The 127,588-nt window shown below is 40.7% G+C and overlaps 2 protein-coding genes across 7 annotated transcripts; one reads left to right on the top strand and one right to left on the bottom strand.

The window, feature by feature from the left end:
* Positions 1-40,312: 40,312 nt before the first annotated feature.
* Positions 40,313-126,260, top strand: LOC110977612 (EEF1A lysine methyltransferase 1-like). Of its 5 annotated transcripts, none has more exons than XM_022231895.2 (5): positions 40,313-40,408; positions 55,110-55,245; positions 88,243-88,325; positions 105,689-105,966; positions 125,453-126,260. In XM_022231895.2, exons 2-5 carry the CDS (start codon positions 55,141-55,143, stop codon positions 125,599-125,601), a joined length of 615 nt encoding a protein of 204 aa, XP_022087587.1. In that variant the 5' UTR covers positions 40,313-40,408; positions 55,110-55,140; the 3' UTR covers positions 125,602-126,260. The 5 variants fall into 5 exon arrangements, with proteins under 5 accessions (XP_022087587.1, XP_022087586.1, XP_087003082.1 ...); XM_022231894.2 differs by having other exon boundaries at positions 40,368-40,525; XM_087146956.1 differs by lacking the exon at positions 40,313-40,408 and adding an exon at positions 54,547-55,002.
* Positions 72,364-77,024, bottom strand: LOC147796664 (uncharacterized). 2 transcript variants are annotated; one of them, XM_087146954.1, is made up of 4 exons: positions 76,923-77,024; positions 75,798-75,962; positions 75,323-75,411; positions 72,364-74,821 (listed from the first exon to the last, which is right to left on the bottom strand). In XM_087146954.1, exons 1-4 carry the CDS (start codon positions 76,963-76,965, stop codon positions 74,099-74,101), a joined length of 1,020 nt encoding a protein of 339 aa, XP_087003080.1. In that variant the 5' UTR covers positions 76,966-77,024; the 3' UTR covers positions 72,364-74,098. The 2 variants fall into 2 exon arrangements, with proteins under 2 accessions (XP_087003080.1, XP_087003081.1); XM_087146955.1 differs by having other exon boundaries at positions 72,364-74,818.
* Positions 126,261-127,588: the final 1,328 nt, after the last annotated feature.

Below are 127,588 nucleotides of genomic sequence, written 5' to 3'. Positions count from 1 at the left end.
CTACACGGGTTTTCTAAAATATAAAAATCGTCCAGATCTGATAATCGTTGTGCCATCTGAAAAGGCATATTCTCTTCTAACGATTCACGCAGGTTTGATATGCATATTTGCTTTCGTTTTCGATATATATGCAAAACAAAGCAGGAGTGTGTTTCAGATGCTTGATCTGAGTGTCTTTTTACTACACGGGTTCTCTGCTCACGCAAAGAAGGCTCCATATATCCGATGTTTAAGAATCTAACCTTTTTCCAGATGTGACTATCGTTGTGCCATCAATGAAAGCGTTAGTTTGTGAAGAACTGTTTTTTTTTTTTTTTCCAAATTTCTGAGTATCTTTCAACAACACGGGATCTTTGCTCACGCAAGGAAGGTTACATATATCCAAGAATCTACCCTTTTTCCTGATCTGACAACAGTGGTGTCATCGGAAAGGGCTTATTCTTTACTATCGATTCATGCAGGTTGGATATGCATATTCGATCTAGTTTCGGAAATATCTGCAAAAGAAAACAGAAGTTTGTGTTCAGCTGCTTGATTTTTTTGCGTAAATCTGAGTCTCTTTCCAGTACACGGGTTTTTTCTTCGGGAAAGAGGCTCTATGTATTTCATGTTAGGCATTCTAAAACCTATCCAGATCTGACAATCGTGGTGTCTTCTGAAGGGACACACACTACACTATCGATTCCTGCAGGTTTGATATGTATATTTGCTTTAGTTTGGGATATATCTGCAAAAGAAAGCTGAAATTTGTTTTAAGCTGCTTGATTTTTTTGCGTAAATCCGAGTGTCTTTTTACTACACGGGTTCCCTGCTCACGAAAAGAAAGCTCCACATATCCGATGTTTCAAAATAATCCAGCAGTTATACAAAAACTCTTGCTTTCTTTTGCGGATATTTCCGAAACTAGATCAAATATGCATTATCCAACCTGCATGAATCGATAGAAGAGAATATGCCCTTTCAGATGGCACAACGATTGTAAGATCTGGGCGATTTTTATATCCTTAAACATTGGACATATGGAACATTCTTTGCGTGAGCAAAGAACCCGTGTAGGGGAAAGACACTCAGATTTACGCAAAACTTTCCACTACACTGGATTTCTGCCCACGCAAAGAAGGTCCATATGTCCGATGTTTAAGGATATAAAAATCATCCAGATCTGACTATCGATGTGTCATCTTAAAGGGCATATTCTCATGTATCGATTCATGCAAGTTTGATATGCATATTTTCTTTATTTTGCGAATTATTTCCAAAAGATACTGGGAGTTTGTGTACGACTGCGTGATTTTTTTGCGTAAATCTGAGTCTCATCCACTACACGAGTTCTCTGCTCACGCAATGAAGGATCCATATATCCGATGTTTAAGGATATAAAAATCGTCCAGATCTGACAATCGTTGTGCCATCTGAAAGGGCATATTCTCTCTTCTATCGATTCATGCAGGTTGGATATGCATATTCGATCTAGTTTCGGAAATATCCGCAAAAGAAAGCAAAAGTTTTTGTATAACTGCTGGATTCTTTTGCGTAAATCGGAGTGTCTTTCCACTACACGGGTTCTCTGCTCAGGCAAAGAAGGCTCCCTATGCCCGATGTTTAAGAATCTAAACTTTTTCAAGATCTGACTATCGATGTGTCATCCCAAAGGGCATATTCTCGTGGATCGATTCATGCAAGTTTGATATGCATATTTGCTCTGGTTTGGGAGATATGTGCAAAAAAATGCAGGAGTTTGTGTTCAACTGCTTGATTTTTTTGCGTAAATCTGAGTCTCATCCACTACAGCAAGAGTTTTTTTTATAACTGCTGGATTATTTTGCGTAAATCGGAGTGTCTTTCCACTACAAAGGTTCTCTGCTCACGCAAAGAAGGCTCCATATATCCGATGTTTAAGAATCTAAAAATTGTCCAAATCTGACTATCGATGTGTCATCTTAAAGGCCATATTCTCATGTATCGATTCATGCAAGTTTGATATGCATATTTTCTTTATTTTACGAATTTTTTCCAAAAGATACTGGGAGTTTTGTGTACAACTGCGTTATATTTTTGCGTAAATCAAAGTCTCTTTTTACTACACGGGTTCTGTGCTCACGCAAAGAAGGCTTCCTATGCTCGATGTTTAAGAATCTAAACTTTTTCCAGATCTGACTATCGATGTGTCATCCCAAAGGGCATATTCTCATGTATCGATTCATGCAAGTTTGATATGCATATTTGCTCTGGTTTGGGAGATATCTGCAAAAAAATGCAGGAGTTTGTGTTCAACTGCTTGATTTTTTTGCGTAAATCTGAGTCTCATCCACTACACTAGTTCTCTGCTCACGCAAGGAAGGATCCATATATCCGATGTTTAAGGATATAAAAATCGTCCAGATCTGACAATCGTGGTGCCATCTTAAAGGGCATATTCTCATGTATCGATTCATGCAGGTTGGATATGCATATTTGCTTTCGTTTCGGATATATATGCAAAACAAAGCAGGAGTGTGTTTCAGATGCTTGATTTTTTGCGTAAATCTGAGTGTCTTTTTACTACACAGGTTCTCTGCCCATGCAAAGAAGGCTCCCTATACCCGATGTTTAAGAATCTAAACTTTTTCCAGATCTGACTATCGATGTGTCATCTAAAAGGGCATATTCTCTTCTATCGATTCATGCAAGTTTGATATGCATATTTGCTCTCGTTTCGGATAAATATGCAAAGAAAGGCAGGAGTGTGTTTGAGCTGCTTGATTTTTTGCGTAAATCTTAGTGTCTTTCCACTACACGGGTTCTCTGTTCACGTAAAGAAGGTCCATATGTCCGATGTTTAAGGCTATAAAAATCGTCCAGTTCTGACTATCGATGTGTCATCTTAAAGGGCATATTCTCATGTATCGATTCATGCAAGTTTGATATGCATATTTGCTTTAGTTTGGGATATATCTGCAAAAGAAAGCAGAATTTTGTGTTCAGCTGCTTGATGTTTTTTGCGTAAATCTGAGTGTTTTTCCCCTACACGGGTTCTTTGCTCACGCAAAGAAGGTTCCATATGTCCAATGTTTAAGGATATAAAAATCGTCCAGATCTGACAATCGTTGTGCCATCTGAAAGTTCAAATTCTCTTCTATCGATTCATGCAGGTTTTTTATGCATATTTGCTCTGGTTTGGGAGATATCTGCACAAAAATGCAGGAGTTTGTGTTCAACTGCTTGATTTTTTTGCGTAAATCTGAGTCTCATCCGCTACACGGGTTCTCTGCTCACGGAAAGAAGGTTCCATATATCCGTTGTTTAAGGATATAAAAATCGTCCAGATCTGACAATCGTGGTGCCATCTGAAAGGGCATATTCTCATGTATCGATTCATGCAAGTTTGATATGCATATTTGCTCTGGTTTTGGATATATCTGCAAAAAAATGCAGGAGTTTGTGTTCAACTGCTTGATTTTTTTGCGTAAATCTGAGTCTCATCCACTACACGGGTTTTCTGCTCACGCAAAGAAGGTTCCATATGTCCGATGTGTAAGGATATAAAAATCGTCCAAATCTGACAATCGTGGTGCCATCTGAAAGGGCATATTCTCTTCTATCGATTCATGCAGGTTGGATATGCATATTTGCTATAGTTTCAGATGTATCTGCAAAAGGAAGCAGAATTTTGTGTTCAGCTGCTTGATGTTTTTTGCGTAAATCTGAGTGTCTTTTACTACACGGGTTCTCTGCTCACGCAAAGAAGGTTCCATATATCCGATGTTTAAGAATCGAAACTTCTTCCACATCTGACTATCGATGTGTCATCTGCAAGGGCATTTTCTCTGTTCTATGGATTCATGCAGGTTGGATATGTATATTTCCTCTCGTTTTGGATAAATATGCAAAACAAAGCAGGAGTGTGTTTGAGCTGCTTGATTTTTTGCGTAAATCTTAGTGTCTTTCCACTACACGGGTTCTCTGTTCACGTAAAGAAGGTCCATATGTCCGATGTTTAAGGCTATAAAAATCGTCCAGTTCTGACTATCGATGTGTCATCTTAAAGGGCATATTCTCATGTATCGATTCATGCAAGTTTGATATGCATATTTTCTTTATTTTGCGAATTATTTCCAAAAGATACTGGGAGTTTGTGTACAACTGCGTGATATTTTTGCGTAAATCTGAGTCTCATCCATTACACGGGATTTCTGCTCACGCAAAGAAGGTTCCATATGCCCGATGTTTAAGGATATAAAAATCGTCCAGATCTTACAATCGTTGTGCCATCTGAAAGGGCATATTCTCTCTTCTATCGATTCATGCAGGTTGGATATGCATATTTGCTCTCGTTTTGGATATATATGCAAAGAAATGCAGGAGTGTGTTGTAGCTGCTTGATTTTTTGCGTAAATCTGAGTGTCTTTCCCCTACACGGGTTCTTTTGCTCACGCAAAGAAGGTTCCATATGTCCAATGTTTAAGGATATAAAATCAATCGTCTACATCTGACAATTGTTGTGCCATCTGAAAGGGCATATTCTTTTCTATCGATTCATGCAGGTTGGATATGCATATTTGATCTAGTTTCGGAAATATCCGCAAAAGAAAGCAAGAGTTTTTGTAAAACTGCTGGATTATTTTGCGTAAATCTGAGTGTCTTTCCACTACAAGGTTTCTCTGCTCACGCAAAGAAGGTTCCATATATCTGATGTTTAAGAATCTAACAAGTGTCCAAATCTGACTATCGATGTGTCATCTTAAAGGGCATATTCTCATGTATCGATTCATGCAGGTTTGATATGCATATTTGCTCTAGTTTGGGAGATATCTGCAAAAAAATGCAGGAGTTTGGGTTGAACTGCTTGATTTTTTGGCGTAAATCTGAGTCTCATCCACTACACGGGTTCTTTTGCTCACGCAAAGAAGGTTCCATATGTCCGATGTGTAAGGATATAAAAATCGTCCAGATCTGACGATCGTTGTGCCGTCTGAAAGGGCATATTCTTTTCTATCGATTCATGCAGGTTGGATTTGCATATTTTCTTTAGTTTGGGATATATCTGCAAAAGAAAGCAGAATTTTGTGTTCAGCTGCTTGATGTTTTTTGCGTAAATCTGAGTGTCTTTTACTACACGGGTTCTGTGCTCACGCAAAGAAGGTTCCATATATCCGATGTTTAAGAATCGAAACTTCTTCCACATCTGACTATCGATGTGTCATCTGCAAGGGCATTTTCTCTGTTCTATGGATTCATGCAGGTTGGATATGTATATTTCCTCTCGTTTCGGATAAATATGCAAAGAAAGGCAGGAGTGTGTTTCAGCTGCTTGATTTTTTGCGTAAATCTGAGTGTCTTTCCACTACACGGGTTCTCTGCTCACGCAAAGAAGGTTCCATATGTCCAATGTTTAAGGATATAAAAATCGTCCAGTTCTGACTATCGATGTGTCATCTTAAAGGGCATATTCTCATGTATCGATTCATGCAAGTTTGATATGCATATTTTCTTTATTTTGCGAATTATTTCCAAAAGATACTGGGAGTTTGTGTACAACTGCGTGATATTTTTGCGTAAATCTGAGTCTCATCCATTACACGGGATTTCTGCTCACGCAAAGAAGGTTCCATATGCCCGATGTTTAAGGATATAAAAATCGTCCAGATCTTACAATCGTTGTGCCATCTGAAAGGGCATATTCTCTCTTCTATCGATTCATGCAGGTTGGATATGCATATTTGCTCTCGTTTTGGATATATATGCAAAGAAATGCAGGAGTGTGTTGTAGCTGCTTGATTTTTTGCGTAAATCTGAGTGTCTTTCCCCTACACGGGTTCTTTTGCTCACGCAAAGAAGGTTCCATATGTCCAATGTTTAAGGATATAAAATCAATCGTCTACATCTGACAATTGTTGTGCCATCTGAAAGGGCATATTCTTTTCTATCGATTCATGCAGGTTGGATATGCATATTTGATCTAGTTTCGGAAATATCCGCAAAAGAAAGCAAGAGTTTTTGTAAAACTGCTGGATTATTTTGCGTAAATCTGAGTGTCTTTCCACTACAAGGTTTCTCTGCTCACGCAAAGAAGGTTCCATATATCTGATGTTTAAGAATCTAACAAGTGTCCAAATCTGACTATCGATGTGTCATCTTAAAGGGCATATTCTCATGTATCGATTCATGCAGGTTTGATATGCATATTTGCTCTAGTTTGGGAGATATCTGCAAAAAAATGCAGGAGTTTGGGTTGAACTGCTTGATTTTTTTGCGTAAATCTGAGTCTCATCCACTACACGGGTTCTTTTGCTCACGCAAAGAAGGTTACATATATCCGATGTGTAAGGATATAAAAATCGTCCAGATCTGACGATCGTTGTGCCGTCTGAAAGGGCATATTCTTTTCTATCGATTCATGCAGGTTGGATTTGCATATTTTCTTTAGTTTGGGATATATCTGCAAAAGAAAGCAGAATTTTGTGTTCAGCTGCTTGATGTTTTTTGCGTAAATCTGAGTGTCTTTTACTACACGGGTTCTCTGCTCACGCAAAGAAGGTTCCATATATCCGATGTTTAAGAATCGAAACTTCTTCCACATCTGACTATCGATGTGTCATCTGCAAGGGCATTTTCTCTGTTCTATGGATTCATGCAGGTTGGATATGTATATTTCCTCTCGTTTCGGATATATATGCAAAACAAAGCAGGAGTGTGTTTCAGCTGCTTGATTTTTTGCGTAAATCTGAGTGTCTTTCCCCTACACGGATTCTCTGCTCACGCAAAGAAGGTTCCATATGTCCAATGTTTAAGGCTATAAAAATCGTCTACATCTGAAAATCGTTGTGCCATATGAAAGTTCAAATTCTCTTCTATTGATTCATGCAGGTTTTATATGCATATTTACTCTAGTTTGGGAGATATCTGCAAAACAATGCAGGAGTTTGTGTTCAACTGCTTGATTTTTTTGCGTAAATCTCAGTCTCATCCACTACACGGGATTTCTGCTCACGCAAAGAAGGTTCCATATATCCGATGTTTAAGGATATAAAAATCGTCCAGATCTTACAATCGTTGTGCCATCTGAAAGGGTATATTCTCTTTTATCGATTCATGCAGGTTGGATATGCATATTTGCTCTCGTTTTGGATATATATGCAAAGAAATGCAGGAGTGTGTTGTAGCTGCTTGATTTTTTGCGTAACTTTGAGTGTCTTTCCCCTACACGGGTTCTTTTGCTCACGCAAAGAAGGTTCCATATGTCCAATGTTTAAGGATATAAAAATCGTCTACATCTGACAATTGTTGTGCCATCTGAAAGGGCATATTCTTTTCTATCGATTCATGCAGGTTGGATATGCATATTTGATCTAGTTTCGGAAATATCCGCAAAAGAAAGCAAGAGTTTTTGTAAAACTGCTGGATTATTTTGCGTAAATCTGAGTTTCTTTCCACTACAAGGTTTCTCTGCTCACGCAAAGAAGGTTCCATATATCTGATGTTTAAGAATCTAACAAGTGTCCAAATCTGACTATCGATGTGTCATCTTAAAGGGCATATTCTCATGTATCGATTCATGCAGGTTTGATATGCATATTTGCTCTAGTTTGGGAGATATCTGCAAAAAAATGCAGGAGTTTGGGTTGAACTGCTTGATTTTTTTGCGTAAATCTGAGTCTCATCCACTACACGGGTTCTTTTGCTCACGCAAAGAAGGTTCCATATATCCGATGTGTAAGGATATAAAAATCGTCCAGATCTGACGATCGTTGTGCCGTCTGAAAGGGCATATTCTTTTCTATCGATTCATGCAGGTTGGATTTGCATATTTTCTTTAGTTTGGGATATATCTGCAAAAGAAAGCAGAATTTTGTGTTCAGCTGCTTGATGTTTTTTGCGTAAATCTGAGTGTCTTTTACTACACAGGTTCTCTGCTCACGCAAAGAAGGTTCCATATATCCGATGTTTAAGAATCGAAACTTCTTCCACATCTGACTATCGATGTGTCATCTGCAAGGGCATTTTCTCTGTTCTATGGATTCATGCAGGTTGGATATGTATATTTCCTCTCGTTTCGGATATATATGCAAAACAAAACAGGAGTGTGTTTCAGCTGCTTGATTTTTTTCGTAAATCTGAGTGTCTTTCCCCTACACGGGTTCTCTGCTCACGCAAAGAAGGTTCCATATGTCCATTGTTTAAGGCTATAAAAATCGTCTACATGTGACAATCGTTGTGCCATCTGAAAGTTCAAATTATCTTCTATTGATTCATGCAGGTTTTATATGCATATTTACTCTAGTTTGGGAGATATCTGCAAAACAATGCAGGAGTTTGTGTTCAACTGCTTGATTTTTTTGCGTAAATCTCAGTCTCATCCACTACACGGGATTTCTGCTCACGCAAAGAAGGTTCCATATGCCCGATGTTTAAGGATATAAAAATCGTCCAGATCTTACAATTGTTGTGCCATCTGAAAGGGCATATTCTCTTCTATCGATTCATGCAGGTTGGATATGCATATTTGCTCTCGTTTCGGATAAATATGCAAAGAAAGGCAGGAGTGTGTTTCAGCTGCTTGATTTTTTGCGTAAATCTGAGTGTCTTTCCCCTACACGGATTCTCTGCTCACGCAAAGAAGGTTCCATATGTCCAATGTTTAAGGCTATAAAAATCGTCTACATCTGACAATCGTTGTGCCATCTGAAAGTTCAAATTATCTTCTATTGATTCATGCAGGTTTTATATGCATATTTGCTCTAGTTTGGGAGATATCTGCAAAACAATGCAGGAGTTTGTGTTCAACTGCTTGATTTTTTTGCGTAAATCTCAGTCTCATCCACTACACGGGATTTCTGCTCACGCAAAGAAGGTTCCATATGTCCGATGTTTAAGGATATTAAAATCGTCCAGATCTAACAATCGTTGTGCCATCTTAAAGGGCATATTCTCTCTTTTATCGATTCATGCAGGTTGGATATGCATATTTGCTCTCGTTTCGGATAAATATGCAAAGAAATGCAGGAGTGTGTTGTAGCTGCTTGATTTTTTGAGTAAATCTGAGTGTCTTTCCACTACACGGGTTCTCTGCTCACGCAAAGAAGGTCCATATGTCCGATGTTTAAGGATATAAAAATCGTTCAGTTCTGACGATCGATGTGTCATCTTAAAGGGCATATTCTCATGTATCGATTCATGCAAGTTTGATATGCATATTTTCTTTATTTTGCGAATTATTTCCAAAAGATACTGGGAGTTTGTGTACAACTGCGTGATATTTTTGCGTAAATCTGAGTCTCATCCATTACAAGGGATTTCTGCTCACGCAAAGAAGGTTCCATATATCCGATGTTTAAGGATATAAAAATCGTCCAGATCTTACAATCGTTGTGCCATCTGAAAGGGTATATTCTCTTTTATCGATTCATGCAGGTTGGATATGCATATTTGCTCTCGTTTTGGATATATATGCAAAGAAATGCAGGAGTGTGTTGTAGCTGCTTGATTTTTTGCGTAACTTTGAGTGTCTTTCCCCTACACGGGTTCTTTTGCTCACGCAAAGAAGGTTCCATATGTCCAATGTTTAAGGATATAAAAATCGTCTACATCTGACAATTGTTGTGCCATCTGAAAGGGCATATTCTCTTCTATCGATTCATGCAGGTTGGATATGCATATTTGATCTAGTTTCGGAAATATCCGCAAAAGAAAGCAAGAGTTTTTGTAAAACTGCTGGATTATTTTGCGTAAATCTGAGTGTCTTTCCACTACAAGGTTTCTCTGCTCACGCAAAGAAGGTTCCATATATCTGATGTTTAAGAATCTAACAAGTGTCCAAATCTGACTATCGATGTGTCATCTTAAAGGGCATATTCTCATGTATCGATTCATGCAGGTTTGATATGCATATTTGCTCTAGTTTGGGAGATATCTGCAAAAAAATGCAGGAGTTTGGGTTGAACTGCTTGATTTTTTTGCGTAAATCTGAGTCTCATCCACTACACGGGTTCTTTTGCTCACGCAAAGAAGGTTTCCATATATATGATGTTTAAGGATATAAAAATCGTCCAGATCTGACAATTCTTGTGCCATCTGAAAGGGCATATTCTCTTCTATCGATTCATGCAGGTTGGATATGCATATGTTTTTTTAGTTTGGGATATATCTGCAAAAGAAAGCAGAATTTTGTGGTCAGCTGCTTGATGTTTTTTGGGTAAATCTGAGTGTCTTTTTACTACACGGGTTTTCTGCTCACGCAAAGAAGGCTCCATATATCCGATGTTTAAGAATCGAAACTTCTTCCACATCTGACTATCGATGTGTCATCTGCAAGGGCATTTTCTCTGTTCTATGGATTCATGCAGGTTGGATATGTATATTTCCTCTCGTTTCGGATATATATGCAAAACAAAACAGGAGTGTGTTTCAGCTGCTTGATTTTTTGCGTAAATCTGAGTGTCTTTCCCCTACACGGGTTCTCTGCTCACGCAAAGAAGGTTCCATATGTCCATTGTTTAAGGCTATAAAAATCGTCTACATGTGACAATCGTTGTGCCATCTGAAAGTTCAAATTATCTTCTATTGATTCATGCAGGTTTTATATGCATATTTACTCTAGTTTGGGAGATATCTGCAAAACAATGCAGGAGTTTGTGTTCAACTGCTTGATTTTTTTGCGTAAATCTCAGTCTCATCCACTACACGGGATTTCTGCTCACGCAAAGAAGGTTCCATATGCCCGATGTTTAAGGATATAAAAATCGTCCAGATCTTACAATTGTTGTGCCATCTGAAAGGGCATATTCTCTTCTATCGATTCATGCAGGTTGGATATGCATATTTGCTCTCGTTTCGGATAAATATGCAAAGAAAGGCAGGAGTGTGTTTCAGCTGCTTGATTTTTTGCGTAAATCTGAGTGTCTTTCCCCTACACGGATTCTCTGCTCACGCAAAGAAGGTTCCATATGTCCAATGTTTAAGGCTATAAAAATCGTCTACATCTGACAATCGTTGTGTCATCTGAAAGTTCAAATTCTCTTCTATTGATTCATGCAGGTTTTATATGTATATTTGCTCTAGTTTGGGAGATATCTGCAAAACAATGCAGGAGTTTGTGCTCAACTGCTTGATTTTTTTGCATAAATCTGAGTCTCATCCACTACACGGGATTTCTGCTCACGCAAAGACGGTTCCATATGCCCGATGTTTAAGGATATAAAAATCGTCCAGATCTTACAATCGTTGTGCCATCTGAAAGGGCATATTCTCTGTTTTATCGATTCATGCAGGTTGGATATGCATATTTGCTCTCGTTTCGGATAAATATGCAAAGAAAGGCAGGAGTGTGTTTCAGCTGCTTGATTTTTTGCGTAAATCTGAGTGTCTTTCCACTACACGGGTTCTCTGCTCACGCAAAGAAGGTTCCATATGTCCAATGTTTAAGGATATAAAAATCGTCCAGTTCTGACTATCGATGTGTCATCTTAAAAGGCATATTCTCATGTATCGATTCATGCAAGTTTGATATGCATATTTTCTTTATTTTGCGAATTATTTCCAAAAGATACTGGGAGTTTGTGTACAACTGCGTGATATTTTTGCGTAAATCTGAGTCTCATCCATTACAAGGGATTTCTGCTCACGCAAAGAAGGTTCCATATGTCCGATGTTTAAGGATATAAAAATCGTCCAGATCTTACAATCGTTGTGCCATCTGAAAGGGCATATTCTCTTCTATCGATTCATGCAGGTTGGATATGCATATTTGCTCTCGTTTTGGATATATATGCAAAGAAATGCAGGAGTGTGTTGTAGCTGCTTGATTTTTTGCGTAAATTTGAGTGTCTTTCCCCTACACGGGTTCTTTTGCTCACGCAAAGAAGGTTCCATATGTCCAATGTTTAAGGATATAAAAATCGTCTACATCTGACAATTGTTGTGCCATCTGAAAGGGCATATTCTCTTCTATCGATTCATGCAGGTTGGATATGCATATTTGATCTAGTTTCGGAAATATCCGCAAAAGAAAGCAAGAGTTTTTGTAAAACTGCTGGATTATTTTGCGTAAATCTGAGTTTCTTTCCACTACAAGGTTTCTCTGCTCACGCAAAGAAGGTTCCATATATCTGATGTTTAAGAATCTAACAAGTGTCCAAATCTGACTATCGATGTGTCATCTTAAAGGGCATATTCTCATGTATCGATTCATGCAGGTTTGATATGCATATTGCTCTAGTTTGGGAGATATCTGCAAAAAAATGCAGGAGTTTGGGTTGCACTGCTTGATTTTTTTGCGTAAATCTGAGTCTCATACACTACACGGGTTCTTTTGCTCACGCAAAGAAGGTTCCATATATCCGATGTGTAAGGATATAAAAATCGTCCAGATCTGACGATCGTTGTGCCGTCTGAAAGGGCATATTCTTTTCTATCGATTCATGCAGGTTGGATTTGCATATTTTCTTTAGTTTGGGATATATCTGCAAAAGAAATGCAGGAGTGTGTTGTAGCTGCTTGATTTTTTGAGTAAATCTGAGTGTCTTTCCACTACACGGGTTCTCTGCTCACGCAAAGAAGGTCCATATGTCCGATGTTTAAGGATATAAAAATCGTTCAGTTCTGACGATCGATGTGTCATCTTAAAGGGCATATTCTCATGTATCGATTCATGCAAGTTTGATATGCATATTTGCTCTCGTTTCGGATATATATGCAAAGAAAGGCAGGAGTGTGTTTGAGCTGCTTGATTTTTTGCGTAAATCTGAGTGTCTTTCCACTACACGGGTTCTCTGCTCACGCAAAGAAGGTCCATATGTCCAATGTTTAAGGCTATAAAAATCGTCTACATCTGACAATCGTTGTGCCATCTGAAAGTTCAAATTCTTTTCTATTTATTCATGCAGGTTTTATATGCATATTTGCTCTAGTTTGGGAGATATCTGCAAAACAATGCAGGAGTTTGTGTTCTGCTGCTTGATGTTTTTGCGTAAATCTGAGTCTCTTTCCACTACACGGGTTTTTTCTTCGGGAAAGAGGCTCTATGTATTTCATATTAAACATTCTAAAACCTATCCAGATCTGACAATCGTGGATTCTTCTGAAGGGAAACACACTACAGTATCGATTCCTGCAAATTTGATATGTATATCTGCTTTAGTTTGGGATATATCTGCAAAAGAAAGCAGAAATTTGTTTTAAGCTGCTTGATTTTTTTGCGTAAATCCGAGTGTCTTTTTACTACACGGGTTCCCTGCTCACGAAAAAGAAAGCTCCACATATCCGATGTTTAAGAATCTAAACTTTTTCCAGATCTGACTATCGATCTGTCATCTGAAAGGGCATATTCTCATGTATCGATTCATGCAGGTTCGATATGCATATTTGTTTCTTTACCCGAATTATTAGCAAATGAAAGCGTTAGTTTGTGTACAACTGCTTGATTTTTTTGCGTAAATCTGAGTCTCATCCACTACACAGGTTCTCTGAGAACGCAAAGAAGGTTCAATATTTCCGATGTTTAAGGATATAAAAATCGTCCATATCTGACAATCGTTGTGCCATTTGAAAGGGCTTATTCTTTACTATCGATTCATGCAGGTTTGATATGCATTTTTGCTTTAGTTAAGGATATATCTGCAAAAGAAAGCAGGAGTTTGTTTCAGCTGCTTGATTTTTTGCGTAAATCTGAGTGTCTTTCCCCTACACGGGTTCTTTGCTCACGCAAAGAAGGTTCCATATGTCCAATGTTTAAGGACATAAAAATCGTCCAGATCTAACAATCGTGGTGCCATCTGAAAGGTCATATTCTCTTCTATCGATTCATGCAGCTTGGATATGCATATTTGATCTAAATTCAGAAATATCCGCAAAAGAAAGCAAGAGTTTTTGTAAAAATGCTGGATTATTTTGCGTAAATCTGAGTATCTTTCCCCTACACGGGTTCTATGCTCACGCAAAGAAGGTTCCATATGTCCAATGTTTAAGGCTATAAAAATCGTCTAGATCTGACAATCGTTGTGCCATCTGAAAGGGCATATTCTCATGTATCGATTCATGGAAGTTTGATATGCATATTTGCTTTATTTTGCGAATTATTTGCAAAAAAGCAGGAGTTTGTGTTCAACTGCTTGATTTTTTTGCGTAAATCTGAGTCTCATCCACTACACGGGTTTTCTGCTCACGCAAAGAAGGTTCATATGTCCGATGTTTAAGGATATAAAAATCGTCCAGATCTGACAATCGTTGTGCCATCTGAAAGGGCATATTCTCTTCTATCGATTCACGCAGGTTTGATATGCATATTTGCTTTCGTTTCGGATATATATGCAAAACAAAGCAGGAGTGTGTTTCAGATGCTTGATCTGAGTGTCTTTTTACTACACGGGTTCTCTGCTCACGCAAAGAAGGCTCCATATATCCGATGTTTAAGAATCTAACCTTTTTCCAGATGTGACTATCGTTGTGCCATCAATGAAAGCGTTAGTTTGTGAAGAACTGTTTGTTTTTTTTCCAAATTTCTGAGTATCTTTCAACAACACGGGATCTTTGCTCACGCAAGGAAGGTTACATATATCCAAGAATCTAACCTTTTTCCTGATCTGACAACAGTGGTGTCATCGGAAAGGGCTTATTCTTTACTATCGATTCATGCAGCTTGGATATGCATATTTGCTCTAGTTTGGGAGATTTCTGAGAAAAATGCAGGAGTTTGTGTTCAACTGCTTGATTTTTTTGCGTAAATCTGAGTCTCATCCACTACACGGGTTTTCTGCTCACGCAAAGAAGGTTCCATATGTCCGATGTTTAAGGATATAAAAATCGTCCAGATCTGACAATCGTGGTACCATCTGAAAGGGCATATTCTGTTCTATTGATTCACGCAGGTTTGATATGCATATTTGCTCTAGTTTGGGAGATTTCTGAGAAAAATGCAGGGGTTTGTTTTCAACTGCTTGATTTTTTGCGTAAATCTGAGTCTCTTTCGACTACAGGGGTTCTCTGAGAACGCAAAGAAGGTTCAATATTTCCGATGTTTAAAGATATAAAAATGGTCCATATCTCTCAATTGTTGTGCCATCTGAAAGGGCTTATTCTTTGATATCCATTCATGCAGGTTGGATTTGCATATTTGCTTTAGTTTGGGATTTATCTGCAAAAGAAAGCAGAATTTTGTGTTCAGCTGCTTGATGTTTTTTGCGTAAATCTGAGTGTTTTTCCCCTACAGGGGTTCTTTGCTCACGCAAAGAAGGTTCCATATGTTTAATGTTTAAGGACATAAAAAACGTCCAGATCTAACAATCGTTGTGCCATTTGAAAGGGCTTATTCTTTACTATCGATTCATGCAGGTTGGATATGGATATAAGCTCTAGTTTGGGAGATATCTGCAAAAAATGCAGGGGTTTGTTTTCAACTGCTTGATTTTTTCCGTAAATATGAGTCTCATCCACTACACGGGTTCTCTGCTCAAGCAAAAAAGGTTCCATATATATGATGTTTAAGGATATAAAAATCGTTCAGATCTGACAATCGTTGTGCCGTCTGAAAGGACATATTCTTTTCTATCCATTCATGCAGGTTGGATTTGCATATTTTCTTTAGTTTGGGATATATCTGCAAAAAAAAGCAAAATTTTGTGTTCAGCTGCTTGATGTTTTTTGCGTAAATCTGAGTGTCTTTTTACTACACGGGTTCTCTGCTCACGCAAAGAAGGCTCCATATGTCCGATGTTTAAGGATATAAAAATCGTCCAGATCTGACAATCGTTGTGCCATCTGAAAGGGCATATTCTCTCTTCTATCGATTCATGCAGGTAGGATATGTATATTTGCTCTCGTTTCGGATATATCCGATGTTTCAGAATCTAAACTTTTTCCAGATCTAACTATCGTTGTGCCATCTGAAAGAGCATATTCTTTTTTACCGATTCATGCAAGTTTGATATGCATATTTGTTGTTTTCCCGAATTATTCGCAAATGAAAGCGTTAGTGTGTAGAACTGCTTGTTTTTTTTTGGCGTAATTCTGAGTATCTTTCAACTACGCGGGTTCTCTGCTCACGCAAGGAAGGTTACATGTATCCGATCCGACAATCGTTGTGCCATCTGAAAGCTCATATTCTCTTCTATCGGTTCATGCAAGTTTGATATGCAAATTTGTTTTTTCCCGAATTATTCGCAAATGAAAGCGTTAGTTTGTGAAGAACTTCATGTTTATTTTTTGCGTAATTCTGAGTATCTTTCAACAACGCGGGTTCTCTGTTCACGCAAGGGAGGTTACATATATCCGATGTTGAAGGATCTAACAATTTTCAAGATCTGACAACCGTGGTGTCATCTGATAGGGCATATTCTCCTGTATCGATTCATGCAGGTTTGATACGCATATTTGCTTTAGTTTCGGAAATATCCGCAAAAGAAAGCAGGAGTTTGTGTTCAGCTGCTTGATTTTTTTGCGTAAATATGAGTCTCTTTCCACTACACGGGTTCTCTGCTCAGGCAAAGAAGGCTCCATACATTGGATGTTAAACTATATATACATTTTCCAGATCTGACTATCGATGTGTCATCTGAAAGGGCATATTTCCAACTATCGATTCATGCAGGTTTGATATGCATATTTGCTTTAGTTTAGGATACACCCGCAAAAGAAAGCAGAAGTTTGTGTTCAGCTGCTTGATTATTTTGCGTAAATCTGAGTGTCTTTCCACTACACGGCTTTTTTTCTTCGGGAAAGAGGCTCCATGTATTCGATGTTAGACATTCTAAAACCTATCCAGAGCTGACAATTGTGGTGTCTTCTGAAAGGACACACCGCTACACCTTAGATTCCTGCAGATTTGATATGCACATTTGCTTTAGTTGCGGAAATATCCGCAAAAGAAAGCAGGAGTTTGTGTTCAGCTGCTTGATTTTTTTTGCGTAAATCTGAGTCTCTTTCCACTACCCGGGTTCTCTGCTCACGCAAAGAAGGCTCCGTATATCCGATGTTTAAGAATCTAAACTGTTTCCAGATCTGACTATCGATGTGTCATCTAAATGGCATATTCTCATGTATCGATTCATGCAAGTTTGATATGCATATTTGTTTTTTCCCCGAATTATTCGCAAATGAATGCGTTAGTGTGTAGAACTGCTTGTTTTTTTTTGGCGTAATTCTGAGTATCTTTCAACTACGCGGGTTCTCTGCTCACGCAAGGAAGGTTACATGTATCCGATCCGACAATCGTTGTGCCATCTGAAAGGTCATATTCTCCTGTATCGATTCATGCAGGTTTGATATGCATATTTGCTTTAGTTTCGGAGATATCTGCAAAAGAAAGCAGGAGTATGTTTCAGCTGCTTGATTTTTTTGCGTAAATCTGAGTGTCTTTCCACTACACGGGTTCTTTACAAACGCAAAGAAGGCTCCATATATCAGATGTTTAAGAATCTAAACTTTTCCCAGATCTGATTATCGATGTGTCATCTTAAAGGGCATATTTTCATGTATCGAATCATGCAAGTTTGATATGTAAATTTGTTTTTTCCCGAATTATTCGCAAATGAAAGCGTTAGTTTGTGTAGAACTGCTTGTTTTTTTTTTGCGTAATTCTGAGTATCGTTCAACAACGCGGGTTTTCTGTTCACGCAAGGAAGGTTACATATATCCGATGTTGAAGGATCTAACAATTTTCAAGATCTGACAACCGTGGTGTCATCTGATAGGGCATATTCTCCTGTATCGATTCATGCAGGTTTGATACGCATATGTGTTTTTTCCCCGAATTATTCGCAACTGAAAGCGTTAAGTTTGTGAAGAACTGCGTGTTGGTTTTTTTTTTTGCGTAATTCTGAGTATCTTTCAACAACGCAGGATCCCTGCTCACGCAAGGAACTTTACATATTTCCGATGTTTAAGGATCTGACAACCGTGGTGTCATCTGATAGGGCATATTCTCCTGTATCGATTCATGCAGGTTTGATACGCATATTTGCTTTAGTTTCGGATATACCCGCAAAAGAAAGCAGGAGTTTGTGTGCAACATCATGATTGTTTTTGCGTAAATCTGAGTTTCTTTCCACGACAAGGTTTTTTTCTTCGGGAAAGAGGCTCCATGTATTCGATGTTAGACATTCTAAAACCTATCCAGATCTGACAATCGTGGTGTCTTCGTAAAGGACACAGGCTACACTATCGATTCCTGCATATTTGATATTTGCTTTAGTTGCGGAAATATCCGCAAAACAAAGCAGGAGTTTGTGTTCAGCTGCTTGATTTTTTCCATAAATCTGAGTCTCTTTCCACTACACAGGTTCTCTGCTCACGCAAAGAAGGTTCCCTATGTCCGATGTTTAAGGATCCAAAAATTGTCCAGATGTGACAATCGTTGTGCCATCTGAAAGGGCATATTTTTTTCTATCGATTCATGCAGGTTGGATGTGCATATTTGCTCTAGTTGGGGAGATATCTGCAAAAAAAGCCTGAGGTTGTTTTAGCCACTTGATTTTTTTTGCGTAAATCTGAGTCTCTTTCCACTACCCGGGTTCTCTGCTCACGCAAAGAAGGCTCCGTATATCCGATGTTTAAGAATCTAAACTGTTTCCAGATCTGACTATCGATGTGTCATCTAAATGGCATATTCTCATGTATCGATTCATGCAGGTTTGATATGCATATTTGCTTTAGTTGCGGAAATATCCGCAAAAGAATGCAGGAACTTGTGTTCAGCTGCTTGATTTTTTCCGTAAATATGAGTCTCTTTCCACTACACGGGTTCTCTGCTCACGCAAAGAAGTTTCCATATTTCCGATGTTTAAGGATTTAAAAATTGTCCAGATCTGACAATTGTTGTGATATCTGAAATGGCATATTCTCATGTATCGATTCATGCAGGTTGGATATGCATATTTGCTTTAGTTTCGGATATATCTGCAAAAGAAAACAGGACTTTGTGATCAGCTGGTTCATTTTTTTGGGTAAATCTAATTCTCTTTCCACTACACGGGTTCTCTGCTCACGCAAAGAAGGCTCCATATATCCGATGTTTAAGGATCTAAACTTTTTCCAGATCTGACTATCGTTGTGCCATCTTAAAGGGCATATTCTCATGTATCGATTCATGCAGGTTTGATATGCATATTTGCTTTAGTTGCGGAAATATCCGCAAAAGAATGCAGGAGTTTGTGTTCAGCTGCTTGATTTTTTCCGTAAATATGAGTCTCTTTCCACTACACGGGTTCTCTGCTCACGCAAAGAAGTTTCCATATTTCCGATGTTTAAGGATTTAAAAATTGTCCAGATCTGACAATCGTTGTGATATCTGAAATGGCATATTCTCATGTATCGATTCATGCAGGTTGGATATGCATATTTGCTTTAGTTTCGGATATATCTGCAAAAGAAAGCAGGACTTTGTGATCAGCTGGTTCATTTTTTTGGGTAAATCTAATACTCTTTCCACTACACAGGTTCTCTGCTCACGCAAGGAAGGTTATATATATCCGATGTTTAAGGATCTAACAATTTTCAAGATCTGACAACCGAGGTGTCATCGGATAGGGCATATTCTCTTGTATCGATTGATGCAAGTTTGATTTACATATTTGCTTTAGTTTCGGAAATATCCGCAAAAGATACCGGGAGTTTGTGTTCAGCTGCTTGATTTTTTCCGTAAATATGAGTCTCTTTCCACTACACGGGTTCTCTGCTCACGCAAAGAAGGTTCCATATGTCCGATGTTTAAGGATATAAAAATGGTCCAGATCTGACAATCGTTTTGACGTCTTAATGGGCATATTCTCTTCTAACGATTCATGCAGGACGGATCTGCATATTCTCTCTAGTTTTGGAAATATCTGGAAAAGAAAGCAGGAGTTTGTATTCAGCTGTTTGATTTTTTTGCGTAACTCTGAGTCTCTTTCCACTACACAGGTTCTCTGCTCACGCAAAGAAGGCTCCATACATTTGATGTTAAGCTATATACGAATTTTCCAAATCTGACTATCGATGTGTCATCTGAAAGGACATGGGTTCACTGCTCACGCAAAGAAGGCTCCATACATTGGATGTTAAACTATATACAAATTTTCCAAATCTGACTATCGATGTGTCATCTGAAAGGGCATCTTCTCCTCTATCGATACATGCAGATTTGATATGCATATTCGCTTTATTTCCCGAATTATTCGCAAATGAAAGCGTTAGTGTGCGTAGAACTGGTTTTTTTCGCAAATCTGAGTCTCTTTTTATTACACGGGTTCTCTGTTCACGCAAAGAAGATTCCATACATTGGATGTTAAACTATATATAAATTTTTCAAATCTGCCTATCGATCTCATCTGAAAGGGCATATTTCCATCTATCGATTCACGCAGGTTTGATATGTATATGTGCTCTAGTTTGGGAGATATCTGCAAAAGTTTGTGTTCAGCTGCTTGATTTTTCCGTAAATATGAGTCTCTTTCCACTACACGGGTTCTCTGCTCACGCAAAGAAGGTTCCATATATCCGATGTTTAAGGATCTAACAATTTTCAATATCTGACAACCGTGGTGTCATCTGATAGGGCATATTCTCGTGTATCGATTCATGCAGGTTTGATATGCAGCAACAGATCAACAGATGACAGGGTTCCGTGCTTATTGTTTTGTTTTGTTTACTGCTCCACGTTGTAACCCACAATGCCACCGAAACTTCGCGAAGGGAAAAGGCAGGGTGCAGCTGCTAGTACTGCCCCAGTGCCGGGTGAAGAGGAAAACCAGCCCTTTGGCAGGGAATAACGGCGACGACCATGAAGATTTTGAGGCCTTTGTACGCTCCTCGCTGTCTCAGCTAATGGTGGGCCAACAACAGCTGGAGGCCAAACTGGCTGAATCTATCGAATTTAACAGCCAGCGGATCTCGGAGCTGGAGACCGCCAGGACGACCCTTGAGCGGTCTGTAAGATCACTGAGTCTGAGCTTTGTAGCGGCGAAAGAGCAGCTGGCCAAGATGAAAACCGGGCTCAACAAGCAGGAGAGGTTTTCCAGACGGAACAACGTAAGAGTTGTAGGTGTACCAAGATCTGCCAACGAAAACTGTACTGACAAAGTGACGGACATTTTCAACACCAAGTTTGGCTACGACATGAACCCCCCGCGCATCGAAAGGGCCCACCGCGACGTGCCGGACAAGAATGATCACCTCGCACACATCCTGGTGAAGCTGCTTTCATATCAAGACAAGGTGAGGATCATGAAAGATCGTCGCCAGGCTTTGAAGGGATCCCATGTCTACATTACCGACGACCTCAGGCCCAAGATTTGTTAGAGAAGAAACGGTGGAGTAACGAGGTAAAAGTCCTGTATAATCAGGGGTACTAAGCTGAGATTTTTTGCGGGGCGCCGGGAGAGCAAGAAACGGCGAAGTCTTCGTATTCCGCCAAGAATGCTCCAGTAACTGTACATGTGGTATTTAATTTGTTTCATTGAATATGTGTGTTTCCAAGCAAGAGTGGTGCATGTTTTTCATTTTTCTTACTTGGATATTTGCGGGGCCTCTGTGCGGACCCATATGAATCCTCACAACGACCAAGACATACTGCGGGTCATCTTTGAACCTATTAAAGAAAGTTTTAACATCAAGTTCAAAAGGGGTTGGGATAATTCTTTTGGGGGGGGTTATGGCAGCAGACGTGCCTTTGGTTTGTTTTTGGGGTGTTTAATTATTGGCCAAAAAAATGGGGTTTCGGAAACTTTATTTTTCGAACATGATTTTCCTCCCTCGCAAGAACGCGTTCAGATTAATTATTGTGTTAAGCAGTTTACTTCTTTTCTTGCAGACTCTACTCAGCCGTACGTTTTACTGTTTTTCACTTTATGCTTGTTGGTCAGCCTTTCCCCGTTTGCATGACAGATTGACACGTAGAAATGGCCACCTCACAAAGATCTGGTAAAGGGTGCTTGTGTAAGATCTCGATTCCCTCCATGAATTGCCGGGGGCTGGCCTGACCATAATAAAAGAAGAGATGTTCTGCATTTTTTAAAATCCAAGCGATACGCCATTTATTGTTTGCAAGATATTCATTGCTCAGACTTCATGAAAGACCGATTTCGAGCGGAGTGGGGCTTTGACTGTTTCTTTAGTAGCTACAAAAGTAATGCCAGGGGCGTGGCTATTTTGTTTAACAATACCCATGATTATAAGGTTCACGAGTCTAATTTCGATATTAATGGAAATTTCGTTGCCCTTAGTTTGGAATGCCAAGGTTATGGCATTACTTTGATAAGTTTGTATGGTCCAAACAGGGATGAACCTATTTTTAAGACAAAATCAAGGACATCATTAACGACTTTGATAACCCCCATGCTATTATTTGTGGAGATTGGAATTTAGTTTTGGATCCTAAACTAGACTGCGACAACTACTGCCACATAAATAATCCGTTAGCAAGGAATAAGCATGTATAGAGATTTGGATCTTATTGACCCATGGCGTACTCAAAATCCCGATCCTACAAGATTTACTTGGCAACAACACTCTTCCACAAAACCATCTATATTAGATTTTTTTTTTAATTTCTTCGGAACTCGGCTCAAATCTTATTTCTTGTGATATGAACCTGGGCTACCGTACAGATCACTCGCTGGTTGACATTTGGTTCGATTTTAATGAAACAGAAAGAGGTCCTGGTTACTGGGAATTCAACAATTCACTCCTGACTGATAAAGACTATGTGGATAGAGTTAAAAAAACAATTGCTGATGCTGTAGAGTGTTACGCTGCATCACCGTACCTGCGATTGAATTTAAACACTATCCATCCTCGAGACATACATTTTGTTATTAATGACCAACTTTTTTTTGAAATGTTATTAATGGAAATTAGGACCAAAACCATTGCTTAGCTGCATGGAAGAGGAAAAAAGCTAGTGCTGAGGAATCCATCTTGGAGAAGGAAATTAAGGTTTTATCGGATACAATTGAAATAAAATAAAAGAAAGCAGGAGTCTGTTTTCAACTGCTTGATTTTTTGCGTAAATCTGAGTCTCTTTGCACTACATGGGTTCTCTGCTCACGCAAAGAAGGCTCCATACATTTGATGTTAAACTATATACAAACTATAAAAAAATCCAATGTTTAAGAATCTAAACTTTTTCCAGATCTGACTATCGATGTGTCATCTAAAAGGGCATATTTTCAAGTATCGATTCAAGCAAGTTTGATATGCATATTTGCTTTTTTCCCGAATTATTTGCAAAAGAAAGTGCGAGTTTGTGTACAACTGCTTGATTATTTTGCGTAAATCTCAGTCTCTTTCCACTACACGGATTCTCTGCTCACGCAAAGAAGGCTCCATACATTTGATGTTAAACATATACAAATTTTCCAAATCTGACAATCGATGTGTCATCTGAAAGGGCACGTTTTCATCTATCGATTCATGCAGGTTTGATATGCGTATTTGCTGTAGTTTGGGAGATATCTGCAAAAAAGCAGGAGTTTGTGTTCAGCTGCTTGATTTTTTTGCGTAAATATGAGTCTCTTTCCACTACACGGGTTCTCTGCTCACGCAAAGAAGGTTCCATATATCCGATGTTTAAGGATCTAAACATTATTCTGATCTGACAATCGTGGCGTCATCTGAAAGGGCATATTCTCTTCTATAGATTCATGCAGGTTTGATATGCATATTTGCTCTAGTTTCAGAAATATCCGCAAAAGAAAGCAGGAGTTTGTGTTCAACTACTTGATTATTTTGCGTAAATCTGAGTATCTTTCCACTACACGAGTTCTCTGCTTACGCAAAGAAGGTTCCGTATACCCGATGTTTAAGGATCTAACAATTTTTCCAGATCTGCCAATTGTGGTGTCATCTGAAAGGGCATATTTTTGTCTATCGATTCATGCAGGTTTGATACGCATATTTGCTTTGGTTCCCGAATCATCTCTTAAAAAAATTGTAGGTTTGTATGCTACTGCCGGATAGTTTGCGTAAATCTGAATAACTTCTCCACTACACGGGTTCTGTTCTCGGTGAAGGAAGGCTCCATATATTCGATGTTAGACATTCTAAAACCTATCCAGATCTGACAATCGTGGTGTCTTCTGAAAGGACACACGCTACACTATCGACTCCTGCAGGTTTGATATGCATATTTGCTTCAGTTTTGGAAATATCCGTAAAGGAAAGCAGGAGTTTGTGTTCAGCTGCTTGATTACTTTGCGTAAATATGAGTCTCTTTCCACTACATGGGTTCTCTGCTCACGCAAAGAAGGTTCGATATATCTGATGTTTAAGGATCTAAAAAGTTTCCAGATCTGACAACCGTGGTGTCATCTGAAAGGGCATTTTTTCATTGATCGGTTCTTGCAGGTTTCATATGCATATTTGCTTTAGTTCCGGAAATATCTGCAAAAAAAAAGCCGGAGTTTGTGTGCATGCAACCGCTTGATATGTTTGCGTAAATGTGACTCACTACTCCACTACACGGGTTTTTTTTCGGGAAATTTTCCAAATCTGACAATCGATGTGTCATCTGAAAGGGCACGTTTTCATCTATCGATTCATGCAGGTTTGATATGCGTATTTGCTGTAGTTTGGGAGATATCTGCAAAAAAGCAGGAGTTTGTGTTCAGCTGCTTGATTTTTTTGCGTAAATATGAGTCTCTTTCCACTACACGGGTTCTCTGCTCACGCAAGGAAGGTTCCATATATCCGATGTTTAAGGATCTAAACATTATTCTGATCTGACAATCGTGGCGTCATCTGAAAGGGCATATTCTCTTCTATAGATTCATGCAGGTTTGATATGCATATTTGCTCTAGTTTCAGAAATATCCGCAAAAGAAAGCAGGAGTTTGTGTACTACTACTTGATTATGTGGCCAAGGATTACCGGGGCTATAGCAGGGGTCTGTCAAGTATGTTTGGCAGGTCAGCGGGAGAGTTTCTTTGAGGTGGGTAGACTGTAGGATGCCTAAGTCTGGGCTTTTTGTCCATGGTGGGACATACGATGTGAATGGCGACTTGGCAATGACCTGTACCACCTTGTATGTCACCCCCAAGGAAAAGCGTACGAATACTTTGAACTTCTCTTGAACTTCTTATCTGCAGTGATTTATATCTACAAACGCAGATAACACCTACTAATCCTTTTAATCAAATCCCTCTGTAGCATTATTTCACAGCTTGGGGAGTGTTGTTTGGTAGAGCGTGATTCCTCACTAGCATTGCTCTAACAGAGCTGATTTTCCGCGCTGCAATATAACTGGCGAACTCGTTTTGCCGTTTTCAAAAAGAATTCAAATCCCCCGGAAGTAAATCAAATCAAATGTACACAGTGTAACAATTTCGCCCGTGGCACGCGCGGTGGCACAAGTCTATACTGTTTGTGACCCTTTTTCACTGAGAGTCAAAATTTAGGCCGCGCAAGTTAACGTACTCACGAATTTTCAAAGAGTTTGTTCGTCAAATAAACAATTACATAATTATACCATAATTATGTCCCATCTGAGGTCCCATCTTTCGTTAGGGTTATAATATTGAAAAAATAAGAGTGCGAAAAAGAGATATACCAACTTCATTATACTTCAACTTCATTCTTGTGTCTTAAAAACGGTATACCTTTGAGAGGCGTTTTGACACAGAAATAGGCATTGCATATAGCCCTTACTGAAATTAAGTGTGGCTAGGGATCTTCCAATTTAAGTTCTTTAAAGAAAAGGAAAATTTTTCTTAACATGTAGGGTACATTTTCATCTAAATTACTACTTAAGTACAATATTGTGGCAAAATGGGCTTTCTTGTATCCTAAAAACGGGATGTCTTTCAGAGGCGTATTGACAGGGAAATAGGCATTCCAGATAGCCCTTACTGAAATTTAGTGTTGGAAGTTGTCTGCCAATTTGCGTCATGCAAAGGAAATGGAAATATGTCTTAACATGTGGGGTACCTTTTTATCTAAGGAACACTAAATTAAAAATTCTGGCCAAATGCGCATTCTTGTATCCTAAAAACGGGATATCTTTGAGAGGCGTTTTGGCACAGAAATAGTCATCCCATATGGCCCTTACTGAAATTAAGTATGTCTGGGGGTCTGGCAATTGCAGTCCTGCAAAGAAAAGGAAACTATTTCATATAGCCCTTACTGAAATAGTAGTAAGGAAAAATTCGGTTCAATGTCAACCCACTTTTGCACTCTGTTTCCTCCTCTCTGCCGGGGTTTCCCACTTCACTTACCTTTCCGGCCGCTACAAGTCTCAACTTGCCCGCCCTCAACTCGTGACTTAACTGAACTCATGAGTTAATAGACGCAGCCGAATAAAATGAGAAACATCTATGACAAAACCGGAAAAATCATAACCATGTCAAGCTAAGTGTATATCGTTTCAGACGACCACGAGAGTCTCAATGCCGACAACTGTGACTCCAACGTTACCTATGGTACCTTTTACCCGAGTAAATTAATCATTTTAAAACCCGTGATTAAAGAAGGGACTCCCGTGTGTCAATGCAGCTAACCCATTTTTTACCATCACAACGGTCAAAATAAACGCCTGTTGATTATGACTATAGAACCCTGTTACGGCATAAACCCGTTTTACAAATATGGCACACGAGATAAAACGCCGGACAATTTAGTAGGGCGTCAAATCTGCTATCAAATACAACAACCTACCGTGGAATTACTCGATCACATAAATTTAGCCGTTTATAGGTTCATCAATCTCAAGAGTCTAATCTTCCGTCAAATACCATGAACGCCTTCAAAGCCAGTCGCGACATTGATGATTTGACCAAGATCGAATATGTCGTTAAACAACCTTACATGGACAAGCACCGGATGTACGATAAAATAGATCCCTATGTCTCTCTCTATTTGATCACCGAAAGCGATCCATTGACTCGTCAAATATCGATAAATTTATCAATAAGAGATGCAACGTGCAATCATTTATTTGCCCAAAAGACGTATACTACGGTACTCACGGTTCACTGTCGTGCGGCGCCAGCGTTCAGTATAGAGTGACAGCGACTATGTTGAAAATAAGAAATGACGGACTAATTTCAAATAAGTCGGCGTTGCAAGCGTTTAGCACGTCTGAATTTGAATCTCTCGTATAATTAAAAGTCGATTAAATCATGAATCAATTGAACCTGGGTTATTCCTCGGAATAACTGAGATTATTTTCACGTCACTCATTAATCATAACAATGACAGACACAGAGATTTATAATTTAACCGGCTCATTGCCTACATGGCCAACTCCACCACCACACCAGAAAACACCTGCCAGCATCACATATTAGAAATAGACGACAGATATGCATGGTGACATTGTGGTTTAATTTTTGGGTGGGTTCCTACAGACGCCCCAGAACACATGGGAGATAGATATTACGAGCATCACGTTTTTAAAGAACGACCACCACGAAAATCAGAGAAGATTTTAAAGAGCTAAACATAGAACTATCAAGTGGTCACTCAGGCCAAATCGAATATGTGTTAAACCAAGTGGTGGCCATAAGATTTCCAGGGCCAGACCTTTGAGAGCTTTGATCGCGGTGTGCTAACAAGAGGTAACCGGTGAAGAATACTCGAGAGTGAAAGATCTGTTTCAGGTTACAGATAAGTATTGGAAAAACGCTTGAGACAAATTAAACCTCGCTAAACAAGACCCCTCAAAACGTATTTAGTTTATTGTAAAATAAGAATGGATATTAAAACCTCAACCAAAAACGTAGAAACTCTCAGGCTTTACTTAACCGAAAGCGAGCAGATGTTTAAATTGAAGAATGTCATTAAAAACACCAAAGGCGACAAAGTCCTCCGAGTAAAGAATATTCAGTTTGAAGCTGGATATTTTAACGTAACAAACGCGACTGAAACTGAGTGGGATATAAACTTGAACGGTAGGCCCGCGGGGGTACTTGGCGAACGACCGCCTGGAATACCTTCAGAGGAAAGAACGGAAGTATCTCCCAATTCATAATCAATACAAAGAGCTAAAACCAGATTGATCCAGTCAAATAAAAGAGGCACTTTAGCAGAAGAAATCAGAATCATCGCTGAGGAAATTGAGCAGCTAAACCAAGAAATCGCAACTTTAGAAGAGAAGTTAAACCAAAGACAACCATTATAGAAACGCATGCTGGTTTAGCTTTGATATGATATCAACGATAAAAAAGTCAAATCAGTTTCATTGCCTGAGGGGCAGAGACAAGCCTTGGATGAAATTTATGAAGGGAATCCCCCAACTCGACCTACAACAAACTTCCCTGAGACCCAGAAGAAAATTAACTAAAAGACTTTTATGACGGGGCTAACAGAACCTATATACGATAGAATTCATTCTTGAAGCTCATCTCAACCATTATCCAAGGGTCAAAGAGGAAGCATCGTGGTATCTCCCGGTTATTATAACATGGACTGGTTTGACTTTTTGTTAAACTCGATCCCAGGCGTTTCTTTTAAGGTTCACTCAGAATCTTAAAGGGTGACCTTGGCCATTAAGTTGCGACAAAATAAAGAAGTGTCTAAGCTATTGAACGTACCCAAAATAAAACTTTTACCCAACGTTATTTATGAACGGGAAGTCTTTGGACTTGCTATACGTGATAGCTACCGAGCCTTGCACCTCAACACCCGTGACGTGTAAAACGCCTAAAAAGTTAATACAAAGAAACATTAGTGAATTGACTTTTTCTGTTAAAAACGATCGAGGTGAATAATATGCTCTTGAATAATATCGGCAAAATTTTAATTGAGTTAGACATTTTTAAACGCGTATATAATAAAAAGATGACGATTAACATTTACCCAGATTTGAGTTTAAACTCGGTCGAACAAGTGGAGACTAAAATTTACCGCTTTCGAAAGATCGAACAAATTAAATCCCAGATTCAAAGAGAACGCGACGCGCGCAAAGCTAGCTACAAAAAGATTAAACGGATACTCACCGCGCTCGGTTACGTAGAATACGGTGTGGAAATGTTGGGCGCTACCTCGGCAGCCGTTGGCATTCCCGCGATTTCGGGCGCTATTACTGGGCCCGTCGGACTTGTGATGGAATGCATCGTTTTTGGTGCGTTTGGCGCTTACGCGAAATTAAAGTACGCCACTCGCCGATTAACACACAAAACCAAAAAGCACGTTCAAATCCGCGTACTTGCTAATGCAAAGCTAAACACCATCGAGGAATACGTATCTCACGCGATTAAAGACGGTAACATATCGCCGGAAGAATTTGTACTTATTTTGTCTGAACTGAAAAAGTTTAACGAAATGAAAGAAAATGATCAGGTCAAGTATGAGCACCAAACTACAAGAAACTAAATCAACCAGCAAAGAGGAATTTGAACGGCAAGTCAATGAAAGAGCAGAAACGCTAGCCAATGAACGGGCGTTTTTTTTTAAAGATCTTATTAAAAAAACTTGGCGAATAACTTTAACCTAGTCGGTTAAGTATCAGGAACAACCACCCGCTTATCAAGCGAGCAAACCAACGGCACCTCCTTTTAAAGGCGTATAAAATAAATGGGAGCCAACTTTAGGCATCTATCGATCGTAGTCAATAAGGACAACTTGTTTTTAGCCGAGTTTTCCAATTTAACGCACGCGTATAAATCACCAAAAGTCACCACGGGCGAAGCCGTCAATCGCTAGGTTACCGAGCCAATTTCATTTACCAAAATCAATTTAACTTCGCGGTGTATTGCGCGACGACGGCCTGCGGCGTGGGTTTTGATTTCCTGTCTGATCCTATACGTGTCGGCGATGTGTAATTTTCACGTTTATTTTAATGTACAAAAAATATTTTACGACTGCGTAATGCCCATTCCGAGCGACGACGCATTTGACGTGTTACACAACAATTACGATCATCGGAAGTTTACAAACACGTGTCGTCTATTTAAAGTCGATTCAAACAAGTCGTTTAAACAAACTTGCGACACTTTGTCAAATGGATTAGGAACTGTTTATTATTACGACAAGGGTTACATACCTGTCCCTAATAAAAATTATGATGCGCACGACTTACACGTCACCACCAGCAAATACGTGGGGTCTACTTACATGGGCTTTGGCAGGGCTGATCCACCTAAAGGCTATCCATCCAACCGCTTTACTCGCTACGTTGAACAGCCAGCTCAAAACGCTACCGATGATTTCCGGCAAAGCGCCTAAAACTATCAACCCGCGTTTCTTCAACACGTTTGCCAAATTTCGCAATTACCTTTTGATCCAATCGGTTACGCCATCTTTGGACGGCGTTTCAGGAGGCTTTGGCGCGGATTCTAGCGTTGGCGTTCCGGCAGTCCTTACGCTAGCTACAATAGTACTAACTGGCACTTACGGCTAATGAAAAAGCCGTTAAGATGCTTACGATCGTGACGCTTTACTCTCTAAATATCGTTCGAATCTTATCACCTAGCGTATCATCTGACTGTTAAGAGTAATTAATTAAATCTTTAATTTGCGATATTTGGTTTTTGAGTTGACCGTTTAATATGTCTCTTTGAGCTTGTAGTCCTTTGAGTTGATCTTGCAAGTCACGTACAGGAGCTGAATCTTCGGAGGTCTCCACACGACTTATTTCTTCTTTAATTTCAATAATTTTAGCTTGCTTTAATCGGATCTGTCCTCTGATCGTTCGCAATTGTTTGTCTAATCCTAAAAGCTTTCTGTAATTTAAGCCCTCGGTTTGCGATATTTGAGGAAGCAATTTGATGTCTTCAGTTTGAATGGCGTTTAATTTTGATTGTGCTCGTATAGTTTTTTCTGGTAATCCCCAAAACCGAGTTCTTCGCGAATAAATTTTGATCCACTTTGAAATCCAGCTTTTCTAACGCGTTTTGCATTGTGTCTAGCGATACAAACTTTCTTGGATTTCTTTCGTCTGTAAGTGACACCGCCCCGGTTCCAATTACCTTTTTCAATATAGGCCTTCATATTTCCCAAAATACTTTTTTTCGGCTTTTTGTGATATATTCGAAATTTTCAAAAGCATGCGTAGGGATATCCGATCGGCCTTTATTTTTATAAATTTTACAAAAATCAATCACTTTGGGATTATCGATATATCATCGTTTGGCCTTTTTCTAAAATGTCGCCCGTCACCTCGCCTTCTATAAAGAACGTTTCTTGTTGATCAGGAAATAAGTTATTATTGACAAAATCTTGATCGTCTGTTTGTATTTCTTGATCTTCCAACAGAGGTATTTCCTCTGGATCCAATACTCCTTCGGCCATTTTTATAATATACGTTTTTAAGCGGTTGGTAAACTCGCGGGCAATATCCCTTATGACACTAATCAAACCTGGGTAGCCAAAGCACCGCTAAACACCGCGGTCAATTTTAACGCGTCTTCAACTGTAATTTTAATTAGATTTAGATTTATTTCGATTTGGCGGTATAATTTTAAATAGCTTACTCGATAGCATAGCGTAACCCATGGAAATTGCTGAGACCACTGCACCGTGATAAACTGTGTTTGCGATTCCATTTACGTCAATTGATTTAGCATTACTCATTTTTATTATATAGTATTTTTAAATTTATTCCATGTCAAAAATTTCTCGGTCGCTCACCACGCTCGCTTTTGGTGACGGCTTTAGTTGAATCGGTTCTTTTAGTTCACCGTGCTTCTTTTTCAAATAAAACGCTAGTAAAACTCCTCCGACGACTAACCCACCCAGAATCAAGTATTGGTTGTCTTTAACCGTTTGAAAGTTCGTGTAGACTTTACTCGTTACACTAGCCGCCATTTTAGCTAGCTGTTGTTTCATCTTTTTGTTATGCTCTGATAATTTTCTATCTTGTTCCATTCGTTTAGGGTTTTTGACTTTAGTTACTGTCTGTACTTGAGTCTTTATCGGGCTCGGTGTTGGAGTTGGCGTTACTTCTTCTGTCGACATCTTCTTTTGATATAAGAGGACTTTTGTTGAACTCCAAATGCTTAGTTGTAATTAACGTGGCTACTAAGGGGGATAAACAGACCCCGTACATATAACAAAGTTCAGTTAAAAAGTGGCTCATTGTTTGACTAATGATCGGATCGTCGTTTAGGTCTTTATAGTTAAATCTTTTTTGGAATTCAAATTGATATTAAAACCGACAAATTCGTCTGGGGTAGCTATCCTGAGTAAACGCGATACAAGCTCAGAATCGCATGACCTAAGATTTTAACGATTTCTTCGCCGAAGCGTGCTTCGTATAAATTAAATAGTTTTTCTTGATCTTTTGGAGCTAGGGCTTTAATTTCCTTCACGGAAAATTCTTTGCCTAGGTACTTCTTTGATTCGGCTAAGGCTACGATCGAACATCTTTGAAATTGGGCTTTGATTTGGAAAGTGTAGCGTTGATATCATCCATTCCAATATATGGTTTTTAAAATTGCTAAAGGTGTGTTTAAAGTGTAAATATTCAAACGTGTAATAAGTTAGATTAATTGCAATAACTAGTTCGATAAGTACGTGAATTAATTGTAGCATTGCTTATATTTATTTATAACTAAAGTAAAAAAATTGCTCAAACCAAACTGTAATAGCCTAATTTGAGCTAAGGGTAAGTAATTAATAAACGGTTTAAACTAGTTAATAAGCAAAAATGGATTTATTTGATTTCCTATTACGATTACAGCCCAAACAGCAAATTACGCAATTAGATTTAATATGGCCTACTGAATTATTTATTCGTTCGATAGTACCTAAATCATCTTTACATTCCAAAAACTGCAACTGGACCTGACAATCCTGTATGGGCAAAGTGAATAATCTTCAATTAAACCGAGGCCAAAACCCGTGTCAATAAAATGGTCTGGATCAAAGCGATTAGGTTTTTTGTCTGCTTGGCGGCAATTACGAATCCACATTTGAATTGTTACTTTTATGGAATCTGAGCAAATTTTACATGTGCATCTTCCATGCTCGCATATACTCGTGCCGTTGCACTCAATACAAATATGTTTTTGTCAGCCATGGGCACATTTACGCCGGTCATTGAAAACTTTCGCAATGGCGTTACAACTAACAAATCTCGCGCAAGTTTCACGGCTATCCTTAACTTTAAAAAATTCCAGTGCTTTCTCCTTTTTGCATTTGTTACAAACTTTAGTCGCCATCTTAATTTAATATTTACATTAATACAGCTTATCATTTTTATTGAATGAAATAATTTACAGGCGGTCTAGTATTAACGACTAACTTACTAAATTTAAAATTTCTTAAATGCTTATTCAATCGATGGCGGTCTTCATAGGGTATCACGTCGTTCTCACCAACATTTGATCAAACTATGACTTGTCTTTACAATGGAAAATAGCTACCCATGCCGTATTGCTCCTAAAGTCTTTTAAAACGGCGTTATATTTTTGCGTGAGGAGTCAGCACGAGTGTGAATAATGATGCCCTGAAAATGCCATGCGAGAAACGCGCATGTATTACTATTTCTAGATTTTTTCTATACTTCTATAATTTGACCCGATGCACAATCATCGATAATAAAAAGCGAATTTATTCCATCGAAATCTTTTTGATATAAGTCATTCGCCTCGTTTAATTATAAACTTCCTCTGTCCAAGTCACATAAATAGACATTGTCGTCAGTATAAACCCATAAACGATCTAAATAAGTCTTATTTTTAAATAAGTTCGGGCAAATAATCACGTTCGCCTCGAAAGTAAATTTGTACCCGGTCTCTAATAGATTCAATATCCAATTTGTCTTACCGCTCCCAGTATCGCCAACGACTAACGCGCAAGGTGGTGATTGGAACATGTTTATTTAATTTAAACTCGATTTAATACACCACACTCGTGAAATTCCAATCTTCCACCGTTAAATGTGAATCCATTACCAAAAACACGTACATCGTTAACGTGCCCGCGGTCTCTGCCTTGCGTTCCATTTGTATCGAGATATCTCCTCCATCTCCTAAAGGTCTACCTGACTCGTGGGCAGAATTATCGTCGGAACTCCTAAAATCGAGCTACAAACCGTACTTGTCTTTCAAATTGTCACCCACGTCTACTCCGGTTGAATTTAAGTCTTTCACCACTGCTCTTGCCATTTCCGTGTCTGAATCACCAAAGTACTTGTTAACCTTGTTCCAATGTTGATATTCAAAAAGTTCTTGAGAATACAATTGATTTGGCTTACCTTCAACCGTGACTACTGTTTTAATAATATGCAGGTTATAAAATCGCTGAGGATTTTTAACCACTGGATCTTTGAACAGATTTAAAATGCCTTTCAAGCTCTTGATCGTTTGATCGATGTTAGTATTCCAGAGCGTATTCGACTTGTTGACCGCTTATTCTGCGGCTGTGTCAGACGAGTTAACCACTTTGTCGTGTTCGTTAAAAGTTAATTGATACGTCAAAGGCTCTTTAAACCCCGACGGATAGAAAGGGCCGTGGTCCATCAACATCGGCGTGTCTAAAGGTATCGCATATCGATTTTTAAATGCATCTGCAATCGCTTTATCTTTGCCGTTGTTTGCAGCTTCGTTTTTATCACCTGCACCGAGCCGTAACTTGGCCACGTTTTCTCGTTTTAAACCAATGTAAGGCATAAGGCGTAAAGCATTACGTTGGCTAAGGGCAAAACCGTTATATATAATTAACATCTCCCCAACGCAAAAATACATCTTGAAAAACGTAAGGCCTGTTTTTTGTCTGCAAAAGAGGTAGCCAATTGTTCTTAAAATTATGAAAGGCGTCCGCGTCTGGGTAACTTACGCTTTTATTGCCCTGTAAGCTGACGTTGATTTCTGTAAACAAGTATCTAGCCACGTTGTTAAACACGGTTCTGTTGTCGTCGGATGCTCCGTCTAGATAGAGTTTAAAAGCCAGTTTCGCGGTACCCGGCACAATTACGTCATCCATGCCTAAAGCGGGGAATTTTACGTTTAACGTGTGACCCGTGGCTATGGTAATCGGATTATGGGTAATGGTTTTTTCGTGATGTGACATATTTTTAATATATACGATTTTAATTTACTGGAAAACCTCATTGTAAATTATATATTTTAAAATTGACGAGTGCTTTAATGATGGTTGGAGGAGCTATAGTAAACGCTTTGTCGTTTACGAGTAGCAATTTTTTATTTAGCAGTTTATCAAGAAGTAAAGTAGACGACGAGCGACAGCGTCACGATTTAGCCCTAGAACATCTGGCGCAAGCAAAACAAGAGTGGGAGCAAAATCGCGTTCATATGTTCGACTTTTTAAACGAACGAATTCGACAAGAACGCTCGAGCCAGCAAACGTTTGTAAACGTGAATGAAGCGTTACGACCTTACAGCAAATAAAAATATAATGCCGTTGCTACCGGGGCCTAAATTATCAGATTTCTACGCGCCCTCCAAGGATCAAAAATTCGCGAATTTATATGGATTGTATCCAGAACGGCTTTAGTCGGTTTTTTAGCTTATCGGTAAAGTTAATTTTATTTTAAAATGGAGCGAGAATTTTCAAAATTATTTCACAACCCACGAGGCTATAGGCGAGGTGAAAGCGCGGTTGATCATTTACACGAAAAGACGAGTGCAGACAAGGTCAATATTAGAAACTGGCTAAAAAGCAAGCCATTTGGAAAATACATTTCCCCGCACCTGCGTACGTACCGCGGCCAATGGCTTTTCAATCGGAATCAGTCGAACCTAATTATGTGCATTAAATGGATATATTATACTTGCCTTGGGGTCGAGTGAATCGTAAAACGTTTAAATACGCTTTAACCGTAGTAGACGTGGGATTGCAATATAAAGAGGCAGAGCCATTAACCAGTAAAACTGCAAACATCTGAAGCCGTGAAGAAATTTACAAGCGATCGCTCCTAACCTTGCCTAAAATTATAATGGTAGACTCCGGCTCGGTTTTAAAGGCGAGTTTAAAAAGTTAATGACGAAAAATAAAGTAGAGTTCAAGTGGGCGAGCCGGGCGTTCATAGGTCGCAGGGGATCGAGGAGCGATTTAACCGTACTTTAGCTGAAAGGTTATTCGGCCATCAATACGCTCAAGAAATGTTAAACGAGGGTGAGCGAAACGTGGAATGGGCATAGCGTTTGCCCCAGGTCGTGTTTAATCGACAAAAAGAGCCTACCGAAGCTGTCAAATTAAAACAAGTAAAACAAGCACCGAGTGCGTCTTGTAAGTCCCTCAATAAAGGACCGTACAATCAGAATCGAACATTTTCCGTAGTCTTGCAAAAAAACCAAAAACAAGTTATTCATTAATTTGAAGAAGTCTTTCTCAAAATCAGACTTGGCTAATTTGCGCGGCTCAGTGTTTTTATCGATGAAGCTTTTCATCCAAGACCGTTGTTTAAACGACATGACGCAGTGTACTTCTTTTAACTGAAGGCCGAGTTCCAGGTACTTTTGCAAAGTACGATAATGAACTACGTATTTATGTTTTGTGCCTAAAGTCGCTACGAGTTTGTCTAGAGATGTTACTTGATCGCTTTTGTCAATCAGGTTATTTTGGTAGCTTGAAAACCATTCAGCGGGGACTACTAAGTTTTCGGGTGCCAGCGGGGAGTCGTTGTGTTTGTCGTGCAAGTCTTGCGGGTAGTCATTTGGTGGGATTTTAAGAATAAACTTGTCTAAGCTTTTAAGCCACTGAAACTCACCCACGGGTAACGAATGACTCATGGCCCAGCCGTACAAATTGTTGGCGTCCAGGTACATGATATGCGACTCTGGTTGATTTGGGATTTGGGTCATAGTCTGGTAGCCCCGGGTTGTTCGCCTTGGCATAGCGCTTTGCACCCATACTCGAGATACTGCCTCGTTTGGCCCTTTCAAAAAACAGGTGCTGGTCTATGTCTGTCAGTAATTCCAGTTTAAAACCCGAGTGCTTTAACAACGCGTCCCACGATAAGCCCGGTGACGTGTAATAGTTAGCTGGGTCAAGGTCGTATAGTTCTGTTTACAGACTTCGCAGAAGTTCTCAAATACACCCGCTAGTAGTAACACGTCCGTTTCCACGTAGAGGTCGTGGTAGTCGCCTAGGGTTTTACAGTTAAACGTTTGCCATACTATTTGTGCTCGGGCGTGTTCTGTCTCGGTTATGGTACTGCTTTAGAGAACTGTAAAAACCCGATTGGGGAGGGCGTTGTGGTTCTTCAAATTTATTAAACGAGTCTATGTATTCGTACGAGTAAATTCCCTTTTCTAAAAGCATGTCGGTGTCATTTGGAAACCTTTTGCAAAGTAAGTTAAAACCATCGGGTGAACAATTTTTAACCAGTCGATCTAGCGAAGCCGCCATGAAATGAAACGAGCCTAAGAGCCTAAGTTTCGGACCAAACGAAAACGAAATGCAGTTTTCTGTGTTTTTAGCGATTATTTTTATTTCTTCTCCTTTAAACTAGTGGGCTTCCTGCATGATTAAATGTGCGTCGTATTTCTCCAAATTGTGTAAAATCACTGGAATAAACGTTTGATACGGGACGACTTTTAACTTTAGGTTACAGTTTGCGTGCGCAGGGCCTCCGTACTTACCCGTCAGGTGACAGTGATCTCTAACCTTTCTAAACTTGTTGATGGGCTTTGTGCATGTCATAGAAATAAACTCTTTAAAACCAGCTATGTTTGTAGTACTGTAATTCACTCGATCGCCTTTAGTCCTCGGTTCTTTGAGGATTGCACACAGACACTGGGTTTCGTCCGTCTTTTCGATAACCTTTTCACAGATCCAACTGCAGTTACAATTTTTGTAAATTTCTTGTAACTCGTGCGACCAAATCAACGGCTTTTTACTTTTAAACATTTTGTTAGTCTTGTCTACTTCCTCAGAAAGAGACCTGACAAAATCACCTGCCGCATCTTGACCTCTGTACGTCTTTTGGCTAGAGCATTTACCGTCGCATCTGACGACCGCGTATGGGTAGCCGCAGGGTTTGTGGATCTGGGTTTTGACCATGTTAGACGAAGTCGGTGAAAGGCGTTCTAAAACAGACTCAAAATCTGCGTGAATGACAAAAGGTGCATCTTGCTTGTTCTTGTAGTTTTCAAATTGTAATTTTTTTTACCTTTGGTGGGTAATTCGACTTTACAGGGAACCGCGTCTAACCCTTGGCAATGTTCTTTGTGCCTGGTTAACTTTTCTTCTGTTTGAAAGTGCGACATGCAATTAAAGCGCCAGTATTTTTATGCTTGTGTTTATTAATATCGCCCGCCAACCGAAAAAGTTTTTAATCCAGCAGTAGTGACTCTTTTCACCTTGGGTAAAATAAAGTAAATTGATAGGTTCGCCCACGCGCTTAGTTTTGTAAAGAATGTAAACGCCGTCTTTTTGTCGTAACCAAACACATTGATTGCTAAGTTGGTTTGTGATTCGATACGTGGGATTTGTGAGATGGGTGCCGGAAAGCTTATGTTTGTAAAATTTATATATCTTGGATTAACTTAAATTTGACTTTTGACGTAGTCTGAATATAATTTCAAAGCTGCCCTCAGCGCCCATCTAATACACTACTGGTCGTTGTTTGGGACGTTAATAATTTCTTTTTTGAACCCCAATTGCGCAGGTAGTGGAATGTACGTCGCACCCACCGGGTTGTATTTAACCACGTTGATATAAAAAGCGTCAACTTTTTCAAATATCCATCCCGATCCGCGTTGTGTTGAGCCTCCACATCCTCCATCTGTTTTTGCCTCTGTTCTGCGAATACATTTTTAATGTTGGCTTTATTTGCAACTAACTTATTTTCGCTTAGGAAAGTAAAAACACCAAAGTCGGTTTGGTAGGGTTTTTCCAATCTAAACTGCACTTTGAGAGCGGTTTGTAGTTTGTAAGAATCAACTTCCTTCAACTCCTCTCAGGCTAACGCTTTCTTCGTAGTAAAAAAACTGGGTATTAGCTCCCAATTGCGGTAATTGCCTTGAAAGCGTCTTACGTTTCTAATGTCGACTTCTGCAATTTCCTCGGGTTGAGTGTAAGCTTTAATCGCTTTGATGAGATCTTGTTTAACGACTCTGCCCTTGTGTGTAAATGGGATACCGTGTTCTTGGACTGTTTTTAACAGCTGGCGATATGACTGACGCGGGAGGTACCTAAGTTGCCTTTGGTTCGTTCGGATAGCTTGGACGAGCTCTGGTTTGGTATGAAATTTACGCTTGGGCGCCGGTAATGGAATGTTATACTGCTTCACAAAATCTGCTAAAACCCCTCTTTAAACCTGTAAAAGGTCGATAGTAGAGGCCTGTGTTGTGGGTTGTTCATGTCTCTATTTATATATAGGTTTGAAATTTTTTTTCGTTTTTCCCCACGACTTGATTTGACATGTTTTTTTTATATATTATAATTTTTATATATAGTCCGTTTATTTAAGGCGGTTGTAAACATAGCACATTTTGCTTAGAACAGAGCCGCGCTTTAAGTAGAAGTCATGAGTTCAGACCAGGCAAGTCGAGACTTGTAGCGACCAGGAAAGCGAGGGAAATCCCCTTTGGCTTTGTTTGAGAGTCACGTGGTCAAAGGTCTAGGTTATTTGTGCGAGAATCTGTGCAGGCCGGCGCGAGTCGCGACTTGTTGACAAAAAGTGCGCCGGGGCCAAAGGTCAAGGTGAGTGAAGTGGGAAACCCCGGCAGAGAGGAGGAAACAGAGTGCAAAAGGGGGTTGACGTTGAACCAAATTTTTCCTTATTACTGAAGTGTGGCTGGGGGTCTGCCAATCGCAGTCCTGCAAAGAAAAGGAAATTTTTCTTAAGATGTAGGGTACATTTTCATCTAAATTACCACTTAATTGCAAATTGTGGCAAAATGAGCATTCTTGTATCCTAAAAAGGGGATACCTTTGCGAGGCGTTTTGACACAGGAATAGGCATTCCACTGCCGTTCCACGAAGCAAGTGGAATAATGAAATAAAACATGATGTATTAATTTAATCACATTTTTTTAAATAATTTTTTTCTCAAATTAAGTTACAACAATGGATTAGTCTCTGTTGAATATCCTAGATTGTGAATGGCCTGGAGCAAGTCCTCCCAATAAAAGAAATGAAACTGACCTATGCGCAATGAAATACGACTGATTATAAAACCGTTCCCTTCAATAGATGTTATTTTTTTCAATTTCACCAAGAAAAACTGCTATTCATAAAAAAACATTCAAAAATTTGTTCAGTATATCGTGGAAAAGAGTACCGCAAAATGCAAAAATTTCTGCCTCCATGGAGTTTTGCTGTTTTTTGACGAATTCCAAATCTCGGGCTGAATCGCGGGCTACCTTCAGCCAGGTGTAATGGTACCCCGTACGAGAGCCCGCTAGTTTGCACCCAGACTTCAGCAGCTACGGATCTCGTTCAGATCTGCGAGAGTACCTGTCGATCTAAGTACTCGTAGAAAATTACGGCTGTTTTGTGTCGCAGCTAATACGCAAACGCCCCTGGATGGTAAGTCATACACTCTTTGCGGCGTATCATTGGTAGCGTGGATCGCTCTCTGCAATGTGGCACGAGAGGGACGAAACAGCCGTCGCTTTTGGTAAGTGGGCAAACTTCGTCCGGAGTGGGAAAACGGCAAAAAAAGGCAACATTTCTTTCTTTAAATGAGGAAAAGGCGAGTTTTCTACAATTAACAACCTAGCGGATGGTTTACACCGTAAGTAGTGAACATACCAGTTCAATCTCAGCTCATGAAATCAAGCAGATGTTTAATTATGCCCCCGTATATCCCAGATGACCTTTTCGAAAGAAATCCCTATAAATCGGGAAAGGGGCCCAGTCATGCCAGTATACGACGGAGGAGTATTCGTCGGGCCCTGCTTACGTTACGGGTCTAGCGAAGATCCGTGCCACACTAGTGGGGCCAAGTACATGTACAGTCACGAACACAAATAACACGAGCACACTTGAGACGAGATCGCGCTCAAGACGAGCATATTTCTTCAGTCCCGTTCAAAATCGTCACGTATGAGAGAAAACTTACGTGTACTTAAAACGAGCTACATGTACACGTACGTATGCTAAGACTGAGCGCTTTTGCCAAATCGACAGTGTCAAAAACCATTGTCCATGGCATTTTTATTACGAGTACAATTGAAAAGCGTCTTCAAAAGCGCTATCTCAGTAAGCAATTCCTGATGGAGGGCATCAGTAGTTCTTGAAAAATGCTAATCTGCTCGGCAATTTGAGCTGCGGTTTGGTCATCGATGACTTGGTGACTCTGTTCCTTGTGCCGCTAGAGGGGCTTTATTCTAGACGACAATAGTTGTTGCAATGTTGCGGCATCAAAGGAGTTTTAATCACAGCAGATCTGGTGTGAAAGGTGTTTTTTAAAAATCTGAACATGAACAATTATGAAAATAGATCCCGCCCACCAGTTACCAACCAACAGAAATTCCCTAATTTCAATGCCCCTTTACATCCGGTCCTTATATGAACTGGTTCTCAAATTAATTAAACCTTTACTTATGACAACAGTGGCCGGCTACCCTGCGCCGCCGCATGCATGTGGCGTGGCCAGGCAAAGCACTCCTTGGAAACTGGTAGCCAACGTTGCACAAAACTTATGTGCAACGTTGGCTACCAGTTTCCAAGGAGTGCTTTGCCTGGCCACGCCACATGCATGTGGCGGCGCAGGGTAGCCGGCCACTGTTGTGTCAAACAAGCAAGCATACTCAAAATCTTGTTTCGTTCATTCGAATCATATTTATTAATATGATTTAAAATTTATTAAAATTTTAACTGCCAAGCATATTGTTTGGATTACACTACACAGTACTACAAAATACTAAGTAATAGTCTGAGCCTGAAAGACCTAGTGCTACAGATTACTGACTTCTGGCTAGGTTACTTCCATTGTTACTTGTACAGAGAACAATAAAGCCATGCATTCATAGTGCCACAACACTGTATGATACATTGTCTTATCTATTGTATCTTATGGCTTCACAGAACAATAAAGTCATGTCCTCTTACAAGCGACAGCGCTCTGTACTAAATTTTACTACAAGTAGTAATTTGTAGTATAATGTAGGGTTAGGGTTAAGATTGAATACTAATCCACTGCATATACTGGTAATGCATCATTGGCAGTTACAGTTACCATGAAGCAAGGAATACATGTTGGTGTCATGGTACACGTTCAAGAAGCATATCATACCTATTTTATATACTAACCTTTTCTATCTCCTCTCTATGGATAGGCTCTCTGGGCGCAGAGCTTGGCTTGCTGATGATGGTCATCGCCAGGCTTCAATCTTTACAGTGGCCACCAGTGGCCACTACCGTGATGCCCTTTAAAAATTGGCTTAAAAATTTCAATGATCTTCAATCTTCTTCAATCATTCTGTATCTACTGAACAAGTTTTAAGACCATATTTTGACGGGTTATGGAATTATCTTGGAAATGATGCATCTCTTGGTGTCAATGATCAGTAGGCCCACATCTATTTAAAGTTTTATTCAATTTTCAAGTTACCATTCAGCGCTAGCATTTCTGTGAACGACTGGCAGCCGCACCGAACACTACGTTTTTTTCACGGACTGGTTTTGCATGGCCCTGTTGACAACATGGTATGGCAACCATATCAACGTAGCTGAGTTGTGTGACTCTAAAAATGTGGCACCAGACTACTATGTATACATGTACATTTAGACTGGTTACAAGTCGTGGCACAGAATTGAACATTCTGCACCGATTTGATTTTGTACAATGCACATATTGAGACCAAGTCATTATTATTTTGGGATTGCGAACTGGAGTATGACCCAGTTTATTTTTTTCTTTGCTGTTTCACTGGTATTCACTCAGGCACTGGGCATGACAATAAGCTTTCATCGGATAAATGTTTGTGACCCAGTGACTGACTTGCATTGTTTGTGAGTAATTACATGCAACTAATTTTCGAAATACAGTGTTGCCTTTATGGCATCATGAAAAGTAATAAAACACAACACCAAATGGTAAATTAAAAGTTAGTACAGTATTATTTATTTTTAATTTCACAATTCAAGCAGACTGTTCAGCATGTAAACAAAAACAATGAGAGTTGCAAGTTGAATTTTAAACACCATGTTGAAATTGAAGGAAAGTATTAATGTCATTAACAAGCATGATAAGTAAACCTTTGAAAGTGGCCTTGGTACCCTTTCAATTGGCCTTGGTGCCCTTCGGTTTTTTGGGAGCATTGGCCAAGTGGCTTTGACCCTCTGAAGCTTAAGGTTGAAGCCTGCATCACCTGATTTTTTATTGAATTTTGAATATTAATTTTCCCCATAGGTTTTGGACATATTTTTCAACTGCCAGAATGGTACGGACCTTGGCAACTTCACAAAATGAAACTTGTTCCAAGCAAAGACCATAGTGCATAGATGAACCTACTTGTAGGAGCATGACATCACTTTGATGTCATGAAATGATTTGTTATTTAATTTTGAAGATCTATTTTCTCCCATTGATTTTGTACACATTTTGAAACCCATTGACTTTGTATATTGTACATGTACAGTTGATGCATACGCATGTCCGCGTGCGATCAACTGACGTGTGGGATCAGTTGATGTTTGCAGTGTCGCACGATCTTATTGCATGATTTCTAGATAATTTGGCTAGAAGGTTATGAAAAAAATCATGCAAAATATCGAGGGAAATGAACTCGTTTCATGTCATTGGGCCTCAACCAATAAGCCATTTCTGAGTAAAATTTGACTAAAAATCTGGTGCACTGAGTTATCTGACTGCGCATAAACATAACAATTTGAATTCCTCAGACTAAAAACACTGTTGCTATACCTTGTGATTCGAGGCAAGCTTTTGCATAGCGACCACCATCTCTGGAATGGACTGGTTCCTTTGTCCCCTCCTTATCCATTGAGAACAGTGTAATGTTGCAAGGCATCTCTCATGTAATTGTAAGCAAAAGCTTGCCCCGAATCACGAGGTATAGCAACAGTGATTTTAGTAAGGAGAATTCAATTTGTTTTGCTTACATAATATAAAGAACTCAGTGTATCAGATTTGGGTTAAAGTTAACTCACAAAAGGCTTAGTGTTTAAAGCAGCACTCAACATAAATTGTCCATGCACGTAACGACCACTTGCCCAGTCTCGCGCCAACACATGGATTCGATCAGGACAATATTTTCAATGGGTCCATGTGTTTTCTCAGGACCTATTGGGACCTCCTGGACCTGAAATTGCACCAATTGAGTGCTTAATTAGGACTTTGCTCGATCAAAGGATTCCAAGCAAATCCCACAAAAGCTGAACTTAAACGAAATTCATGCACCAGAGCAAGAAATTGCTGAAGGAGTTGACACCGAATAAGCATGATTACAATTATCTTGAGCATGGGTACACCCAACAAGCAGACGGTATAGTGCGGTGGGCAGCTGGGTTTGGAAGCTGGATGGATGAAATCCTGGAACTGGTGGGCAATAGTATTAAAAACATTCTCAATTTCAAGTTTTTGTCTGCACTTTCTGTGCTCTGTAGCTCTGGACAGTGATGTTAAGGGAAACAGAACTAACTCAAATTAGCTTTAAATTTAAACTGACATATCCTGGGTAACTTGAACTCTACAAATGGCCTTTTTTAACATTTCGACATGGTCACCAAAATCATGTCCAAATGATAAAAAAGGTGATTAACAATGATTGTGTACATCCTATGTGTTCATCAGCACAATCCAGAGATCAACTTGCACGTACATGTACAGTAAACTCCAGCTAAGTCGGCACTCTCGGGACTCAAGAAATCATGACAGCTTACGTGAATGCCGACTTGTGTTGATGGTCGTCATTTTGCTGACTTACACGTACCATGCACGTACACGTGTATTGCCTATGTACATGTACAGGTACATTATGATTCCTTGCACTAATTCAATGGCTTTGATTTACCCAGGTTTATTTCTACCTCCATGGTCTATCCCAGCAAATTCATTCTCGATTATTATCCTGCAAATTCAATTAATGATCATGTGTCCCTAAGGACGAAACAAGGATGGCAAGCCACTTGCAAAGTTGCATATGACAGAGTTGCGACTCGACAGAGCAGTACGTACGTGAACGTGATACAGTTACGGTACATACACTTGATACACACGTGTTGGTTAAGTTCGTTCCATACAGTTTTGATACCAGACCCGACGATTCTGACTACCCGATGAATCATTATCACGCGTCTGGGAATCTCTGGGCAGGGAACCAGACTACGTTCAATAAGGCAACCCCTGAAATGCACAGATCGCATGCGTGTAGCACTAGAGGGATTACTGGTATTGATGTTTTCATACTGGCCGCGCACGCACAAAACTTGTCACTCGACACTTCTTGGCAACCGCGGGGAAGGAAACTGATACCAAAGCACTATTTTTTTAATGCCGACTTACACAAAGGAATTTTTGTGGTTTTGTGGAAAAGGGACTGAGAAAAGCATGCCGACAGATATGAAATGACAACGTACATGTATAAATGCCGACTTACATGTAGAAATAAAATTTTGAAGGGAAATGCATTACAGACAATCGGGACTTTTGTGAAACGGCCGACTTAAAAGATATGATGGGTTACTCGATGTCGACTTAGTTTGAGTTTACTGTACATGTACCGGTACATGTACATTCATTAACTACTGTACCTCCTTTGTACATTATTTAGTGTTTTAGTATGATGGATTTTATTCAAAGGAAAATAAAAATCAGGATGGAGCACATTACATGTACAGTAAATTTGCAGAGGTTTTACAGTTGCATTAGACATAAGCCTCGGACTGACTAAAGTCCCTGAAAACACGGTGCATACTGTATTTCATAACAATGCCCCCCCCCGGGGACAAACCAAACCATTTCATTACAGGTTCACAGTAAATATTCAAAAATGTATGAAATTTCAGTGTAGACCTATGGTTATTTATGTAAGCTGTTTATACGGAATAATTGAATTTCCCTATTTGCTTTGTGTGTATACATATACATGTAGGTATCCTTCGTACTACTCCTGGAGTGAAAGACAGAGAGAAATCTGTTCTCCATGTTAGTTCTGAGCATTGGAATTCAATGTATGCTGCAGTTACATGTACATGTACATGTAGATCAGAGGCAAGTGTACCAACGATACAGGAAGCAGCTGTACTATGAAGCAAGGAAATTAAAATAAAATTGGTGAAAAAGCCTACTGTTGCATTGACATACTGACTGATTGCTGATTCTGATTAATGCAGTCATGAATCAAAGTTTGTGTGTGTACCACCATCATAAATGGTTCCCTCATCAACGCCCATGTGCCCGGTCCCCCACTTTAACATTCAGGTCCCCACATACATGTACTTCCCATTTGAATAAGAACCCAAGGTTGCTATGCCAATGAATACATGTACGCATGTATGCTGTATTTGTGTTCAAGTTTTGACATCAGTTTTTCCATACTTCAACACGTGTACAGGTGTAATGCTGCACTTGTAATAAATGGCTCCTTTTTGCAGTGATACAGATGTTCTTCAACACAGACATGAGGACCGTCTCCATACATGTTTCATGTTCCATATTCAGTTTGAAGCAGGACCGATTCACAGAATGGTGAGAACAGCTTCATCAAAGTATACCTGTAACAAGATCATCTGGAAAACTGCAACCGACAGGACGTTATTTGCTTCCTGGGTATAGGTATCCTTCATGCTGTTGCTGAAGTGAAAGGAGATAAACCTGTTCTCTACGATGTTAATTTAGTTAAAGATTGGAATGCAACTTAACTGCAGTTACATAGACATATCAGAATTACATGTAGGCTACCCAAGATAAAGGAAGCTGTTGGACATCCAAGCAAGGAAAGATAATAAGTGGTGAGATGGCCTGCCTTTGGGTATTGACACACAAGGGATGGCCAGTTTTGATGAATGCAGTAATGAAGTAAAGAGAGGAGGGGGACCAAGGCATGGACCAATGCAAATCACTCATTGATCAACATCCGTGTGTCCAGTCCCCCACTGTAACATTCTTACTGAGATGTAGCCAAGTGATATCAAAAGTGCTGAAAGTTCTTACATCTTTTTTTCCATGCATCAACAAACTGGTGCACAATGAATTCATAGTTTCCTTTTTTAGATGGCACAGAAGAATGTTTACCAGCATGTACATGTACATAAAGGAAGTCTTTTGACATGTTGGTGTCGTCGATGGAAATGCCATTCGTACCAAGTCTGTTCTACAGAAGGACTTCACCAGTATACCATGATTGTCTAAAAAAGAAACCGCAACCAATAGCACATGAGTTATGTACATGTAGATGAATGTGTACATGTCCCCAGCATATTTCTTTCAAGATTTCAACAGAAATTGTAAACACATGTTTCAGAAGTATTATGCAAAGTTTTCAGCCATCATAAGTTCCTGATATTTTAAAGATGTTCCTGTGTCCTAAGTATGTAGGGCATAAAAAAGTTTACCGGTATTAATATAGTATACAGTAGTGAAATTCCTTAAAGCACAAATACAGCTTTTCTCTTTTCATTTATAAATAGTAAGGACATTCTTTAACTCTGGTAATCCTTTACCTTAAGGACCAGTTTCATTGCTCAATATTTTGAGAGTACATGTACATGTAGCTCTTAACATGTGCTTAAATTCCACCACCAGAGTTTGTGCTGCAGTGCACTAACAGATACAGCTGTTAAAAGTAATTGTTTGTCCAGTTACTGTCAATAGGAAATAAGATGTACTTTTGAAAGAATTGTGTGAAATTGATGTTTGCATTGTTTTTCTTCCCATCTTTGAAATCGACATTTCATATTTTGTGTATACCGATGGCCCTAACAGTCCCAAATCCTCTGGTATCATGGGTATTAAGATGATTTTACATGGTCACGGTTGCAAATCCGTACACTGTACTGGAGCAAATCCTTCTTCTGGTAATCAAACCCCATACAAGAAAACATGAAGTGCACCTTCATTTGATGGTACTCCACATTTTGTATTACCTGACTGATAATTTCCGCACGTTCGACAGGGATGAGGAAACAAGTGTGGAGTGAATTGAATTGAGCATTCGCATTTGAATTAACTGTTCATTAAATCATTTGTTGCACATTTTTCTTTTAAGCAGGCAAGGGAAACATTGTGTTTGTCTCTGAGATCCCAATCAAGGTCATCTTATTTCAAACAGATATTGAAGAGATGTTGATATTTTTGTCTCGCGTATAAATCGAAAGTCCAATATAAAAAGTTTGTGAAGTCTGTATGTATTATCAGAAGAGTGAAGTTGGACCTTCACTTGATGGGCTTCACATTGTAAACTAATTTGGTCAATCATTAAGATAGCTAGAAAGGGAGGTGTTATAGACGAAAATTGACCTAATGTGACAATGATGTCATTACATGACAAGTGACATTACACTAGGTGTACTCTTTGAAGCCGTTCATCTCCTGAACTACATATCCCATTGGAATGAAACTACACAGATAAACTGGAAAGGGAAATGTTATAGACGAACATTGACCGTGTGATGACAGTGTCTTGATCATCAGATGCCAATGCACGTGACATTAATGTTGCATTCTTTGAAGTACTACATGTATATCTCCTGAAGTACATGTCTGGATGATCGGACTGAGACTTTGAAGATATCTAGAAGGGGATGTGTGATAGACAAAAATTGACCTCATGGAATAATGACATCATCAGTTGAAAAGTCACGTGACATTAAAGTTGCATCTATTACAGCCTTATATCTCAAAGTAAACATTCCAGGGGGGTGAAATTGTGCAGATATACATATAGAAGGGGTTGTGTGATAGATGAACGTAGACCTCGGGGAATGATGACTTCATTAGTTGACAAGTCACATGACATTAAAGGTCATTCTTTAAAGCCCTCTATCTCCTGAAGTACATGTCCCAGCAGCTTGACGCTTTGCAGATATCTGGAAGGGGATGTGTAATAGATGAAAATTGACGTCATGGGATGATCACCTCATCAGTTGACAAGTCATGCCATTAAAGGTGCATTCTTTAAAGTGGTATATCTCCTGAAGTACATGTCCAATTAGGTTGAAACGTGGCAGGTATTTAGAAAGGGAAGTGCTGCAGATGGAAATTAATTCTGTAAAAATTCCTGTCTTCATGCTCTGGACACTTACAAACACATGAAGGACTGTCTGGTGTCCACTCTAGCCTGACAGACAAAATCTATTGACGTCTGAATATTTCAGCCAGGCCTGCAGCCTTGTAAGGGCCGGCGACCATTTAGACCCGGTTTGAAAAGGGCCCCCCGGTAAGCTCGCCCTGTTGCAAAAACCCCTTTCATATCGGCCTGGCTACCGGCCTGGGATGCTGGACTGGTTGTTGATCTCGAACTTCTCCATCCTGGGGTCTATTGTTTGCAAGTACTGGTACATGTAATCTATCCCAGAAGGAACCTGCTTGTGGTTTTTAATCCTTCAGCTCTATACAATGTTTACACTAATCCGCTTAGACCCCTATTCATCTGTGGAAGCATGGTGGGGGAAGCCTTTCATCAGGGACTTTGAAATGCCAATGTGCAGACAGGCCTGATACCGGCCTAGAGCAGCCTGAATACCAGGCAGGCATTATACCGGGTGGGCTGTCGGGGGGGGGCCCTTTTCAAACCGGGTCTAAATGGTCGCCGTCCCTAAAAAGAGCCCAGATTGTGCAGTGCTATATAAATTTCTTTTGTTCACGAACTTGGCTCAGTGTGCTGCTGACCACTTTTCAACAGTGTTGTAGTCGAGACCTTTATGACGGAGACCAAGGCGTTCGAGACCAAGACCGAGACCAGCTCTTTCAAGACCGAGACCAGAACTTTGAGACCGAGACTTTTGCAGTTCGAGACTAAGACCAAGATGACCGAGACCGAGACATTGCACAATATATTCAATATTTAGGCCTACATGTAGTTCATTGATGGTAAACATGGTTGACAATTGGCATTAAACAGCAAAATTAAGTGCAAATTTTACATGTAAAGCACACAACATATTGTAGCGTGTCCCGCTGAACAGGGTTCGACGCTGGTAAAGAATGACACTCAGCCGCAACTCGCTGTTTTGGTCAGGAAATCTGTTTTAATGTTGTCGTCCACAACAATCCATCTTTTTTTTAGCTCAAATCCAAACATGGCGCCAGATTAGCATGCAGTGGTGCTGTGTGGCTCATCGCTGCAGTGGTGGAGCGCTTTTGTCCCGGTGGTAATTCGCTCACTCTAAATGTCCCAAACCGTGGTATACTGTTTCAAAACAAGGCTGGATTTTCACCACTTTTAAGAGTGAAAAGATGTTGGTAATTCGCAGCAGCGTGGTCTTTTGTTCCGAATACGATCTTTTGTTACAAGGCCCTGTTCCCTATGTCTTAGTTCGGAGACCCCAGCCACATGTATGCACATAAAAACATACGTGTCCGGATCTGGAATCCTGAATCCCTGGTGGGAAGTGGTTAAAGGTGCACCTTTCAAAGCACTGTATCTAGTGAAGTACATGTACATGTCCGATTGGGTTCAAACCTTGCAGATATCTTAGAAGGGGAGTGCTTAAGATGAGCATTGACTTGATATGATGATGACTTCATAATAAGACGAGTCACGTGACATTAAAGGTGCACCTTTCAGAGCGCTATATATGTACATGTCCGATTGGGTACAAACCTTGCAAATATCTTAGAAGGGGAATGCTTTAGACAAACAGTGACTTGATGTGATGTTGACGTCATCTTGTGACAAATCACATGACATTAGAGGTGCACTATTTAAAACTATATCTCCTGAATTATATGGCAAATTAGGTTCAAACCATGCAGATATCTTGAAAGGGAAGTGGTCCAGACAATAATTGACCTCAGGTGATAATAACGTCTCCTTAAGTACATATCCCATCGTGCAGATAAGAAGAAAAAGAAGTGTTTAGTTGAAGATTTACCTGATGTGATGATGATGTCATCAGATGAGGAGTTAAATCACATAGTACGTGCACCCTTTAAAGTATGTATTTTCTAAAGCACATGCCTTATTTGGTTGAAACGTTGGCCTGGAATGGTCATGATGAAATAATTTGTGCAGTAGATTGGTTTGTTAAATTAACAAAGGAATGCGAAAAATCCCTCTGTTCTGCAAACAGACAGATGACCTCTAGTTTCTTCCTCTTCTCTTCTGCTCAAAAGCCTGTTCCATTTATGCACCTTTTATGCACCTGTTTTCAACACAACATGTTGGTTGTTCAGCAAAAATTAAGTTGTTCAGCAATATTCAAACGTTACATTATGGAAAAATCTTGAAGCAAAGATAATTCTTAAATAATAACGTCTTGATGACGTAATCAGGGGATTTATTATTAAATTTTGAATGTTTAAATGTTATTTTGATTTTTAAAAAATCCATGTACATGTAAAATCAACCTTGTCCTCCAGCAAAATTGTCTTTGTGGCAAGTACCACAGTCAAATTGGGTCTTCAATTCATCTTGTGTTGGTCAAATCATGTGACCCTTCTGCTTGAAACCGGAAGTGGGCTTATTGTTTAAAAGTGGTAATAGGTGTCGACTTCCTTTCAATGGTGTTAGTTGTAGGGGGGTATAGTATTCTTCAGAACATCTTTTGATGACATCAGGTTGAAAATCTGAAATATAAATTTTGAACAGATGTCTGTGGTGAAGCTTGTTGGAATTGGCTAAAAATTGGTCTTTACCCAGTTGACACTTGCGTGAAAGTTGGGGCCAATGACATCATCAGACTGGAAGTTAAAATAACAAGTCTTTTTATTTTTCAATATTCCCTAAAAAATCAACTGTAAGAGGAAGAAGCGTGAATTGTCTATAATGTAATAGCTTAAGTATTGGAGTCTATTGCACCAACTGTGTAACTAGTTTACTTTTTCACACAGGTGAAGCACCAACACCAAAAACACACCGCACCATACCATATTTGCGTACTCAAAAATCCAATTTGTACTGTAAACTGTGTACTGGCTTCTGTGTGGGTGAACACGCTAAATCCGCCTGTGACAAAGACATTGCAAAGTGCATACGCATGTACATGCACTCAGGGCAGTGAAACAAGCATGTGCAAGTAGACTGAATTCAGGTCTCTTTGTATGGAACACCAAATGCCGAAAATGTCATTGCAATATGTGGCACTGATTTTTATGGAACGCCCAAAGATAAAAATGTTTTAAATGCTGTTCCATGCTTTTTTAACGATGAACACAATGTTCACTTGTATTGTACATATCCAAATGGGTTGATACCTTGCCGGTAACTGAAGACAGATGTGTTATAGACAATCATTCACCTTACATGTATGTACGTAGCAGTGACATCAAGAGTTTACAAATAAAGCGACATTAATGTTGCACTCTTCAAAGTACTGTTTCTTGTGAACCTGATTGGGTTAAAATCTTGCAGATATCCTGAAAAGGAAGTGCTTTAGAAGAAAGTGACCTAATGTTATGATGACACCATCAGGTGACAAGTCATGTGATATTGAAGATGCACTCTTTAAACCTCTATATCTCCTGAAGTGAGTGTCCCATCTGTTTGAAACTGCAGATAACAACATGTAGAAAGGGAAATTTTACACACGAATATTGACCTGATGTGATGACATCAGGAGACAAGCCATGTGACATTAATGGTGCACTCCTTAACCCCTTCGCTATGGAGGACTGCAAACACAGCACCATTGTGAGAGGATTAGTGCATACCACACATGCAGTCTATTCACCATGCAGCTGCTGGTGAATGGGGACTGCTGCTGGACAGAGCTTGCATACTGGGCATACTACAGCGTTGTCAGCAGACAAGTCATGTGATATTAAGGTGCATACTTCAAAGCACTATATCACCTGAAGTACATGCCCGATAGGGTTCAAATCTTGCAGATGTCTTGAAAATGGTGTGCTTTAGAGGAATATTGACCTCATGTGATGATGATATCGTCAGGCGACAAGTCACGTGACATTAAAGGTGCACTCCTGAAAGGAACTAGGCAATGGATTTTTCTTAAGATCACTTTTTGTGTATCTCTGTACTCTTCTTCCATGTATGAAGACTGTTTGACATCTTTTTGTGAGACTACATAAACTGAACCGTACACTTTTTCAAACATTAAAAATTGACCAAGCATTTCTTACAAGTGAGGACACTTTTGCCTTAATGTAAATACAGGGAGACAATGTTCGGGTTGCGTGTTATGTTCAAATTGTGAATCCCAAATTTGCTATCTGGAAACATTTCTGTGAAATGGACTTTTGCTGGATTTTTGCCTTATACTTACACAGCAATAAATTGCCAAAGAAAATGAAATCTGCCATAGCAGAGGTAAAAAAAATCTAGAAATTTTTTTTGCACAAATCAGTGCAACATTGAGATTCAGTGCCTTGGATGACATCATAGTTCTGCTCATGAACATGCAAATAGCATTTGCATAAAACAAAAAAAATCAAATATGGGTTGAAATAGCAAAACAGATATTCAAGATAAGGTTAATTGAAACCAAAGATGCAATTTCAAGGGTTTTAGTAAAATTTCCTGGTTCCATTAAGGCCCTATATCTCCAGAAGTACATGTCCATTGGGTTCAAATCTTGCAGATACATGTATCTTTAAAATGCAGTACTTGGGAGAAATATTGACTCAATGTGATGATATCATCAGGAGACAGGTCACCTGACATTAAAGGTGCACTGTTTATAGCCCTATATCTTCTGAAGTACATACATGTATCTCATTAATTTCAAATGTTGCAGATAACAATGAAAGGAAGTGTTCTAGATGAAACAGTACCTGATGTGATGATGACTTCTCATCATATTAGGAGTCAAATTACATTTTACTTTTGTTTAAAGCACGTTATTTCCAGAAGTGTATGCCTGATTGGGTTGAAACCTTGCACCCAAATGATCATGATGATAGATTTACGCCATTACGTTTGTGCAGTAGATTGGTTGCTCTTCTTAAGAAAGGGATGCAAATCTGTTGGCAAACAGACAAGTGCTATTTCATAACATTTTTTAAGTTTAAGCACAAATAAAGGATACTATGAGACCGAAACAGAAATTGAGTGTTTTCTGCCGTTGTTCAATTTGAAATATGCCCAAGAGTCAGAATACCAAGTACAGTGTCTGGAGATATCATTACTTACAGGGAAGATGAACTGAGAAGAAAACAGGCTAAAACAGCTGTGCTCTTCCCAACACCTCTTCTCTTTTTAATTTTTTTTTTTAATCAGTGTGGTAAGAACTCACCATATGCTACATAAGAATAGAAAGAACCCCGGTTTGTCCTGTTTCTCTTAAATTTGTGATTTTTTAAGGCTGTTCTGGGAGTAAATTATGAGGGCGTGCCCGTTGATAACATTTTACAGCCTTATCTGCACATGTACATGTACATGCTGTAACGCTCCACTGTATAGTATTTATTATGAAATATAATAAACTACATGTACGTGTACTTGCTGTACATGTATAGTCTCTATCACATTGTTCACAAGTTGGCCAGAGCTGTGGTTTCTGCCAAGTCAGTTCTGAGTCATCTACATACATGTGAGATTATCATGTAGAAGGTAATTGTACCACTGAGTTGTAATCAGATTGCGAAAGACTGTGCAACCTTTTAAAAGGCAGGTTTTCTATAAATAGGGTTGGATTTGGGGTTTAGGCATGATTTGTTACGGCATGGAGAAGAAATGTCAGTAGTCAATTTCAAAGTCATCCCCTGTAGAAGTGCTGGAATAAATGAAGTCTGGAGCTTCACCACAACAGAGAAGAATTGTCTCTGCATTTGCTTTGAAGTATACATGTAGTACGCGTGCGAGTGATCATTAGCCCACTGTGAATCCTGTTGACGCACTGTGGTCTGCAGGGCGTGATGTTGTTGGTCCAATTGCACTACCATAGACAGGACTGATCCCATCCGGGGTATGACTGTGAAATTAAGCCTGGAACGCATTAGTGTTTGACCGTGCGCACATCACAACATACATGTATTCTTTGCTGGTTGCAAATACATGTACAGGCATATGCTGACTATGGACACCGTGATAAATCTGAAAGCCCAGTTTGAACACAGCTTCAGCTACATGTACATGTAGTTTCTGATTGGCTGTATCAATATTTGTTGCAAGGAAAAAGTGTTTTAAGGTAGTTACTGAATTTTTAATGAGGTTAGTGAAATCACAAAGTGAAAAAATATTTGTAATGCTGAAATTTCAATACGATGATGTTTTCCTCTTTTTTCCCATTCCAAGGCATCTGTGTATTATTACATATTTCCGAGAAATGGGGGACTCAGATGATGACATACCAAAGCTTTCTGCTGAAACTATGGCAGCATTGCAAGAGTTTTATGGAAGCCAAGAAACAGATGATATTAGTGAAAACTGGGTAAGTTGATCGTAATTGTCCAAATTTATACATGTACATGTATATTTTGTATTCATTCTAATTTTTGATCAATGTTGAGCAAAGGCTTTGATTCTCAAGACTATGGCTCTGACTCTGAAGGAGAAGGCTCAGGCTTTGACCCCCAATCCTTAAGGCTAAGGCCAAGGCCCTCAAAATTGCTACTAATACAGCATAGCTATCTACCACCTAAAAAACACATTCCAAAGTAACATTCATTTTCTCCCAAAATACATGTTATTACCGTTCAAGGGAAATTGTTTGGTGTAGAGTTATTTCAAAACTGAAGGCTTTATTTAAATCTGATGATGCGTCACAGACATGATACAGATTAGACAAGACAACTGCTTCTTCATACATGTACATGTATGTAAATGTCCAGTGAGCTTCCCTCACACAGCATTCAAAATATGTTTATTCTATTTAACAAACTAACACAGAAGTTAATTTAAATGTCCTACAGAATGAGGATATATTGTTTTGTTGTTGAAATCTCTTTTATTTTCCATCAGCAAAAATTTGCCTTCTGAAATGGTTCAAAGTGTTTAATGTTACAGAGATAAATGCAATAGTACCTTGTTATAATTGAGTGAAAATGGGCAATTTCAACTTACTGTAAGGCACCAAGTCAAAATAGAAACGGATCATGAAGTGGGAAATGATACATAAACAATAAGCTCCTTACCCGCTTCAGAGTAAAGCAGGCAACGATAGGGAGTCACTAGCTAAATGCTTGTGGTTTGATGAACGCCACTCCTGGGTGATGTTTTCTAACAATAGAGAGCTTTAAGGATTACACTCCATTGTGGCTGGTGGTTGAGTCATGAGAGCTGTTTATCAACAGCTGGGACCCCAGCCCATTGATATGTCAACAATTAGGGGGTTGGGATGGGTTTATTGTACCGTTTACATGGATAAGGATTTTTTTCCTTCAGTTTGCACGCTACCCTTACCAACATTAGTGGACTTTTCTTATTTCACTTTTTAGATTGATTTTGAAGTCCTGTGATTGTTACATCTATAATCTTCTCCATTTACTCCATTGTCTAATCCAATTATTGACAAATCTGTGATGTGGAAATCACTGCCTGACAGTGCTAGATTTTGGGAAAGAAAACTACAGATCTTAATTCAGTGACACGAGACTTAGTGATGCACATAGGCCTGTTGACTCTGATGGAGTTAGTCTCTTGTTAAGAGATTAATTGCTTCCCTTCTGAATAAGCTGTGCTAAGCCTGTGGATGAACTGGCCCAATTTACACAACAAAGCCGATGCACAGTAACCATTCCTGGTAAGCTGGGAGTCAGGGCTTTTGTACCAAGGTGGGGGAGATGGTACAGTAGTATGCATCAAAGGGGTTGCGCATAGCCAATTCTCTTTCGGGAAACGGTGCCTTGCAACCATTACCCACTTGCAGTTGAATCGGGCAACGGTTTGAAAGGGGATTAAGGGCAACCATGTCCCGCTTGGTCAACCGTTTCTATTTTGACTTGGCGCCTAAGTTGTTTTCTTTCAAACAACTCGATATACAATTGATTAAACAACCATTGCCTTCTGAAATAAGAAATTACATTCTTCTACCACGTTCATCAAGTATGGAATTACAAAAAAAGTTCAATGAGTTAGAACCCATACAGCTGTGTGGTAATTTGGGTTCAGTGATTGCATAAACTTGCAAGATAAACTGTTTAGACTTACATGTACATGCACATGTACCTTGAACAGAGTGATGCTACATGTACATGTACTATAAGTTTGGTAATTGAAAATGTCTTTGCATCGCAGCATGAGCTTCAAATGAATTTGCAGTTTAAGTAGAAAACATTCTCAGCTTTATGGGACACCATTTCTGATTACTGATTTGAGAGAAAGAATGCAACATTTGGATTGCAATTTGGGCGGCCATGCTATACAAAACTAATAATTCTGATGATGTAATTAAATCCAGTTAACTTATACATGTACATGTAGTAAAGTGTTAAAGATAAGACCATGTAGAAAATGATCCATAATGCATGTATGATCTAATGAGCAAAATATTAGTTCCAGGGCCAGTATTTATACTAACAGGAGAATCAGCTGATGTCTACATGTGCTTCATGTACATCTACGTGTAATTGTATGCAAGTTAAGAACAATCTCGCTGGTCTTGTAGCCACCAGCATAGTTTTTATACATACATGTACACATAAAATTATGATAATTTTGTTTTGGGGAAGCAGCAAAATGACCCATCAGGGTACGAAACTTTCACAATGCGAAAGTGAAAGTGAACAAATCTAGGGTGTTTCCCTCCATGTCAAAACATGATTAAAGATGCAAGGTGAAGAAAACCTTCTCTCCCCAGTTGTAGCCTTTGAACAACAGGTGACAAGACCATCTTCCGAAATTAACATGAAAAAATGGACCAGTTTTCTCATTTACATGTACATGTATGGTCGAAAAACTATCCAAAAAATGGGCTTCCGTGAGTCCCTGTTTCCGTGATTCCAGAAACACTCATGTACAGTATGTATTAAAGAGCACCTCTAAATAAAACGTGTTTTATCTGATTTTATCTGTTCAACTACATGTAGATATGGAAGCATCTAAATCAGATGCATTGTCATTTGTCTTGAGAGCTCAACTACTGTATATAACAAGCCAAGAAGGGCTTTTTTTTCTGTTCGTGCCGAAATGCGAATTCTGAATGGAGATTGCGTCATCCAGAGAAAACAGAGGAAATGAGGGAAACCCTGGCTCTGCATTCGTAGTGGATAAAGCCATGTGCATGCCAAACAATGCATGCAGCCAAAGTTTGGCATGCACAAGAGTTTACCCACTATAAACTTGTTTGACATAAAGGTTTCTCCACTACGAACACAGGGCAAGGGTTCCCCTCATTTGATCTCTGTTTTCTCTGAATAGCGCAATCTACTTAGAATTTCCTTCTTGGTATGAACAGTACAAAAGCCCTTTTAAGTAAGGGTTGAATGTTTAAAAGTTAACCGTTTAAACAAAAAAAATATCCGTTCAGAGATTTTCCTAAATGTTTAAATGGGACTAATTGTTAGAGGTTTAACAAAGTTTAATTGATGCAATCTGGGTTAATTTTATTTTTCAACGATGCTGCAAATTGAAAGTGTCTTTACATTTTGAAACACTTCAGCACCAGATCAAATCAAAGGAACTGATGATAACTCAAAATAAGCTAATTTGAAACTCTGCTGGCATGTATCTCAAATACATTCTTCATTACTGTGAAAAGAATAACTGATTCTTTGTAGTAGAGATACACTGTACATTGACCACACTGGATGGAGGAATCTTTATGCGTGCTGCAGCTACCGGTATTGCCTTGGTGCTGTCACCCACTCAACTTCAGCACAGCCCCGCTGCTCACATAGTCACTGAAGTGTTACGGTTCGGGATTTAACCCCCAAAATAAACCAAAGCTGCAAGTCCACTTTTATGAGTCCATGATGTGTGTCCTCCTTATTCAGTACCTTGACAATCACCTCCCACCAGGAGTTGACCCCTGTACATGTAGGTCATATGTACCAGAGCTAGTCTTTGCTCAAGGCACTACATATACATGCAGCCTTCGCTCCAGATACTGCATCTCCTCCCTTTCTTAAATCCTTAATTCTGACTAAATCAAAAAAAGTTTCAAAACACATTTTAAACGGTTACTATGGAAATCTATATTTCAGTAATCTGCTGTCACTATAACATGTCAGACATATAGATGGACTCTTTTTTTTTCAGCAACTCAACAAGCAACAAGATTCAAAATACAACACTTAAAATTGATGTCCTTATGACGTTGGTAGATGAAAACCTAAAAATATGGTTTCCTTACAGCTTTCCCATACGACTACCAAAATCAGTTTTTGTATTCAGTGATAAACAGTGTACATTTATGCAGTTAGAAAATGACCCACTTCTACCGAAACAGAGCATATAAATACCGAACAAACTATAAACCCACACTGCCTAATTATTCATAATCTGTAGTCAAATCAAAACATTAATTTCAAACTGTTGTGGGGCTTTGTGTCTTACATGTACATTAAGCACCACTTGTACTCCATTCTAGACAGTCACTGTACAATAATACAAACCTTCTTTTCTAAGGTAACACAAGCAAGAAATGTAGAGTAAGTGTTTCCATGAAAATAAGTATGAAAGAATTGTTTACTGCCATGTAAACAAATGTAAAGGTTAAAACTATTTTGTCTTAAACCAGGGAAGACTCACATGTGTATGTATGTATTTAGCAAACCTTTAAAATTTCCCTGGGATACCAAAATCTAACAGAACATTACAAAATCATCAAACCGCTTAGGTAATTTTCTTTCCCTAGCTGGTCTACTCTCAACCTGTGTATGCATGTTTTCTGTCTTCTCTGTTAGCTGTTGCCATTCTTACTTTCTGTGCCTGGTGTACTACTGTAAGTGGTCTGTGGTATTTTGAACATGTGTGCTATTTCTTTGGTACTGAGAACCAGTTGGAGATTCAATGACAATGTTGTTCCCCTTTTTCTCCACAACTTTGTGTGGCTCAGGGGAGAAGGGAGTACTTAGTTTGTCTTGTTTGGGTTGTCTGACTAGGACTTCATCTCCTTCTCCTAGGTCTCTTTCTTTTGCTCCTCTCTTTTTGTCAATGTACATGTATCTCTTATTCCTCTCTTTTCTCAAAGCATGTATCTCTTCATCTTGCCTAGTTCAGGGAGTCTGGTTTGGACTTTACGCTTAAACATCATCTCTGCTGGGGTTACACCAGCCATGTTATATTGTCTTGCCCTGAAGGCAAATAAGTACTTCCGTACTTCATTTTCCCAGTCTTTCTTCTCTGCATATGTGATGCGAATTTTTTTTCATCAGAGATCTGTTTTGCTGTTCAACTTCCCCATTTGCGGCACGGTGTAAGGGGGTGACTCTTCTGTGCTTGATCCTTAACTTATCGGAAGTAAACTGGGGTCCATTATCGGACGTTAAGGTTAGCGGTAAACTGTGCTGAACAAACACATTTTCCAGTGACTCAATGATCCTATCACTTGTAGTAACCTTCATGAAATCAACCTCATAATATCAACTGTAATAGTTAACTATCACTAGCACATAATGGTCCAAGCAGATCAATATACATGTAGATGTCCCGCCATGGCCCATTGGCACTGGAGTTGAACTTATCAGTTCAGGAGTAGGCATTGCTCCTGTGATCTGGCAGGCGTGACACTATGAATTTCGGTCAGTTTTGTGGAGTATAATCCCCAAGGCCAGATGAGTTCCTTTGTGCGTGGCGATCGTACCGCATTAATAGGCTGCCCCGCCCTAATCCCTAATGGTTTACTAATTAATCGCCACTGATTGATACAAGTGAGTTCTTTGCACCTGGACTCAACACTTTGTTGGCCTATCCTGTACCTTAATGTATCAGTTTTCAGGCGTCATGCAGCCATATGTATTTCAGGATAGAGACAGTTTATTTAACGCATGGCAAATCCCTGCCGAACAATCGAGCCCTTCACGAACCGGCAGATGAAATGTAACATGCACGCTTATGTATAAATGCACCCGATCTTCCGCGTATTATAAGTATTTTTGCTACAAGCTCTTACGTCAGCCAAGGCACCGCTAAGCGCAGAACCGAACCTAAAAATCATCTAACATGGCACTTTCGAACTGATCCGACCCACACTATTATTAGGTTTGAATGTTCAGCTTTGATATGACATGGCATGGATAGCAAACGAAATGCATGTAATTGCAAGAAACCTTGAGAAAAACGAAACAGACAACGGAAACAGGATAACAAGTTATACCTGCGCTAGCTCAGGACTGCAAGGTGTACTTGCACACATGCAAGAACATGTACATGTATTACCGGTACGTACATGAACATGTACATGTACTGTAAACTTAGATGATGATAACACATAATGGTGAGAATTTAAAATCAACTACTCCAGACACGGGTATCGTTTTTATTCAATCAGTTCATTGCTTTATATGTGTAAAAAAACAATGAATGTATCGTGTAAAGTTACAATGTACATGTACATGTAGGTATGACATTTCTGCCACCTTAACAATACTAAATTCTCGCTGCTTTTGTGCTTATGTACATTGTATATTCAGAAAAACATTATGCATGCAAATTTCCAAGATACATGTATATGAATGTTCCATACTTGGCCAATGAAGTTAGAAATGGACGCTCAAATGCTTATCGCAGTCTGACTCGCGCTCAATCGAAGACAACTCAAGGGAAAAATATATTTTGGGCCATTCGCGTACAGGTACGGCCGCAATTTGCATGTAACGTCTGTTTCATTGTTGCTATTGGCTGAGACGATAATGAAAAGGATGTCCTAAGCTTGGGGATGAGGGATGGAGAGTTTTGTAACTGAGGATCCGGCGTAGACTGTAGATTAAAAGTGCAGTGTAAGGTTTAATTTGAAGAAGGTGATAAAGAGTAATTCCTCGACCAAAAATACTGACGGCTGTCCAAAACAAGCCAGCCCAGGTGATCGCCACCCGCCGCAATATCGTTTCATGTCTGCATCTGCCCCTGTGCATCTCTACCGACCCAGCCTGTGCACGTGCAAAAAGTTTGCCTTCGATATCACGTCATGCAGCAGTCAACTGTGTACACGCATGACATGACCTGCCCAGCGATTCAGCGCATTGGCGGGTGGGGAGCTGCAGCCATTCCATGCAGGCGGCCCATCAGCCATGACCCTGTCCGCTGGAGAAAATTATGGAACGAGGAAGTTCGTCCTTAAAACTGGAATGAATTATTCCAGATTCTCCTGCTTATTTGGTATGGTTTGGATTGCCAGATTCTTGACAATTTGTTGGGGCTTATAGGCCGGCAGTATGAAACTGCCTTGGGGAGTTTTCATTGGTAAAAGCTTCTGCGCTCTTGACGAATGGTTAACATCGGACTAAGCGCTGCCATCTTGAAGTTTAGCGCTAGTGCGATTGATTTTGTGCACGCAGTCACTTACGATCAATTGTCACGAAGGACTAATGAATGGTAACTTTACTTGTACCAATAAAGCTTCAGTTGTTTATTATAACTAAACTACTCCAGACACATGTATCATTTTTATTCAAACAATTCATTGCTTTATTTGTCAAAAAGCAGTGAATTTATTGTGTAAACGGGTGCGGAAATACCTCCACATGCCAATACATTGAAGCCAATTCCAACTTGTGGAACGTTAAAGGAAGATGATTGACGTTTCCCCCCAAACCGCACCTTTATGAGATTACCAAACGGGACCCTGCGGTTTGTAGCACACCATCTGTCCACCGTTAAAACGTGTTTAAAGTGGGGGACTATTTGTTTGGATTGTCGATGGACCAGGAGAGGATTAAGGCTTGAATAACAAAGGGTGGTGGGTATGGTTGAAACACGGTTAAAATGGGGTGACTATTTTGGCTTGATCTACAGTACATTTATGTGGTTAAAACGGGGGTTAAAATGAGAGTGGGAATACATTTTAACCGAGAAACGACATTTAACCGTATTTTAACTGATCCAAATTTCATAGTGTGACATCTCCGCACATACATGTAGTTCTCAACATCTTTTTCCATGTGCGCCCACCAAACCTTGGTCTGCAGCCTCTGTTTGGTTCCCACCACTCCAAGATGTCCGTGCTGAGCTAACCGGACACACTGGAGTCTCGGCTCCTTGAAATTACAATTCTTGTTCCTCACAAGATGAGAAAGCCGATACATGGAAGTTCATTCCTTATAGGGAGGAAGTCTTTGACATCTGGTCGCCATGAGTCCTCCATGAGCCATTTCCGAACTGCACTTAATTCATTATCCGCTCTTGAAGCTTCTTCTACTTCTCTGGTTGTCAGGGCATTGGGCGTTGCTTTGACTGCTACCCAGCGAACATTGTGTTCTGTTTCATACTGCAGCATTCCTTGTTCTCCATTCTGAGTCGTCATGTTGAGCCTTGACAGAACATCTGCAATATTGTGTCTTCCAGGTACATGTAAGTATTAACTTTGAAGGAGTACGACATAAACTTCATCACCCATCTTTCTACTCGAGCATTAGGGCGGGATCTTGGCCCATATAAGACTTTGAGGGGCTTATGATCTGTCACCAACACAAAATCTACTCCATACAGGTAAGTGTGGAACTTGGTAAAGGCCCATACAACTGCTAGAGCCTCCTTCTCAGTTGTTAAATATCTCTTTTTAACATCAGTCAATGTTTTACCGGCATAGGATATGATTCTGATTTGGACATCTTATTCATAAGTTGAGTATTGTTTGCGTCGAGGCAAAAGTATCCCAGAGTATTTTTGTGTGTCAAGGCTTCCTTCAATTTGTTGAAGCTGTCCTGCTCTGCTCATTTCACATTCCTCCTTAGCAACCTCTGCAATGGCTTCTGCTACAGTAGCAAGGTTGGGGATGTAATGGGCTGAGAAATTCACCAGCCCGAGAAAACTACTGTCTTCAGCAGCATTGGTTGGTCTCCTGGCATTGCGCAGTGCCTCTTTACGGTCCTCTGTCGGCTGTTTGCCATTTCTGGACAGGGTGTGATAAATGTGATCTTGTGAACACCAAAATCGCACTTATCTTTGTTCAAGGTCAGGTTTCTATCCCTCAATTTTCTCATGACACAGTCAAGCTTCTTGTCTTGCTTTTCCTGTGTCGTACCATAAACTACTACATGTATGTCATCTGATATGTTGGCTACACTTCACCCATACCAATCACTTGGCTAATGACATTTTGATACACTTCTGGGTTGCATTAATCCCGAACATATTAGCCGCTTGTATCTGTACAATCCCTTAAGGCTTACAAATGTTGTGATGTTCCTACATGTACATGTAGATTGTTCATCTACATGTAGCTCAATTTGTTGGAAACCGTATTTCAAGTCAAGTTTATTAAACGCAACGCTACCATTCATCTTATACAACACTTCGTCTACAGTTGGGATTGGGTGTCTTTCCCACTTAATGGCTTGATTACATGTAGCTTGCCTCATATTTACACAAAGATGAATGTCACCCTTGGCTTACAATAACTAGGCTCACCCAGTAGCTACAGGCTCATTAACATGCTCAATAATGTCAACAGCTTCTAACTCATCTAACTTATCATTCCCTTTGCCTGCAGACTATATGGAATTCTGTACATGTTCTGAGCTACCGGGGTGACATCAGGGTCTACAGTTGAGGCCAGAGTAAAGGTTCACGCGATGACACGATATATTGATCACACACACGTTAGGCGCAATACACGTTCCTGATATATCATGCAGGGTGTCCTCAATACACGCACTAAGAAAGGGTTGGCCCGACAATGGAAACGTGTATTGGGTAAACTGCACAGGCTATGCCTTAAGTGGTGTCACTGACCTGTGAACGTGGAGCAGGGAAATGCTGCACGCTCGCACACAGGCACTGCATTCCGTTCACCATATGCATGTTGGCATGTCTTTGAAAACGTGGCATATGTGTTAAACCCCTTTTAAATTGAAGAGCCCAATGTTTAAAAATCCGATCACAATGCACAACGAACTATACTGAGTTGTCCAACGTGCAATAATGACCGTAAAATAATGCTCATGATATCGATCGGTGCACCCTTGGTGTAGATATTAATGTCACCAACAAGCAGTCTGTTCACGAAGAGTGCTGGCTTGATTTGATTCGGCACAACTGATTCAGGAAATCTCATGAAATGGGACAATGATCCACCTTTAGTGAAAAAGATGTCTCTTGCCGCTCCGAAATGGAGATTTCCATCTGCTATCCTAAGTTTCCAAAGTACAAAAAAGTTTATTTCGCTACGTTGGAATAAGTTTGTCGACATTTATATTGGAAATTATGCAGTACCGTCTTTAAATCTGGATACAGCGTAGACCCGTAAATAGGGCCTAACAAATACTCCTCTGTCTTACCAGTATACGACGGAGGAGTATTCGTTGGGCCCTGTCCAGACGCAACGTAAAAACAATAAGTACCATGAAGAAACTGAAGAAAGATTTCGTAGTTTTGGATTGCAAAACCGATTCAGTCCGACTGCGGACGGACAATCCACAACTTAATTGCCCACATTGTGTGACGGAGATCGTTTGGTTTTCTTCAAAATAAGAGCTTTTAATTTGATATACACGTAAACAGGATTGTCAAAAATGTAGCTGCCATTTTCTCAATCTGTTTATAATTATCTGGATCAGCAAGTTCGGACAAAAAATCAAGCTAGATAGTGAGAAATCGTACGTATCAGTCAGAACCACCCGACAAAATCAGATTTTCTGGCAATGCATTTAATTTTGGTCGTGTAACAAAATTTTCTTGACTCTGAAACAAAACTCAATTGCGCGTATGTTTTGAAAATTTCACAAATAAGATGTACGATGGCTTAACTGAACACGGACCTTCATCTCAACCCGTCTCTCAAGAACAAGCAACGTGAAACAGGCACGGACAGACTACGACCGTACCACCGATTGACCAATCACGTACCCGCATAGCACTGACGTCACATAAAATTGATTATGCATGTGTAGTTGGGTAGGTGATCTGTATTGTGAACATTGACAAGGCCAAAAGTCTTTAGGATAAATTAAAGTGCCGTTTTTAATTAATAGCCATTTGATTCAATCAGTCATTTTGTCGCATGGAGAGCCAGCTTTGCCTTAATTACGAGTTTCATACAGTTCCCTCTGAATAAAAGCTAATCCACGCCGCGTCTGGGCTTTTCACTGTTACTACATGTATATTCGCTTCCTGAAATAAAAAAAATGAAAAAGGAATAAATTATTACAAGAAAAATCCTGCTTGTCAAAAATCAGCTTCTGATGGCCAAATACACGTCCCTTCAACTTTAGTGTTGTAAATTTGTTTTTAAGAGCCCAAGGACAGTGGCCAGGAAAAAGCCTCAGTCCAAATTTACCGGGGCACCCTCACCAAAAGCTAATACATCACATTTCCGATTGAAAAATGCTGGATTTTCACTGTATGTTGCAACGGGCGTAGTCTAGACCTAGCATAAAAATGGAAGAAGAGGATTTTCCATAATGGAGTCTTGACATAATCACCTATCTGAAAGAATTTCCACAGAATATAGTCTGCAAATAAACGCATGATGCCGTTATTATTGGTACCTGGTACCGAGACTAAAGATAGTGTGTATACTAGATGGCTAATCATACGCAGTGAGACCAACTGGCATTCAACTTGTTTAAGTCCTTGCGTTTTGTTTTGTCAATTATCTGAAATAAAACATTCACGACTTATTTATTTCAGAAGAAAACGTAGATATAATAATTAATTTAATTTTAGTCTTAATTGTGACATCTACACAACTGCATATTTACGAATTTATATGTACATGGTCCTCAAATCATAAATGTGGGAAATCAGGTTAACTAGAGCAAGTTTTATCTGTTGCAAATCATCATGGCGGCATGTGGTAAACAATTTTTTGCTGTGCGGCGGTGATGCCTCAGATGTAGTTTATTTGCAATACTTTATTGGGCGTACTCGGGCTGATTTTAGGACATAGTAGCTACATCAAGCTGTATTCTTTCTACAAAGCCTTTGCAAGGTGACATGTGGCTCTGGAATACAACTTTAATGAGTGATCGTCCGCGTGACGCCCAGGTGAATTGTCAACTTTGGTGCATGCGCTGCCATAAATGTAAATGTATTTTCAGTCATGGTCACGGTGTGAAAAATACTGCTTTTAATTTGATAACAGATTTGGACTATTTTCAGCATGATTTTTCAGTAACAAACTTTTTTATCACTTCCATGCATTTTAATTCAGAATATTTTGAACTTTCGCCTAGGCCTAAGTGTAAAATAAAGAAACTTGGGCAATAGTTCTGATGGTAAGTTGATGAATTTTGTGTGTGTGTGCATGTATCGAGCTCATTTTTGAAATCAGTTTAATTAGCATGTGCATTATTCTTTACAAATCCTTTCATTTTTTTCCATTTAGGTGACAAATTGGCTAATGAGGAAAACCAGCCTTGATGATTGCTGAGGAGCAGGGCAGTTCATAGACAAAAACAATACAGGATCAAAGTCAAGAAACACTTAAAATGGACTTTTCTGTAATTTCTGATTTTTTTCCGTTATGGAAAAGAGAACAAAAGTGTTGTGTGGCATTACTTTTACTTGAGTAAGGTTATTGACACAAGTTTAATGATAGATGAAATGTAGTGGGATTGATGTCTAATAAAGAAAAAAATCGGGGATCGCGGGAAAGGGGCGGATGTGGGCGGTGATGCTAAGAATTTATTTTGATAGCTAGAAACACTATTTTCAGACCATGTTGCACTTACGTTTAGTCATGTGGATGTATTCAGTGAGTTTCAGCCTACGTGTATTTCCTTTTCTTTCAGAAAGGGGTTCATTGTTATACGGCCATCAGATTTTTTTTATCTTATTATAAATTTCTTTGGCTAGTTTGTGTCATTGACTTGGTTGTACTTTTTACAAAAGTACTTATTCGACAAAGTTTTATAAAGCATTGAAGGTATGTTCAAGATTTTGTAGTGACAAAAGCTTTTGAAAATAGTTGTAGCTCTTAAATTATTCTTTAAAACCGAACAAGCACTTTTGCCAAATAAAAGCCAAAGCTGGGGTAGCATCTTCATCCAGTTCTCCAGTATTTATATTGAACATCGATGTCACAGGAAGAGTTTGAGGGTTTGTAATCCTAAATGAAAAAAAAGTAAGTCAGAGATAGGACAGCATATATATTATTGCCACATCTTTTAGAACCGCATCTTAGAAAGGTACAGTTAACCTTTAGCCTAAATTACTGATTTCAAGCATACAAAAATCGGTTGAGCACTAACAGTTCTTTGTTAAAAATGCTGCAGCTTGTATTTACCACAGTAAATGCTAAGCTTAACTCTAAACTTCCAGGGTGATTCCCGAAAGAACACTTGTCCATTCTTGCAAATTCCAGCGGTTGACCGTGTCAAGTGGAATAAACAAGAAGGAGAACCCCAAATGTGATAGACTCTTGATCATCAGGTGAAACTTTGTGCTTGTTTCAACGAGACAGGTTTTGAGTTAATAGAACTATTAAGGCCAAAATGTTATTTGGGATATTTGTCGCCCTTGATAAATACAGGTACATGAATTCTGATATCTTTTCATCACTAGAAATTTCAAAAGTGAATCAATGAATGTGTGAACCTGGTGTCTGTTGTTAATTCTTTCAATACCCAGAACATGGAAGTTCCTCAAGTCATTTACACCGTACTAGCAGGGGCTCAATACCACAAACTAAACCATGTTATGCACTTGTACTACTCTATCTTTTGAGCATTTGCGGTTCTGAAAAGAGCCGGATGGTACTTGGTGTTTCAGCCAGTATGTTCTGTCCATCCTTGGAAGACTGCAGAGGTTCCAACGGTAAAGCTGTTTATACATATATTTTTATTTTTAAAACTGTTGATACATATCTGGTGGTGTTGAGATGTGGAGAGGATGCTAACTCAGGTTCCAACCGAGGGCCTTCAAGAAGAACATGGGATGCTAGCAGATCTTCAGTGAGGTGTGTCGGTCTGGAGGGGAGTGTGAGGGAAGGTTGCCAAGGGGTATAGGAGACTCATAGGCTAGGAACATGTCCTAGAGTGTAGGAGACCCATTGGATTGGGATGTGAAGATGGGATGCCAGATGTTACTGATATTGAAACCAATATCTTGCAGTACTTTGTCGTGTTTGAAGATTTGGTGGCTTAATTCTCTGATGCAGCGATGGTACCAATGTTCAGTGCTGGTGATGAGTTTAGCTTGGCTCCTTTCGATCTGGTGGTCTTGGATGTGAGAGTGCTTTGTGATGGCAGACTTGTTGACTTCTCCTTTCTTGCCATGGGCTCTGTGTTCATTGAGTCTGGTAAGGAGGTCCCTGTCTGTCTTGCCAACGTACACTTTACTGCATTGGCAGAGTACATGTATCTTGTACAATCCGTGCTTGTGCTGTGGATTAGGCAGGTCCTTGCGGGAGGTCAGCAGGTTCCGTGTCTTCGTGGGTGCTTTATTGTACACTCAAATACCATGCTTGTGGAGGATGTGCTGGATGTGATAGGAAGTAGTGCATAAGTAGGGAAGGTTGATAGAACTATTGGCTCTAACTACAGTGTAGTTGGCTTTGGGTGTACATGTAGGGGATCCTTCAGCCAAGGGTGGATCTTGGGTCTTGTGTCTTAACTTGGCTTGGCTTGTGTCTATTCCAGTGCAGCACTGCTGTCATGTGATGGTATTCTTGAGTGAAATGTTCCCTGTGCAGACATACAGTACGGCCCGAAATTAAGAGACATCCACGCGAGGGATCCACGCGTGGAGAGGGAATCCCACGCGTGTGTCAGTTAAGTTTCGGCGACTTAAAAAAAAATCCCACGCGAGGCGTTGATACTTTCCACGCGTGGGAAGGAAATAGTCGTCCGCACAAAAAAAGTAGTTCTTGGCACATTTCCACCCGTGGCTCCACGCGGGCTGTCCACATTCCTCTATGTGGTTCACGCAAGTCCTCCCTTGTGTACCAACAGTTTTGAAATACCTTAAACTAAAAATGCAAACAACACACCGAGAAATGCGGCAACCTCAAACCATGGAGGTGTGATTCTACCTCCATGCTCAAACAAAAACGGCGGCAACCTCAATCAAAAAAGGTTATCCTAAGTCTGGAATTTTTATGGCAAAGCCTGGAGAAGGCACGTACATGTAAAATAGCTGTCCAAACGGTTTTTTTTTACTTCAAAGACGAAGACCTGTTTAAGTTTTGCCGCATTCGATGAACTTGAGTCTCCAGCAGTTTTACGTGAATACGATTGGAATTTACAGAGTTTGATTGGTTTGTATGACGGTGTCGAGGTACCAAAAATCGGATTGTGCCATCAGGGTCACAGTACCCATAAATGTACACATGTAACAGTGCAACGAACACCGTTGAAATCGCCGCAGTTGTACCTAGGCACATGTAGTAACAATCCGAGAAAAAAACTGTTTGGAAGTCAAAGGCTCCTGATGGGAGAAAAATCTAGGCGCCATGCAGCAATTTTACGAAGGTTTGGTAATCACCTGCGCTGAATATTCATGAACGCACGTGCACACCATGTAGTATAAATACAGTGTTTACATCGTCCATGCTGTTGCCCGGCACATGCAGCCACAAAATGAGCATGTACATGATCACCGATGAGGTCAATCCACAAAATCAGTCTTCACGTTGCAGCAAAAAATGAAGCCCTAGCCGTGGTTTATAAAACGGCCCTGGTGTCCGTATACAGTACATCAACATCGTATGTTTTGATCGGGAACCAACCAACACGTGCGTGTGATCGCAAAACGTGTACTGTACAGCGCACACGCGTAAGCTTCAAATTTACGATGCGACTTGCGCTGCTATTTCTACCTTTCCAGAACGAATTTTGAGTGCATTATTATTTTTTATTTTTAAGCATACTCAAAATGGTGCAAGTACATTTTGTATGTAGTTTGTAAGCTATTTTAAGTCGCAAATGGCAACTGTATGGTGAAAATATGATAGCAATCGCAAAAATTTGGTGGCATTTGCGACTGATTTAGGCACTATTTAAAGCTGCTTAAGCACCCGATCTGAGAAAACAGATGAACGGGAATTTGAGGCATCTTGTATTCACTGGGAAGGTACCGAATCAGAGAACTGGGTTACTGCGCGGCGACAACGTTCATTCGATCAACAACGAGTTGCCGCCGTGAAAATGCCGTATTTAAGTCAGTCGTGATTCGAAAAGCTCGCGTTTCAACTTTGGGTTGTATACGTATCATAAGGCAAGATCAATCGATCGATAAATCCGTAGCATATGACACTAGGGAGACAATGGCTCCTTTAAGAGTCATCCCAGAAAACTCACATTGTGAATACAGCGTGTAGTTTTTCTGGAAACTTAACCACAGCGGTACATTTTTGTATTAATATTCATCAGCGCTGTCATTTATGATATATTGTTAGTTATTTTGAGTCCAGGCGTCTTTTAAGAAAAAATGAACAAACAAGGTTCATTGAAGGTCGGATCATTAATATTTTTCTTTGAAATCAATGCACTCTTTTGGGGAGACAGAATGTGGAGTTTTTGCAATGGTCGGGTAACACAGATTTGAATGAAAAAACTGTAACCTGAATACCTAAACATTGGAAAGTGTAGTGAGGATGGGATATCAGATATCGTTAATGAAGAAACAATGACGTGCATCTTTCCCATTGGATTGCACCATCGTTTGGGGCGGGAATCGCTAGGCAGAACGCCAGTAGTTTGTTTTTGTGTGTGTGTGATCTCCTAGACCTGGAGAGGATCGTCGGATAAAAATTTAGTTTAAATAAGCCTTTGCATCTTAAAGTTTAAAGGGTTACAGAAATTCAAAACATTTAATTCACACGATACTGTGTGATACAGTTGAAATACTTCGCGCGAACTGAATGTTTTCAACTTCTGTATTCCCTTTAAATATCCACGCAAGGGAAACGCGAGGAGTGGTCACTTTGGGAGGAATGCGTAATAAAACGTAAATGCCCACGCGAGGAAACCGCGAGGAGTTACACGTACACAGCAGCAATTCCGACACATGCAGTACGTGTACTTTACAGGCCTATTACAGGTTAAACAAAGCTGACCTCTTCGGACACGCATTAGAAAACGCCCTGTTTACAAAGAGAATTCTTGGGTAAGGGGATAAGTCTTAAATTACCACATCAAACACACTGTTTAAATTAAAACATCAAACACGCTATTTTTCAAATTCAAGTTGTTTTTGTTTCAACAATCACAATTACAAAAATTCATAACCATATAATTTAAACAAATACATGTGTCAGTGATCATCAACTGTATCACAATGTTTTCGCGCATAACAAGCTGCAACAAGCTTAAGCATACAAATATGGGTTTAGAGACAAACTTCTCCTGAAGTAATGTGAACGTGTTGTCTGCCTAGATGATTGTCAGAGTTGTGGTACTGATTGCGCAAATCCTGGGTAGAGATAAATGGTCCATAATAAGGAGTTGAAAATTATCCTCGTCAGAAAATCAGTCGTACGTTGGGGCTTGTTTAGTTTTGTTTTTATACGTTGCTGATCGTTAAGAACAAGTTGGCTATAATTCAACTGCATGTACATGCAAACTTAACAATTACAATCAAATGAAAGTGAATATCGCCAAGTTACACAAAAATTGAACATTAAACATCTGTTGTCAAGAATTTGACTCTACTGGTGGGTGGGATGAAAAAGGCTTTGCTCAAGAATGAGATTCAAGTACTAACCGGACAAAGAGCACAATATGTGACCTGTCACCACAACATGAGCTGAAAGTCGGAATTTTCAAAAATTGAGATATTGGTATTTTTGAGTTCAGCAGAAAAAGAGCTCTCCGGTGGCATTTACATTGAACACTTTGGGTTGAAGTATAAGGTGACAATGTGACATTATTTTGGCAGCTTTGCGTCTTTGTTCCCGACATTTTTTCAACATTTCAGACCAGGCATGCATAATGCGACTGTCAACAATGCAGTGAAAATGACATTTTTTACTCTATGATCCTGCGAAATATTTGGAATTAAATAGGAGACGGATTAGTCTTTCCAAATAATACAAAATCCCCAAATTAACCTCCACTTCAATATGATTTTGAACCTTTGAAATAGGAAAGAGCGGTTTGCGACTTTGCGCTCATTTTTTCGTGACGGGTCACATATAGTCGCTTTACGACAAACTACAATAAAGACAAGATCTTGACCACAGTCATGCGATTTACTGTCTAAGTTTAAACTTCATTGTTCAGTCGCCTGCGCTTGCGCAAGATTTCGCGTCCATTGGTGTCAATTGCTCTTTTACAGTTACGCCATTCCATCTCCTGCAGACATTGTGGAACCTGAATAACGCGGAAAAAGTGGCGGCGCACCGCGTCCAATTTATCCTGGTCTAACTGACCCACTTCGCCACACTTTGGTTTTCCGCACCTATTCGATGCAAGATCATCTTCATCAAAAAATCTTCGTGCCAGCCGGACAGCAAAGTTCACGCTCGACGAGCTTGCTCGTTGCATGCGTACCAACTCTTCAATCGGAAATTCGTCATCAGTCGCATCTGTGCTTGGAGATGGAAATGAATCGAGATCTAGAGTTGATACTGTGTCGAGTTTAATCGCTGGGTTAATTTGAATGAGCATTTTTTCAATGATAGTGAATTTTGCCATTATTTCTTTCCTCATATCCCTCTGTTCCCGTTGAAGTTCTTTGAGGAAGCTAACTACTTTGTCATCTTCAAATATCAGAGGGATTATTTTCTCCAGCGCTTCAACTTCATTGTCTTCTCCACTGTGGTCTTGGGTGTCTGTGCTATTGGAATCGTTTATTTTTTCTGTATGGATCTTGTCGCCATTGTCAACCCCCGAAATGTCAGTTGCGTAATCTCCCTCAGAACCGTCTTCATCTTCCGCGTCAGTCGTGTTTGTTTCATCCGCATCGTACCGATCTAAGACCATATCGCTTGTGTCATCTTGATCAGTGCTGTCTGTCATGTCACCGTCAATCTTGTCTCTATCGTCCGTCACAAACTGATAAACGTCCGTTAAACCATCTCGATCAGTATCGTCAGAATCATATGGAGTTTCTACTTCAATATCGCCCGCGGTTTCTTCGTCTTTGTCGCCCAATGATTCTTCGTCAGTGTCGCATTCAGTTTCTTTGCTGTTGTCGCGCGCAGTTTCTTGGCTGTTGTCGCGCACAGTTTCTTCGTTGTTGTCGCACGCGGTTTCTTCGTCGTCAGACTCACCTTTGGTTTCTTCATCCTTGTCACCCGCAGTTTATTCTACGTTGTCGCGCCCAGTTTCTTCTACGGTGTCGCGCGCAGTTTCTTTGCCAATTTCGCGCCCAGTTTCTTTGCCATTGTCGCGCGCAGTTTCTTTGCCAATTTCACGCCCAGTTTCTTTGCTAATTTCACGCCCAGTTTCTTCTACGTTGTCGCGCCCAGTTTCTTCTACGGTGTCGCGCGCAGTTTCTTTGCCAATTTCACGCCCAGTTTCTTCTACGTTGTCGCGCCCAGTTTCTTTGCCATTGTCGCGCGCAGTTTCTTTGCCAATTTCACGCCTAGTTTCTTTGCCAATTTCACGCCCAGTTTCTTCTACGTTGTCGCGCCCAGTTTCTTTGCCATTGTCGCGCGCAGTTTCTTTGCCAATTTCACGCCCAGTTTCTTTGCCAATTTCACGCCCAGTTTCTTCTACGTTGTCGCGCCCAGTTTCTTTGCCATTGTCGCGCGCAGTTTCTTTGCCAATTTCACGCCCAGTTTCTTTGCCAATTTCACGCCCAGTTTCTTTGCCAATTTCACGCCCAGTTTCTTCTACGTTGTCGCGTCCAGTTTCTTGGCCGTTGTCGCGTGCAGTTTCTTCGTCTTTGTCCCCTGTCGTGTCTTCATCGTCGTGGCCCTCTGCTTCTTCGCCATTGTCGTTTGTGTGTTGGCCCTGTCCCCGAAACAGTATACGAGCCTGTTCCTGTGGTTTCTTCTTTGTGGTAGTGCCGCCTTGTTTCTGCTGAAACAAGTAAGTTAGGAGTCGCCAAGTAACAAAAGTGGACTAAGATTTATTCTCTAGGAAATTTTCCATTTGTAAACAAAAAATCGTGACTAGCACGTGACGCTGGCCACGAGCTTCATGTTGGAGCGCAAAAGCGTGACATTTAAGGTTTGGTTAAATAACAGGATAAACAAAAAAGATGAAGACCCTGAAATCAGCTAAGAGTCTGGTATCCCCCCTCCGGCTGCGTTTAAGTCAGAACACAGGCGTTCTGGCTTGCACAGTCAAACGTTATCGAGACCCCAGAATTCATGGAGCTGTCAAACTGACATCAAAAGCGAGGCCACCAGAGCCAACTCCCCTGTGATCACTCGATACCAGCCTTTTTCTTTCTCCAAATATTCAGAGAGGTTCCGGATGTTGTAGAAGCCGGATAGTATAAATCTGTGGTTCCACGGGATTTTTCCTGATCGGGTGCTCGGAGGGAGTAATCTAGCAAATCATCAGACTAAAATTCACCTGTTCCATTTTCTCATGCTTTGGTTTCTTGACTTTCGTAGATTTGTCCAAAAGGGCTCTGTCATACTCGTTCAAAATTGTGCGGTCATCTACAGTAAGACAAATCAAAGTTGGGCCAGTTATGAAACAAATAGCCGAATTTTTGTTCTTCTTTAGTGTACATGTACACACCTCCGTCAATGTAATAACTTTGGTGTCACCTTAACAGTGCTTTAATATTTCTAGTTCATTGTTATGAACGAGGAGTTCCATTAACTGGGCGACGATTGCCTTCCCCTGCGCAGGTAGGCAGAGTTCCGAAATTGAACCAGAACCAGGCTGCTCAATTCAGATAAAACTGACTCGCTTGAGTATTATTTAATCCCAACACAACTTTCTCTTATGAAATGGAATTGTATTATTGGTTTTGTATATTATACATATTGCAACGTTTATTTGCTTGTCTAAATTGATTTCATTCATTATAGGAGTTTACCTGACATACAGAGGACCTTTGCTGATAGTCGTTCTCCAGACCACCTTACATGTACTGTGGATCCAGCAGTTATTTCATTATGTGGACCACAAAACTCCACCGCTAGCGTTTTGACAATGGCAGTTTTGTTATCCACGTCAAATAAAACTAAGCTTTCTCGTGGCACTATAAATTAAAGGAAAAACGTAAATTAAACAAAATGTGCACCCTTATCTTTCTCAGTTAAGCTGATGTGAAGAATGTGTGTTCAAATGAAGTCCGATATTACGGCCTACTTTAGTGGCATCCAGAAATCAGACGCGCACTTGTTCCTGTACGTGGCGTACCGTGCTTCAGCAAATAACCATCAAACTTTATACATGAACATGTATATACATCTATCTTTAAAAAGTTAAACCATGAATACCTCCATTCATAATTTGAACTACGTTTAAAGTCAATCAGAATATTGTTTTATATTGAACGTACATTGCATTTATCGTGCCCATTCTAAAACCTACGAGGCCGTGTACTCCCCACGGCCACGCCTAGTCCACGGGCTGCCCACGCGCTGCCCACGCGTGGCATAAGCCCCTGCTAGCGTAGCTATAAATATAGACCCATGCTTACAGTACATGTAGGTTAGGCTTATGACATCTGTATGCATAGTGAATGTGTAGCCTCCGTGCGTAGCGTTATTATGTAGGGCGTATATGTTAGTACTTGGGCAGTGCAGTACTTATGCATAGGCTAGTGCAAGAAATTGCTCTGTACTCGCATGACACACATTGAAGCAAATACTCACTTAGTCGTAAGTTGAGTGCAGGTGACAATTTTTAATTCATACTGTCTTGGCACAAGTGAGGACCAATGAATTTCCCACCTTGTCTCAATTTGTCCGAGTTTCATGGCACTGGTCTATGCTCTCGCCATCAGAACAGGCGTACACTGTATGCGCATTATCGTAGAGCGGCATATGTGGGTGTGGCACTGCATTGGATGTTAGACGGGCCCTAAAGATACAGGCTTGCATTGTTTTTATCATGTTCTTAAGTTCGCATATTATGAGGTCAGATAGTTTTGAAGTATTGCTTGACTGGGTAATCACTTTCTACTCATGATAATTACATTTTATTCAGTACATACCTTTCAAACGCTGTCTCAAGGTGCTCATTTGAATTGTTGCCATTTTGCAGCCGCGATGCGCGAGAGGCAGGGAGGGCAGTACAGGTCATAGACTGGCAACCGGTCCAAAAGGTAAGTGTCGGGGCCGTCTGAGGCTTTGCAGGATCAGTGTGGGTGATATTGATGAAATTTGGCGCAAGTGGTAGAAAGTAGAACATGGCCCTCCAATTTGCAAATAAACCTTAGTACCCGGATGCACGCCCTTGCCTTGCTATGACTTTTGGGATTACTTTTTCCAAATGGGAAATGTACGATCGGCATTTATCTGGGGTGACGCGTGTCCGCCAGAATTCCTTGATACCATTTACAAGGTGCATTTGGTTCTCTGGTTTGACTTTTCTTCTCAAAAAGTGTTTGAGCTCCGCCCAAAGGTTTTCAATGGGGTTCATGTCCGGTGATTCAGGGGGTGTCTTCCACCAGTTAATGCCAAGATTTTCCATTTCTTGCCGTGCCCTGTTGCTCGTATGTTTGGGGTCGTTGTCCTGCTGTAACCGGTATCCATCAGGAAAGACACGTGTTGCAAATGGGTGAAGTGTATCGCGTAAAATTTCGGTAGCGTAGAACTCACCATTCATTATACCTGAAAAAATGAGCAGGTCTGTTCGGCCACGCTTTGAAATTCCACCCCATACGTGTACTTTGCATGGATGTTTTGGTCTTGCTCGTAGTGTTCGTTCTTGGCCTTTCCTCCTGAAAGATCGTTTTAGATGTCGTTGAAGTTCAATAGAACATTCATCAGTCCAGATAACGTCGTCAAAGGTTTCTCCATTGGTCAGACACTCCTGAGCAAACTGCAGTCGCTTCGGCCTGTTTGCCTGTCGAATTAGTTGGCAATACCTCGTCCCCGATCTTTCCCAGCCGAGACGTTGCCGAACTCGTTTGACTGCAGACAGGGACAGCATAATGCCAGTTTCGTTTAAAATAGTGGTCTGCAGGTCGGTAGCATTAAGCTCGTTGTTTTCATTTAGGCTGTTATCTATTAGGTTCTCGATTTCCGCTGTGCATTTGGTTCTTCGGCCTGTCCGCCGCCTGTCGACAAGGCTTTTGTCCCGTCTCAACTTACGAATAAAGCCACGGATTCCGCTGATGGAGGCAGTTGCATCATTCTCGCGTAAACACGCTTGGATGTCTTGAACGGATTTTCCAGCAGCGTTTAAGAGTGCAATTTTTTGTCTCGCAAACCTCCCAAAACGAGCCATACTACAACTTAAAGTGACAAGACCACGGGTGAAAAGACGATTAATACTCGCGTTTATAATTAATTTGCGACTGAAAATAGCCTGTACAGTTGTCTTATCGCCAAAATCGTAGTGCAATGTGTATTCCGCGCGTGGATTTCGCAAGGGACTTTTTTTGTACTTGTCTTAAATAATTTGCTTCCTGCCATGCCCTGATGCATGTATTGTTTTAACCATCGGTTTTCCGCGTGTACCCTCTCTATATAGCTTAGGGTAGGCATTAAAGATCACAGTGGGAGGAAACAATTGCGTATGCCACGCCTGGCTAGCTCGTACGGCTTTTCGATGTGCAATTAGTTTATTTGGAGGTGCACAATGAACGTAATGTATTCACTAAAAAACTCTATTAAATTCGTACTTGTGAGCGGAGGGTAATATGGTTTACCAGACATTAATTTTTTTTGTTTTATCTTTTTGAAGACACATATAAATTGTTCAGGTCATTTGCCGATGTTGAAGTTTGGCACAAACAAGTGTGTGCCTGATTTCTGGATGACACAAGAAAGTAGGCCCAAATATCAGACTGGATTTTAACACAAAGTGTTCTTTTAAAGTTTCAAAGAAAGATTAGGTTTTTTTACAATGGGGATTGAAAAACTGCCAATTTCCAAACACAAGCAGTGATGTTTTGTGATCCAAACAAAACGAATAAACAAAACGAAATAGCTGCTGGATCCACAGTACATGACGTCCGGGGAGCGACTGTCGGGAAAAGTTCTATGTAAGTCAGGTGAACTCCTAAAGAATGAAATGAATTTCAACATACATGTTGCAATATTTATAATATATAAAAGCAATAATACAAAGCCATTTCATAATAGAAAGTCATGTTTGGGTTAGATATTAAAGTTTTATCTGAATCGAAGAGCCTGGTTCTTGCTCAATTACAAAACTCTACATATCCGTGCAGGGGAAGGCAATCGTCTCCTAGAAGGGACTGAACGGTTTTCAGCTCAGTCTTGAACTCCGGACAAAATGGTATGTTGCTAATTCTCCTCACCCAATTAATGGAAATCCTAGTTGTTCGTATAATGAACTAGAAATAAGCACTGTTAAGATGACACTACGGTCACAGCTAGTAAAGTTACATTGACGGAGGTATGTTTACTGAGTTTAATCACTTCTTCGAAACGGACTCTTCTGTGGTTTGTCTTATCCTAGATGACTACACAAATTTGAATGAGTACGACAGAGCCCTCGTTTGGGACAATTCTACAAAGAATTCCAGGAACTGAAACATGAGAAATTAAACAGATGACTTTTTATTTGATGATGTTGCTGTCAACCCGACGTCATGTTAAAAGAATCGACTTTTCGCTCCCAGGCCTCTCATGTATTTATGTTTTCTGTTCTGATACAGTAACGTAAGATGCAAGTGATGAGTTTTCAAAATGTCTTACCTGGTCACTCCTGTCTCTAAGTGTTGCTTCAGCAGAAAGATGACAATACTAGGGCAAAGAAGAAACTTAGGGAATATGCAGGTAAACCAGTTCGGGAACAAAGTCATTCATAACGAAGAAACCATACATGTACGTGCATCTGTTGAAAAATCCGCGGACGACAATGACGAAAAATCGCGGTCGACATGTATGGAGAAAGGGCGGGTGACAACAGCGAGGGAACCTTGGGTGACACAGACGAAGAAACCACGTATGAAAATTAGTGTCTATTTACTTCCACCCAACATATACATGTATGTAAAAATGCAGTGAAGACAAATATTTATCTTTACAGGCATATATGCAAGACTAATCTTTTATGCCTTACTAATTGGTTCAGCTGCATGGAAATGACTGATGGCTCCGTGGAAATTGTAATTTTACGAACTGTTATACCGTTGATTTTTATGGTCCTGATTATTTGCAATTGGAAACTGTTTAAATCAACCAAGCAATCTGAATTTGAAAAGGTCTGATAATGGCTACTGATAATTGAATATCTCCCCTTAATACCGGTACCTAAGAAGCCTCAGTACAGAAGTGTCTCTTTGCAAACAGATCTGACTTTTCATGAGTGCCCGAAATGGTAAGATTTGTTTTGCCCATTTTTGTTGAAATTTATGCACATTAAACAACGTTTACGAGTTGCCGCTGAGTAACCCTCCTCGCGTTTTCCTCGCGTGGGCATTTACGTTTTAATACGCATTCATCCCAATGTGACCACTCTCCGCGCGTTTCCCTCGCGTGAATATGCAACATACATCATTACACATGTAGTACGCATTAAAACCTTAAATTGCTGAAGCCTTAACATAATGAATATTAAAATAAACTTTGTACTCAACGAACCTTGCAGTCTTTCTAGCGATACTTGTGAATCTCCCACCCCACTCTCCGTTCCGTCAGTTACCAAGCACCTTACTGTTTCTGCTTTAACCTTAGTGTAGCACAATGATCAAAATCGTCAACTCAAATATCACCCTAGTGGCCATGGTAGACAAAACTGACATGCTTTGGTCATATGCTACGAACCAAGTCTGGATTTAGGAATAATCTATTGCTTGGTAAAACACAGGACCCGCGACAGAGAGGGGGCAGTGCACAAAACAAGAAAAATCATCGGAAGAAATCTCGTTTATTTCAATCAATGAACAGAGATTGCGCAGGGTGTTACCCCTCCTGGTTGTCGGGCTTGGTAAAATTTGTGATTTTAAGCATGTTAACCTTGCCACTAAATCTGTGCTTAAAGTGTGATGCAGCCTTTTTCTCCAGTTTATCATTTCTTACTCTGTCGAGTGAATCGAATCTGAAATGCTTTTTGTCGTTACCCCCCCAACCTTTGTCTATAATTGGCAAACTCGCCCGAGATTTATAAAAAAAAATTAAGATTGAGTATCAAGATGTATTTTTGCGTTGGGGAGATGTTAATTATACATATAACGGCTTTGCCCTTACCCAACCCAATGAAAATAGTTCGCGATACCCGCTGCTTCATTTGACTCGGACCGGCCAGCCGACCCCGGCAAGCTCGGTGGTCGAGTGGTTAAGACACCTGCACTAGTAAGCAGGAGGTCGTGGGTTCGAGTCCCACCCGAGTAAGCTTGTGAGGTTTTTTTCGCAAGCTCTCGGACAAGCACTGAGCATACAGTGTTTATTAATATACGTTGGGTAAGGGCAAAGCCGTTATATATAATTGAGTATCAAGTTTAGTATCTTCATTTGGTGGTGCAAGGGTTTCTTACAGATGGCAGGCAATTAAGATTCCTTCAATATCTGCCGCTCAGAAGCTTCTGGCATTGGTTTTCCTTTCTCCCTGGTTTGGAAGATACCAAACGGGCCAGATTGCAAGAAACAGGGATGTGATTGGAGAATTGGGAAAAATCCTGAAACTGCAAGCGCGACACGCAGCCGAGACTTCAGAAAACATGAAAGTGTGAACATCAAATGCGGCCTTCATATTACGCGCTGCGTGTGTGCAAGCGCAATGAGCATGAACACTGCGGTGCGTGTACGTACGATGCAGCTGGGCTCGATAAGCACGCTAGGCTTCTCATTTACTCATATAAAATGCACGCGAAATACAGTGCTGCAGCCGAACTGCCGAACCGAACCAAAACTCGTCGAACATGGCACTTTCGAACCGAACCGAACTGGTCGGTTCAAATGTTCTGCTTTCATATGGCATGGCATTGATAGGGCACGGAATGCACTCACGAAAACGTGATAAAAAGCAAACACCACGAAAAATGGATAACGTGTTGTGCCGCACCGGCGCTCAGCACATGTGCGTGCACACACGTACATGTACATGTACCTGTACTATGAATGTACTGTACGTGTACAAGTACATACAAGTATATACACATGTACGTGTACATGTACATTGTACATGTACAGTAAACTTACGATGGCCCCGCATCACGCGATGGTTGTAAAAAGCACGCGGTGAGATTTTTCTAATAATCAACCGAGAACATGCAACGTACGCCTTTCCACTGCACAACATTTCTAAATTCTCACTACATCCGACTGTGCTTAAGTATATTCAGATTTAGGATCATGTTTATAAATTTCCAATAGCCACGCCTTTACGCTCCACATTAGGCCAATGATGTCATAAATGGCCGTGCAAAACGAATTCTGATTGGATGCTGATCACAGTCGGACTCATGGTCGATGGATGCAACTCCGGAGGGAAAACTGATTTTGCCAGGCGGGCCTGTCCAGCGCTCCAGAGCGAGACAAGATTTGGGTCGTGCTGTAGCCCAACTTGCCTCTCGTTGACCGTATTTGATCGAAGTTGAAGCGTGAATACGTTGTAATGGAATTCCGCCAAATCTCTAAGTTTTAGCAAATCTCAAATAACAAAATGCCGTTATCCGTTCAAAAATGACTAATAGAAAACGCCCCTTCGACTACGTGGGCACCATCCTGAAAACTTGATACCAAAGTTCTTCTTGGAATACATCGAAAGCCATGGTTTGGCTGTTGAATCTTTTCGTGAAAAATAACCAAAACCAATTCGCTCAAAATCTCATTGCCAATATCGACCATGCATGTCACACTCAGTCATACATGTACATGTTTGTAACGGAGTTTTCCTATTGGTTCAATGTGGTTGAACAGTTGAAAGCTTGTCTTATTTAGACTCCACACACTGCTTTGCTCCGTCGCACGCGGTTGTCAGAGGCACAGTGCATGCGTACGTGTAACACAGTGACGTCGGCGCTGAGGCCTCTACTCTATTTTATGAAGGTTTTATGAAGGAGCATGAATATTAATTAAATATGCCAAGTTAGCGCACTATTTCCGCCATTCAATTTGTTAAGTGAAACGTCACACCACTTTAACCCACACCCACTGCATGTGAAATTCGTTAAGTGAAACGTCACACCTCTTTAACCCACACCCACTGCATGTGAAACAATGGAAACCGAAAGGAAACTTTGGCATTCGTCCAATCGCAGTGTTGCATGACTGACGAAGTCGTACTGACAAGCCGGGTAGAAGCTTGCTCAATTTATGACAGATCGATTTCAATATATGCCGCAAGGCAATCAAAATGGCGGTAAAACACCGTAACGAAACAGATTTTCGTTGTCACGAAAAGAGGGATATTTAGTGCCAAAAATAAAGACGCAACGCAGGTTTGGAATTTTATTGATCAATAACATTATTTTCGAAAAATCACAATGCACACTTGCGTATACATGTACACACTTTTTTGCGATGTTTGCGTACATGTAACTCCGAAATATCATGACGAATAATTGTGACAACTCGAACAGAACCGATGTACGGAAAAAGGATGATTACTACAGTAAAATGAAGCCAAACACACAGCAGTAACGTTGAGTGAACCTTGGATTTGAAAATCGTAATGCACTTGTTCTTTTTGCGCGGCAACAATGGGCCTGCTCGTGTGCTGCAGCTGGCTGGGCTGCGCCGTGGCATGCCCGGAGCTTGGAAGCCGGCTTTGATGATTGGTATGCATGTACCTTTACTGCATCAAGACGGTACGTGCACTCAGAAATAAAAAAAAAATAGTGCATGTAATTTACTTTGCTGTTTGCTTGATCTCGCTGTGGTGATACCCTTACGTGGCCCGTGCGTGAGAACAAAACGATTGACGCGCATAAATATAAACAACCCTAATTGTACAGGGAACGAATGCGACGTTAACCTCTCGCGTGTGATTTGAAACCCACGCGTGGCAATTGGAACTTAATATTTTTCTCCTTGAGCACTGTGTATTTGTTCCACGCGAGGCCCTGCATTGCCACGCGTGGATCCCCTGCGTGGATGTCTCTTAATTTCGGGCCGTACTGTATGCCTGCAAACAAGGACCTGGTTGACTGAAGACTTGATCTTAAGAGTGATGGAAGGAAGTGCTGTGGAGGTACATGTATCAGTCTGTCTGGGTGGGTTTTCTCTAGACTCTGTGCTGAGTCTGTGGATAAAACTGCCATCCTGCTTTCTTGAAACCTTGATGTCAAGAAATGAGATGTCATCTATTTTCTTGTTCCATGGTGAACTGGTTGCTGCTGCGAAGCCTGTTGAGGTGTTCCCGGAAAAGTTGGAGGTTTTCCTGCCCATGCTGCCAGATGACAAAGTATTGTCAACATAACAGATCCAAATCTTGGGTCTGTGATCTGCTATGACAGTGGCATTCTGTTTGACTTCTTCCATGAATAAGAGATCCCATGGAGGTTATGGCTGTTTGTTCATAGAATTTATCCTGCCATCTGAAGCTTGATGGGTTGATACAGGTAAGGAGCAGTTCAGAGCCTGTTGCCGGAACATTGCAGGGATTGGAGCTTGTGCTGCAGCTTCCTCTCCCTGGATAATGTGGGGTCTTTCCAAAGTGTACGGTTGCAGCCTGATTTGAGAATGTCTGCTACCTTGCGGTCATACTTGGATTTGCCCATGACCACTGTGGCATTGCCCTTGTGTGGTTGGAGGATATGGACGGACTTGTCTTGGCATAGTGATGAGATGGCTGACCAGTCTTGTCTTAAAAGGTTGGGCTTGGCTTGGTTGTGTTTCTGGAGGGCTTGGTTGATTTGTAGGCGGATCTTGTTGGCTTAGGATGTGTTGAGATGGTGGAGAGCTGGCTCAGTGCACTGGATGACCTCTTTGACTGTTGAATGCTTAGGGACTAGGGCCAATTTCATACCCAGTGACAGAACTTTTGTTTCATCAGCAGAAAGGGTAAATTGACTCGGGTTAACTACATGTACAGTACATTGCGATTGAAAGTTAACACCAAAATGGGAAAATTTTTTCACATTTTTTTCTCTTCCCAGGGAATTCCTTTTCATTTCACAAATTGTGAAAAAGTATGCCAAAAGTATTCCAAAAGTGGGAAAATATTTTCACACCTTTTCACACTAGTGGGAAATGATTTTCACAGATTTTCCCATAAGTGGAAAAAGATTTTCACAGATTTTCCCACAAGTGAGAAAAGATTTTTGCCCTTTTTCTCACAAGTGGGAAAAGATTTTCACAGATTTTCTCTGTGGGGAAATAATTTTGCAAGCTTTCTTCATTTAGTTGTATTTGTACATGTAGACATCAGAAAGTTTTGTTTTCTGTGGTTTCAAACATGCGCATCTCTGAATATGGAAAGTGGAGGAAAATCAGTCTGAGAGAAACGTTCTTCAATTCTCAGGAATATTCAGATTACTTGCGGTAGACAGCATTAATATTTCAACGCAGTATGTTTGTCAGTTTTGAGCAAAATACAATGCAACAGGAGAAATCAAAGCTGGCTATGGTGGAGGTTGGAGACAAGCACTGAACACCGAACAGCTGAATTACAGTAGATTGCCATTATAGCGCTCTCTAACGTGTCTTATAAGATATAAGCGTTTAAAAATTAATTTAACCCACTTGGATGGATGCTCAACATGTGCACTGCATATGTGCACATGAACATGTATCCACATGTTGTCATGTGTGTAAATTACGTTTACATGTATCGGCAAATGTATGTACCATGATTTGGGAATAAATGCTTTGTATCCGGTTATCTCGACATTTTCGTGACGCCGATCAAAAAAAAATCACCAGATCTCTTTAAAAACCCCCACGGGACCTTGTGTATGCTGCATCACGCACCGCATAACCAAGCACACACTGCATCTACACCTAGCGCGACATCCTGACTGCCACTGCATGCCCATTCATGGAAAGTCCAATCGCTGACTTTTTCCAATAACCATGTGACCACAGAATGTAACATGTCTTCAGAAACCCAAGTGAAAACTGACCCGATATGTCACACCAAACACAATCGGTGAAAAGACGAGATTTGCTACATGAAAATACACGTACAATTTAAGCAGTTTTTTTATCCGTCGATTGTAAGAAACCTTTCAGTAACAAAATACTGCATGTAGTATTTCATTGTTAATTTTTTGTGTGCCAAACTACACCACAAAAATAAATAAAAAGTGGGCAAATAACCCATGTCGCCACAGCCGAGCAAGTTAAGTTTATTGTAATACACACATTTTATGTGCTTCGTGACTTCGTAACTTGGGGACTCCCGTTTATAATCACCACTCAACATCCAGACAACTTTTTAAACATTTATTCTCCGACATTGACGAGTGTTTATCTATGGTAATCCAAGAAAACAGCTGCGCCACGTAAGCGCGGGTCGCCGTAGTGAGCACATCTCCGCGTTCGCGCTGCATGGACTGGACGGCGCGACCGAGAAAATCGCTACTATACTACAACAGCACACTCCACGTGGTAAGTTGGCCTGACCTGCCCCAAGCGCAGCGCAGCCTGCGTAATGGACTCTTCACTGCATAATAGTCATGTGCGTGTGGCAAGTGTTGAGCATTTTCGCTGCACAATGCTTCTCGTTTTTGCAAGTTTCTGCATGATTTTTGGAACCTATCGCAGCTACTTTCGCAAAATTTTCACCCTGTTTTTGCACACTGTTTTTTTCTCAATGTTTTTGCAAATGTGATACGCCGTGTTCACAAAAGATTCGCACCATTTTTGCACGATTTTCGCACTGTTTTTGCACATTGTTCAACCCTTTTGCATCCGATTCGCGGCGAATTTGCTGCGAATTCGCAGGGGGGAAAAGTTGTCAAAATGCGAATGCGAATGTTAATTCCTTTCTTTTTTTTCTCATTCCTTTTCGCAGCATTAACTTTCAAATGCAACATACTGTATGGTGTGCTTGGTGAAAGATTCCTGAGAGCGAGGGGCGAGGGTAAGATTTGGTGCAATGTTGACTGGAGGGGACAGAAAATTCCATCGGGCATTAAGATTTGGGACGTAGGAATATACATATACATGTAGGAGATCCTACAGGTACAGGTACATGTATGTCTAGGCATGGGGGCTGTAGGCATGGGGATATACACATGTACATGTACAGTGTAGGTAATCCCATTGCCTGGGTCGATACTCTGCTAGAAGCGGTCCCAGTAACACGCTTGGAGATCTTGAGGAATTTCGTGACTCGGCGGCAGCATGGTCAGTGGAAGATGGGTGAGCTGTTGGATTGTGTTGTAATCAGCTGCCGAGGTGCATGATTGGAGCTGCTCCTACCAAGTACATGTACATATAGGTAATGCAAATTCACTGGCCTAATTATGAAAGGGTGAATCTAGTGGTACCAGTACTTACATACATGTAGGAGAAGAGCAAGGCTTGCTTTATGAAGGCTGGAATGGGATTCGTGGTTTTGCATGGGTCATGGAGATGGCGGCCTGGAGGAATGAGATTGGAATCTCTGCAGTGTTTCATAAAGGTCAGGTTGTTGACTTGGAGCATTTGATGAAATAGTGCTCCCAAAACTTCACCTTGGCGGTGGTGAGCTTCTTGTAGAGCTATTTCAGATGAGTGTTTCAGCTTTTTATGGTGAAGGCAGCATGCTACATGTAGTTATAGAGGTTTGTGGTAGCACCATGGTGACCTCTGCAGTCTTCTGACAATGGACAGAACATACTTTTCGAAACGTTGAGTACCTCGTTGCATGGTGCTACTGTCAACTTGTAACTAACTTGCTACATGTACTGTACCGGTACTTTCACCATGAAAAAGCAAAGCTCATCTAAAGAAAGCCAGTGTGAGCTTTTCATATTTTGTTCGTATGTATATATTTGTGTACTGATTTTTCCCCATCAAACTTTTGAAATTCATGAAATTCCAATCTGTGCACACAAGCAGTTTCAAATCTTTTCAGTAGTTTTAAATCATGTCAAATTTTCCTCCCACAAAGTAAATTGCTTGGCAATGGAATTTCAAGGGGGTGAGGGAAGTGCTTGACTTTACATAACCTCCTGTAGGTTTATTTGTGAAACAGACAATTTTATTTGATGAAAAAAATGTTTACTTTTATGCATTAATCAAACATTCAATAGTGTGTTTTGTTTTTAGTTGTCCGTTGAGAAGTTCGATAATGCACATTTTGACTTTTCACCATCAGAAAGTGTGGTGAGGGGTTGACAAATGGCACATCCTCCTCTGGTCAAGGAGAGGGAATACATACATGTACATGTACATGACTATCCCATTGAATTTATAGAGAAAAGCAGATACATGTAACTCCTCCAAATACAACTTTTTGGTTTTTAGAGTCTGTCACAGTTTTGGTACAGTGATGCTACTGCTGAAGTATTGGCCAAGGAAGCCCTCCAAGCTGCTGGTTTAACTGGAAGGTAACATTCATGCAATATTTCTGTGAATGGAATTGCAGACTTACTATAATAGACTTGAGATAGATTCACCCTACTATTTCATACATTTACTGGACATACTTGTATATGTAGTAGGTGGGCCATTGCACACCCCACTTGCTGGTTTTGTGCATGCAGTCAAGTGAAAATTGTGAAAGGGTACTGTACAGGTAAGTGTGTCAAGTTTTTGGGTGCCCATGGCAAGGGGGTTGGCTCTTTAAGCCATGTTTACATTGGACTGTTTTAACGAATAATGCTTGTATCAAGAATAGGTAGATTTCCAACACTTTGATGAAACTTGACCATTTGGTGAAGATGTCTATAGAAATGGCCATCAACATGACCAACAACATTTATAGTACAAACTATCAAAAAGATACAATCAAAAGATGATACATACAAGTGCTATGCAGAGCAGTAATAAAGATCGGCCATGATGCTGTGCTTTTTTGGAGTTCTAGAAACTTCTGTGCACCTCATCAAATTAATTCAATTTGCCATACTCTTTCCACAAAGGTCCACCAGCATCATGCAAAAATGCAACAAAGCAATGAAAAGGTTTCATGTTAAAGCTGTTGAAGCACAGATACCCTTGACTCCCACAATCCCTCGACCCCCTAGATCTGTAGATTGATAATTTCACTTGTGGCCATGTAATACTTGCTGCTGATAATGAATGGGATCACGTATGAAAACGGGACTCTTCCCACTCGCACATTAATTTCTATGGGGAACATTTCATGTACCTTTGTTTTTTTTTCTAGGAGGGTTAGGGGCAGGTATTACATGTACGTGGTTAACTACATGTACAAGCTCGATAGTCTCATGGAATCTTATTCAGTAAAGAAAGTAAAGTTTGAAGGTAAACCAACTAATCCCCCTCCCCTCAAATTGTCAAAGCTGCATTCATGTTAGTGTTGAGCCAAGATGACAGAACTCAATACTGAACTCGATTGAGCCTATGCTGCTCGCGCCAATTTCTAATGCGCCCTCTCGTGACTTCATTTCACCAATCAACGGCTCGTTCTACATGTACCATCTTGGGAATCTCCCACAAACCGTTTAACTTTTTCGTTACTTTCCTCCGGATTTCCGGAGGAACCAATCAGCACCCGGGGATTTCCAGTTGAATCTCTACATATATGGGATGAATATGGATCAATGGCCTGCATCACATGATCTATCATGCAATAAAATGTACATGTACAAGCACTACTATGTGATGCTAAACCTACTGTGCAATTTTGTTGTATTTTCTTCTCAAAAGGTCCTCCACCCCATTTATGAATATTGCCCCAACCTTCCTATGACAAATATGCATGTGCAACTGTAACTGGGATAGAAAATGGAAACACTATGGGGAACTGGGGATTAAAACATTATCCAAACAAAATTGTGCACAGGCCTATGGAGCTGATCATGTATTCAAATCCCCTGGCCATCTCAAAAACTATGGAAGGAACTGGAAATAAAGAAAGAGAGGAACAGGAAATACTGCACATGCGGCAAAAAGAACAAAGTCAAGTAAAATAGATACAAATGAAATATAAACTAGTAGTGTAAATGGGGAGTTTCCAGCCAAACCAATTTTGTCGTTTTTTTGTAGTATTTTTTCCCGGCACTTTGTTCAATTTTAATTCTGTAAATTTAACAAAATTTCACAACATTTCACTAATTTTAAAGATACACAAAACTTGCAATAAATTCCGCAAACCCGTAAACTCCACAGTACTCAAAACTCGCACAAAATTACACAATCCTCAAAACTCGTGCAAATTTCCGTAAACCCGCAAAACTCCGCAAAACTTGTGCAAAATTCTCCAATCCGCAAAAATTGGCCAAAATTTCACAATTGCAAAACTCGCCCAAAATTTGCCAAAACCACAACCTGTGCAACCTTGGCAAAATTCTGTAAACTGCAATCTGCAAGGCGCAAAACCTTCCCAAAATCTGCAATCGCCCAAAACCTGCAATCGCGCACGGCGCGCCCCAACCTAGAAAAATGATGAAAAATTCTTCAATGCCACCCCACTCCAAATGGACCTGACCTTTGCCACACAATTCAAATACACAAAATAAGTCACGACCCACGCCGATAAAAATGAAGAAAATTTTGAATTACATATAAAAAGAATTTATAACATAAATAATGGAGCAAATCACAGCTCGCAACCGAATAGGTTAGTGTACAAGCACAGTCACTACGGTTGTAATTTGGGGAGAAAAAAAGATTTAGAAGAATATGTCATTGCTCATGATATTACATTACTGAGACTGCTGTTACAATGCAACTGCAATGAATTATTAGAAGCGTTAGAAGATGTATAAATCAATTTAACTATTTACGTAAGAAAACGGTTGCCGATTTACAAAGATTGGTGGATAACTTTAAGCCTGAATTCGACGGGAAATCGAGGTCAAACTAAAAAGAGATTTTTCTTACCGCAATTAAAGATTTTATTTATCCAAAATTATTTCAAAAATTAAATGTGAAACACATTAAAAAATTTAAAAACCATTTATTCTCCAACTCTATGTGCACAAACCACACATTGACACCACGTTTTTGTTTTTGGCAAAGATTTCGAGCGGCAAGTTTATTTGTTTTTGCTGATTTCAACACCACTTTCTATTGCCACACTTGGCAGAAATTCTGTAAGATTTCTTGGCACACTTGCCATACTTGCCACACTTGGCAGAAACTCAGGCACACTTGCCAAAGAGATACTTGCCACACTTGGCAGAAAAACAGGAACAAACTCGCCAAAGGCTTGCCACACTTGGCAGAAAAAGGCAAGGTTGTTAGCAGAAAGACTTGCCACACTTGGCATAGCAGGTTGGAATTCCTTGGCACACTTGCCATGCAGACAAACCCCACCGGAACCAGTAGGTGCTTGTCCTATAATTAATAGTCATGTGATTCTATTTATCCTTTACAACTTCAGAAAAACTTACATAAGGCACCGCTTGAACAGGCGGTTGGAATAAGCCCCACCAGAACAAGAGGATGCTTGGCGTAGTGTTTAAGAAAAACGAAATGAAACATTACTAACAACTAACTTTACGTTATAATCACTGCGAGATAATTCGCCTAAATTGTTTATTTGTTTACTTCGGAAACTGCGTGTCGCTCCCAGGTAGTTCCTGCCAATAAACCAGTAAAAGCTAAATTCATAGTCCAAAATTATGGTGGAGATGGGGAGGTGGTGGGTTTAATTTGTGTGTTGCCGCCTCGAAAATCTAAGCCGAAGTGGCCCATTTATTGTGCCAAACTTGCTGTGGCTCAACCGTTATTTCCTTGAGGCCTTCTGGCTTCACCAATTATTCCTTTCGAGACAGTTTAGGTGTCTGGGCCCCGGAAGAAGTACCACATTCTCTGAACCCTGTGAGGCCTCTGTTGATTGATGTAAGGCCATGCAGCCACTTTGCTGATTCCATTAAGCCAGCTAGTGCAAGACAGTGATGGGTGAGACAGTAGTGCCTTGTTCACCATGGTATAAGCCAGATGACCAGGACTGTTTCAACGACTAAACGACGTGCGTTGTGGTGAATAATGCATTTTATCCCATAGCGATAAAATAAATTATTCTCCAACTCTATGTGCACAAACCACACATTGACACCACGTTTTGGTTTTTGGCAAAGATTTCGAGCGCTAAGTTTATTTGTTTTTGCTGATTTCAATACCACTTTCTATTGCCACACTTGGCAGAAATTCTGTAAGATTTCTTGGCACACTTGCCATACTTGCCACACTTGGCAGAAAAAGGCAAAGTTGTTAGCAGAAAGACTTGCCAAACTTGGCATAACAGGTTGGAATTCTTTCGCACACTTGCCATGCAGACAAACCCCACCGGAACCAGTAGGTGCTTGTCATAAAATTAATTGTCATATGATTCTATTTATCCTTTGCAAATTCAGAAAATCTTACATAAAGCACGCCGTTTTTTTCCACCGCTTGAACAGGCGGTTGGAATAAGCCCCACCAGAACAAGAGGGTGCTTGGCGTAGTGTTTAAGAAAAACAAAATGAAACATTACTAACAACTAACTTTACGTTATAATCACTGCGAGATAATTCGCCTAAATTGTTTATTTGTTTACTTTGGAAACTGCGTGTCTAGGTAGTTCCCGCCAGACGCGCAAGGCACGCCCCACTGGGACGACCGCCCGGACTTCGAGCCTCCCTTTCTGATACTACCTACGCAAGCAAACACTTGAACAATGCCACCCATTAGGCCCACATCCCGGGAAACGATTCTATTTTTCCAAGGCAGTAATGATGTAGTCTTCTAAGTTGGCCCTAAAATACGCATTGCCCATGTCAGATAAGTGGACACCATCGTAACGATACAATGCGAACTCCGACCATCGGAACTGAGGGTGGTGCAGCACTGACACTCCCAGTCGACTACCGAGCGAACATGCCCACCTATTGATCGCGCGGCGTTTCTTTTCCATTTTTGATGGATTAGTAGACCTAAAGTAACAGGCGCGCGGTAAAATATCTGACCAAACCAACTGCACCTCTGGGTAAGTGTCAAGACACTCTCGCATAAAAAGTGCCAGCCTTTGGCGGAAACAGAAAAAATCGGTCTGGACCAACTCGTTAGTGCCTAAGTGGACGATTAGCATGGCCGGACGAGGCCATCGTGCTGCGAGTTTCGCCATTAATTTGGTTACGTCACCATATTTCGCTCCACCCAGGCCATTCCAGCAGACGTCGTGCCTAGTCCGGAGTGTGGTCTCTGCTCAACTTATGATGGAATCTCCAAGTATCCAAACATCCCCTGTGAACAAAGGGGAGAGGAACCAGGAATGTTCCGGTGCCGTTGTTGCTGTTAAATATGAGTATTACTTTCAGTAGTTTATACATTTGTATATATCTATATATATGTTTTTTTTTTTTTTTTAATTTATCCTTAATTATATCATCCAAAAGGTGGAAAGTTCTAGGCTATGCACACCAGACCAGCAATTGTCTCTGGCTGATTACACGTTGGGAAAATGACACGATATCGGCAGGCGAATATAACGCTTTGCGGCCTCCGAATGCCAGCGGCCCATTGTCTTGATCTGCTCAAGGGGAAAACCCAAGGCGAATGCGGTTGATGCCACTCTGATGCGAAAGGAGTGGGAGCGAAAGTGGGTGTCTGCAAGCCCTAAAAAACAAAGATTTTTTCTTAAAGTGGCATTAAATTGATACTGTGTCAGTGGCTCGCCCCCAAAGTGGCAGAAGAACGCGCCGGGCGATGTGGGGCGAATCCGTGAGAAGTTTGTCAGGGCGCGGACCGGGCAGACACGTGCATCAACTGAGCGCACCAAGCGAATAACTTGAGGAGGGCCAGTTTGATTAGCTTTCGTATGCCGGAGGGAAATGAACACCGCTGCATTGTCATCATCTGCCTCCTGAATATGTACGTCAGACACATGGAGGAGTGATTGTTGGATGTTAGACTTGGCAACTGCAGTGAACTCGCTTATGCGCATAAACCCAAAGAATGCGCATAACATGGCAGCCCGGAAAAGCGCAGCTTCATAGCTTGTGGGGCACACATGCGGAAGTGCGTTAATGATATCGGTCAATAATGGTAAGGTCACTGGCCGCCGTTCATCGCCACCCGGTTTATCCCGGCAACAACCTGTCAATAATTTCGCTACCAGAAAATCCCGCGTGGGATCGGGCCAACCTTGAAGCTTATGAAAATAGCCCACCGCCTATACATAAGTAGCTATAGTTGACGCGGCAAGACGCTGGAGGGACAGCCATGCTATAAACTGCCGAACATCGTTATTTGAAGCCCATTTAGTTTCATTAGGTCGTTGGCCCATAAATGAACAAAATGCACGCCAACCCGTCCGGTAAGTTTTGTGCATGTTTGCCGTTGAAGCAGCCACCAATAACCGATGCATCTCACCTTCTATTACACCCGGAGAAGGTCGGGGGACCGGTGTCATTGCTATGTCTGCCTGTGGGGCCAAGGCCCGGAAGAGATGCACCTGGAAACGTGAGAGGGAATCGGCAATTTCATTGTGTACTCCGGGGATATGCACGGCCTTAAATGTGATATTGAACCGCAGACACTGACACACAAAAGCTCGCACTAACCGCATGATCTGGTCGCAAGTAGATGACTGTTTGTTGATGATGTGCACAACTGCTTCGTTGTCTGTGCGGAAAAGCACTTTGCGCTGAGCTAATTGGGACCCCAACAATGCACTGCAATCATTAGTGGATAAAACTCACAGTATGCTATCGACGGGGATAGCGCCCTAAACTCAGGGGACCAACGCCCGTGAAACCATCGACCGCTGAAGTACCCACCAAACCCAATGCTTGCAGCAGCGTCTGTAAATAACTCTAAAGCGTCATTGTCGCGCCAGTTCCGATCTCGGAATGGGGAAACCCCGTTGAAGTGCTCAAGGAAGGTTAACCACATACGTAAATCAAGTTTCGTGCCGTGAGATAGGCGGGCTTTGTGATGGGGCTTCCGCAGCCCGCGGGACATACCAATCAACCGACGAGTAAACGCCCGTCCTGGCGCAATTGCGCGGCATACAAAATTAAGGGAACCCACCACGGACTGGATTTCTTTCAGGGACAATTTATACCTACCCAAAAATGACTGAATCTCCTCCCGTAGGGCAAGCACTTTTTGTTGTGTGGTACTCGGATTTCGTGCTTAACCGTATCGATCTCTAGACCGAGATAAGTAATTACCTGGCTGGGGCCTTCGGTCTTCTCTGCAGCTAGCGGCACTCGCAACTGGGCACACATGTCCTGGAAGGTATTAAGCAGTACTTGGGAGTAGCGCTTGGACTTCCCAATAAACAAGAAATCGTCTAAATAATGGGTGACAGTTTGGGTGTTCGACAGTTGCTTAAAGTGAAATTCCAGAAAGGTGCTAAATGCCTCAAAAAGCCTGCAGGCACCGAACATCCCATGGGTAAGCACTTATCATAATAAAACTGATTGTGAAACTTGAAGCCAAGCAATTCATAATCAGAAGGGGCGACGGGAAGCAACCGAAAAGCCGACTTAATGTCCGTTTTTGCCAGCCATGTTGCTGAATCGGCGGACATTGCTAAATCGACAGCCGTATCGAATGATGCATAATGAACTACACACTCTTCCTTATCAATGAAGTCATTGACAGACTCACCTAGTGGATAGGAGAGATGGTGAATAAGGCAAAACGAGCCCTGTCGTTGCTTTGGCACGAGACCAATAGGTGAACGCTGAAGATTTGGAAAAGGCCGGTCCGAGAAGGGACCTGCAATCCTGCCTAATGCAATTTCATCGCGTAATTTCTGGAGGACGATTTCTGTCCTTCGCGGACTTAAGGCAATCAGAATCTTTACGTACCCTCGGACCATGATAGCTCAGCGAGAAACCATTTGCAAAACCGGTATACAGCAAATTAGCCGTCGATTTATCTGTATAACCTGACAACCATTGCTTGAGGACTACGATATTAACGGGTGTTGGGGGGACGAAAAGTAGTATTTCTGTCCCCGTTAGCAATACCCGCCGATTGGCGGTTGTTATCACTCGCATTGTGCGTGTCCAGCCTTGTTACTGTACTGGGTAAAGCCGGCCGAGCCGCCTGCCGTGCGCCTGACACCGCCAACGGCGTCTTCTTGTAACGCATGTGTAGCGCGACCGGAACCAATCGGCTGGTGCGCGGGACCGGGGGTGGCTGGAAATGCGGGCCCGAGCCCCAAAGCTATTCTGCAATCGGACGCCCTGTGTCCAGAACGGCCACATCGAGTGCAGCTATGGACGTACCGGCACGAGGCCCACCGGCAACCCGTTGGGGAGTTGAAGGGAAAACAGACACGTTTATTGTACTGTTGGGTCCGAGCGACTGCCGCCGGGGCTGACGCAGAAGATAATGTACCAACGGCTGCAACAGTAACCCACAGTTCCATGTCGATGGTAGCCCAAGAACGAGAAGGGTTTACTTCCATACGCAAACGGAACTGCTCGTCATAATTGCGCCAGCCTAGGCCAGGGAATTGCGTGGCGGCAGTGCGGATAATTTCAGCATACTTCAATAAATCGAATATGCGGCTGGGGTGACGCACTGCGTAAATTGCCATAAACACATGAAAGGCACTGAGCCATTTATCAACGGACTCAATTTTACGCGGGTGCGTCGTTGCTGGCTTAAAAACTACACGGCCTTGTTCGACAGCTAAGGTCAGCTCGGAAGCGGACCCCAGCGCTATAACAGCGTTGTCACGATATAGTAATGCCTTGTCCACATATTTTCCGTTCCAAATCTTCTCTTTGGTTGACTGCGGAACGTGAATATCAAGGGGAGCCCCTTCTCCCATGGTGAGCAGTGGGACAGGTCTAGTGCTTCCGAAATCGCTAGGAATAGCGGGCAGGGCTACTGGAGAATTAAGGGAATTGTTGCCCATCGCCCAAGTTGTAAAAGGGGAGTTGCTTAAACCTGTACTTGAGATCTGATGAGCCTGGCCCTGAGTAATTACCACATTATTGGTTTCGATCTGAGGCTGGCCTGGGCCTAAAGCCGTGTTTAGAGCAAGCCCTACAGCTGGGGAATCCCCAGCATTGTCCTGGTGTGTCGTTGCGTCAGGTTGCAGTCCTAATGCAACTGAACTGAACTTGCCACCTGAAGAGGTGAAAGTTCCGGGCAATCCGCTGCCGCCGTTTCGACCGTAGTGATGAAGGCACCGGCACCCGTAGGCGCAGACCTGGACTCAGCAGCCGAGGACTTGCGGGGCCGACTGCGGGGACGGGAGGCATACGGTGTAGGCGACCGTTGGGCCCGGCGTTTCCGCTGCTGCTGCTGTCGGGGCATACTACGCCGTGACTGGTGCTCGGCAACCCAGCTGGGGAAAGGTGCTGGCAATCTCAGCAGCTCATCCACGCCAAGGAAATGTCGCAAACCTCTCGCACGCAGTCCCAGTAAACCAATCCGCAAGCCGACGCCTGTAATTTCAAGTAGTAACTTCAGCAATCCATATGGGTTGCCTCTTCCATGTGTAAAGGAAATGTCAGACACAGAACAAGGGAATCCCCCCTTGGCTGAAACGACTGAAACAGCACGGCGGTAGAGAACAACCGTTGTTCAAAAGCAGCATTCAAACCAGCAGAGTTTAATTTGTGTGTTGCTGCCTCGAAAATCTAAGCCGAAGTGGCCCATTTATTGTGCCAAACTTGCTGTGGCTCAACCGTTATTTCCTTGAGGCCTTCTGGCTTCACCAATTATTCCCCTCGAGACAGTTTAGGTGTCTGGGCCCGGAAGAAGTACCACATTCTCTGAACCCTGTGAGGCCTCTGTTGATTGATGTAAGGCCATGCAGCCACTTTGCTGATCCCATTAAGCCAGCTAGTGCAAGACAGTGATGGGTGAGACAGTAGTGCCTTGTTCACCATGGTATAAGCCAGATGACCAGGACTGTTTCAACGACTAAACGACGTGCGTTGTGGTGAATAATGCATTTTATCCCATAGCGATAAAATAAATTAAGCAATTGCGAACTGATACCACGCATTTTTATCTTTTTTTATTCTGTCCAAAAAATACATTGAAAAATTGACATTGGACCGATTACAAGAAATAGATATTTGTCATTTGCAAACGTTGATTAAAGTCAGATTTAGAAAGGAACTTCCCAATCAGCAAGATTTTGAAATTGGGGAATTTATTTTTAACTTTGAGGTCAAAACCATTAACTTTTCGTATGAAGTTGTAAATGCATTGGAACATCAAAAACAAGAATTGATAGATAAAATCGAAAGGTTTGTTAACAGAAAGTCAGGTTGGATATTTGACAAAATTATCGTGTTTTATCTCAACGTGATTTGTTACAACCCACAAGGCTGCAGTTACATAGTTTTACCCGTGTATATTCAAAACAAGAATGCAGTCATTAATGTGCAAAATGAAGATGAAGAATGTACACGTCGGGTAATTTGCGCCGCCTTTGGATTATATTCTAAAAAAGTGAAACGTGTCATCGAGAAAAATCAAAATTATAATATCCACAGACGAAGAGTAACAACATATGACCCGAGTGAATCAGATTTCACCAGCATCAAGTTTCCAACTCCAAGGAACCAAATTCCCAAAATTGAATTGCAAAATTTTATTTATCAATTAATTTATACGGCTACGATTGAAAGAAAGGCACATTTCGAACTTTGTAAAATATTTCGATCAATAGGCACCTAGACCTGCTACTATTCGAAAACGGATATAAACAACATTATTGTTGGATTAAAAATATGTCGAGGCTTATTTCAAATGTAATTAATTAATTAATAATTAATAAACAATTAATTTATATTAATTAATAATAATTAATAATTCGGCAAAATCCCTTATTAATTCCCTGTTGGCGGATAAAGCGGAAATTAAGATGCAGTGGAATCTAGAATTTTATAAACAGCATAAAGCCAACAATGTTTGTTGGATATGCGAGAGATCAATTTGGCCTACTCAGGATAATCAATGTCACTGCTTAAAACCAAGCAACCCCGCAACAAACGTCGAAAAAGTAATTTACAAAGTAGAAAACAACCGCGGTTATACCGATTACAAATGTATGAATTGCGAAAAAACCCATAAATGTGTTTTGTAAAGTCCGAGATCATTGTCACATTACGGGCAAATATCGTGGCCCAGCGTATCACTCTTGCAATTTACAACTGCAAATTAAACCCGGCAAAACAGAAATTCCTGTGTTTTTGCACAACTTGGAAAATTATGATGCGCATTTAATTATGAAAGGTGTATCTCAATCAATTAGCGAAAAAATACTGTGCATTCCGGAAAATTCAGAAAAGTATATTTCTTTTTCGGTGGGTCAATTAAAATTTCTAGATTCGTTTAATTTCTTGGGTACCTCATTAGATGCGCTTGTAAAAGCATGTCCTAAAGACGCATTTACATTACTTTTGAAACAGTTTCCCGAAAATGCCGAATTGCTTTTACAAAGGGGCATTTATCCGTACGAATATATGGATTCATTTGCCAAGTTTAAAGAAACACAACTTCCGCCGAGAGAAGCTTTTTATAGCTTGTTGAATTGCGAATGTATATCCCTAGAAGAACATCACCACGCGCAGTGAGTGTGGGATACGTTTGGATGTCAAAATTTAGGCGAGTATCACAACTTTTACAGACTCCATTTTATTGGCCTGCGTATTTGAAAATTTTCGCAAAGTTAGCTTCAAAAATTACGGGCTTGATCCCGCTAATTATTATACGGCACCGGGGCTAGCATTGCACGCGTTATTGAAACATTTGCAAGTCGAGCTCGAATTAATAACGGACGTGGATATACATCTATTTTTTGAGTGTGCTAAATGCGGCTGATCGGTTGCCTGTTTGACGGTGCCGCCTTCTTGTTCACCAGGGTAATACAAATACCGCACGAGAAACCTAGTTTCAGAACTCAACGTCAGTTTACAAAGCAACAGAATCGTCAGCTATCACGATGCGGACGTATTTCACAATTTTAAAACAATTACAAAAACAGTCATCACAGTCGAAGGTAAACCAAATCAATTATATTCGCAAGGACTAATCGAATTTCAACACTTTTCCGAAATTTCAAGTTCTTCGGTGATTCTGATACAGAATCAGCCCGAGTGGTCGTAAAAGATCTGAATCTAACTGGCGTTGACATGGCCGATTATTTGAAAGACAAGTACGGCCTTTGGCTCGATTGCAGTAGTTCAGACGACAACTCGGCACACTGGTTGGGTAGGCCGCCTTGGTAGAGGTGGTGACATTTGGATTCAAATTTAGTGTGAAGCAGAAACTGCGGGGCAGTTAATAATGTATGTGGTTTTAATGATGAATGCGCACTTGATGGTCAAAGACTGTAATTTTAAAAGTTTAGTTTATTAAAAGTTTGGTTTATTATTAAAATGAATGTGTATAAATCACCTCACTGTGCCTTAATTGTTGGCAAAAAGGGCTCGGGAAAAACAAAATGGATCTTGGATCGTTTAGAATGGGAATATAAATTCGCATTTGAAGCGATCGTAATAATTTGTCCGATGTCGTTTAAAAATAAAACGTATTTAGAAAGGTTGTGGGTATATACCGACGAGAATGTTCACTTGTGTGATTTAGATCGAGAAAAACTTGAATTTAACAAAGTGGTCGACTTGTAACAAAACATTTTTGACGGAGTAAATACTTTGTTTATCATAGATGATTGTGCGGTTGGTCAATATGTCAAGTATCGCAAAAAATCCAGAAAAGCAGCACGTGCGCGTTAACTAAAATGGCCTTTAGAGGCAGACATTATCGTCATAGTTGTTGGTTGTTGACTCAAAAGTATAATTCGGTGCTCAAAGATTTCTCTGAAAACACCACCTGGATCACAATGTTTTCCACAAAAGACAGAAGTTCCTTTGATCAGTGTTTAGACGAAAACGACGTTGTACCAGATGAAGAACGAAATCAGTTAAAACGGCATTCGCAAGACGCAAAGTACAGTAAACTGGTGTTGTTGACGGAGCCGCCAGTTTGTTATAAATTACTTAATTAACAACTAATAACTAGTTATCTAGTTAATTAACATTGTTGTAATTAAATATCAGCAATGCTGCAATTCATTCAAGTAGTTTCCGAGTTAGTTATTGCAATTAACTTGACGTATTACACGTTTGAATACCTCCGTGCTAAGCTAGCGTTCAACAGATTTAAAAATTGTATAATAAAATGGATGACATTAAAAGTAAACTTGCCGATTCAAAAAGCAAACCCAACGTAAAAGACAGACTCTGTTCAGTAGTAACCTCTGGCGAAAGCAAAAAAATATTTAGGCAAAGAATACAGCGTCAAAGATATCGAAGCTGTTGCACCGGCAGATGCAAGAAAAATTGTTTAGTCTTTAAGAAGTAAAATTTGGCAGAAAAATTTTGAGCTTGTATGCACGACTTTTAGGCATTGCTACACCTAAGATTTAACATCGATTTAAAATCGGAAGAAAACCTAACGCAAGATTTAGATGACAATCCAATCACATCACAAACGATGGGCCATTTCTTGAGCGAGCTTTGTTACAAGTACGGGGTTTGTTTATTACCCTTGGTAGCAACCTTAATTACGACTAAACATTTGGTTATCAACAAAAATACGTCTTTTGTAAAAGAAGATGTCAACAGCAATAGAAGTAACACCACCACCACCAGCCAACAGTCCAGTGAAGGCGGTTAGTTAAAAGTTAAAAATCCCAAACGAGTCGAGCAGGGCAAACGCCTGGCGGAACATAACAAGAAGATGAAACAGCAACTCGCTAAAATGAAACTAAGCGAATTAATCCGCGAAGAAAAGTTGGGAAAAAAACTTTATCAATCAATCGCCGAAAACAGAACCTTAATTTTGGGTGGCTTAATAGTTGAAGGAATCGCTTTAGCGTTGTTTTTTAAAAAGAAGCCCGCTGCTCAAACAAAACCAAAACCAGTTCAGACAATACCAAAACCTCGCAAGAAGTTTTAAACATGGAATAAATTTAAAATTGGTATATAATAATAATGAGTAACCTAAAATCACTAGACGTAAATGGAATCGCCATGGAATTTCCATGGCATACGCCATGCTCGGGAAAAAACTATTGAAAATCAAACTGCCCGATTTGGATTGGTTGTCGGTAGAAGACGTAGCCAAATGACTGCAATTGGCCGCGCAGGGCTGGCTCATGGCGCAAGGTATCCTACCCGCAAGTTTACCAACTGCTTAAAATAGGTTTGTTATAAATGGCAGAAGGTGGATTTGACCCAGAGGAAATTCCTCTTTTGGATCAAAATAAAGACCCGAATCAAGATGATTTAGAATGGGACGATACCTTTGACACAACGCAACAAGAAACGTCGTTTGTCGAAGGCCAAGCAATGGTAAAACCTAAACAAGATACATTGAAACTAGGAAAGTTAATATTTATAATTAATCCCAAAATAAACGAGTTCTATGAATATCACAAAAGTAAAGGCCGATCAGATATCCCTATACCCAATTATGAAAATTTTGAATATGTTACTTACGATAAGGATACAGAAGATTCTCCATATTATTCAAATTACGAATACTACGGTTTATATTATAAAGGAAGTCGGGTATACCGGTTTTACCAACTAGCAAAAAATCCACAAGGTATTGTAAGTCTAGATACAATTAGAAAAAATGCCAAAGAAGCTGGTTATAATGGAAGCATTTTTATTAGAGACAACCTAGGTTTTAGAGATTATGAGAAAAAGGTCACCAAAGCGCAATTATTGCTAAAACCCTTTAAACCCAAAATGTAGAGACAGAAGAACTCCCCCAAGTATCAGATCGCGTTAGTGACATTGTAGAAGAACTTGCCGAAAACCTAGAAGCAAAAAACCGAAGGGCTTAATTATAGAGAACTCGCCACTTTAGAACAATAAGAGGAGAACAGCTCGACTTGGTCTTTCTGCAGGTGGTTGTGGGACAGCTTTACTTAGTATTTCTTCAGGTAGTAGAACACTTTCTAGTCTTATTACTTCGGGACTTCCTTCTACCTTGAGTTTTCCATTCAATTTTGGTAGATTTTGTAATGTTGAAATATTCCGGTTGAAAGCTTACTTTTCTGACTTTAATCTTTTTATCGCCTTGCAAATTATCGATGGCATTTTCTAATTTAAACGTCTGTGGATTTGCAGTCAAATAAAAAGTATGCGTTTCCTTTTTATTGTACCGTTTTAGATTTATCTACGGCATCTTTAAAGTGCTTGTTCGATACTTGAAACAGACATTTGATTTCATCTTCTGAGACTTGCATTACGTCTTGATAGCACACTGCGTTCAATGCCTTGAGTGGTCGCCCTCGAGAAATTTTACCTGCTAAAATTTGGTTTAATTTGCATTCTAAGAGTACCACTTGTTCTTTAGTTAATTGAATATTTAGTTGTTTAAATATTTTGTCGGTTTTTGATTTGGGATTTTTATAAACAAAACGCTGATTATATTTGCTGTGTACGTTTGTACTTCAAAATCTGAATAAGGAGTTAATATTTCAAAACAGTTGTGACAATAGATAAATCCGTCTTTTATTCTTTTATTGTCTTGTGGACATATGTCTTTTGCCGGCGGCGGTGGTGTAGGCGTTGATATACCGAGTAATTCACAAATCTCTTCTTTTATCCAAGTCATGTTTATTATAAATAATTATTTCATTTAAAGTTAGTTTTCATTTTCAACTGATGCAAAAACCTCACTATTCTTGAATAGTTATGCTTAAAGTTGAAACATTTCATTTCAAAATTAAATCAGTTAACTTGACTTTTTCAAATTCAGATTCTAATTTGCTGAATTTATTCTGATTCCGATTCTCGGCTATCAAATGCTTCAAACGCTTGTAGTGCTGCTTTGTCTGAAAAAATGCAATCGTTTCTAATTTTAAACATGACCGTCATTATTCTATACCTAATGCTAGCACCGCACGACAAGCAACCGTGAGAACCAAAAAACAAATCTTTAAGATAAATTAATGATTGAGCATTGCAATGTCTATTTGTAAATTTCTCAATATTCGAAGGTGTAATGAGTTTCTTTCGATGATCAAACAAGGAAGCAGAGGGATCTATTGTAACTTACATTCGCTTTTTATTTGTATAAGGTGGTTTAACGACATAGTCTACCCCTTTTCTTTCGTCCTCTATAGACGAGACAGGCTTTATAAGCAGTAATGGTAATTGAGGGAAATTCAGAATTTGCTTGTTCAATAAACTTATAAACCACAAATATTTATGTTATCGAGAATGTCTGTCATAGACCGTTGTAATTGCCGGCTGATTTGTCGTCCCACTGTATTTTCAGATGTCTTATCTCTGCCATATTTATACAGTGGATTGATTCCATAGCAGGGCACATTCGTCATAATCAACAAACGTTTATTTTTGCCTTTGTGTTGATCAAAAAATGGGAGAGCAGCAAAAAGGGTAAATTTTGAAATTCCTTTGTCACAGGTTTCTCAAATACAAGTTGGTTTACATCAAAAGACCCATAAACAATGTTTGGGCCGGTATTGTTGGCATTGAGACGCCCGTGCGCGTCAGCCAAATGTCGAGATATTTTTCATTTTTCACAAATTAACTGGCTCTGTCTATTAAATAGTGTGTACAACCGACTGCATCTACATGTACCAAATTAAGCAATTTGACTGTGTCTTTTCAACAACAATTGATGTTGCTTTATCTTTCATTTCTGTTTCTATTTATCTAAATTTTTAATTAATCAAATAATCAAAAATGAATACCTGACTCGGCTTGTAAAGTTCCTCTCTGTCTTTTGTTTTCCTCACCAGGCAAATATGATGCTGTTGTACGTCTCGTTTTGCTTGTTCGATCAAATCTCCTTCAAATTGGGTGTTGTTTGCTGTTAACCACGCGGCGTGAGTCGCGATTAATTTTGTGTATTCGAACTGTGTGGCAAAAGTCAGGTCCATTTGGAGTGGGGTGGCGTTGTAGAATTTTTCATCATTTTTCTAAGTTGGGGCGCGCCGTGCGCGATTGCAGGTTTTGGGCTATTGCTGATTTTGGGAAAGTTTTGCGCTTTGCAGATCGCGGTTTGCAGAATTTTGCCGAGGTTGTGCAGGTTGCGGTTTGGCAAATTTTGGGCGAGTTTTGCGAAGTGTGAAAAAATGGCCAATTTTTGCAGATTGGAGAATGTTTTGCGCTTTTTGCGGATTGTGGTATTTTGCGGTTTTGAGGATTGTGGAAAAAAAGGAGGAACAATTACATGTACATGTCTCTGCTGGTCTGCCCTTCAAAACTAAATGTGGCCAGAGCATGGGGTCTAGTTATGTAGAAGCAAGGGCCAAAGTAAATAAACATGGGGATACACTAACAGAAAACTCCAGGGGAACTCTTTACTAAACTATTTTTAGAGGGGAACTACTCCTATGAAAAGACGCTAACAAAAACTACTACAAATTTGTATTTGTATTTTGATTATAATTATCCCAAACCCGCAGCCAAAATGCCACGCGATCACGATTCTGATTTGGGCCACGACCAAACTAGCCTGATCTGTAGTCAGCACATTCATCAGTACATAAATGATGCACGAGTCGTGTGCGCATTCGCGTCACGGTTACGTGATGCGAGTACATGCATTGCTTTTAATAACATTTATGTTTCTCAAACTGGAAAGTGATGCGTAACACAGTTCTCAGAGCTCTCTGTTTAATAAAACCACAAATTTCATGAGTTCAGGCACCCTGTTAATCTAGCCGTGGGGGTCGAGGGGGTTTTAGAACAACCCCTGATACATGTAGGTAATGATGGTGATGACATATTTGTCATGTATATATGTTTGTTTATTTTTAATGCAGAATAGCTTGTGTGGCCTGCCCTACTCTCTACCAGAAACTCCAACATTTAAAACCAGCTACATGCACTACAGTACTTCTTGAGTTTGATAAAAGGTTTGCCATCTACAAAGAAGACTTTGTGTTTTACGACTACAACACACCACTAAAACTTACCAACCTACAAGAAAACTCCTTTGATGTGGTGGTTGCTGACCCTCCATACTTATCTGAAGAGTGTCTGAGGAAAATAGCCCAAACTGTGCAGTTTTTAAGCAGTGATAAAGTCATATTGTGTACAGGTATGTTGATTTTGCAGGTCTGCATGTTGGTAGAGGATGAAAATGAGTTTATGTTTTCTGCTATTCTTTGATTTGCACATGTTCGTCTTGGTTAACCCTAAAAGAGCCAGTTTATATTGCTGGGAGGGGGATTCTTCCCCCCTCCAAGAACTTGGCTTTTCAATGCCCAGTTTTTGAAAAATTTAGTAAGAAAGGAAAGATGTTCCTTAACAGTACAAAAATAACGTTTCAATTCAATCTGACATATGGTTTTGTTATGGTCATTGGGAAGTCCAAGCACACTTGTGCCAGCTGGTATTGTCACAAAATTGGTGTTAAAATGACTTAAATGAGTTTCTAAAAAGGGCTCGGCTTTTGAAAGAAATATCCTTCAGTGATATAGGAAATGTTGATAGGCAGATTCTCAGGCGTTCCCTCCCGTCCTCTTTTTCAGGTTAAGACAAAATGAAACATGTAAACATGTACATGTATGTACTTGTACATGTAGTTCAGAATCAGATTCTTAATTAAACTCGGCCCGTGCTACATGTATTCTTATATGATCTGTGCTGTGTACAATATCTGAATAAACACGAGTTTTACAGTTGGCCATTTTGCCTTTCAATAAATCACAGGCACAATTTCACAGATGAAAGTTGTTATGTATATGTACATGTACACGTATGATTCACTGCTCTTGACAGCAGAAAATGCAAAACTCAGGTGTGACATCAAAGTAGTACGTTGCAATAGAAGGTTAATATGGGAATGGGAAGTAGACCTTATTGAAAAAGAAACACTATTTTGATCATTTTCCCCGACTCCATGTTATTCAAAGTTATTCGTCAAATGGGATGGTGCTGGACCATTTTGGGTTCCATGCCTCATTTTCATCTTTCAAAGTGTTGCTCAAAACATTTAGATAAAATAAATCACATATTTTAAATCATTCGTCGTCATGAAAAAATTAATTTGTAATGAACTTTTTGCATTGCTTTCATTTTTATTAGGGTCCCAAAATAAAAGTTAACCTTGCTTTCAATTCAGTTTGTTATACCATGGTCAAAGATAATGAATTTTCATTGGTCGCGAATGATCATGTGACATGCTACAAGCACACATGTATCATTCACCCGTTGAGCACACTGGCAATGTTGCCGGGCCGCAAAATATGATGGATCTCTTCCACGGTTGATGTGTCATGTCTACTGCATTGTAATTGTTTAATCTTTGGTACGCGGGTGGATAGCTGCCGTGGGACTGGTACTACATGTATACGCACCAATTATTGTAGGAGATGTAAAATGTAAGGGGAACATTGAAGCACTGCATCCATTCACAAGTGCTACTGTCTTCACTCTGATCATGACAGAGACTTGCGGATTATTAGCTTTTTTCCTGCTTTGCCAAAAAGGCATTCTTATTGTTTTTTTTTTTTGCTTTTACGCAAGTTGTGGAAACGGCATTGTTGTTGTCAAGACAATCTCTTTTGTTTTTTCGCAAAATGGGAAAATGCCATTCTTTTAATCAAGATTTTTTTTCGTTCTCCTCGCTCTCCAAAAATTGTGTACATATATGTAGGTATTCATTGTATTTTTAAAATTTTCATACATGTACGTTGTCACAGGCGCATGTGTGGATAAGAGCTTTGAGATTTAATTTCAAGAAGTAAACAGAGCTACATACTGTAAGCATCTAATTACGATTGCAGATCTTTTTGATGGAGTGGACTCCATTCCACCAGCGTGTGCACTGTCTTAATTACAGGGACAAAACAATTATGGCGATGAGGATGGGATTCAGCAAGGTTCGATACGTCTCACCCTCGATCGCAGAGAAAATGCGGGTAATTGTCGGCAGTGTTTTGCAGGCCCGCTGAACTGTTTACGCCATTTCACGCACGGATGTAATGTACAGTACGTGTGCATGTACGCTTTGTACCAGACCTGTGATACATGCACACCACCACTACACCATGCCACACCACGCCGCTGCACGACCACAGCTAGCCATATGCAGAGAGTCCTTGAATAAGCTGTAACCACTATACTACTTTGAGCCGAAGAGCTGTTCCATTGACTCTGCGAGCCATGTCAGTCACAGGAGACCATCATGCTGGCATAGTCGTTACGTGCGGTGCCAGTGCAGCAAGCACAATAGCAGGAAGAGCCATATGGTGGGAGACCACAGCGCCGAATGACTGCTGTAGACTGGACCGGTATTCTGGGTGTGGTGTCCTGTTGCCTTAGCCATGCATCCTTCCCTGTCGAAGTTGTTGTGGAGCACCAGCTGATCATACAGGAACCGTGAATTACATGTACATGTATGCATGGATCATGAAGATTTCAGAAACGCTTCGACAGGAGTTCAGCCTGTACCCGTTCCAAGTCAGCACCGGACCACCAATTGCCCTTGTCATCGGATGGTACTCCCCTCAAGAACCGTTGCCCGTTCAGCGCCACACCGCTCAGTCGTCGCTGTCTCTAACGCAAGCAGACATCGCTCATCGGCATCGGACAACCGATTGCCCCTTGTCATTGAAGGGGATCTCCCACCAACGCTTCAACCTAACTGGTCACTGTCAACCCCGCCTGGCCGACGCTCCTCGGACTCATTGGGTTATCGTGAGGATTGCAGAATTGAACTTAGGCCTAATCAAATGTAGAACCAGTGTGGTGGTCACCGAACCTTTAACAATCTCTTCTTGGATTGAAATGTTGTATTGCGGTGCTAAGTGGATTATTGAATGTTAAATCGGTTTAAACCACATCTTGTAATGTTATTGTTGCATTGATTCATTGCCAAGTGGTTAAGATTTGCTTCATGTAGTTGGACTGCAGATTGTTCATATTGACCATGTTTTAGGAGTAGTCAATGTATATATATATATGCATATATTCTGCTATTGCTGAGACGGACATACAGTAATTAGTGTTACAGATACGTGTAGCAACAAACCAGTTTGGTGGTATAGTATCAGTGTTGAATGTTACAACTTAGTTTTGCTTTGCAGTAACGTTGTTGTATGATAGTTATCGCCCAAACTGGTTGCCACTTACATGTATCTTGACTATCAAATGGCATTATGGACAGTACAGTGACCGGTGTGATGGTGTACATGTACCTTTGATTTTAACCAGATTGAAGAATGCATTGAATCACTCAAAGCTTGGCTTGGATGAAACGAAGTGTTTAGTATTATTTACGAGCTTAGGTAGCAAGGGTTAACCCACCTTGCGAGCTTTTTTGCAACCTAATGAGCCTACCAACAAGTCTTACAAAGAATGTGCAGATTTGCTGAAGAGCTACTGTGCGCCTAAACCTAGCGAGATTGTGTTGAGGTATAGATTTTATACTACAATCCAGTCAGGAATCAACTACAGTTGACTCTCGGTAATATGAGCTCGGGTAAGACGAGACTCTGGTTTTATCCATGTAGATGGGCATTTTTGCCAGTTCTGACTAAATTGTGCACATTCCTGTGAGGGAAAAATGTGTAATACGAACTCAGATGTTACGAGATTTCGGTTAAGACGAGCATTTTTTTGTGTGCCAGGTGGCCAAGTGTAAATCTATCGTTATCTGTCTATTTAGCACAAGCTTTTTCTGAAGGCAACTTGTCAATCAACCAGTCCATTCAATTTTGAAAAGTGCTTCCGTAATCTATGTGTGTACAATAGAACCACGCTGCGGTTTTCCCTCAACGAATCAAGCCGTTTGTGTCCGCGGTGCTGCAAGAGAGACGAACAACAGGTGTTTGCTGTTCCCGTATGCGTACCCAACGTAGAAATTCTGTGTGGCATCACCTGTATCGCCTGAATACAAGCAAGTGCTGCCAAAAGTGCTACAGTATTTAGGACAGTGGTGAACAAAAGAAGTCTTTTGTTTGATCCCCCGCCCCCCAGAATTCCCCCAGGAAGTCCCCCAGGAAACTAATAAAAATTGTGTTCCGTAACCAAACGCCCGGCCCAAAAACTGCCCACCCTCCGTCGAAAAATTGTTACCCTCTCTCCACTGTAACATGGAAATAACACCCCTTTTGATTGTGACATTCTCTAAATTCTCGATAAGAAAATCACGAATAAACCGTGGTTTTCAGTCCAAAATTTTTTACAAAAATAACAACCTCAAGTTTCTACCAAACCCACACGCCATTCCAAGGTACATTCAGATATTCGCCCTTACTGTCCACACCGCCAGTAGGTGATTTCCTCACATTTTTATGTGCAACAACCACAGCTCTGGTTGGCGATCAACTAAAATGTTAATGCACTTAAGTTACGTGCGTGCATGTGGATCTCATCACGACGTGCTGGGCCGGGGACGTGTCTTTTTAAAATCAAATTCGTGTAACAAACAAAACTACAGTATGTGCCTTTAAACAAAAGGTTATGCAAGCTTCTAGTTGTATGCATGTACGCTTTACGTATGATCAATCGGTGATACATACAATGTACGTCAAACAGGACGGAAGCTTTCACCCAAGCCGAGGTCCGGATAATACGAGCTAATTTAGTAAGTTCTAAGGCCCTTGTATTAATGAGAGTCGACTGTATTTAGCGGAAGCTGCTTAGCGATACCAGCCTCACATTTGAGAAGGTTTTGAGCATCGCTACCGCTATGGAAATGGCCAGCAAGGTTGTGGAGAAGATTAAGGGAATTAGTCAGCCAGAGAGTCAGCCTGTAGACTCAAATGTCAACAAAATGTAGTTTTCACAGAAACCGAAGCTGAAGTTTGCCAGTAAACCATCAAGCACTACCAAAGGCAAACGTCAGTCGGAAGAGCTAGTGGAAGCTTCACCCAGTCGAAGTGTTGGCATTGCGATGCCACACAAACACATACCTCTGATGCATCCCATTGAAAACAGAAATTGCCAGAAGTGCCGACGTATGGGTCACATGAAGAGCCAGCGTGACAAGGTGCAAGAGTTTAAGCGGCGCCAGCAAAGGAAAGGGTTGAAAGTTCATCGCCTCGAAGATGAGGAACACCTGGAGGATAAAGCCGCCATATTGGGCCACATGGAAGCGACTGTGGTTAAGCTGTTGAAGTGTAAACCCTATTTTGGCACCATGAATGTCAATGGGAAGAAAATCAACATCGAGCTTGACACAGGAATTCCGTGGTCAAATGTGTTATTCGGGATATTCACCCAAATCGGGAATCCTGACGAGATTCAGCCTCCCAATGCCTGTTTGACAACATACACCTGTGATAGAGTTCTTGGGATGGGAGTGGATAGAATGCTTCCTATCAGCATTGGCCAATGTCCTTCGTGCCAAGCAGCCTAGCAGGTCAACTTTGAATGCAGTTGACATAGATACAGAAGCCCTATTGAAGGACATACTGCAAGTCCATGATGAAATTTTTAATATCAAGGTACTTGGTAAGGTGACAGGGTACCAGTCAAAGTTACAGCCAGTGCCAGAGCAGCCACTTTTCTACAAAGCTGTCCTAGTCTCATACGTGAGGCAACAGCAAATAGATGCCTGCTTGGATGACTTGCTTGAGGAGGGAGTAATCAAAGCAGTAAAATTTGCTGACTATGGCTGCCCTATCGTAGCAGCGTATAAAGTATCGGTGGGAATTACAAGCTAACTGCGAACAAAGTCCTATGGTTGGAGAAATATCCGTTACCAACACTGGAGGATCTACGTGTACATGCCCTTACAAAAATGTCCCATGATGGGATTACATGGTGAATTAGCCACCATGTAGCATGGGATTTTTACCCATGGGATTTTGCCCATGCGTATTTCAAGAACCCCATGTAATCTCCCAAAATACTCCCATGGTGATTTAATTGTCATATCCCATGGTGATTTTCCCACACATCCAATGGTGATTTACCCATGCTTCCCATAGTGATTTATTCCCCGTGTCCCATGGTGATTTTCCCATGCATCTCATGGTGGTTGCCCCATTTGCCCATGGTGATTGTCCCATGCATCCCATGGTGATTTTCCCATTTGTCCCATGGTGGTTGCCCCATTTGTCCCATGGTGATGGTCCCATGCATCCCATGGTGAGTGTCCTCTGCATCTCATTGTGACGGGCAAAGTTGCAGTCATCAAATCAACATTCCATTCCGAAGAGTGTACTGTAGTTCATGCCAATGCATTTTAATGGCAACAGCTAATATGGTTTACAATACAACAAAGCCTCTAAGTGTACCTGTGTAGATGCCATATCAATGCAAATCCCAGTGTTCTCTTGATGATTGCCAAAATTTGAACAGTGTTTGTGTGACGTTTCCATGGTGTCCACATACAAATCACATTATATTCCCATGTCGAGTATAAAAACCCCATGGTGTTCCCATGCTGATTTTAAAAACCCTATGGTGTTCCCATGCTGATCATAAAAGCCCCATGGTGTTCCCATGCTGATTATAAAAACCCCATGGTGTTCCCATGCTGATCATAAAAGCCCCATGGTGTTCCCATGCTGATCATAAAAGCCCCATGGTGTTCCCATGCTGATCATAAAAGCTCCATGGTGTTCCCATGCTGATCATAAAAAGCCTATGGTGTTCCCATGCTGATCATAAAAACCCCATGCTGTTCCCATGCTGATCATAAAAGCCTCATGGTGTTCCCATGGTATCCACAAAATGTCCCATGGTGATCACTTCAATCAACATAATTTTTTTGCCAGTCCCATGGCGTACACATGGGGTCCCATGGGCAGCCCATGGGATGCCCATGGGATCTGCATGGGACATATTTGTAAGGGTGTACATGTAATGCAAAATCTTCAGGGCGGATAATGATTTTCAAAAAGGTGGACTTGTCTCATGCCTACCTCCAGATTGAGTTGGAAGAAGCTGCAAGAAAATACACTACTGTGAATACCCACCAAGGTCTTTTTCAGTATGTAAGGATGCCCTTTGGGTAAGCCTCAGCCCCAGCCATCTTGCAAAGAACCATGGAATTGCTACATGTACATGTACTTGCAGATATCCACGTGTGCTGCCCATACCTGGATGATATCATCTTCAGTGGTCAAAATGACACAGAGCACCTTGCCAATCTCAGTGCAGTGTTGCAGTGCCTAAAAGAGAGTGGCATGAAGTTGAAACGGGAGAAATGTGACTTCCTGTGGGACTCAATCACTTACCTTGGCCATGAGCTGAATCAAGAAGGGTTAAGCCCATCGAAGTCAAAGATTGAGGCCATTCAGCAAGCCCAGCATCCAAAGAACCAGGAAGAGCTTCAAGCTTATCTTGAACTGCTTGAAGGAAGTTTATTCCCAACCTATCCAAGCATATTGCACTATTGATAGAGATGCTCTGGGCAGGAGGGTCCGACAAATGCTGAATCAACTTACATATAATTGAAGATGTAGATGTAGAAGAGATAAGCTGTCTAACTGGCAAGGACCAAGCACTATTCAGAGTGAGGAACTACTTACAGCAGTGTTGGCCTGAGATTTCAAAAATGATTTTGCTCCATTTGTAGCCAAGAAGGATGGGTTGTCTCTTGAGGATCTTTGGGGTCCATTAGTGGTCATTCCAGAGAAGCTTGCCCTTCACCAATGTCTGCTTCAAGAGCCCCATGCAATGCATCCGAGTATCGTGAAGATGAAGGCACTGGCATGTTCACTCGTGGTGGCCACCAATCGACAGAATGATCGAACATGAGGTGCAAAGCTGCCAAAAGATGCCGCCCCAGCTATACTGCATGCACAGGAGTTTCCTAACAAGCCCTGGTCCAAATTACATCTTGATTATGCCTCCACCGGTCAGGATGTCCTGATAGTAGTTGACGCCTACAGCAAGTGGATTGAAGTCTTCCGTGTGAGTAGTTCCACCACCACCACAACAGTGAGGGTGTTGCCAAAGCTATTTGCTGACCATGGAATACCAGAAACAGTGGTAACAGACAACAGAATGCAATTTTTGTCATTTGCCAAAGTGGAGTGGAACATCTGCAGACAGCCCCAAAACATTCATCGAGCAATGGATTAGCTGAGATAGCTGTTCAAACTGTAAAGGTCGGAATAGAGAATATCCGAGGTGGGTTTCCTGTTGTGCTACAGAGTGACCCCACAGTCTACAACTGGAAAAAGTCCAGTGAGTTGCTTTATCGACGACAAATTCGAACCAAGTTAGACCAGCTGAAGCCAAACATCAGCAGATGAGTAAAAATAAAACAAGCTTGAATGCAACAGTTGTGAGGTTCTTAATAGAGTGTTACAACAAGCTGATACTGTTCTGGGCAAGAACTTTGGTTCTAGACTAACCTGGTTGTATGGTGAAGTTGTCCAAGTGTTGGCTTCATTAATATAAGAAGTTTGCTTGTCTGACTGGCATATGGTCAGACACCATATTGACTAAACACAACAACGTCTTGCCAAGCCAATTCAGCAGGTTGCACAAACGCACTTGAGTGAGACAGTTGACAAACAAGGGGAGAATGCTCCGGAAGTATTGATACAGCCCAGCAACTTCCCGGAGGCAATACTATTGGATTGTCAAAGCCGCCAGTAACTACGGAAATACATGTTCACTGTAGTTGTTCCAAACAACTCAAAGCCCAAAGAGTTGTCTAGCCTAGGAAAGGTTCAACCTTACACTGAAGTGAATGAACCAGCCCATCCTACTAGAGTGTCAGAGCAACAGAGAAACCTTACAAATTTGCTGATTACATTATGACCAAACCATAATTCATACGTAGAATAATTGAGTAGTCTTTAATTCCTATATACATGTACATGTATAATCATAGGTGAGACGTGGAGCGACACTTATAGTCTAAAGGCGAGTGAATTAATGGAGACTTGTTTTGACTAGGAGTAACAGTCACAGTGACTCGTGTGCCGAAAAGAGTTTCTTGATAGAATTCAGGAGAGTAGATATTATAGTTCCTTAGTTTGACTTGTTACATAGTTTCTAAATAGCTATTGTTGAAAAATATCAATTGGTTTGCAGCTCCACTGGTTATATTGAATGGACTATTAGCGAGGAAACTGACTATTACATCACATAGTTCATTCAAATTGGGTTTTTTTTTTTGGTAATTCAAATTCTCTGGATGGAGTCGACCCCCATACAGATGCATGCGCTGTTGTTATTCCGGGGGTACTTCAGCTAAAGGGGGAATATGATGTACACTGTATTTATGTATGTAGGTATTCATTGTATTTATTAACCCTAACCCCTGAGGATGTATGTAAAATCGTATTGAAATTGGAGGATTTGGGACTGTTGGGGTTATATTCATACATTGTCACATGCGCATGCGTGGATAAGAGCTTTGAGAGTTTGTTTATTGAACAGAGATAGCAAGAGATCATGAATACAGATCACTTTGATGGAGTGGACTCCATTCCACCAGCGTGTACATTGTCTCAATTATAGGGACATAACATACACAGTTTTTCTTAAGTCCTTTTGCAATTTCAGATCTTTATGTAAGTTGCCTCAACCCAAGACCCGATAGTAAAGATGCACCTTTAAGCATGACGTCATGATATCATCAGCTGATATTTATAGAATTTCAAATATTAAAAGTTTCCCTGCGGGTTTGGAACACATTTTTCGACAGCCAGACTTTGGCATTTTATTGACCTAACAGACTATATACTATTAAGTACACACTCTTAGTCCACCAGCCAAGATTTGTCTCAAAACATAACGTCATGATGATGTCACGTGACATTAAGCACTTTGCGCCTCGGTGGCAGTTATCAATGTTGATGATGCTGGGGCAGGACAATTATCAATTTTTTCTGTTTTCAAAATTCTTTAAAAATTCTTATCATTTACTGGACTCTTACATGTACACCTACACAAAGGACTGTCCGGTGGCCACTCTAGTCTGACAGACAAAATCTATTGACAACCGAGTATTTCAGCTAGGCCTGCAAATTTCAGCCAGGCCTGTAGAGATCAGATTGTGCAGTTGAATATGACTTTCTTTTGTTCACGAACCTGGCACAACACAACACACGCAACACGTAAACTTAGCTTCCGTGACCTTCCACCGGCGGCTCCACCTCGCCAGTCGACAATCTTCTCAATTGTGTGACAGTCTTTTCTACCAAGCAGTCTGCTCTGGCCTGCACCTGGCTCTGTCTCCTGGGCTTGATGGCCGGCATCGTGGATCTCATTCCCATCTGCAGGCTGTACATGTGCCCACTACAACTTCATCTCTTAGCACTCTATAGGCCCAAATGGGACTCAATCAATCTCCAGGTCTCCATGTCAGACTTCATCCGCCCCCATCTTCAGTGGTGGTTAGTGGAGGAGCACCTCTCTCTCTCAGAGTTCCCTTCCTCAATTGGAACCTGGAAATAACTATGACATCGAATGCTTCTCATCTGAGCTGGGGAGCCTCCCTGCCGCCACCTCAAGCATCGGGAACATGGGACCTCCAGCTCTAAGGGAGTCACATCAATACGCTGAAACTTTAGGCTGTATCCAATGGAAATAAATATAACATCAAACGCTTCTCATCTGGGCTGGGGAGCCTCCCTGCCACCACCTCAAGCATTGGGAACATGGGACCTCCAGCTCCAAGGGAGTCTTATCAATATGCTGGAACTTTAGGCTGTATCCAATGCACTGAAAGCTTTCTGCCCAAGCATCATAGGCAAACGAGTCCTCATCCGCTCGGACAGCTTCACAGTGGTCGCATACATCTATTGCCAGGAAGGCACACTTTCTCCCTGCCTGTGCCTCCTAACGAGACAGATATTCCTTTGGGCCCAGGATTAAGACATTCACCTCCAGGCGACTTGCTCTCCTGGTGTCGACAACTCCATAGCAGGTGCTCTCTCTCTCTCGGGGAAAGGTACGTCCTACAGAGTGGACATTGGGCAGCAGTGTAGTCGAACAGATCTTCGCCAAAAGTAGAAAAACCAAACATCGATCTTTTCGTCTCAGCGGAGAATGCCCAACTGCCAGTGTTCTGCACCAGATATTACCACCCACAAGCCTGGCCAACAAACGCTCTTCAAATCAATCGGGAAGGGCTGTTGGCCTATGCATTCCTTCCAAAATCCCTAATACCGGCAGTTCTCTCCAAGATCGAAAGGGAATGCTGCTGTGTCCTTCTCATCGCCCCCTTCTGGCTACGCAAGCTATGGTTCCCTCGTCTGACAAGACTTCTAGTCCGGGTACCGGTGATCCTTCCCGACAGACTGGATCTGCTACATCAGCCAAAGTCAGGCGTGCTTCACCCTCATCCGACGTCACTACACCTGACCTGTTGTCCTTCAGATCAGCAGGACTTTCTGATGAAGCTGCCGAAATGGCCTCAAAGAGTCGACGTCAGTCTATACACGGCAGTTTTTACTTCAAATTACGACATTTTACTTTGTGGTGTTCAGAGCGAGGTTTTTCTCCGACCAAAGTTTCTGTGACCTCTATAGCTGACTTCTTCATGTACCTGTTCTAATCAGTTCTCCAGGTTTCAACTATCCGAAAGTACCGGTCAGCCATTGCAGCTACACACGATGGCTTCCCAGATAGTTCTACTGTGTCCGACAAAACTGCTCTTAAACATCTACTCCCGACCGGGGGATGTTTCTTGAGCGTCCCACAACTAAGAGACTAATTCCTTCATGGGACTTGTCAGCTGTCTTCCAATTGCTTGCTGGTCCTCCCTTTGAGCCTCTCAGCGACGCATCGTTGATTAACTTATTGGTGAAACTAGCATTCCTGCTGGCAGTTAATACCTCACGGTGCGGCAGCGAACTGAAGGCATTGTCCATCTGAGATGGCCACATCCGATGGGAACCCCGCGGTGTTCGTCTCATGCCAACGCCTGGGTTTCTTACCAAGAACCAGTCAGTTTCCTTCCATCCTCCTGACATTTTTGTACCAGACATTACCAAACACACTGGGACTCCCGATGACAAACCATGGTGCCCAGTGCGGACTGTTAAATGGTACTTATCCAAAACCAAAAACTCAGAGGTACAACTTCGCAGCTTTTCATCACCACAATAAAAGCTGACCGAGCTGCAACCACAGACACTATAGGCAGATGGACAGTTTCAGCCATCAAGTGTGCTAACCCAAATTGGCCGAACTCTGTGGACAATAAAACACTATGCCTCATCAGGGCTTATGATATTCGAGCAGTTTCCACATCATTGGCCTTCTTCAGGGGCATACCAATGGAAGAAATTTGCAAGGCAGCATGCTGGAAGACCCCATCTACCTTCACCACATGCTACCTCACCGATGTTCTACAAAAGGATTCCGCACATGGCCGAGCAGCAGTCCTAACATGGGCCACATCAATGCCGAAGGTTTCCTCGTCAAAGTGGCCCACCACTGAAACGACATAACAACTCCATTATTTGATGAGTCCACAATAAAGTTTGGACAATTTCATACCCCTCTGGCACTCTCATTATGTAGTGCGTATGTAGTGCATATTTAGCGACTGTTTGGGGTTGGTTGAAAGCAGAAGACTCCTCCCCCACAGAAATGTGGGTGAGGTCTGCTATTGAATACGTACCCCAAACAGTCGGCTCCCTCCCATCCTTCCCGGCTTTTGGCTTGGGCAGTTTTAATACTGGAAAAGAAGGACGAACATGGCAGCCATTCCACTATGCGTCATGCTACTAGAGGGCGCACTACGGTTGATCAGAAGATTTAGCGAATTGAATCAGACGCAAAGGGATTTGCATATTTAGCGATTGTTTGGGGTAGGTATTCAATAGCAGACCTCACCCACATTTCTGTGGGGAGGAATCTCCTAAACTACAAGCCCCCTCATGTTGAAAAAAAAACCATGTAACTAGGAAAGGAAGTTTTATAGACGAAAATTGACCTCGTGATGATGATGTCATCAGGTGAGAAGTCAATACAAGGTGCACTCTTCAAAGTGCTTTATTTCTTTAAGTGCATGCCTGATTGGATCAAATGAAACCTTGAACCCAAATGGTCATGATGAAATAGTTATTCCATCTGATTTGTGCAGTGATTTAGTTGTTCAAATTTATAAAAGAAAGTGAAAAAGCCCACTGTTCTGTCGGCAAATAGACCCATGACCTCTCTTCTGATGATGATAATGACCCAAATCCCCTTTATTTTGCACATGTTTCTTACACCACCGATTTATATCCCTCAGCAACTTTGGATCTTCATCAAACTTAAATCAATGGAGGACCCTTGTGTATAGATGCGTCTAGAACAATGATGTCATAATGACTCATAATGATGTCATCAAGAGATTTAATGTTGATTTTTAAATGGTTACTTCAGCCCATTGACTTTGTACACTTCAAGGCACAGTTATGTAGCAGTGTTTAATCATCTTTAAAGTTACACAAAGCACACAATATAAAGCAAAGATGGTTCTAAAATAATAACGTAGTGATGACATCATAAAGTGATTTATTAGTAAATTTTGAGTATTTAATTTTTATATTAAGTTCTTAAAAATCAACTGTGGCCTCCCGCAACATTCTGTTTGCGTCACGTGGCAGAGTACATGTATAATTTGTTCTTTAATTCATCTCATGTGGGTCAAATCGCGTGCCCCTCCTTCTAGTCGAAACCGGAAGTGGGCTTATTGTTTTAAAGTGGTAATAGGTATCAAGTTGATTTGAATGGTGTTAGTCTGTTTGGGTATACATGAAGTATTGTAATGCAAATGTCTGGGAACCTTTTAAACTCCAGAGGAATGGCAGTGGGGTTGACCGGTGATGCACGTAATAAGGTTTGGGGTATTTCCAGGAGTTTAGAAACCAGGGGTCGTCAAGTATGTCCAGCCGGAGACATGGAACAAAGGAGTATTGGTGTAACTGTCAGAGGATTTGGCAGCGTGTTTCAGTGAGTAAATTATGTTGTGGAAAGTGGCGGACTTAAACTAATAAGATTGCCATGATTGGAAAGGGGGGGGGGAGATTTGGACAATATCGGGAGTATTGATAAAACTAGCAAGTTGAAGAAAGGTTGAATTGGTTATTGTAGACCATCATTGTGCATTTTATGCTGAGATGGTGTTTTTAGGACTTTGAAAACAGGACCGAGGAGGGAATTAAATAATGTTACAATTGGGAAAATTAGTCAGTCTGAGCCGAGCTGCCGAGGATTTCAAATTGGGACGACTGCGGCAACTTTTGTTTAAGTATTTAGTTAAAGAAGCAAGGAGATGAATTTTTCTTGCAATCCTTTTTGTGAATTTTTCTTGCAATCACTTTTCGTGCATTTCTGTACTCTTTCTTCCATGTACAGTGTATGAAGACTGTTTGACAACTGGACGGTGCACTTTTTCAAGCATCAAAAATTGACAAAGCATTTCTAGACGAGTGAGCGCGCTTTTGCTTTGATGTAAATCCAGGAAGACATGGTTCAGGTTGCATGTTTTCATGTTCAAATTGTGAATCCCAATTTGCTTTCTGGGAACATTTCCCAGGATTTTAGCTGGATTATTTCCATATATTTACACAGCAATAAATTGCCGAAGAAAATAAAATCTGCCATAGCAGTGGCAAAAAAAATCTAGAAATTTTCTGTGCACAAATTAGTGCACCATTAAGATACAGTGCCTTGGATGACATCATAGTTGTGCTCATGAATATGCAAATAGCATTAGCATAAAGCCAAAAAGCATCAAAATATGGGTTGAATTTGTGAAACAAAAATTTAAAATGAGGTTAATTGAAATCCATAGATGCAATTTTAAGGGTTTTTCTTAAAATTTATAGAAATATTTCTATTTCCTGGTTCGATCCTTTAATGTATACATGCAGATAGCTGTGACCGAACAGATAGTTTCAGTCTGGATTGTGTGTGTAAGGACTGGGTACTGGCGTGACGAAAAATTCATATGAGTACATGGACCCGTACACTACCTTCATTTAAGCTGGTGACAGAGTAGCTCGGCAGGGCGAGGGGGTGCGTGATGGATTCTTATGCGTCCTCCTTGCCTATTGTAAATGTTTGCCTTAGTGTGCATTTGGGTACTAAAGCTAAAAAGCACTGCTGGCCTTCAAACTGGAATATGTCTTATCCCAGCTCGATCCAAGGGAGATCAGGTACCTTCGTTGGTTTGAGTGTCTAGGCAGGCTGCTGGTTCTGGTGTGAGTTGCAGGCTCTGCAATCTTGGACCAGTTCTTCTATTTGTTGCGTCATTCCAGGCCAGAACAAGGCTTCGCGTGCCTTTTGCTTGCACTTGACGATGCCCATGTGGGACTCATGGATCAAAGCGAGCATGTCACACCTCATGCTTGGTGGCATAACAATTCTCATGCCCTTGTAGATGATATCATCAGAAATTGCAAGCTCATCTCTTGTGTTCCAGTACTCGCGTACGGCACGTGGTGTTTCTTGTTTGGTATCTGGCCAGCCCTTCAAGATCACGGAATGCAGCTCATTCAGCTCATCTGCTGTTTTCCTCTGGAACTCACTGTAGCGTGTGGGTGTGACGGAGATGTAGTCTACCATATTGATGACAACTGGTTTGATGTCAGGCTCTGTATTGGGTAGGTTGGCTCGGCTGAGTAGGTCTCCTATTGGGATTTCTTTGCCTGGTTTGTATGTGACTGTCAGGTCGTGTGGCTGCAGTTTGAGAAGCATGGACTGCAACCTCATGGGAGCCGACAGTAGAGGTTTGGAGAAGATTGCCTGTAGCGGCCTGTGGTCACTTTCGACAGTTACAGACTTGCCGAACACATAGTGATGGAATTTTCGACAAGAATGGATGATCGCAAGCATTTCCTTCTCGATCTGGGCATACCTCATTTCTGTCGGTGTCATGGCTCTGGATGTGTAGGCGATTGGTTTGCCTTCTTGGAGTAGCACTCCACCAAGAGCATAGCTACTTGCGTCACACTGTATGGTTGTCTCTTTGCGGACATTATAGTATGCTAGAACTGGAACAGCACTACAAAGCTCTTTGAGTTTGGCAAAGCTTTGTTTCTGAGGCTTGTCCCAGTGGAATGTGACATCTTTCTTCATCATTTGGCGAAGTGGCTGATCAACTTCACTGAGATTTGGGATGAACTTTGCCAGGTACTGGATGCAGCCTAGGAATCTTCGGACGTCGTCCTTTGTCTTTGGCTCTGGCATCTCTTTCATCGCTTTGACTTTGTCAGGGTCTGGTTTCAATCCGCTGGCAGTGACAAGATGGCCAACGTACTTGACTTGTCTTTGTCTTATGTGGCATTTGTTGAAGTTGAGCTTTAGGTTCCACTCAGTGGCTCTGGTTATAACAGCCTTCATAACTTCATCATGGTGTTTGGGATTCTTGCCCGCTATCAGGATGTCATCCATTATGGCTCGTGCTCCTTCTATACCCTCGAGCATTTTGTCCATGACACGCTGGAAGATTTCAGGAGCGCTTTTTATGCCAAATGGAAGACGTAGCCATCTGAAGCGACCAATTGGTGTGTTAAACGTTGTGAGGAGGCTTGACTCGTAATCAAGCTCTATCTGCAAGAACCCAGACTTGGCGTCGATAACAGAAAAAATGTTGGCATCTGGCATGGACGAAAGAACTTCTTCGACTGATGGGATGGGGTAGTGTTCACAGCGAATTGCCTTGTTGAGATCCTTTGGATCAGAACAGATTCTCACCTTCCCATTCTTCACGACGACAACCATGGAGCTCATCCAATCTGTGGGTTCAGTGACTTTTGCAATATGTTTGTCACGCTCCATTTCATGCAGCTTGTCTACTATTTTTGGCATAAGAGCTTGTGGCTGGTGTGTGGGGCCATGCATTACTGGCTTTACTGATGGGTCGATTTTCAAGGAATACTTTCCTGGAAGAGTGCCAGTGGTTTTCTTGAGCTCAGGGTACTGCTCGAGCCCGTAGACTCTGTCTATGAGTCTAACTTTCTTGTTGGCATCTCCACTGAGAAGTAGTGGCTTTTGTTCTGCCTGTACGACATAGTAAGGCACATCAATGCACACGTTTTTGTGGCATGTGGGCAGTGTAGTGCACCCTTTCACTTTCAGCTTATTGCTGGAGTATGACTCAAACTTAAGATCACTTGGGCTCAACTCTTTAATGTCCCCAAGCGTTTCATAAATGTGTAGGGGCATGATGGATTGGGCTGCCCCTGTGTCAATCTGCACCTCAACATTTTTGTTGTTGATCCATACTTTCTCGAACCATTCATTAGAAGCGGATTCATCATCTAATGCGCTAATGAGATAAGTGTATTCTTCATCTGAAGAAAAATCATCACTTTCGGATGTTCTCTGAACGTTGGCACTTTCCATCCCATGTGCTGCGAGTTGTCTTCTGCAAACTGATGCAAAATGGTTTGGTTTCTTGCAGAAGTCGCAGGTTTGATTCTTAGCAGGGCATTTTCGATGATCTGCTTCATACCCGCATTTGTGGCACTTTTTCTCTTTGCCCCGTTTGGCATCAGATCTTGTTGATTTCTTTGGATTGATACTGCTTCTTTGACATTGTGGCTTTTGCTGGCTGTGTGTCTGAATATAGCTTGACTTTCGAGAGTGATGTGCTGACTTTACAGCGTTGACTTTACGATCTTCATCTTTGTTTATTTCTTTCAAGCTTTCTTGAGATGTTTCGTAGTTTTGGCCAATTTTGATGGCCATGGCAAGCATCAGCTTGTCTCCTTTCTCAAGGCATTTCTCTTGAACTGCATGATTGAATGCATGAAGAACTATGGCATCTCTTATCATGCGCTCTTCATCATCATAGCCGCAATCTTTGACTAGCACGCGCAGATCAGTGACAAAACTATCAAATTTCTCTCCTTCAAGCTGTTTACGCCTGTTGAAATTGATTGTGGCACGGATCTGATTCTTTCTGGGAGCCACGTATTTCTCAAATTTAGCATAAACTGCCTCTAGCTTGTTGCATTCATCAGGTGTTGCCCACTGAAAAGTTGTGTAAACTTCTCTTCCTTTATCTCCAATATAAGTCATGAGGTAATTGACTCTTTCAACCTCAGTCTTCTGAGCTAATGGGCCTTTGAATGTGAATGTGCAATGCTGTTTGAATCGCTTCCATTCCTTGGGAAGATCGGGCGCCGACCAATTCATAGAGGGTTTTTCTGTTGACTTTGACATGTCGTTTATCGGCCTCCGTAGTTTTACTTACGGGCGGCGAGACGGGAAGGGGCCCACTTTGCAAGGCAATTTATGACAGCGTAACAGCAAATCTCTCTATGGTATGAATGGTTAGGAGATTCTCTGGTTTAGTCGTTTTTGTGTTGGAACAGCCTTACAAAGATTCGTTGCACTGTAACGATGTGTGGTATTTTATCAAGACACTGATTCTGTCTTCTGGCAACCAAGCAATGCACGTGGATTTGACCGTGCTGTCGACGCGTCAAATTTGACTCTCTAAGTATAACTTCAATTTGAGCTACTTACTCATGCGGTGACGTTCAGGACGTTACCCTACTCTGTTACATATGTGTACATGTACACATATGAAGCAAGATGTGGGACGGAGAGCACCATCCCACCTTTGTGTTGGTCATTGCTTGACTGGAAATTCGGGAATTCTTTTACAGACATCTAGGGGATGTGTTAGGTAACAATAGTCTAGAGTGTGTATAGGGATTGAACATGTCGGGGGGTACCCCTTTGTCCCATATCTTGCCGGGTATACATGTACATTGTATGTTCTGATCACTGTTTCTGCTGCAATCGCCCTTGTTGTTTATATAAAATGCTCATGCGGTTGTCTTTTCTCGACTGTTCTTCAGTCTTAAATTCAACCAATCAAACCTTGGTGATTTATGAATCCCAGGTTCTACAGTAAACCATTATATTACATATCCTAGATTTCTCCCCCCCCCCGAAAAAAGTCAACAAAGGATATCACAATCAGTTATTTTCCTTTTCCTGTTCAAGTTTTTCAATTTGTCCTAGTGTTTTAATCTATCTAGCAATAAAATCCAGTGAAATCTATGGCTATGGTACAACAAAACAATTGTTGCCTGCTGTGACAGGGTCCATGGTGTTTTGTACACCCTCAGGGCAAATGGCATCTTCGGCTTTTCCTCGAGCACCACTTATCCCCTCAGGTATACAAAATTCCATGAACCCCTACAGGCAACAATTGTTAAATGTGGGTCACAAATTTTTCCACAAGTGGAAACCATTTACTCTGCGTGAAATGTGAGTGTAAACTGAATTCTTTTCAAAAACTGTACTCCAGTTCACAATGTCAACTTACAAATTCCATTTATTGTAAGTGTGTGGATGCTTGAAAATACTGGTAGCATGATTAACATACATGTTCATGTAGAGCAAAAGGAGTGAAATGTTCAGAAAGTACAAAAGGGTGTTCTTTTGTATGTTGTGTCCATTTTTTTTGTCTGTTACAGTATTCCACAGGCACATAGGAAGATGATTCTACCAGGGGGCCAGAAAAATACAATCTCTCTACACTTTTCCATTTTTCCAATGTGTTCCAAAACATTTAGGGGGCCCAACTCTCCACCATACGTTCAGGAGGGCCACTGCCTCCCCCCGACCTGGCTCCTATGTTCCTGAGTATTTCAGAAATATTTTGAATTTGCTATTAATGCCATATTTTGGTTATGTTGTTGCAGGTGCTGTAATGGAGGATTTGGCACGAGAGCTCCTTGGTGTTTCAGTGTGTTTATTCATTCCAAGTCATTCAAGAAGTCTAGCTAATGCATTCCGCTGCTTTGCCAACTTTAAGACGCATCTCCTTAATCAAACAGTAGCTGATGCATAGCAAGATTCTCTACTTTATGGATTTTTTCTGGTTTCTACACACTCGTTTTTAAACATGATTTTGCTTAAAACAAAACTTGCTGAAGGTTTGTGTGTTGGAAAAGAGTGTCTGTGGTCAAAGTTAAAGGTAACTACAGACAACAAAACAAGAAGTAAGTCATGTTGCTTACCTTTTGCCTTCATTTTTTTGTTAATTTGGAATTGAGGATTGCCAGTTAAAAATGGTGATGTGTTTCATCAAATGTTTAAGTTTACAGTCAGTGTTACACAAAATAACATTTTTTTGGGGACAACAGTTGTGTGTTTTTTGTGTGTGATGAATAGAGAATTATTAAGTTGAAGTATGATGCTATTGGTTTTATCCGAGGGTCAGAAGCCTTTTGATGGGTTCAAGTGGCCTTCTGTAAACATGCATATTTGATAGGCATTCACCCAAACTGTAACATTTTATATCTATGTTAATCTTGATTTTATGTGCAAAACGTGTCTATTGTTAACAACATATGCATGTAAGCATCTAGACAGGCACTTTTTCATTCACTGCACAGGCAAGTAATGTGGATTTCAATACCTTTAACGCTCAGCTGTCCCATGTCACAGATTTAAATAGACATGTAGTAGGCATTGCTTTGTGGTTATTAAAATCATGCATGTACATTATCATTGGTGTCAGTCTCAGCAGGAACATTTTCTTTTTGCACTGTTGATAATGTCCTTCACCATACATCTTACGCAGTAAAGGATATTATATGCGGTGAATGGCTTGTTTTCTTTCTCATGTCTCGATGCGGCAGCAATGACAACGTCAAAGAACTTTCTGCAAAAATACGCGCGTGTTGCTTGTGAGTTGAGTGTGTCAGATGAACCCTTGGACTGGCCAGTAGTAGGGAAGTGCCAGGTCCAGCGAAAATCGACATCGTCGTATACCTACCTGACGGTTTTCAAAATTCCCAAAACTCGAAATTGGCCAAATTGAAAAACCCTGTTAAACCTACCCGACACTTTTTTCAAATTTTTAAAACCGCAAAGTTTAACCCTAAAAACAACGAAAATCACCCATTTTTTTAGATAAACTTTCAATTTTGCCAACCCCGATTTTTTAGTTTTTGAAAAGCCGTCGGTTAGGTAAACGACGGTTTTCTATTTTCACCAAAACCCGGCATAGCCCTAGTACTGTTATCTCTCCAAAGATCTTGAATCTCCTAGACTGGCAGGCACGTTTTTTTGCAAAAAATATCGATTCTCCGAGACACGCAGGCGCGTTTTTGTAAAATGAAACCGACAGATTGATTATCGATGGCCGGGCAACCAAAAATTCTGAAAAAAATTTCTCAAGATTCCTCTAGAAGTAAAATGGGTTTAACTTTTTCCACTAAATTTGAATACGCTAAATTAGTCGCGACTCACGCGGCGTGGTTAACTGTACACGGTAACGAAACGAAATGAAACGTGATATAATCGAGCAAGCGAAACTGGACATACAGAGTCAAAGGCATCACATTTGCTTGGTGAAACAAACCAAAAACGGAAATAAAGTTCATAAACCAAAACAAATATTTATTCCCATTGATTTGATTACCGATTAAAATTTTTAATAAAATATTAAATTTCGTTAAATACAAACAGACAAACCAAAAAAAAAAGTCTACTGTTTCTTTTGCAAAGACACGGTTGAATCTAATTACGTGGCAGATGCGGTCGACTGCGACAAATGTCACAACTGTAGGAAATGTACCCAGTGTTCAACTTGCAGCGAATGCGGCAAATGTATAAATTGTATTTATTGTTGTGATTCTTACGACTGTGAATATTCAAGCGTTTTAGACAGCTCTGACGCTTGTTTTAATTGCTAGAATTGTATAAAATATTTTGACTGTTACGACTGTTTGCTGCATTAATTGAATTGAATTAGAAGGAATGGATCACGTGGTGTTTGTCGATGAGCGGCACAAAGAAGATGCCAATTTATATGACATTAGGTTAATAAT

The sequence above is a fragment of the Acanthaster planci genome, linkage group LG15 (assembly GCF_054643075.1).
Source record: "Acanthaster planci isolate LZ-2023a linkage group LG15, COTS_SCS, whole genome shotgun sequence".
Classification (NCBI taxonomy): Eukaryota; Metazoa; Echinodermata; class Asteroidea; order Valvatida; family Acanthasteridae; genus Acanthaster; species Acanthaster planci.
Note: the sequence above shows the minus strand (reverse complement) of the source record. Positions and strands in the feature narration are given on the sequence as shown.

What these genes read in the sequence shown, in the direction of transcription:
- LOC110977612 (XM_022231895.2), top strand. Translation starts at nt 55,141, where the DNA reads ATGGGGGACTCAGATGATGACATACCAAAGCTTTCTGCTGAAACTATG. An exon ending in ATGATATTAGTGAAAACTGG is followed by an intron (nt 55,246 to 88,242) that starts GTAAGTTGATCG and finishes TTTGGTTTTTAG; the next exon opens with AGTCTGTCACAGTTTTGGTA. An exon ending in TAAAGTCATATTGTGTACAG is followed by an intron (nt 105,967 to 125,452) that starts GTATGTTGATTT and finishes ATGTTGTTGCAG; the next exon opens with GTGCTGTAATGGAGGATTTG.
- LOC147796664 (XM_087146954.1), bottom strand. Translation starts at nt 76,965, where the DNA reads ATGGCAACAATTCAAATGAGCACCTTGAGACAGCGTTTGAAAG. An exon ending in AAAGGTCCTCTGTATGTCAG is followed by an intron (nt 75,412 to 75,797) that starts GTAAACTCCTAT and finishes GTCTTACTGTAG; the next exon opens with ATGACCGCACAATTTTGAAC. An exon ending in AGCATGAGAAAATGGAACAG is followed by an intron (nt 74,822 to 75,322) that starts GTGAATTTTAGT and finishes TACTTGTTTCAG; the next exon opens with CAGAAACAAGGCGGCACTAC.